Source organism: Ahaetulla prasina, chromosome 7 (genome assembly GCF_028640845.1).
Source record: "Ahaetulla prasina isolate Xishuangbanna chromosome 7, ASM2864084v1, whole genome shotgun sequence".
NCBI lineage: Eukaryota > Metazoa > Chordata > Lepidosauria > Squamata > Colubridae > Ahaetulla > Ahaetulla prasina.
The window spans coordinates 64,537,901-64,659,796 of record NC_080545.1 but is presented as its reverse complement, the minus strand read 5'-3'; the positions used below and the strand labels follow the sequence as shown (position 1 = coordinate 64,659,796).

Genomic DNA, 121,896 nt, shown 5'->3' with positions numbered 1-121,896 from the left:
ATGAAGATCTTAAAAACGGCAAGATTTCATATGCAAAATGAACAACTTTGCCAGTGAATGAATGAAAATACTAAAGAAAGTGTAAGATGGTGTCAACATAATGTAGTTTCATATTCTGGTTGTAGTTCTTCTAGCCAATACTGTGATATTGCAAGTCAAGGGATAAATATAAAACTATTGACACACTTATACAACATGTAATATGGATTCTAGAGCCGCAGAACTCCTGGACAAGTAGTAGCAATTGATTGGATCAGTCTAACATTGAATGAACGGAGCAATTTAATGTGGTACAACCCATGTTCTAATTCTACTGGGTTGTTTTCAGACACTTTGTCAAAATTTACTTTTTGTATTTTTATGTATAATTTAAAGAGGCAGAGAAATTGCCCAACATGTTGAAAATACAGATTAATCAGGGTGTTTCAGTAAAGATTAAACATAGTGTTTTTGTTCAGAGTTCTTAGGGCACTTATCAGTATCACTGAACATATTATCCTCTATCATTAATTTGCTAATATAAAAAGCATGTTGCCCATCTTGCTCTCCACAATCTAAATTCAATCATTTTTTTTTGTATAAATTGTAATTTGGAGAAAAAATTGATCAGAAATAAGCTAACAAGAGTTCCAGACCCAGATAATAATCTTCTAGCTCACTTTCAGAATTTATATCATTTCTTTTGAAATGGAACTTGACTACTACTAGTAGCTGCATTATCAGTATAAAAGAGCAGAACATTGCTGAAATATAGTTTCACAGTGAAATTATTGTAGAAAAAGATGTCTAAGCTGGGCCAGGCATACACTGCGATAAAATATAGTGTGGTGAGAAAAAAATATACCAACATGGTACAATGTAGACAGTGAAATTTTCTTTTTTTCAAGGTCTTTCAAAAAATATTTCTTCTATCCATACTATAACAAGTTCACAGTGCTGAGTGGAATGCAGTTTCTCAATCAACACAGAATAATAAAAATCCAGCATTAGTCCAGTTTGTTGCCATGCAATCCTGTTTATAGTCGTTTGATAGAAAAAGAATAAAGGTCCCGTTATCTGTTGCAAAGACACATTAATATCTACAGATTCAGATGTCTTTTTTTGGGCAAAGGCAGAGAATTAAGCACAGAATATAAAATATGATGTGTTTTGCCATTACTTACACATAAGAATTTGTTTCTGCCTAACGCTGTATTGCTTTATATAACTTATGAGGCATGCTCATTCTGTTTTGGAAAATGTAGCATCCAATCCTATCAGCTGAAGTTTATAAAACTGAAGGCTAACAACTATCCTCCAAAATGCAAATTTAAGAAGTGCTGAAATTAACATCTGCCACAAACTTACTTGAACATGGAACGAGATCCAATACTGGAAACTTGAACTGAAAGTTTTTGAATGACTTCTTATGCCTTCTGTTAGTTGTAGGTACCTCAAAAAAAAAGTTGCACACCTTATGAAAGTATACTTTCCTCCCAGATGTTCTCAGGCCTGACTTTATTATCCAAGTAAAAAAAAATAAATCTAAAAGGGCAAGTAACAATATATTGGCTACAAACAATAGGAACTGCCAAATTAAACAGTGGAACCCAATGTTTCTTAAAAAAAATAAAAATGGTTCTGTAATTAAATGCTGCTTCCATTGATTTCTGATCCCTTTTTGTTGACTGCCTTTTGCATTTTTCAGTATTCAAATTAAGAGGTGGGCTAAATGTGTCCCTCCTTTAGTATAATAAAAATCTTGTGAGCACTTCAGAGATGAGTTTCTAGCTAATCAGTTGTTTTATTTCCAGATTTTTGAAGGTAATAAGAAAATATAATAAATTGATTATATGCCAATTACCAGTTGATTGATTTGAAGAATTCATAATACACAGAATGAAATTTACTCTCAAAAGTAGTTTCTGACCACAACACATAGAGACGAGAAAAAGTTTTCACATTATTCTGGAAAAAATAAGACCACAAAATGCCACAAGACTATGGTTTTTCTTTACTGAAATACACTTGCCCACATAAACAGCAGTAAGACCCTGTCTTCCTAAGCTAGCTTCTGACTGCCTTTTTTGAACTTTGCATTTCTATTCCAGCTCTTATCAGTTTCAGAACAGGAAGTTAATAGGAAGTGCCAAGCAATCCAGTGAAGAGTTACCACTATTTAATAGGCATTATCAACCAAGAAGATAATGTATGCCCTATTTTTCTCTAGAATAGAATATAGTAGTTATTTCCGTGCCAGGTGTAGCTTACTTATTTTCAGTGGCCATGAGCTTTGCTGAATTGAAAAAAGTAGGGGATCTATTCTGTTGTTTGGACTCAATAGATATCAAATTTTCATAAAGTTGTTACACAGAAATCTAGGTATTTGTGTGTGTTTGTTAAAAATATGAGGTTTATTTTTTGGCCACCTACCATCTTAAGAACAGCATGATGCAGCTAAACAGTGTAAGAGTGATAAATCTTTACAGATTAAATTAAATAAGTAATGTAAACCTTAGCATGAATTATTGAAAACCTGGGTATTACTTGTCAAGTGAATCTGCAATGAGAGATTATGACATTCTAGGGTTAGCAAGAGCAGATTATTGAAAGGATGGCAAAGAAAGAGGAACACAGAAAGTGTGACTGCATTTATTTTGAAATTATTGTTTAAGGCACAAATTAAATTATTTTTTTAAAAAAGAGAAGGATCATAAAAAGAGAATCAGGAAGCTATTGAAAATGCAAATGAAGTTTTCTAGAAACCTGGCTTTAGTGGTGGGCTTTAAAATACTCCCAAGTTCTGGTGACAAATAGAATGCAAGCCTGCCTGGAACATTTTCATTTCAATAAGCAGACCCATGTACAAGAACTCAAAAACTGATTGTGGATAAGTTTCGTTGCCCTTTAGGAAGTAGGTTAGATGTCTTGTAAAGTACCATGGGTCACTCTTCAAGGACTAAGCACAACCCTGAATCCAGGCTTCCCACCTAACCTGGCTGTATACTCTGCGCTTGTGCCAATGTTTGACATTACTGGTGGGCCACATGGAACATGTCAGCCAAATTCCCAAACTTTCTAACTCACTATTTACTAGGTACAGTGACTTGTAAGCAAAGGGGAGGAAACTATTCCATCAGAAATACAAGCTGTCTTGCTGGAGGTTATGAATTTATTTCAGTTTTGGTTGTAAGTTTTGTAGTGTATGAAAGAGCTCTCCAAAATAATTCTGCAGAGAAGAGTTTACAATGAGTTTCATGCATGAGAACAAACTCAAAACTAGATCAAGCCACAGCCATGGGGCAAGAATGGAAGCTTTGAATGTCTTAAGTTTAACTGCTTTGGGAAGCAATCACATCTGTTGACTGGGGGTCACAGAAGGGTCCAAAACGTCCATAGATGTCTTTAGCACGCACAGCAAAGTAATATTTGCTGCCAGACACAAACTGAGTAAGTGTGCATGCCATAGGCAGAGGAAGGGCTTTTACTTCCCCAATCTTTTTCCACTGAGAGGGTACAGTGGCACTTGGGTCCTCATGGTATGCATATAGATGATAGCTATCCACACTAGCACAGCTCCGGTCCACTTCCAAAACACTCCAAGAAAGCACAATGCCATTTTGACTTTGCACTCGGGCTAGCTTCAGGTGTGGCTTCTGAGGCAAAGAATGGTTGGCAGCTTCAGGAGGCAGTCGGGAGGGCTGCTGGGCCTCTGGCAGAGGGGCTGGATGCACAGGCCGCAATGGCTCCTAAGGGAAAGAGAAATGGTATTGTGAAGGTGGCAAAGAAGTTGCTTCATCATTTCAGAGACTACATGAATTGATTGCTCAATAGTTAAAAATGCATGCACTTTGTCAAGTGGTAAGGAATTCCAGAAAAGGGGAGCAGTCACCAAAAACCCTGGCTTCAGAAGGAATGAGAACTTGAAGGGTTCTTACAGAACCAAACAGATTATTGCAAAAGCAGGGTATTCTAGTCTATGCAATTCAAGGCTTTAAAGATTAAAATCAGTGTTTTGAATTGTATTGGAAGCAAAATAGTCATGTGTTCCTACATTTGTCAGAAACTTCTACAGAATGAATAATTTGTGCTCCATATGTAGCCTCCAGATCTTTTTCTTATGATCTCAGAAATAACCAATTTTTTTTCTCTTTGCATGTGCGCATGTCCTTAAATTTCCCCCACAAACCCCAGATGGGATCTAACTCTGTCCAGCTCAGTGATATCATCACCTTAGTATTTTTTTCACCATCTATTAAAGTTTTTCACAGTATTGTCCCCGATTAGTTTTAAAATATTAATGAACCCTGCATAAATACATTTGATCTTCTGTGTGGTTGTATCATCTTTTCTAAATATTATTTTTAATAGATAAATGTACTTACTGAATGTACTGGAGGAGGCCGATGATGTACTGTGAGTTGAGGTCCACCAGATCCTAAAGTTAACCCACTGTTTACAACGTAAGCTGTTGTTTGAGGCACTCGCACGGTTACACCTATAAAAAACATTATTATCAATGTATTTATGCCTTACCTTTTGGAAAGCTATTATAAACCATGCTATTTCAATAATATACAGGTCGCTCTTTACTTAATAGAATTTGTTCATTGAGCAAAACAGTTGTGAATTGAGACGCCATATAACTGCTTTGCTTAATTACTGCAATCCTGGCACTACTGGTTGTGGTAGTTACATGATCTCAGAATCCACTAATTATTTTTAAAAATTTGAGACAGGACAACAGAAAAAAATAATGAAAAATCAAGTTGAGTTTATTTTTATTTATTTAATTTATATGCCACCGATTTCACCATCCAAAGAATGAAGTTGCAAAGTGACATGCTAACATAAAAATATATTGAACATCTACGTTATGAATTTTTAAAATATTTTTTGTTGAACTATTTTTCATGTCAAATATTTATGAAATCAAATTTAACCATACATATTTGTCAGTAAACTGTTGCATCAGAAATCAAATTAAAAGTTTAAAAAATTGCTGCCTTAAAAATTGAGATTTATATTTTGAACATATTTTTATGACTTGTGTTTTTATTAGCAACTGATATGTTTCAGTTCACAGCTTATAAATGTATTTTTGAAAAGACTTCTTACCTGAATTTTGTGGGTTGATTTGCCTTAAACCAGAATTCTGCATAACAGCGGTTCGCACAGGATTCTGTCCTGATGGTGCAGGAAGAGTAGTATAGACTACTTGATGGTTAGCAGGAGCTCTTGGTACTGGGAGTCTAGCTGTAGCCTGAGTCACTGGGCGATGTGTTACATTCACAGTTGTCTGGGCTAAGAGATAGGTAAAATAATAGTAAAAAACTTATTCTTATGAAGACCAATACCAGTTAAAGAAATGGCACTTGTGACTTCACATTGTTGTGTAAATAATATCTTTAGTCCCATCAAGCAACACGTGCCTACCCTAGGTAGGCACAAGGCTGACTGCGTGACCAACCGGCTGACTGCGTGACCGACCATAACAATAACATAGAAAACATATGGGAATAGCTAGGAATGATTCAAGGTGACCCTTGGATGACCACGGACTCTCCTAAGAAGAAGAGTTTTGAGGATTGCATTTCCTAGTAGAAGCAGTCAAATAGTCATTGTCTTCATCTTTCCACTCAGCTGTTTGGTTTATTTAAATACACCTGGGTTTTAATTGTGTGATTTGAATTTTCTTTATCTTGATTTTCCTTTTAAAAGTTAATTGACTGGTTGAAGGCTGATTTACCTTAACCCCTTGCTTGTATTTTAATGTGAATTCTTCAATGTTTTTTCACTGTTATACTCTGTTCTGAATTACTTCCACTTTCTCTGTATGGAAATCAACAGAGATTTCTTGGGTAGTGAAAGTGACCTGTTCGGATTTTCATTTTCATAAGATTTTCACTACAAGGCTATCATATTTTCTTAACTTTTAAAAAGCTCTGATCATAATTTTTGAATGCTTCATGGAATTACCCATCATACTTTATTGTGAGAAGTATTATTTCAACATTCTCTGTGGCTACTTTGTTACAGTACATTTAAAGCGCATTGAGGGTCTGTCCCTTCCACCAATTCTGAGGAATGAAATTTTGAAGAGCAGCCAACTACAAGTTGGACAGGAAGTAAACAGTCCTCACCTGCAATTTAGCATTAGGAATGAGCTCAGTGGGACAATCATACAGGCATGGGGGGCAGCTGATCGGCTTCCTTTTCTCCAACACATCCATGTAATCCACATTCTCCAGCAGGAGGTCCAAGGGCTTAGCAACTTGTTTTTCCATAATGAAAACACTGTAGTCTATGCCCGGTGCATAGGCTACAATGTGCAAATCAATCACCACAAATGATGACATGATGTGTGTAGATCATGCACCTGCAGCCATTCCAACCTCAATACCAATGGAAAATGGAGCTTGGTGACCACATAAAACTCCACCTGTTCCACATGGTTACTAACTGTATATGAGGAAGAGCTCTTGCCATGGCCACTGGTCCCAAATGGAGCAGGTATCATTGATTGTCTCTACCAGCAAAGGCAGTGCCATTTCATGTTGGGAATGTCCCATTTGGCCACAAAGGCTGCATCCATAAAGTTTGCAGTTGCCCCTGAGTGTACCATAGCCATGTGATCATCTCTCTGTCTAGCAATGGACAGGACAGCAGACATCACAAATTGCCTGGATTGTGTGGTTTGGGATTACTGAGACTGGCCCACTGCCAGTGAACTTGATTTATTAAGCCCTCTAGGTTGGGTTTGGCGTTTCCCACTGGTAGCTTCTTTACCTTGGCAGGACACTTGGCAGTCATATGACCCTGTCCTGTACAATAAAGACAAGCCTTCCTGTCACTGACACTCCTTTTCCATCTGTGACAACCTTGAGTGGCCTGAGCTTTTTGACGTAATGCTCGGCCTGGAGATTGTCATGCATCTTCTAGCCCTATGCATCTGCAGACAATCAATGCAAAAGCACAGGTGCATGAGTCCCTGAAGGGTTGAAGGGCATTTGGTGCAGGCCAGTTCATCCAACAGTTCCAAATAGAGTCTCTTCTGGAATTGGTCAATATGACCCTTTTTATTCCATTTCAAGTCCTAGCCTGAGGAGTCAAAAGTCACTTATACAGTGCACAACTTGCCCTCATTACTCATTACCCTCATTACCCACACTGGTGTTATTCGTGAAAAAGAAATTTGGGGAATTGAGACTCTGTTGCAATTATTGGGGGCTTAATAACACCACAATCCAAAACTGTAATCCCTTGCCCCCAATTTCTGAGTTACTGGAGAAGTTGTGTCAGGCCAAGATCTTTATGAAATTGGACCTGAGAGGAGCCTACAATTTAGTGCAAATCTGTGAAGAGGATGAATGGAAAATAGCCTTCTGGAGAAGGTATGGCCATTTTCAGTACATGATCATTCGGACTCACCAATGCCCCTAGGGTCTTCACGTACTTTATACATGAGGTGTTCCAGACCTATTGGACCAATTTGTAATTATATACCTTGACAATGTTTTTATCTACTCCCCACTGCGGAAGGAGCATTGGGACCATGTGCACATTGTGTTACAGTGGCTCTGGGAACACCAGCGTTTCACAAAACACGAGAAATGCCAATTTGCACTAACCATGATTAATTTTCTGTGTCACCAGATCTCTCCTGAGGGTGTTGACATGGTTCCTGAGGAAGTCAAGACTTTACATGCCTGGCAATCCCCGCGTCAAGTCAAAGACATTCAATGCCTCCTGGGCTTTGCCAATTACTACCGAGCCTTCATTCCTCAATTTGAAATGCTCACTTTGCCCCCATCCAACCCCCACTCCCAAAAGGACCAAGTTTATGTGGGGTAAGGCTGAACAAAACACATTCTGACAACCTAAAGGTTGCATTTGTGTCAGAACCTATTCTCAGACACCCTGACCCCATGTAGTCTTTTGTTGTTGAGACTGATGCATCAGATGTTGTAGTGGGGGCAGTATTGCTGCAAACTGCTGCACCATATAGAACTTTATTTCTTTGTGTCTGTTATTCCCATAAATTAAACTTAGTAGAAAGCACTACACTGTCTGGGATAAAAAGCTTTTGACAATGAAGCTAGCCTTTGAAGTATGGAGACATCACCTCAAAGGAACTCTGCATCAGATTGAAGTCCAGATAGATTATAGAAACTTAGAACATTTAAAGACAGCACAGAAGCTTAAACAATAACAGTTCTAATTATCACTGTTCTTCATCCGTTTTAACTTTAAGGTAACATATTCCAAATGAATGTTATCAGCAAAAAAACGGGATCTCAAAAACCTGAATACGCTTGTGCAGATGGGAAATTCTTGCCTTGGTCTGTCATTCCTATTGACAAATTTGCAGTTGATCAAGAGCCTGTGGACTTGAAGGCATACATTCGGGATGAGCAACAGTAAGACCCTTTCATGATGACACAGTGAAGAGAGTTAAACCAGGAAACTGGGGGACAGCCTAACCCTTACATGGGAGGAAAACACATTCTACTTCTGAAATTGTGTTTTGTTCCTGCAGGTCCACTACAGGGGCTCATTCCACACCAAGGTCATGACAAACCAGAAGCTACTTCATTTTCTTTAAGACCCTTCATTTGGTTTTGTGGCTCTTTTGGTGACTCTGGATGTGACATAATGTGGAACGGTTAACAAGCCAAAAACATTACTGGTGCCACTCATGGACTGTTGCAGCCTTTGCCCACCCCTTAGAGGTTCTGGGGCGCCATTTTGCTGGACTTTATTACAGACTTGCTGGATTCCAAGAGAGCCACAATGATCTTGATCTTAGTCAATATGCTGACCAAAATAGCCCATTTCATTCCATGCCAGACTTCTGACAACACAGGAAATCATGCAACTATTCATCCAACATATATTTCAGTTACATCGGTTACCTGAGTCATGACAGATCACAGGGTTCAGATCACAGCCCTGTTCCGGCAGGCACTGCTGCAGAAGATGGAAGTCCAGGTTTACCTTTCTTCTGCCTATCATCCAGAGAACGATGGATGCACAGAACGAATGAATGCAATCCTGGAACAATATTTCTATTGTTTTGTAAACTTCCAGCAAGACAACTGGCTGGACTTGTTGCCAGTGAATCTGCTTATAACAATTTTCAGCATGCCTCAACCCTTCCTGGCGGATGAGAGATTTTATCTGTGCCTTTTGCCTCTAGCGCTGTCAGACTCTCCTGTACCTGCTGTGAATAGTTTCCTTCAGGAGTTGTCTACTTTGCATCAGATTGCAAAGTGTCAGTTAAACAAGGTAAAGGAGGACTACAAATGGTTTGCTGACCATCATCACAGGGTCACCCCATCTTTGGCAGTCAGAGGTCAGGTCTGGCTATCCACCCAATACCTGCCTATATTGTGGCTGTCCAAGAAGTTGGATCAGTTTCTTGGGCCCCTTTGCTATAGAGGCAGTTATATACCCTGTGGTGTTCCATTTGAAACTATCTCCTTGCCTGTGGGTTCACCCTGTCTTTCACCGATTATTGATCCTGGATGCTTCTGCCAGTCCCTTCCGTCCTGTGGCACCACCACTTGCATCTGTCATGGTCCAAGGTCAGCTGGAATATGAGGTGACAATATCATGGACTTTTGCTGGTTTTGCGGCCACCTGTAGCACTTGGTGGATTGGGCAGGCTATGGCCCTGATGATTTTTTCTGGGAAGATGCTGAGAAGGGCGTTGGTCCTACCTAATACGCCCTTTCTCATAGTGATTGCTGGGAGTGGCCAGGATGGATTATTCTAGGCTCTAGCTCAGGGGTAGTCAACCTTTTTATACCTACCGTCCACTTTTGTATCTCTGTTAGTAGTAAAATTTTCTAACCGCCCATCGGTTCCACAGTAATGCACCCTGTATCGTCATCTGTGCATGCCTCTCACGCATCGTGGATTGGGTTTGGGGTGTGTGTGCGCTGGCTACCAGCTCTGCTTGTCTGTTGTGTCTTGCCCGCTCTCACCGCAGCCGGGGTCTGCTTATCTGCTTCCGAACGCTGAAGAATGTCCTCCCGGCCCCAGCCCTGGCTCCATGCCCAGACAGGCCAAGGAGGGGGCATCTCCCGGCCCCAGCCCTGGCTCCATGCCCAAACAGGCTGCAGAGGAGGGAGCACCCCTCGGCCCCAGCCCTGGCTCCATGCCCAGGCAAACGGAGCAGCTAGACCCCTCCCCCTCCTCCACAGCATGTGAGCCTGAGGAAAGTTTATTTCCAACAGCTGCTGATTGGAGTGACCCTCGCATCAGAAGACTGGATAGGCGGAGGCAACAGAAGGAAGGGAGGGGCAGGCCTTAATGAGTGCTGAGTCATGGAGCCACACCCCATGGCCTATATAAAGGATCTGCTTTTTGGCAGTCTCTAAGTCAGGCAAAGTCAAACTTATCTTGCTGAGACCACTTTCTGGTCTCCTGCCTGCTCTGAGGACTTTGCTAGGACTTTGGGCAGAGCTGCAGAGGCAAGCCTGATTCGGATTTCCCTGACCCGGCCGTCAGCGGAGGAGTGGGACACGACATTGTCTGTTACAGCTGGGTGGTGTAGGGGGAGATGCTCCAGCTATTTTGGGATGAGGCACTTTTGTTTGCGGTCGCACTATAGTGCCATTTAGTTTCACTTATGTAACGTGAACTAAACTTATGTGCGGGATGACACAAATAGTTTATTTTCAGAAATTTAAATTGTCATGGGGAATTTTATGAAAACCTAATGAAAATGTTTTTAAATAATGCTATGTTTTTTTTAAAAAAGTCAATTAAATTAAAAAAAGGAAAGTGCTTCTGTATTGAACAAAAACCCCTACCGCCCACCATGAAAGCTGGAACGCCCACTAGTGGATGGTAGGGACCAGGTTGACTACCACTGCTCTAGCTCTAAGGACTGAGTTGAATTTTCTGAGGTTCTGCCTCCCTGGTGATGTTCCTCAGTTTGACAACGAAGTCAAAGCGAATGGAAAGCCATCTGAAAAACGGAAACACAAGTCCCCACTGCCCAGGAGTTGGGCCAGACAGGTAACAGGGTGGGGCTGGCCTTTCCCGGCGATCACAACGAGAAAGTTGACCTTTGAACGGAATGCAGGGTCCAACCGCAGGACCACCCTGTTTGGGTGAAAAATACACAGGTCTTTCCTCACCGATAATGTCGCCAACTCTGATAGTGACATCAGACATGACATCCACAAGGAAAGCAACGGAGGCTGGCCTCCCTCAAAGTTTCAAAAGGTGCCTTGGTCAGTGCCTGTAAATTTTTTGTCGGGTCCCAAGTTGGATAACGGTGGAACGTTGGGGGGGGGGTGGATATTAGAAGCCCCACACAGAAAGGCTCGCACCCTCGGATGATGAGCAAGGGAGCCCCAGTCCTCAAAAGTCAAAACAGAGCCCAGTGCAGCAACCTGCCTATGCAGAGTATTAAGGGAAAGCCCCTGTTCTAGGCCCTCTTGTAAAAATTCCGGCACCACTGCCATGGAGGCTGAAGTAGGGTCCAAATGTTTTGTGGTACACCAATCCGCAAACATGATCCATGTGGCGTTGTAAATGCGTGTGGTTGAAGGCCGCCTGGCCACCAGAATTGTCCGGATGACTCGAGTAGAGAATTTCTCCCATCTTAGGAGCCTCCGCTCAACTGCCAAATGGCCAACTGGAGCTGCTGGGGATCAGGATGTAGAACGGGCCCCTGGCTGACAGAGACTGTGTCCAGGGGAATACTCTAGGGTCTGGCGACAGACAGGATGACGATCAGGTCGGCGAACCTTGGCCTCCTGGGCCAATGGGGGTGGGGCCACTAACAGCACCTCTGCCTTCTCCAACACCACCTTTCTGATGACAGCTGGGATCAGGGGTAGGGGAGGTAAAGCATGCAACAGCCCCCTGGGTCTGCAGAGCATCTACCCCCTCTGATCCCAGGGCAGGGAACCGGGAAAGGAATAGGGGAAGGTGAGCGTTCGTTGGAGAAGCAGAGATTGATCACTGGATGGCCAAACCAGTCTGCAAGTTCTACAAACAGGCTGGGATAGAGCCTCCACTCCAAAGGATCCACGGTGACTCAACTCAGCCAGTCGACTCGGACGTTGACCATCCCAGCAATGTGATCTGCTGTCAGGGATAAAAGATGGGTCTCCGCCCACCAGTACAACGCGTCTGCCACCCTCATGAGGAAGATCTATCGATTCCCATCTTGCCGGATGATGTGGGCCTTTGTTGTAATATTGTCCATGAGGAGATCATAGTGCCCCTCCACCAACGGTTGAAATGCCCATAAGGTCAGATGAGCTGCCCTCAATTACAACCAGCTGATCCTCTGGCTGGGCTTTAGTTGTGTCCACCGTCCCTGGGAAAGCTGAGATCCGCAATGGCCTTCCCAGCCGAAAAGGCTGGCATCTGACGTTACCGTCAGTCTGCAAGGCTCCCTGAAAAAGCAGCCCTTCCTGATGTCCCCCGACACTCCACCAGTGTAGCAAGCAGAGGACATGTGGTGGTACTGTGGCTCGAGTCATTGAGGAGCTAGAGCCCGCCCTCTGGAAGGGGAACAGGAACCACTGGAGTGGTCAGGAATGGTACCTTGCCCATGGAACTATGGCCAGGCATGAGATCATTTTTCCCAGCAGCTGGGACAACAGGACCACTGGAACCGTCTGAGTTGAATCAAATCCCAGATGCTCTCCTGATGCTCCCCTGACAGAAAAACCTGCCCTGCCCATGTGTCTATCAGGGTATCCAGTTGAACTAGCTTTGTTGAAGGCACCAGTTGGCATTTCTCCAAATTCACGGAAAACCCATGATCCCACAGGGTACTGATTGTCGTGGCCAGGTCCCATTCTGATAGCCTCTGGGAGGACACCTGGATGAGCAAATCGTCCATGTAACATTGGATCCTGATAGGGATCGTCCTGAAGTATGATGCCTGCACTGCCAGTTTGGTAAACATTGGGGGGGGGGGGCAAGGCCGAACGGTAGAGCCATATACTGAAAATGGTGGCTGGCATAGCAAAACCTCAGGTACTGTTGATGGTCTGAACGAATAGGGACATAGAGGCATGCCTCTTTATAGAGGCCTAAAAATTCCCCTCCCTGATCCCCGCTAAGATGGAATGCAGGGAGTGCATCTTGAACCTCCTGTACACAACAGTTGTTGAGTCCCTTTAGATTTAGAATTGCTCTACATTCCCCGGAGACCTTTGGGATGATGAACAAGATCGAATAGAACCCCTGCACCCCTGGCGGCAGGCTGACTCTTCCCTGCGCTCCTCCACCTTGAAGGTGTCCTCTGTTGTGTCTCGTCCGATCTCACCACAGCCGGGGCCTTCTTATCTGCTTCCGAACACGGAGGAATGTCCTAGTATGCCTCCCGGCCCCAGCCGTGGCTCCATGCCCAGACAGGCTGAAGAGGAGGAAGTATCTCCAGCCCCCAGCTCTGGCTCCATGCCCAGGCAAACGGAGCAACTAGACCCCTCCCCCTCCTCCACAGCAAGTGAGCCTGAGGGAGGTCAATTGCCAACAGCTGCAGACTGGAGTGACCCTCGCGTCAGAAGACTTGATAGACGGAGGCAACAGAAGGAAGGGAGGGGCAGGCCTGGATAAGTGCTGAGTCATGGAGCCACACCCCATGGCCTATATAAAGGACCTGCTTTCTGGCATTCTCTAAGTCAGGCAAAGTCTAAACATATCTTGCTGAAGTCACTTTCTGGTCTCCTGCCTGCCCTGAGGACTTTGGCAGAGCTGCAGAGGCACGCCTGATTCGGATTTCCCTGACCCGGCCGTCAGCGGAGGAGTGGGACACGACATCCTCCGCATCAGGCGGAAGAACGGAGGACGAGGTTAGAGCTGCTACCGGGGTATCCACCCTGGGGATCCGAATGATGTTAAGAGGGTCCGTGTGGACCCTAAAAAGCATAGCCTCCTGCGTGGTGGGCCTCGATGCTGTGGCCAGAGATGTCCACTGTCTACAGATCACCTCCAGAAACATCTTGGGGATAGGGATATTATCAGGCTTGATGGCAGGTTCCGTGAACAAGAAATCCTCCTCTTAGCTAAAGTCCACAGGAAGCTCTGATACATTAGAGTCACTTCCCAAACGGGAGTAGCCCTTACTAGAGGCTTGAGGAGCATGGGATTGAAAAGACCCCTAAAGTGCGGTCCGTCCAGGGAGTCCTGTTTAAAATCAGAGAAGTCTCCCTCACCCCTTAACCCTTCCAATGGGGAACAGGTGAAGCAGGCCCATAATAACTCGTCGCCTCCTCAGGTGGCCCGCAGGGGTCCACCTCTGCATATAGGGGGAAACCAGGATCAATGAAATGCTGACGCTGGCGAAGTCCTTCAGCAATCCCTCCCCTGATGGCACAATCAATCCATTGTTGCAGAAATGGAGGAAAATCTTGCTCCTGCAACCCCCTTCAGATGGAGCCCCTCCGTGGCGGGGTAAATGTCGCTTCAGGAACTTTACGTGAGACCCCTGAGGGGCCAGGCCGCTCAGATAGGTCAATGAGGGTGTTAGGTGACCAGGCTGAGGCAGGTCCCGGCTGGCAAACTGCCTGTCTCGTTGGCTGCAATACGATGTCAGGAGACCAGCTCACTGAAGGGCCTTCTGTCCTCGTGCTATGATGATGTCCTGTGGAATGGTGCCTGCAGATGCTTTGGCAAATTGTATGTCTAAGGCCTTTTGTCGCTTTTGAGCTGTTTGTTCCTCTGCTTTAGAGGACCTTCTATGCACCCTGGCCTTGGCCTTAATTTTGGAGGCGCTGCCAGGCTGGCAGTCCTTGGCCTAGTAGGCGCCCATCCCATCCTGTCAGGCTGAGGGGACCAAGTGCCTCCAGCCAAAACCTTGGAGCGTTCCCCACTGTCCATCACTACAGATAGCAGACTAATGTAACAGGCAGCAAGGGAGGTGCCCAGGAAGGACTGAGGCCTGGAGTCCTGTCCTCCTGGAAATAGGCACAGCCGGGATGAATGCCCGCAATGACAAAAAGGCCGCAAAGCGAGCCTAATAAAATAGGACCCCAACTGTAAAATACTGGCCTGAATCCTGTTGATTAAAGAAGAAGAGTCCATAAAATGGCCACCTGAAAACACAAAATAGCCACCCAAGCTGTTCTAGCACAGGAGCAGGCCACAGTTGGAGGCCCAGTCGCAGCAAGCAGGCTTGAGTCAGAAAGTCTCCTCTGATGCACGTAGATTCATGTGTAAGGCAAGCCGAGCTGAGCCTCGCAATGCCGGGGGAACAAAGCCGCCCGGGCTAAAGAGTCATGGGGAGGAGCACAGTCCAAAAAGGCCTCTCCGACCCAGCGCCAACAATCCAGAAACCATGCCAGGCTATAGGAGGCTAGCATGGCTCGAGGTGCTTCTATGTTCCTCCGCACGCTCAAGGCTCCAATAAATCAACAGCCCCCACCAGGCTAGGAAGGCTGGCGCAGCTGAACATGCTTTGGCTGCGGTCAGTGGCAAGGGATTGCCTCCACCACAGTGCTGACAGGTGCTGACGCGCGAAATTCCATTGACAAAATGGTGCATGCATTGAAGCAGCCCCCAAATGGAGCGAAAAGGAGCGTGCCAAAGCTGCAAGAGGCTGGTGCGATTCTGGCGGCTTCCAGCTCAATCCTGACAACGGGAAGCAACTGCGCAAGCTGGGGAGCAAGTTGTTGTGTCTGCGCCCCCCGAGCTGGGCCTCCTGCCAGAAAGTGACTTGGAAAGTGAGGGGGAAGGGCCATCAGGACTTACCTCGGGAGCACTGGCTTCCCTGGCTCAGCTCCAGGAGCCAGAGGCTGGCCCGTGGAAGAGATAACGAGGGCTCTGTCCCCTGACTCTTCCCCCCCCGGCCACGCCTTCAGACCCAGCTGATGGCAATCAGCTTGGTTGGACCCTAGGTTTCGTAGGCAGGAGAGGAGGGAACAACAGAAGCAGGGGTGGGGCAGTCCTAGGAAGTGCTGAGTCATGGAGCCACACCCCACAGAATATAAAGGCAGCAAGAGTTGCTGTGCCTCTTCATAGCAGACAAATGAACTGAGTAACTAAGAGCTGAAGTTTATTCCTAGGTGACTCATAGACGTTGAGGGAGATAACAGAGACACTTGGCAGACGCTTGTTATTTTGCTGCCAGAGCTGATAGTGCCAGTTAATTAAGCCATCACTCGGATGGAGGCGAAGGAGGACAGAACACAAGTCCCCCGTCCAGCAGCATCCCCAAGGTCCTGTCCTCCTAATCACGGGGGTGGGGGGGCGCCGATGTGGGCCACACACCGTTCTCAAATCCAGAGCCAGAAGAGACCCCCCCCCCGAGTTGCAAAATAATCGTAGGAGTCAGCAGTCCAAGTCAAAAAGGAAAGATAAGGGGATAAAAGAAAAAAAGAAAATTCCTCAGTTGAAAATAGCCAGGGAAAGTAGGCCAGCTCTATGGAGCAAACAACCTGTGTCCATAGCTGAGACTGATTTGAAAAAACTGAGGAATGTCACCAGGGAGGCGGAACCTGAGAAAATTCAACTCAGTCCATAGAGATACGAGCCTAGAATAACCCATCCTGGCACCTCCTGGCGATACACTATGGAGAATGTCTATGAATTGCCCCATCAATTCCACATTAAGTACCTATAGCAACAGTGACCTGGGAAGGAGGGCCATGCAGGGGAGTAGTGTTATGTCTCCACCCAAGACTGACTCTGATAAGAATGAGCCAGAGCCAGAGCCATCGGAAAGGGGTGACATAGGACTTCTGGAGAGTGTGAAGTACGCTGTTGCTGACAGGGAGGCAGTTCTAATTAATGTCGGGGAGAGGGATGAAAGTTTGATCAGATGAACAGCTGCCTGTGCAAGCAGAAGAACAAGATATTGGCAAGGTACAGTGGCAACAGATTGACTAATGAGGAAAAGCTGCTACCTACCCAATCTGTGGACATGGCTGAACCCCAAGAGGAACAGTGGACGTCAGTGAAGCTACTTGCAAGCAAGCAACCTTGCCCTTAACAAGAAACACTGGCTGGGGATGACTTAAGCTGACAGGGGACCGGTTGGTAGTTGGAAACAACTGTTCACAATTTATTTCATATGTGCTTTTGATTTCCTCTTGCCTTAAACCTTAAACATGACTTCCCATTGACTTTGTTGTGCCTTGAACTTGTGGAACTGAGTTTGCCTGTGCTGTGCTTCAAAACCGGAGAGTTAGGCTAATGTTTCTCCTGCCCCTTTGCCTTAGAAGCAAAGAGGACTGTGGTTTGTTGGAACAGATTTTTTAAAGACTGCACTTGCAATTGGGACCTGGGGAATGAGAAAGGGGCTTAACCAGTGAAATAAATACATTAAACCTTGTTTGTGTGTGCGCATGTGTGCATGCATGCATATGTATGGACACAGGGCACCATATTTCTACATGGAGAATCAATTTCTAGGTTCCTTTGGAGCGGAGGCTAATTAATAACTATTGATTCAGGGAGAAATATAGTATAGTCCTAGAACTGTACTATAAAAAAACCAGAAGAGAATATGATTATACCGCTCTTTATTTGCCACTATCCCCTATGATAAGGGCCTCTGTGGCTCAGACTGGTAAGACAGTCTGTTATTAACACAGCTGCCTGCAATTACTGCAGGTTCTAGTCCCACCAGGCCCAAGGTTGACTCAGCCTTCCATCCTTTATAAGGTAGGTAAAATGAGGACCCAGATTGTTGGGGGCAATAAGTTGACTTTGTATATAATATACAAATGGATGAAGACTATTGCTTAACACAGTGTAAGCCGCCTTGAGGAGAAGGGCGGGATATAAATGCAAATAAAATAATAAATAAATAAATAAAATGATCACAGGGCCATATTTTGCGCACTTGGCAACTGGATCGTCTTTACAATTGGTTGCAGCATCCTGTGGTCAATGACCATAATCTGCAGGGGTTTTTTTTTCTTTGCCAGCAAAAAAAGCCCACTTGGCATTTTATAACTGTGGTACTTCCTCAATGACTGCCACCAAAAATATTGTAAATTTGGGTTTGGTCAGCTGGGTGTTTTGACTTACGACTGAAAATACAGCCCCAATTATGGTCCTAAGTTGAAAATTAGCTATCTGTCTGCAGTTGGTAAAGTTTTACATACAGTCATGGCTGAAAGTGTTTACACCCCAGAAATTTTTCCAAAAAATCAAGTATTTCTCACAGAAAAGTATTGCATTAACACGTTTTGCTATGCACATGTTTATTTCCTTTGTGTGTATTGGAACAAAACAAAAAAAGGGAGGAAAAAAAGCAAATTGGACATAATGTCACACAAAACTCCAAAAATGGGCTGGACAAAATTATTGGCACCCTTAACTTAATATTTGTTTGCACACCCTTTGGAAAAAATAACTGAAATCAGTCGCTTCCTATAACCATCAATAAGCTTCTTACACCGCCCACCCAGAATTTTGGACCACTCTTGCTTTGCAAACTGCTCCAGGTTCTCTTATTGGAAGGGCGCCTTTTCCCAACAGCAATTTTAAGATCTCTCCACAGGTGTTCAATGGGATTTAGATCTGGATTCATTGCTGGCCACTTCAGAACTCTCCAGCGCTTTGTTGCCATCCATTTCTGGGTGCTTTTTGACGTATGTTTGGGGTCATTGTCCTGCTGGAAGACCCAAGATCTTGGACGCAAACCCAGCTTTCTGACACCAGGCTCTACAGTGTGACCCAAAATCCTTTGGTAATCCTCAGATTTCAGGATGCCTTGCACACAGTCAAGGCACCCAGTGCCAGAGGCAGCAAAACAACCCCAAAACATAATTGAACCTCCACCATATTTCACTGTAGGTACCGTGTTCTTTTCTTTGTAGGCCTCATTCCATTTTTGGTAAACAGTAGAATGATGTGCTTTACCAAAAAGCTCTATCTTGGTCTCATCTGTCCACAAGACGTGTTCCCAGAAGGATTTTGGCTTACTCAAGTACGTTTTGGCAAACTGGTAGTCTTGCTTTTTTATGTCTCTGTGTCAGCAGTGGGATCCTCCTGGGTCTCCTTCCATAGCGTTTCATTTCATTTGAATGTCGACAGATAGTTCGCGCTGACACTGATGCTCCCTGAACCTGCAGGACAGCTTGAATTTCTTTGGAACTTGTTTGGGGCTGCTTATCCACCATCCGGACTATCCTGCGTTGCAACCTTTCATCAATTTTTCTCTTCCGTCCACGCCCAGGGAGATTACCTACAGTGCCATGGGTTGCAAACTTCTTGATAATGTTGCACACTGTGGACAAAGGCAAATCTAGATCTCTGGAGATGGACTTGTAACCTTGAGATTGTTGATATGTTTCCACAATTTTGGTTCTCAAGTCCTCAGACAGTTCTCTTCTCCTCTTTCTGTTGTCCATGCTTAATGTGGCACACACAGACACACAATGCAAAGACTAAGTGAATTTCTCTCCTTTTTATCTGCTTTGAGGTGTGATTTTTATATTGCCCACACCTGTTACTTGCCCCAGTTGAGTTTAAAGGAGCATCACTTGCTTGAAACAATCTTATTTATCCACAATTTTGAAAAGATGCCAATAATTTTGTCCAGCCCATTTTTGGAGTTTTGTGTGACATTATGTTCAATTTGCTTTTTTCCCTCCCTTTTTTTGTTGTGTTCCATTACACACAAAGGGAATAAACATGTGTATAGCAAAACATGCGTTACTGCAATACTTTTCTGTGAGAAATACTTGATTTTCTGGAAAAATTTCTGGAATGCCAACACTTTTGGCCATGACTGTATATGTGAAGGTTTCTAAATGACCCAGAAACACAATTAAAAGAACTACAACAATTTACTCCTTTGAAATCTATATTTTTTTAAAAATGAACTATTAGTCACTTAAAATCAATGCGAGCATGTACTGATAGCTGTAAAGGATAAAGGTTCTGCATGTTACAGAAGTTACTCACGGTTACGCACCAAGGAAAATCAATAAAGTCTCATCTGCCAGAATTAGTGAATTCTTAACAAATCAAATATGATCATTCTTTTTCCCCCCTTCAGCAAAGGTGCTCAACATTAAGCTTTCAAAGCATATTTTTTAAAAAAATATTACCTGTGGGGAGAACATGTATGGTGGCTTGTGACAGGCCACTTGTTGGCACACCAGCTTGTTGGAGAGGGGTTGTCTGTACTGCATGTAAGGGGCGAGCAATAGATGGGGCTGATAGGCCCATTCCAGAGTTGTTAGATTGGTTCTGGTTCTGCTTCTTGCCATCTGTTAGGAATATAAAACCAATACAGAAAAAGTATCTGGAAAAATGTCTAGTATTGTTCAAATGCAAGTAGTCTGGAGAATATTTGCTATTCACCTTCAACGTTTTTGTTTTTTTTAAAAAAACTAAGACATATATTCTTTTTGATTATTCTGCATAGTTTGTTGGCCTCCATCTTCAATCTATTATGCCAAAACTGCATTCCCCTTAGTAAAGATCATTCAGGGTTCTTTGACATAACTATTGCCATTCACATTAGATGTTATTAATTTGCAAGAAAAGAAAAAGGGAGAAGAAATTTGCTAGATGAACAGTATATGTCCCTTCTTAGTGAAAATTGTTGAGACGGTGCTTGGGCTTCAATCTCCAAAAGGATTCTGGAAGAGATGGATTATCTAAACCCAATTCAGTTAGACTTCAGGCTATGTTTCAGTACAAAATCAGCACTAATCACATTTGCTGGTGATCTGTGACACATCCAGGATGGAGGTAGTGCATTTATCATGCTCCTTGATCTCCCAGTTGATTCTGATGTCATCAATTAGGTATTCTTATGGATTGATTGCAAAATTTGGGAGCAGGGGTTACCATTATGTGGTGGTTCCCCTCCTGTCTGTGGCTAGTTTCAATTAGTGTCAACAGGCTAGGGGGAGAGATCGAGTGCCCAATGCCTCATTTACTGCAGGGCTCAATGGCATTACTCCTTACTAACATTACATGAAACCACTAAGTGAGATCATCTGTCCGTTTTGTGATAATATCTCAATTATAACTCAACCCCAGGCCAACAAAGTGATGCTGTCAAAGTCCTCTCTCAGTATCTGGAGACTATATAGATCTGGATGAGGAAGAATAGACCCAGGCTCAATCAGGACAAGATCAAATGGCTGCAGATATTTGGGTCGTCTGGTGATTTTTTATTTTTTGCCTTGAAGGAGTTGCATTTCTCATTCAACACTGTTATGCAGTTTGGGGCCATTTTTAGATTTATAGATTCTACTTGAAGAATAGATGGCAATTGTGGGCAAGATGGCCTTTGCGCTTATCTGGAACAGAACGCCCTCAGACAGTTGATCACCTCATTTAAATAATCACTTGGTTACTCTCATGACTTCATTACTGTAATGTTATCTATATGGAATTGCCCTTGAAGACTTCTTGAAAGCTACATAATTCATTGGCATAAACAACGATGGGCATTCCTCATTATGCCTGTGTGACCCTATTGCTCTATAAGATGTTCTAGTTAGTGGTTGGCTTCTAAGTGCGATTCAAGATACTGGTTATCTTCTATTAAGCCCTGTGCATGTACAGGTAGTCCTTGAGGTATGACCACAAGTCCAAAATTTCTGTTGCTAAGTAAGACATTTGTTAAGTGAATTTTGCCTCCTTTTATGACTTTCTTGCTAGTTGTTAAGTGAATCACTGCAGTTAAGTCAGTAACACGATTGTTAAGTTGCGTTTTCTTTATTACAATGAATAGAGTCCACTATTTCCCACGGCAGTGTTGTTGAAAAGCTCTTGTAGATATTTTCTGAAATCCATTCTTTTGATGTCTAATCAAAATGTATTTTTTTTGTAATTAAAACACCATTGTTCCTTTCATGTCTTTTGAGCAATTGTTTTTACAAAATAGCCCAAGATAATTGCTGAAAGATACTTCCTTTCTCTTCTCCAGCCTTAACAACTTCTCCAATCATTTCTTTTAACTTTTTCCTTCCAGGCTCTATAATGATGTCTTCAATCTTCTTGGCATGTTCCAGTGTTTCAACGCCCCTCCTTAATGTGTATCTGGTACTAGATGTTAACTATTCCAGATCCAGGCTAACCAACACACAACAAAATGGATCCATAACGTCTCTTGAACTTGAAACTATATATATATATATATATATTTATGCAGGATTGTATTTGATTTTTTGTAGCTACACCACAATATTGGCCCAATCTTCAAACTGTGATTCTTTTTGCATCTATTGCTACTCAGTGCGCCCTTCCTATGTTTACATCTTTGATTTTTCCTATGCAAATGTAGGACTTTGCAGTTGTTTCTATTAAAATTTATCTAAGTTTCCATCTTTTGTTCTACTTTGTCAACATTCTCCCAAACACTGAAAATGTCATCTACATTACATGCTATTATCCTTATCTGTAGTGTCCGCAAAGTATTTTCTAAGCATTCATACAAGACATTTATGAATATGCTGGTGCTTCATAATTATAGCTCCTTCTAACTTGATGCAGATATGCATTTCTTGACTGTTCAACCATCTCCGTATTCATCTACTGGTAGCATAATCCTGTTAATCCTTTGTTACCTTCTCCACTAGATTTTCCTGATACACTTTGTTCAATAATTTCCTAAAGTCAAAGTACACTATGTCCACTGAATTCCTGAACTGTCACTCTATCAAAATTGGTGTTTAGGTTGACTTGGAATAATTTATTTTTAATAAACCCATTCTGGGTTCTGCCAAACCATGTATTCTTCCCATAAATCAACTGCTTAATAATTTGTTCAAGGATTTCTTGGAAATAAGATCTAGCTGACCAGTCTGTAGTTACCTGGGCTTTCCTTTTCCTCTTTTTGAATATAGGAACAAACATTGTCCTATTACAGTCTTCTGGTGTTGTATTTATTCTCCATGATTTTTCAAAGATAAAAGAAAAGACTTCCGCAAGCTTCATCAAGACTCTTGTATTTAACTTAGTCTTGGATTCTTTAACTTTGTTCATGATAGCCAGGTGCTCCCTACCTTCTCTTCCTTATCTCGGCTTGCCACTCCTTCTTTTTGTCCATTGGCCAATTCATAGCAATTCAATTCAAATGTACAAGCAGGCAGATAATCAAGCTTGTTTAGTACTTTAAAACTCAGCATCCGAATCTTAAATTGTGTCTAGTAAGCAACTAGTGGCTGGACTTTGTGGAGGCATTATATCATCCCCATACATTACACTGTTCAAAACTCTGGCTACTAAACTTTGCATCAACTGCAACTTCTGCCATTTTTCAAGAAAAAACTCATGTAAGAACTCTGTAACAGTAAAAAAAAGTTTACTAATATCTTGGGCAAATAAATTTATGAAAACATAAACATTCATGGACTGCAATAATCAGGTGCATTATGTGTTATCATGAAATTTTAAAACTCAGTTTTGAATAATGTTTTATAGTAAAATCATTTTAATTAACAAGTGTTTATTTTTGATTTTAATAACTTCTGAAATTAATACATTGTAACATAGCATATTCTTACTTCCATTAACCAAATCCTATTTTTGGTCAGGTATATTTTTCAGTTACCTTGAGAAGAACCATAATCTTCATCATCTAATGTGAGATCAATTACTCCAGCTGTAATACTTCCTGTAACCTTTCCAGTCTGGAAAATGAAAAAAGCAAGCAAGCAAACAAAATATTACCCAAACCCATTATTTGTAAAACAGGTTTTCAGTTTCCTTTTAAGAGTGTTAAAAATGACATAAAGTATTCCCACAGAGAACTATGGGATTTTAATTACTCTACTGAAATGTACAATTAGTTTTAGTGGAGCTAATTCTAATACAACTAATTTGATGCGACATAATAAAATAAAAATTAAAAAACCAGATTAACTAGATTAACACCTGCAATATTAAGAACTAGAATGCTTTAAAGAAATGCCTATTAAGAACTAGAAAGCCTTGCAAAAGCCTCGAGTAATAATGACATATTTCTAAACAGTAGAAACATAGAAAAGAATAGCCAATTTAATTTTTGTATTCCAGAATACTCCATATTTTATAGGTTTTCACAGGTATAGGTATGTAGGTCTTGGCGTATTTGGGTCTTTTCCGTGTAAAATTGAAAGTATCTAGGCGACGTTTCGACGAGGTCCCACTCGTCATCTTCAGGCTGGTGCTTTCGGCTTTGTGCTTGTGTGAGCAAAGCGTGGTCGGAGCTGCCATGTCTCTATAAATACTGGTGGGGAGGTGTGGAGTGCTGGCTTTGTTGCTGTAAGCAGGTTGGTTGATGGAGTTGATGTTTGTAGATTGGTCAGCTGTTTCGTAGTACCCTGTGTGGGTGTGGTCCTAGCTCTTTGCCCATTAGTCTTAACGACCTGGGTAATGGGCTGTGCTGCAACATCCTGAGCTCTAGTGCTGTGACATCCTGAGTACTGGGCTGCAACATCCCGAGCAGATGGCTGTGATGCAGCATCCCAGGCCCTGGTCTGGCTCCGAGTCCATGTTCATGGCGTGTGTCAGCTTGCTTTGCATGGGGATCAAAGGGGGGTGCAGCAGCTGGTGATGCCGCCATGGTCTGGCTTCTGGATGGTGGTTGTATTTTGTCTATAGGATGGGTTTGGGTTTGAAGCTGGTGAGGATGATTGGTGTGGCGTCATGTGTTATTCTGGGTCCGGTGTCAATTTTCGTGGTGGGGACTCGTTTGTTGACTAGGGCTAGTTTCCAGATGTCTGGTAGGCAGGAGGTATCGTCACGTTTATTCCATAATTCCATAATTATTCTCTTGTTGTAGTGTTCAGTTTTGGAGATTAATTTGGTTCCTTCAAATTCAATTTCATGTCCTGTTGCTTTAAGGTGCTGTAAAAGGGAGGAAGTTTTTTCTTCTTTTCTGACTGCGTCAGAAAAGCACCAGCCTGAAGATGATGAGTGGGACCTCATCGAAACGTCGCCTAGATACTTTCAACCTTACACAGGAAAAGACCCGAATATGCCAAGACCTACATACCTATACCCGTGAAAACCTACAAAAACACACACACAAATACACACACACGTCGAAATGCTGCCAAGATACTCTCAACCTTACACGGGAAAAGACCCAAATATGACAAGACCTATACCTGTGAAAACCTACAAAAACATACATACATACATATGTACATACATACATATATAAAATTTAGAGTTCACTTATAGGTTTCCCACTACTTTTCTACTTGAGTTTGTATATTTTTATATTTCTCCATACCCCCAGGTTACATTAATTAATGTGTACACACACACACACCCCCCTCTTATTTTCCTGGTCAAACACAACTACCTTGGTCTTTGATGCATTAATTTTCAGGCCTATAGTGCCCATCACAGCATACAATCACAATATGGCACATAAGGTTCATTAATTCTATTATAATACTATTCTTATAACATAAGTACAGCTGTATTTATTGATATCTTTTGGCAGAATTAGGATGGCTAAGTAGGCCATCCTGATTCTTCATGAATTTTCAGAGGCTACTACATAAGCAAACGACATCCATATTTTAAACATTCCTCCAATTACATTTCCTATACTGTAGTCTTTTAAAAAAGCATTTTAACATTCTTCAAAATATTATATAATCACCTTTCCTCCATTTTTTTAAACATTCATAACATTTTTTCAATTTTATTTTTAATGTATCATCATTATTATTATTCCCATAAAAAGATCTCTAAAATATTCGTTATAGGTCTTCTTTGTTTCAGCTTCATATGTCATTTTATTATGTTTATTTTTCATTCCATTAATTCTAGTGGGATTTTTTGTTTAGCTCCCTTCATTCAATTTTCAAAAATAATTTGAGTCAAAATTGCTATACAGTTTCTTTGCCTGTTTTATCTATTCCTTGCTTTCTATTGAAATAGCAACATACATTTTAATCCTTGTAACGATTTGTTAAGCACACTTTTACACACATTACATTGTAGTCATTTTTTTTTTGAACAATCATTCTATTTCCCCCCTCATCCACAGCCTCTGCATCTTTCCATTAAGCATGTTTTTCTTATTTCCAACTAGTGTCACACCTGAGGTACTTTATAACATAATTCTTTTCTCTCAGATCAAAATAACTTTCTTATGTCCATTTTCCCTTGATTCTATAAGGAGAATAAGCTGTCTTTTAACACTTTTGTACTCTTCCTGCAGCCTACTTTCACTCCGTTTTATTTCATTTTCCTCTAAATCTCCCCAAGATTTACTTTGACCATATTAAAAATTGATTAATCAACATTAATAATCTCGCATCACTTTTGTAATCCCAAATTTTCATTGTAAACAAAACAACTTTTTCGAGTCATTTCTTCAGTATGTGTACACATGAATAGATTTTTGCTTAAACCATGTATTTCGAACATAGGTGTCATTTTTACAGAAGAAATCAAACAATAAACTATTCATTTTGGGGACTCCAAATGGCTCAATCATTTTTCCTATATCTCCTATCTAATAATTTACTGATGTCATCTAGTGGAGTAAGTTATATTCCTGGTTTACATTTGCTCAGAATTTTAAACAATTTCACTGAAAGTACAACCCTGGTTTAATCATTACCAACTTTTTTTAACCATAACACATCATTTACTGTAAAGATATGATTTTATTCTGCTAGGACATGTTTGAGCTAGTGACAAGGGCCATCTGTAAGGAATGAAATTGGTGAGGCAGGAACCAACAATATCTTCACCAGAGAGAACAATTACATCAAAGATGCTTTTCAAGAGAACAGCCTTCTGTTTGACGTGGCAAGAGAAGAGAAAAGGGAACAGAACTCAAATGCAGGGGACAGGCTTTGCACAGTCATGTACAGGTTTTGACTTCTGTGTACACCAGTAGGCAACACCTTCTAAGTAAATAATCTAGCCGTATTATCTATGATAACACAAGCCAGAAAGATCAACTCCAGCTGCAGAATAAGTAACATTTACTTTTTATTAATACCCTGAAATAATTAATTATAATACCTGACCTGATTTGTTAAATGGAAGGAAAATAAAGTAGTGTAGTCTCCATAAAAACAAACAAACCAGCATACCTGCAACGGCACATCAGCTGCCTTCTTATTTGCTATATTATCTGCTGCTGGTGGTGGTGGAAGTGGTAACAATCTGGATGTCTGATTCTCTAAGATGATCAAGGAACAATTTCATTGCATTGCCTTACAAATATAATTTTAAGACATGTAACTATTTTAAAAGTAAAATGCAGCAAAAACATTTTATTTTCCCCCTAAAAGATTTCAGTTTGTTTTTCAATTGAATTGAATTTTGCAGCATCCATCCATCCATCCATCCATTTATCTATCTATCTATCTAGGTGGAAACAATTCTGAAGTGATTTATTTTGATCTGATTTTTTTTCCATCTCAAAAACCTGGTATTTTAAAGGGATGTGTGCACTTTTTGTATCTACTTTATCTGTTGCAGGTTAAGTGCATGATGCAACAGACATTCTTTTGTAGCGTCTGGAGGCTGTGGCAGCATGGATGGAGAACGACAGACTTCAACTGAGCCCTGATAAAACAGAATGGCTGTGTGTAGGCCACTCTGTATTCAGTTTATCTTTGGTCTTAAATGGGATTACATTACCCCAGACAAACCTGGAGGTTCTCCTGGACTCACAGCTCTTGCTTGAAAAACAGGTGGCAGCTGTGGCTAGGAGGGCCTTTATTCAGCATTGTTTTGTGTGTCAGTTACACACTTTCTTGGATAGGGAGGTTCTCTGTTTAGTCATTCAGGCCCTGCCCTTTGGACTACTGCAAGAAGCTCTAGATGGGGCTGTCCTTGAAAAGTATCTGAAAGTGGTACAAATGCAGTTCCACAGGCAATTTTGCAATGTACAAATTGCAACATTGCATTGTACAAGTTGCATGGTACAAATGCAGTTGCACAGGCAATTTTAGGCATCCAAAGAAAGGCGTATGTGAGACCTTCACAAGCTGCACTGGGAACCAGTTTGCTTCGAGGTCAAATCAAGGTCCAGTTCGAGGAGGTGGTACATCCATCCTTCCTCGCCTTGACCTTTCAACAGCTTTCAATATCACTGATCATGGTAGTTTTTGGGGCCAACTTACAGAGTTGGGGTGGGTGGCACAATTTTATACTGGTTCACAACCTTCCTCCTAGGCAACTAATAGTCCTTGATAAGAGAGACAGCACTACAACCCCTGGCGCCTGCTACAGAGCTCAATGTGGTCTCCACTCTTTTTTAACATCTACATGAAACCACTTGGCAGGATCATCCATCAGCACTGGATAAGATATCACTAGTATGCTGATGAGACCCAGTTATATATCTCCATCCTGGGTGAAGTGATTGATATTGTGGATATTCTTCCATGGTGCCTGGAACCTTTGGGGGCCTGAATGGGGAAAACAGGCTTCAGCTGTTTTCAGAACGGCTGTGAGTGGACCTCTATATCCAGGAGTTTATCATCTTTATTTTTGGATGGAGTTGCACTACCCCAGACAGACCTGGTACTTAATTTGGAGGCCTTTCGGGACTCACGGCTCCTGCTCAAAAAGCAGGTGGCAGCCATGGCTTAGAGGGCCATGTTCATGTTGTGTGCCAGTTACTCCCTTTCCTGGATAGGGAGGTGCTTCATTTACTCATGATGTGGTCAATTTCTGTCTAGACTACTGCAACGCAATATTGCAACTACATGTGGCTATCACTGAAAAGTATCCAAAAATTTCAGCTGGTGCAGAAGCAGCAGAATGTGACCACAAGCAATTCTAAGTGTCCAAGGTAGGGTAACATTTTTGCTCCGCAAACTACAGAGTGCCAGTTTGCTTCTGCATTCAATTCAAGGTGTTGTGATCTATAAAGCCCTACATAACTTATGGAACCTTCTTCGTCCCATAACATCAGACTGTGCCACCCAGTTGAACAAGGAAGGTATGTTGTAGAACCTGTCAGTTAAAGAATTTTGACTGGTAAGGGTCTAGGTCAGTGATGGCTAACATTTTTGCCATCGCATGCCAAAAGTGTGGGGGAGCATGGGGTGTGTGGGGGGGTGACGAGTGCATGTGCCCACATCCATAATTCAATGTGTCCCGCCCCCATGCATGCACGCCCGACCCCGCTGCGCTCCCCCCGCTTTTGGTACACGATGGCCCGGTGGGCCTGTTTTTTGCCCTCCCCAGGCACCAGAGGCTCTCTAGGAATCTGGGGAGGGCAAAAATGGCATTCTCCACCCCCCAGAGGCCCTAGAAGGCTCTGGAGCTGAGCTAAGGCAACACTCACATGCCCACTGATATGGCTCCGCATGCCACATGTGGCATGCATGCCATAGGTTCGCCATCACAGGTCCAGTGGTAAGTCTTCTCTGCCATTGCCCCCATTGTATGGAACATTCTTTCCCTGGTGGTCATACACCAGGGAAAGGTCATACATCACTCTCCTGGTCTTCTGAAAAGACATGGCTCGGCACCCTCTCCTGAGGAGCCCATAGCCGTGGGGCTGGTTAGTCCCTTGAAAGCCCTTCCTTCATCTTTTAGTTAATTTTAATCAATTTATCTCTTGAAAATTTTGTCTTATATATATATATACACACACACACACACACACACACACACACACACACACAGAGAGAGAGAGTTTTATATTATTGTACACCACCCAGAATCACTCTGCGGGGGAGATGGGCTTTATAAAAATGTGAAATAAATGAATAAATAAATATCTATTTGTGCAAAGCTTAAGAGTCATTTGATGAGGAAGTTGGGCAATTTCTAAATATCGTATGTAAATAAATAAAAAACAAAAACTCACCAATTCTTGGTGTTGTAGTATTCACTTCAGAAGGAGCTGAATTATTGAAGGCTGATATAGGAATCTTCATCTGTATGGAGTTCCTATTGATGGGAGGAGTATATATTCCTGAAGTACTCACAGTAGCCAAAGTAGTCCTTGTGGCTTGTGCAACAGCATGTGCTGTTGTTACAGCTTGCACTGCAAGGGTTGTCCCTATTGAACAGCCAACAGTAGCTGGAGAGTTCCTCTGAATGCTTGAACTGGACAATGAAGGGTTGTTTGGTTTTGCTGAATTAGTTGATGACAAAGACAAAGGAGTTTTGGTTAGATTGCCAACATTTGATTGGCTTTGGACAGGTATAAATTCAACACTGCCAGATTGCTGATTAGTAACCAAGGTTCCTGTGTGACCTTGCAGGAGCTGAGGCTGAGAGGACATTGCAACAGGTACATGCAGGATTACTGGCAAAGACTGAAGTGAAACAGACATTGGCTGTGTATTCCCACCAGCCACTTGGCTGGTACCAACTACTGTTGCAGTGTTAGCTGTGGGAAGAACAGGTGTCGTCAAAGAACCAGATGTAAGGGATGCAGAAGTAACTGGTGTTTGGGGCTTCGGGTGTCCACTGACTGGTGTCTGTGGAGTAGTAAGAGAAGCAGCAGACACTATAAAAAGAAAGAAAAAGAAATAAAAATTTTGTGTCAAATTAGTTATTTCATAATAAAATAAAATGAATTTAAATTACAATTTCATCATGGCAATCAACACTTTTATTGTACTTTTTATTCATGTAAAAGCATAGTTTTTATTACTATTTGATATCATCAAAATAAAAACAAACCATTATTATAATAAAAAGACACTTTTTGGGAAATATTGTTAAAACTTATTTATTTCAGGCTTAACATATTGTGAAAAGGTGAATTAACTTTTAATGATATATTTAATTGCATAATATTTCCAACATACTGCATGAGTTCAACAGGACTAAAAATGTTTTCCTACTCATTTTCATTGGTACTCAGTGCCTGATGCATGATTATTGTATCCAACAATAATCAGACTGGATGGATTCCAATTGCCTTATACCAGGGGTCTGCAAAGTTGGCTCTTTTAAGACTTGTGGATTTCAACTCCCAGAGTTCCTCAGCTAGCAAAGCTGGCTGAGAAACTCTGGGAGTTGAAGTCCACAAGTCTTAAAAGAGCCAACTTTGCAGACCCCTGCCTTATACCATTTTCAATTGTGGCAACGTCCTGGTGCACTTTTCAACATATTCATAAATCTGTACTTAGATTTTTAGTGTGAATGCTGAAAATGAATCTTCAGTGACATGTTGCACCATAAAGTCTTGTATGTTGTAAGAAGGTTAGTCAACCTGCTGAATGTAGTTTGGTGCACTGTAGCTGCCAAGAAAATTCTTAATGACATTCTTGAATACTTTTCAAGTGATTTTCTCTGGCCCCACTAACAGATCTTTGAACCATTTGTCATTGATGATGATTCTGATCTCTGGACCAAGTAAAATGTCTTCTTTAATCTTGGTCTCAGTTATTTTTGGAGACATCTGTCTCAAGTAACAAAAACTTCACCTTCTTTGTTCAAGATTTCTAAAAACAATATGTAATAGGTTAAACTACAAGTTAATTTCATGACTAGCAAACAAAAATATATAAAAATACACCCAAATGTGTTCAGGAAGTAAAATCTTTGTCATTCTGTGGAATTTGCAAGATGTTAAGGAAAGTAAAATATCAGGCAGAATCATGAAGAGAGACATACAGGTAAGATGAGCAGTATAGAAATTAGGTAAATAAAAATGTCCCTTTATTATTCTACCAATAATAGTAAATGAAAACAATACATTCAAACAAGTAAAATCAATTTTATCAATCAATTTGATGCTTTAGAACGAATCCTAGTAAAAAATTACGAATAGTAAGTCAAAATAATAAAAATTGACAAGAATTCCTTACTTAAACAATCAGAATTTGCTATTTGAAAATTTTAAGACAAACCAAACTTCAGCTGTCTATGTGCAGAATTATAAATCATCAATTTCAAAGTTAGTATCAGATATTTTTTAAAATATGAGGTTATCTTTTATGTGTATTTCCAGAGCATAGTTTGCCAATCTTTTTCAAGGAAATTTTTGAAAAAATTGAATTTAATTTCCAATGGGAAACATAAAATATCTTAGCCACCACAAACCTAATTCAGTGTATCTATAGAAATATAAAACTTAGTGATGTTTAACAGAAAAACAGCAGGCAAGAAAAGGTAGAAAAGATTTTCCAATTTCTAAACTGCTTTGAAATTTTAATTTGCCACGGAAACTCTTTCTCAACAATAAGTTGAATCAGAAATACTTTTATAATGCAAGTTTTTGTCTGAATACCGAATAATTTAGAAACTTCAACTAAGGTAGACTGGAAATATTTAGCTGTTGAAATATTCAAACTTTGCATGGTACTCATTTGGCTTTCATAAACTATTATCTGATCCACATCAGGCAGCAGAATACATGAATAGGAAAATAGCAGAGCTATTTCATTAGTTTTCAATAATCATCCACCATTAGCCTACCTGAATTTTTTTTCATCCCAGATGATTATGGTGAAGAATTAAAATGTAAGAATATGTACATAAGTTTCTTTCTCATTGCCATTATATTTTCCTTAAATATCCAGACAAACAATAAAAAACTATCTTTTGTCATCTATTTAAAGCATGAGCATTGGCCACTAATTAATTTCTAGGCCTTATTCAATTCTAATTTTGTTTCAAATTGTCTCAGGATTAATTATGCCAGGGAATGCCTTTGTTTAACCAAAGTTTGAAAAAGTTAGGGAGCTCAGGATCTACCCAACTAACTATTGCATTTAACATGAAGAAACTGTAATTACTGTTTTTATTTTGACCTTCTACAGTGGCACAATGTTAATAACTAATGTTCATACTGATTGATCATGAGATCAAGGATATCTGATGGCTGATCTCAGAAGGTATTATTATAACTTGGCAAGAAAAAAGACTTAGGCTTGATACGGTGGACAAAGCGGAAGAATTTTACAGACAAAATTTTGGCAGTGTTGATGAATTAGAGGAAAGAAAATTAAGAGATGAAGGTGAATTAGAGGAACAGGCTCTGGAAGTGATAGAAGCTTCAACAAAAGAAAGAGGAAATGGGAAGGAAGGTAGAATGGATATAAAAGGATATGATGAAAGCAAGCACAAAGAATACACAGAAATTAGACAGATGAGGGCGACAAGATCCAAACAGAAGTAGAGATGCACAAGAGGCAATAACACTTCTATCAGTAAATGTTAATGGCTTAAACTGGCCGATAAAAAGAAAAAAATACTTCAATAAATTTAGTAAAATGCAGTTAGATATAATCGTGTTACAGGAAACACATATAAAGGAATCACAGCGACACTTATTAGAATGTCCTAAACTGGGGAATATGTTCACAACCCTATCACAATAAAAAAAAAAAAAAGGGGGGGGGAATTGTGATATATATCAAAGAAGGAACTTTAGCAAAACAGATTAGCAAAGACGAGGAGGGAAGGCTATTAATAATTGAGATAAGATTAAATGGAAAGAAAGTTGTCTTGGTGGGACTATATGCACCAAATGAGGGCCAAATGATATTTTATAAAAAATTACACAAGATGATTGGAGAATTGGAATATGACGATATCTGTATAGTTGGGGACTTCAACGCAATAGCTGATAGGGAATTGGATCATAAGAGTGATAAAAAGAGGAAAAGTACTAAAAGGATATTGCCTACTACGTTTTTTCAAATGGTGGAGGAGTTAGGTATTAAAGATAGTTGGAGAGAAAGGAATAGAAAAGTGAAACAATATAACTTTTATTCAGAAAGACACAGTACATGGTCTAGGATTGACATGGCATGGATATCATTAGAACTGGATTCAGAAATTGAAGAAATTAAAATTGATATAAATTCATGGGCAGACCACAACTTATTGGAATTAAATGGAGAGGACAAAAAGATGGACTTTGAAAAAAGCAATCCTAAACCAAAATGAGTTTAAACAAAGAATGGATGAACAAATGAGTTTATTCTTCCAAGACAACAAAAAAGAAGACATCTCTGGGATACTGCAAAAGCTTTCATGAGAGGAGTTCCGATAAGAGTACATGGCCAAGGAAAATAAACAAAAAAAGGAAGGAAAAAAAAAGGAAGTAAGTTTAGAATGAGAACTGAGTAAAGTGGAGAAGGGATTACAAAAAGAGCCAAATAAACAAGAGTTCAAACAGCAAATAGAGGAAATTAAACATAAATTAAATATTATTGAAAAAGAGGGGCTAGTTCAGCAAATAAAAGGTGTTAAACAGAATTTTTTTGAAAACGCAAACAAGCCGGGGCAGTGGCTAGTGTAAAGCAGAAACAGAGGGATACTAGATGGATTAACAAATTATATAATGATGAGGGCAAATTAATGTATCAAAATGAAGAGAAGAAAACTGTAGCGTATGAGTTCTTTAAAAAACTATATGAAGATAAAAGATTGGGGAAGATAAAATTTGGCAATATTTTCGGAAAACAGGATTGCTTACGGTCCCGATAGAATACAAGAAGATATTAAACAAAGAGGTAACATTATTAGAATTAATGGAGGCAATCAAAAGCAAAATATAAATAAAGCACCAGGTCCTGATGGGCTGCCACCAAAGTTATACAAGAACTACCAGAGAATACTGAATCCCGTCTTGTTAGATGTCTACAATGATGTTTTAAAGTGAGGCAAAAATTCCACCTTCTTGGAAAGAAGCAACAATCACATTGATCCCAAAGGAAAATTCAGACCTGATACACATTAAAAATTATAGACCAATATACCTATTAAATTCAGACTACAACATTTTTATCACGATTATGGCTGAAAGACTTAAATTTTTTTTAGAAAATTTTATCCACTCAGATCAAAATGATTTTCTGCCCAGACGATACATTAGGAGTAATATTAGGATTATATTAGACACCATAGAATATTATGAGTCTCACAATGAAAAACAGATGCTACTAATGTTTGCAGACGTGCAAAAGGCATTTAATATTGTTAAATGGGAATTCATTCTAAACCAGTTAAAATATATGGATTTCGGGGGGAAATTTATAAAGATGTGTGGAGCAATTTATTCAGAACAAGAAGCAAAAGTCGTAATGAATGGGGAAACAACAATGAACTTTCAAATTCAGAAAGGCATGAGATAGGGTTGTCCACTATAGCCGTTATTGTTTATTTTATTGCTAGAAATGCTGAATAGAGTAATCTGTGAGGATAATCAAATTAGGGGCCTGAAGATCAGAAATGAAACTTTCAAGGTGAAAGCATTTGCAGACAACCTTGTTTTTATTATTGAGGAGCCATTGCAGTCTGCTGTACGGCTGATGGAAGTACTGGAGGAATATGGGGAGGTAGCTGGCCTAAAGATAAATAAGGATAAAACAAAAATGTTAGTTGAAAATATGACACAGGAGAAAGAAAAAAAAGAATTAGAGGAGAAAATTGATATTCAGATAGTCAAAAAAATCAGATACCTGGGGATTCAATTAACATCAAGATGCGTGATGCTCAAAGAAGAGAATTATGATAGATTGATTGAACAAATTAAAATTGATTTAGAGAGATGGGGAAGATTGCAACTCTCCTTTATGGGGAGGATTGCTGCAATTAAGATGAACGTGCTACCTAAAATACTACATTTGTTTCAATGCATACCAATTTGGTTTAAAAAATATTTCTTCATAAACTTGAATAGAATTATAGCAACATTTATATGGCAGGGCAAAAAACCAAGAATTACCGTATATACTCGAGTATAAGCCGATCCGAATATAAGCCGAGGCACCTAATTTTACCACAAAAACTGGGAAAAACTATTGACTCGAGTATAAGCCGAGGGTGGGAAATGAGGCAGCTACTGGTCAATGTAAAAAATAAAGATAGAGCCAAGTAAAATAACATGAATATTTATTTGAACGAAAAACAATAAAAGTGCAAAAGGGGGAAGGAGGATTCCCAGCTTTAGAAAATTTAGAACTACGCCACCTTTGGTATGACCTGAGCATAGCTCATAAAATTATCTGCTACAATGTACTTCCTATCAATGACTACTTCAGCTTCAACCACAACAATACACGAGAACACAATAGATTCAAACTTAAAGTGAACCTCCAATCTAGATTGCAGAAAATGTGACTTCAGTAACAGAGTTGTTAATGCCTGAATGTGCTACCTGACTCTGGTCTCTTCCCAAAATCCCCAAAGCCTTAACCAAAGACTATCTAGTATTGACCTCACCCCATTCCTAAGAGGTCTGTAAGGCGTGCATAAGAGCACCAGCGTGCCTACCGTCCCTGTCCTAATGTTCCCTTTAGTTGTATTCCTTTTATGTATTCAATTCATGCTTATATTTATATAATTATTTAATATGTATTTGACAAAATAAAATGAATGAATGAATGAATAGAATAGAATAGAATAGAATTTTTATTGGCTAAGTGTGATTGGACACACAAGGAATGAATGAATGAATGAATGAATGAGTGAGTGAGTTACTTCAACAACATTGTCTCACAGAAATTGACAATACAACTGCAAGCATGAAAATGAGTCCTCCTTTAGCTTCCAAGGGACCAGGGTGCCTCTGAAGGTCAGTGCTCTAAGCACTAAGAACCCAGCACAAATCTAAGCCTGTATGCACACCAATAGTGAAAATACCCTGCACAGTGTCTCTTGGCAGAGAAGGTTAATTTTCATAGACGTTGGGGTGGCTCGTTTTTTTTTTTGGCAGGGCAATAAGGATCTCTAATATCATTAAACCCAAGTGTGAGGACAGCAGCTAAAATGTTAAGGCCAGTTGTGTGACCTTCTCCAATACAGTTGGCCTGGCTGTTTGCCAAAACTTAAAACACCCTCCCATCCCCCCCTCCCTGCTAAAGCTTCTTTCTTAAAACAATTGTGGTCTTTGCCTTTCATGTCGCTCAACCTTTCACCTGCCAGGTTCCTAGCCCTTCACCCTTGACCCACTGCTGTGTTTGCTTAGCATTGTGCCAATCGACTTTAGAAGTCTGTGTGTGTGTGTGTGTGTGTGTGAGAGAGAGAGAGAGGAGGGAGGAGGGAGTGCAAAGGGGAAGGAGGATTCCCAGCTCTAAACAAAGGAAATCCCGGAATGCCAGCGAAGGCGGTGCTCGCGTTCCTCCTCCCTTGCTCAAAAGCCCCAATAACCTTCACCAGCAAGGCAGACCCCACGGAAGGAAGGGGACGGGCTGACTCACCGAGCATCTGGCTGAAGAGCAGCTGCTCCAGGTCGCCCAGCACGGTGAAGCACGGAGGGAGAAGAAAGAATGAAAGAAGGGGAGGAACGGCCCCTCCTTTCTCTCTCTCTCTCTCTTCCAGCGCCGCGGAAGAGAAAGGGACTAGAGCACACAGGCGCGCACACACACGCCCAGCTTCTGAAGCACGGAGGGAGAAGAAAGAATGAAAGAAGGGGAGGAACGGCCCCTCCTTTCTCTCTCTCTCTCTCTTCCAACGGGAAAACGCTCTTTCGCTTGCGGGGGAGAGGAGGGAGGGAGGGAGGGAGGTTGGCTTGCTTATTCAACCCTTCCCGGCTAGCCATCCAGCCCTTCCCAGGAGAAGGCGAGGAGTTTTGGGCGAGCGACCTTTTTGCTAGAAAGCGGCAGCTGCTGCCCCAACACCACCAGTTGGGGCGGGAGCCGGGTGAGCTGCAGTAACTCCCGCCAGGCTATGCATTGGCGCGGGGAAGCCCTGGCGGTGCAGTCCTTCTCGGCTGAGGGAGGGAGGGTTTCCCCCCCCCTCTTCTCTCTCCCGTTGCGCCTGAACATCTGCCTAGCAACAATGACGACACGGGGAGAACCTTTTTTTCTACTGGTTGAGCTTGGCCAATCGCCGGCTTGCTCTGAGTTGCTGCATTGTTTGTTCACCCGGGGCGTCTCCAATTTACCAGAAAGCGGAACGCGAGTTTGAGGGTCGCGGGCGGGATGGCGCTGCGCTCTGCGCCGCGCGAAACCACCCAAAGGCCAGAAGAAAGGTCATTCCATCGAGTAATGGGCGGCTCCTTCCTCTCCGCCTTACCCATGCTATGCGAGCCGGCTGGGCTGCAACCCGCCACCGCGCTCCTTCCTCAGCCTCCCGGGGCTCGCTCTAGCAGCCGCCAAGCTCAGGCGGACTCGGCAGCTCCCCATCAGCACTCGCCGCGGCGCGATTCGGGCAGGAGGAGTCGGGCTCGCTCCGTGGCGGTGGTGGCGGCGGCGGCAGCGCGCCACCGCCACAGAGCGAGCCCGACTCCTCCTGCCCGAATCGCGCCGTGCAGTGCTGATGGGGAGCTGCCGAGTCCGGCCTGAGCTTGGCGGCTGCCAGAGCGCGAGCCCTGGGAGGCTGAGGAAGGAGCGGCGGCGGGGTTGCAGCCCAGCCGGGCTCGCACAGCATGGGTAAGGCGGAGAGGAAGGAGCCTTCGCCCATTACTCGATGGAATGACCTTTCTTCTGGCCTTTGGGTGGCTCTCGCGGCGGCAGCTCGCGGTCGGGAAACCCTCCTCCTCAGCCGAGAAGGCTGGCGGCTCCCCTGCCCAGCCCTCTCACTGCACCACCAGGGCTTCCCCGCGCCAATGCACAGTCCGCCAAGTTTGCGCCGTCCGCCCACCAGACACGGGAATGGGGGCCGGCCTGGGGGCGACAAATCCCGCGAGACCTCGGCGGGCCCGCTCCCCGTCCCTCCCATGGGAGTCCGTTCGGTACCCCCTCCTGTGCGGGGTTCCCGAAGACGTAGACTCGAGTATAAGCCGAGGGGACGTTTTTCAGCACAAAAAACGTGCTGAAAAACTCGGCTTATACTCGAGTATATACGGTAAATTAAAACTATTGAGGGATGCAATAGAGAGGGGGGGATTCGGCCTACCAAATTGGGAAAAGTATCGGCAAGCAGCAACTTTGGTCTGGGTAAGTGATTGGCTACATCTCAAAAATAGAAGGCTGTTGACATTAGAAGGACATGATCTCTAAAAAGGGTGGTGCACTATCATCTGGGAAGAGAAACATAAAAGTCCACCAGTACTTCCAAAGGCACTACATCAGGAGGGCACTTTTAGATATTTGGCTTAAAATCAAAAGAAGTAATTATATAGAGATCCCTAATTGGATATTGGAAGTAGAAATGCTCACACCTCCCAATCTTCTCAAAACAGGAGGGGCTCTTACATATAAAGAATTATTAAATGTGAAAGGGGAACTGAAATCAAGGAACAAATTAAAGAAAGAAGGAATTGATTAGAATGGTGGGTATATCTACAAATACAGTCTAAATTTATGAAGGACAAAAAAGAAACGGGTATAAAACTAGAACCATCAGAGTTGGATAAAATTTTATTAAATACGGAGGGAAAAGAAAACTATACAGGTACCTATTAGAACAAAACGCGTTTGAAGAACAAGTCAAAGAGACCATGATAATCTGGGGTGGATGTTTTGGGTACAGTATTGATCTGGATAACTGGCAAAATTTGTGGGGAAAAAATATCAAAATCACATTGGTGGCCTCTTACAAAGAAAATTTGTACAAAATGTTTTACAGGTGGCATTTCCCACCCACAAAATTGGCAAAAATTAATAAAAAATATTCTCCAATTTGTTGGAAATGTGAAATCGAGTTAGGATCATACTATCACATGTGGTGGGAGTGCCAAAAAGCTAAAAAATTCTGGCAGCAAATAAGCTGGTTAGAAGAGATGCTAATGGTCAAAATAGAGGTCAAAATAGACTTACTTTAGAACTTATAGACAAAAGCAAATCAAGGTACTATGAGGTATGAAGTAAATTCTATGACTGGCTTGATAGAAGGAAGAATGCCAAAAACAAGAGATAATGAATGTCTGGAAATGTATATATCAACGTATATTGTACTTGTGAGGGTATAATAGAGTTATTAAATATGTATATAGTTTGTAGGGGTAGTAGTAATATAGTATATACTTGATATATAAGGAATTATATAATTATATAATCCTATATTATATAGGAATTGCCTTATACATTGTAAGCCGCCCTGAGTCTTCGGAGAAGGGCGGGGTATAAATGTAAACAAAAATAAATAAATAAATAAATTAGGAGATATGTAAATTTGTATATAGACCGAGGAATATATGATATAGTAACTTGAACTTGATGTTAATGTTAGAAACCAGAGACGTACAGCAATGTCCATTGTTTTTGTTTGTTTTTAAAACCAATAAAATTTTTCTAAATAATTAAAAAGGATATCAATCAATCTATGAATTTATTATTATAAATAAATGATTGATGTGTAAAGAGTAGCTATTACTTTATGGGTAGAAATACCAATTAATAAATGTCAACCTAAATCGTCAGAGCTCGTGGTGCCCTACTGAAGCTTTGGATATGTCCAAAATGTCTCCAAAAATTAGCATCAAATTATTTATTTTATAGTTATTATTAGGAAATATCATAAAAGCTTAAATTTACATTACTATCCAGTCATTTTATTCTAGTGCTTTCTACTTACTGAAATATAGTACCCAACATGCAATTAAATGGCCAGCTGTGATCATTAGGAGCCCTCCAAAAGTTACACACTTCTAAAGAACTACATATGGAAGCATGCTTAATTTCCTTTTAAATACTGCTTTCTTTTTCTAAACAGAGCTTTGTTTGATTTATTCCAGTTTTAGAGCTGATGTGGAATTCCAGTCGCACAAAGTACTACAGCCTGGCTTATTTTATATAGTGTTCAAACTAGTTCTATGAATGTTTAAGGACATATTAAAAATAGAACTGTATATTAAGTTTAAGGACAAGACTACGTATTTAATTTTAAGACTCAGATATTGTTTGATGCTACCACTGGGTTTAAACAAGACATCATCTGTTATTTTCATCTAAATCACTTCTGTTTGGCTGAATTATATCAAGTCAGTTTTTACTTATTTGAGTTTTAAAATATGCCACAAAGTAATAATATACATAATTGAGATAGGTTTTACCTGTATTCACAGGGGACTGAAAAGTAGTTGATGGAGTGTCTCCTACATTTCTCTTGGACTCCAGCATTTGTCTTACTGTGCTAGCATTTCTACAGAACAAAGATTTATGTTAGCTGTAACAAGTAGAGGAGGTATAGCAGGAAGTCCAAAAGAAAATTATTTTTTAAATTTAAATAATTTAATATTACTCAATTTTTCTAAATCATTCACAATATCCCTGAATTCTGCATACCTACTGCATATGCATTACAAAGCCTTATTTTTTTAAAAAACAATATGTTTCTCAGTTTAAAACAAGCAATCTCTGTCCTTCATATTTTGTGTGATGCTAACTGCCATTATTTCTCAGTGAGTAAGGCACATAGGAGCTGAAAACTACAAAGCTGCTCACTTTTGCCCTAAGAATTCCCCATGCCTAATTATGCTTTTCATCACTAGAATGGATATATTTGGGTAACAGAAAAAAGGGCACATTTATAAATAAAATGTGAAATATGGTTGCTATCAAAATATATTGTACTTTTCTGCGGAAAGTTATCTTTCTAACTAAATTTCCAAAAAATATAATAACTAGAGAGTTGCAGCTTACCGATATGTCGCACTATTGACACTGCCTGTATCACCCACTGCTTTTCCTGGGGAATGGGCTGCATTTTGTAGAGTCTACAAAGTGACATAAACCAATGTGAGATTTTCAACTTAAATTTTGTACTTCATAAATGATCGTTCTATTTTAGGCACACTTCTCTTTCAAAAAATCTCAAGTTCTGCTTAATAAGTACTGTATTACATTTCATGATACAATATAAATATATTTTCTCCCTTGAAGCCTCTGACATACTAAATGAACTGACATATCTAAACCATCAAAACAATCCTGGTGCTTGATAATGTATTAACGTAGCAATAGTAAATATCTATCAGGGACTATCAAGGTAAGGTGTTTAGAGTTCCCATTCTTATTTTAAAAGTTAAGATATTTAAGCATCTTTTTGGAACAAATTTTTCCCTAGCTCATAAATATGAAGATACGTTAGAATTATGAATACTCTCCTTTCTTCAAATAAGTTTGTAGTTCAATTAATTCTGAAAGATACATAAATATGTAGAAATATCAAATTGTCCTCTATGGTCGAATGCAGGTGTATCCAACCTTTTGGCTTGCCTGGGCTGTATTGAATGAAGAGGAATGATCTCGGGCTACATATAAAATATATAATATAGTTAATGTATATATATGAGACTGGCCCACTCCATCCACTCTGGCAAAGGAGGCATGCTGCAAACCCCAACAATCAAGCAATTTCAGCTGGCAAGCTCCAGGAAAAGGGCCTTCTCTGCTGTGGCTCTTGTCTTTTGGAACATCTTACCCCTGAGGTGAGATTGGCTCTCATCCTTCTGATCTTCTGTAAAGACCTGAAGTCCTGGCTCTACCAGGTGGCTTGAGGCCCCAACAGGGTAGCAGCACATTGGAGGTGATTGATAAATTAAGAGGCAATCCCACCTCCCCCACCTCTGGTGCATCCTGCTCCCTTTCTTCCCATCTTAAGGGCCGGATAGCTCAGCCTGGTAAGGCCTGTTATTAAGAACACAGAAGCCTGCAATTACTGCAGGTTCAAGCCCGGCCCAAGGTTGACTCAGACTTCCATCCTTTATAAGGTAGGTAAAATGAGGACCCAGATTGTTGGGGGGGCAATAAGTTGACTTTGTAAAAAATATACAAATAGAATGAGACTATTGCCTTATACACTGTAAGCCGCCCTGAGTCTTCGGAGAAGGGCGGGGTATAAATGTAAACAAAAAAAAAAAAATCTTTTAACTATAATTTTATCTTTCTAATTCCATTCTTATTGTTTTATAAATATTTATCTTTTATGGTTTTTATTGCTGTAAACTGCTGAGAGCTGCTTTGAAATGAGATTGGTAGCAAATCGATCAATCAATCAATCAAAGAGACTGGTAGCAAATCAATCAATCAATCAATCAATCAATCAAATAAATGTATAAATAAGGCCACATTACTAGCTGCTCAGGGCTGCATGGGAACCGCAGCCCACAGGTTGGATATACCTAGCTTAATGGTTTAAAAACTAAAATTAAATTAAAATAATGTGTTTAACTGTAATTTTGCATTTAATCAAGAATAAATTTTAAGGGTGGAATGTTTAATCCTTTGATTTTCTTCTAGAAAACTCAGTAGATAAGAGGAGTTATAGTGTACTAGCTAAATATTGTGGGTATTAACAAGTGATCGCACTAATCTGTCAGTTACAACTAAATATTCAATGGCATTCACTATGGCATTCATCTTACTCCAACTGGGGAAACCAGTAAAGATTTTTTTTTAACCTCATTTCAATTTGGAAATACAAGTCCACAAATTTATGTGTATCCAATAACTTCTCCAAATTAACACATAATTTTGTAATTATATATAAGAATGCACCTGATCCCATTGTTTTATTTTAGCTAAAACATGCATGAATAAAGTACTGGTATACTAAAATTTGCATTGTTACTAATAACAGTTTTGAGCTTAATAGTAAATCAACAATGTAATAAAAAGTTCTGTTCTTACTTCTGGTTTTTTCTTTGAGTCCTCTCTAGCTGCTCCAAAACGTTTTGTCAATCTTGCAATTTTAGCCTCAAAATGAGAAAAATAAAATAAAAATGAAATATAGTCTCAATAAATTAATGATATAGTTCAGTTTTATAATGTTGGTTTCATTAAGAAAAATCAGTGGTTTTCTTTTTTAAAATGTGGTTTTACTTATATCTACTTCACAAGAAAGTCATTGGAGGAAAAATATTGGAGGAAAAATAACTCTATTAAGTCTCAGACATATAAGCATAAGATACCTGTAATTCTGTAATGACGGTTTTGTGTCTCTTATTGCATTCAATTTTATCTACTCTGCTTTTCAAATCTTCTAGAGTTTTATCAAACAAAGCACATTCCATGGCACTAAATTTCTCTTCTAGAAAACGATGGATGACCTGTAAAAATATACATGAAAAAGTAGCTAGTTAAGATTAATTTTTTTTTAAATGTTATCATTAAAATATGTTTCATTTTAACATTTAAGTAAAAATGAAATAAAATTAATTTTAATTTACTGATTATATATAGTTATCTATGAAAAACAAATCTTGAATATATTTGCACTGATGACACATTCAGTGAATTCTAATTTTAATTCACACCGTCAGTTATTAGCACTTTTTAAGTGAACATCAGCAAATGTTTACAATATTTAATATATAATATAATATAACAACAGAGTTGGAAGGGACCTTGGAGGCCTTCTAGTCCAACCCTCTGCCCAGGCAGGAAACCCTACACCATCTCAGTCAGATGATTATCCAACATTTTCTTAAAAATTTCCAGTGCTGGAGCATTCACAACTTCTGCCGGCAAGTCGTTCCACTTATTAATTGTTCTAACTGTCAGGAAATTTCTCCTTAGTTCTAAGTTGCTTCTTTCCTTGATCAGTTTCCACCCATTGCTTCTTGTTCTACCCTCAGGTGCTTTGGAGAACAGCCCAACTCCCTTTTCTTTGTGGCAACCCCTGAGATATTGGAATACAGTTATCATGTCTCCCCTAGTCCTTCTTTTTATTAAACTAGACATACCCAGTTCCTGCAACCGTTCTTCATATGTTTTAGCCTCCAGTCCCCTAATCATCTTTGTTGCTCTTCTCTGCATTCTTTCTAAAGTCTCAACATCTTTTTTACATCGTGGCGACCAAAACTGGATGCAATATTCCAAGTGTGGCCTTACCAAGGCATTATAAAGTGGCACTAACACTTCACGTGATCTTGATTCTATCCCTCTGTTTATGCAGCCCAGAATTGTGTTGGCTTTTTTAGCAGCTGCTGCAAACTGCTGGCTCATATCTAAATGGTTATCCACTAGGACTCCAAGATCCCTCTCACAGGTACTACTATTGAGCAAGGTACCACATATACGGTACCGGTGCATTTTGTTTTTTTTGCCTAAATGTAGAACCTTACTTTTTTCACTGTTGAATTTCATTTTGTTAGATAGCGCCCAATGTTCAAGTCTCTCAAGATCTTTCTGTAACTTGAGCCTATCTTCTGGAGTGTTGGCTATTCCTGCCAGCTTGGTGTCATCTGCAAATTTGATGAGTTCCCCATCTATCCCCTCGTCCAAGTCGTTGATGAAGATGTTGAAGAGTACTGGGCCTAAAACAGAGCCTTGGGGTACTCCACTGCATACTTCCCTCCATGTGGATGTAGTTCCATTGAGGACTACACATTGAGTGCGGTTGGTCAGCCAGTTACGAATCCATCTGGTGGTGGTGCTGTCTAACCCATTTTTCTACTTTATCTAGTAGTAGGTTATGGTCTACTTTATCAAATGCTTTACTGAAGTCCAAGTAAATTATATCGACAGCATTCCTCTGGTCTACTAATTTTGTCATTTTGTCAAAGAATGCAATAAGATTAGTCTGGCATGATCTGTTTTTGACAAACCCATGTTGGCTTTTGGTTATTACTTTGTTTGCTTCTAGGTGTTCGGTGATTCGTTGCTTGATTATCTTTTCCAGAATCTTCCCCGGTATTGAGGTCAGGCTGATAGGTCTGTAGTTTCCTGGATCTGTTTTTTTTCCTTTTTTGAAGATGGGAACTACATCAGCTCTTTTCCAGTCCTCTGGCAGCTCCCCTGTGCTCCAGGATCTTTGAAAGATATAGTTCAGTGGTTCTGAGATCACGTCTGCCAGTTCCTTCAGAACCTTGGGGTGTAATCCATCCGGTCCTGGTGATTTGAACTCATCTAGGGTAGACAGGTGTTCACTTACCATTTTCTTCCCTATTTTAACTTGTGTTTCTAATCTGTTTTTTGTAGTGCTGTTTTTGATAGGTTGGATTGTTTTTTCCTTTTGTGTAAAGACAGATGCAAAAAATGAGTTAAGTAGATCTGCTTTCTCCCTGTTGCTTATCATCTTCTTGCCACTTTCTCCCAGCAATGGGCCAATTGTTTCCTTGACTTTTTTCTTGTTTTTAACATGTTGGAAGAAGCTTTTTTTGTTATTTTTTACTTTTGTCGCTAGCCTTTGTTCATTGTGAGCCTTAGCTTTTCTCACTTCATCTTTACAGGCTCGAGCTATTTGCTGATATTCTGCCTTAGTTATTTGCCCCTCTTTCCACTTTTTATATTTGTCCTTTTTGTCTTTCAACAATTTGTTTTTGTCTTTCAATTTGTTAGATTGGCTTTTTTCATGGTACTATCCAAGCCTAGATAAAATTACTCTTAGTGGAAGAGTTTAGATTGGAAGATCTAAAAAGAAGTTATTTAAAATTGGCTAAAGTGTAAGTTACCACATGGTGGTATTTTCCATTGGCTTTAATAAACTTGAAATACAGATCTAGATCAGGGGTGAAATTAAAAAAATTCCCCTACTAGTTCTGTAGCCTGGCTAGTTTGGGGAAGGTCATGTGACTGGGTGGGCGTGGCCAACTCGACTTCACTCACATCGAGGAGCTCCTCACCATCCCCTCCCCTCCCCGCCACTCCTTGTCGCGAATGGCAGGAAAATGGGGAGGGGAATATTCCTGCCTACCATCCTTCCCTCAGTCTGTGCTGAGATTGAGGAATAGATGACAGGCAGGAAAATCCCCTTCCCCATTTTCCTGGCTTTCACAAAAAAGGCTCCATTCCAAGTGCTCCCCCTCCATCCCCCCTCCCTCCTGGGGACTATTTTAAAAGGGACAGGCTATATTTGGCAGAGATGGCTAAAATCTCTGCGTACTTGAAAGACTATACACAAGAGAAATATGTATCGGAATGGAGAATGTGGATTGATTATATTCAAAATAAGTATCAGACTAAAAAGTACCAAATAGCTTATGAGTGAATTTAGGAACTATTTTATACTAGTTTATATGTTTAATTGGGAGAGGAGTTGATGATACACATGGTGAGGAGTGACTATGGATTATGATTTATGTTGTTTTTAATTTATGATTATTAACTTTATACCCTGTACTTGGTTCTGGGAAGTCTCGGGGGGGAAGATGAAGGATTATTAATGTATAGGAATGATTGAAGATATGTAATTAAAAATAGAAATAATTTGAATAATTTGAAATGAAATTGGGGCTGCTCAGCTGCCATTTCAGAAGGGAATGGAAACGGAGAGAGGAGTAGAGAGAGTGAAGGAAGAAAGTAGGTAGGAAAAGAGAGAGGTAGAAGAGGGGGAAAGGAGAGGAAGAAGAAAGGGGAAAGAGAGAGGGCTAGAAAGGGGGGAAGAGAGGAGTGGGGAAGGAAGACAGGAAGTAGAAAAGTGAAAGAGAATGGAGATGGAGAAAGTAGAAGAAGGTAAAAAGGGACAGGCTATAGCAGCTCCGTTCTGAATGGAGGGAGAAAAGTTAGCATTCTCTCTGCTGCATTTAACATTGAATTCTGTGGCAGAGAGAGTGCTAACTTTTCTCCTTCCATTCAGAACGGAGCTGCTGCTCCCTTTATGGTTCCCTCCCGGCCCACTCCCTCCTGGGGACTACCTTAAAAGGGACAGGCTGCAGCAGCTCCATTCTGAATGGAGAAAGAAAAGTTAGCATTCTCTCTGCTGCATTTAACATTGAATTCGGTGGAATATTGAGCAGCCGGAAGAGGTGAGTGGTGACCGGCCGGGCGTGGGTGGGTCAAGGAGGGATAATTACTACCGGTTCAGCAAACTGATGCTCATAATCCTTAGTGGGTTCACCCGAACCAGTAGGATTTCACCCCTGATCTAGATCGAAAAATATGTCCCTGAAATCAAGGAAAAAACCATTCAAATAATATATCTTCCACAAATCTAAATGTTTTCCCTATTTTTGCTCTCTGAAGCTATGCAATTACACAACTACAAATATTAACCAGTATGAACTTTTCTTTATCATATAATCTGTTAACTAATTTCATACATGTACTAATAGAACAAGATTATGCTGTTATTTTTAATTTATATATACATGTTTTTCAATAATTTTATTAAGGATTATATTAAACAGATAAAACAGATACAAGAATCAAACATAAAATACATAAAAAAAGAAAATACTTTAAAAAGTGCAGAAAAAAAATTGCCCACAAAAAGGAAACAAAAAGAAACTTCCTCCCTCATGGCCAGCAAGTACATTCAACATTAACAACTTATCAGTTTCTTAAAATATAACCAAATTAAAAAAAAGCTTCATTCTCTACCACTCCCCATTTTCTATCCAGGTTTTCTTTGACTCACGACCACAATTGAGCCCAAAATTTCTGTTGCTAAGCAAAGACAGTTGTTAAGTGAGTTTTACTTCATTTTACCACCTTTCTTGCCCCAATTGTTAAGTGAATCACTGCAGTTGTTAAGTTAGTAACATGATTGTTAAGTGAATGGCTTTCCCACTGACTTTGTCAGAAGGCTGCAAAACATGACCCCATGTGCAACAGCAAGAGCAATCATAAATGTATGCCAGTAGGCAAACATCTGAATTTTGATCATGTGGCCACAGGCATACCGCAAGTGTCATTTGAAAAATGGTCATAAATTACTTTTTTCAGTGCTGTTATAACTTTGAACAATCACTAAACAAATGGTTGCAAGTCAGCTGTTATCTGTAAACCTATCTCTAAATCCTCCGCTCATCTTATTAATCAACAGAGATCCAGTAAAAATTAACAGAAATACGTAACAATATAAATATATAATTCCACTATTTAAAACCTAATTCCCAAATCCCTATCTAATCTAATTCCAATTAACAATTAAACATTACAAAAAATTAAGAACTATTAAACATTACTAGAGATAGTATCGCCTTATTTTATGTTAAAGTAATAACATAGCTTTTGCAAACCAATCCATTATATCAAATTGAACATTTCCCTATAGAAAACTATATAGTCAAAATAACCATTAAAAATTACCAGAGATAGTAACCCATTATTTAATCATAATCAAGTAAACTAATTTTTGTTTTTTCTTCCTCCTCCCAGAAAACCTTACGTTTCCTAAACAGAATTCTTACTTTTGTTTTCTTCTAAGAATTTGTCTCTTCTGCCAAATTCTTATTTTTATCCATGTCCATCTCTAATTTTCTTGTAATAAATTCCAGCAAATCTCTCATATTCTAATTTAAAAGGAACCACTATTTTGGTAGACTGCTTGTAATTTATTTTCAATTTTTAAATTAATTTAATGAAACTTATTCAATAAACAGCTTTTGGTTCTAATATAAAGTTTAAACAACGCAAATATTTATTGGATTCAAATTTCAAATGTTTCCTTTCAAGTTGTCATATCGTAGTCTCTAGCAATCAACCTTCAAAGTTTTGTTTTCAGCATGGAATGAGATTTTCATATGTGAGAACATCTTTTTAATTCACCTCAAAATCTTCCTTTAAATCTTTTTTATTTTAAAAACTTTCTTGATATAATCATCCTTTTCTGGTATATTTCAAAAAATTTACAAAGCTGGAAAAATGTAATTTTCTTCCTTCCTAAACAGACTGAAGTGAATGCCAAACATGCAATTATGAAGATTTTTCAATCTTTAAAAAAGAGTGTAAAAATTAACTTCCAAAGTAATGAAGATGAGCTTTGATTGGACTTTGAATCCTTAAAAGGCTGCATTAACAGCTCAGATGATGGAATCCTTGATTCTCAATTGACTACATGTGACCATAATAACATCAGTTTTTGCCATTAACTTGCAACCTCCCGCCCCAGCTGTTCAGAATGCCTGAGGGTAACTTTAAGATTTCTCTTTAATTCAAGAAAATATATGGCAGTCTGGATCTCATATTCAACTGCCTTTTGGCCACAATGCCTCCCACTGTGAATGGGCATCAATTCGCCATTCCCCATCAGAAATGCCTCCACACAGCACATTTATGAATAATTCTATGTTTTTTTTTAAAAAATGGCACCAAAGTTGGATATAGCCAATCCTTTGAGGTATTGCCACTCAAGAAGTGGATTTCATAATAAATACTGGAACGCTACTTTATTGAAATAAGATTATAGAAACAAAAATTTTAAAGCCTAAAAGCATGTTCCCTTTCCTATACCAAAGAGAGTCAAAGCGAGACAATCTTAAGTTTCATTCTATTCTGCTATCTTGTCTTCCTGGTCTTGAATGAAATTTTGCTAAACGTCTTCAAGGTCAACTATATGATTCTCTATAGGAATGTTCAGGGCCCACAAAATTTGTTGGGTCAGTATGGGTTGTGGAGTTGTTGTTGAAGTAGGAGATCCTTAGGTTTACTTGGAGCTGGAGGGTGGCATCAGCTATTCTCAGAACTGGTACAGTAGGCTTCTGGCTGTACTTCTGATGGCATTGGAGGCAAGGACCGCGAGCTCTGCGGCCCTGCTCCGAGCTCTCCACATCAGAGGGCGCCGAAAGGAGCCATAGCCACCCTGCAGGGGTGGTGAAGCAAAGAGGGGCACCTTGCAGGTTGAGGAGAGCCTCATCTCTCCTGACTTGGAAAATCCCTCTCATTTGAAGAGCAGTGGCAATCAACATGGCTGCCATGAAGCTGGGGACAGCCAGAACACCTAAGAAACTGCAGGAGCGAAGAGAACAGTGAAGAGAGATTGTTTCTGGGTGAGATGATTTTTCTTCTACTTAAAGACCAGACTGTTGTGGGCAATATGTTAACATTGTAAACTGCTCAGATGGTGTTGTAAAGCATTATGGAGCGGTATATAGGTCTATTGCTATTAATTTTCCCAAGGGCTACTGAAAACCTGGGACTGTTGTGGACAGCCACTCCACTTCTGCCACAACCCCTCACACCATCACAGGCTGGAAAGGGACAGCCCAAAAAAATGCTCAGATCTCATGGGTAAAAAGGAAAGAATGGGTTTGTTATTCAGCCAATAAGTTAAAGAAATATGACTTAGGCAAGAACAATGGAACATAGCATTTCCAAAATATAATTTTCTTCTTTATAAAGCATAATCCTGCCAAACATTTATTTTCAAGATTAAGGATTTTAAAATTTTAATATAGCTGGAACAAAGAGAAAATATTTTAAATTAAAAGGCAAATTACCTAAAATGCACAAATCAAGAATGTCATATTTACCTTTTCAAGTTTCTGATGGACATCTCCTTTGGTTGTAATTTTTACTTCAAATTCTGCTTCAAAATCTCCCAGGTACCGCCGACGTTTAGAATGGATACTATCCATATCCTCTGATTTAGAACGCTTTCTTCTTGATGCCTCACCTAAAATTTATTTTGATTTTTTATAGAGACTTCTTAGTTGCCCTTTTCAAGACCATGATTCTCAACAAAAGCAAAAAAAAATAAATAAATCTGCAAGTAATTCAGCTTCACCAAAATTTGAGAAAAAGCAATATAAAAATATATAAAGCCTGAAAAACCCAATGGGAAACAGTGTCTATTTTTCTTTGTTTATAATAAATAAAAAGATTCAATAATTCTCAACCATGAGTGTGCAATGTATTAGATTGATTTTTAAAATTTATGCTTACAAAAATTAAGATAGAAATATTGAAAGTAGTCATAATTATTCCACCGCATTGAGCAAGCTGGTGACAAGATGTAACCTCTTTGGTTCATTAGGAACAATGTGAATATGAATCAGGCATGATGTTACAAGGTTTCTTAAAATGATATCCAGTAAGAAAACTGGTAGCATATTGCAGATGGAATAAGTCAGTGGCAGAACACCTATTTTGCATCTAGGAGAGTCTCCAAATAGGGCTGGAAAACCGCCTGGGACAACTCTCTCATTTAAGTATTTATCTGCACGTATGTATTTCTTTTCATTTCATGTATTTCCCTATGACCCCAATTTATTCATTTTATTGCCTTGTAGCCATTTGCTCTGAGCCATATAGCACCACCAGCTTTACGTAGGCAAGATGCACTAGTGAAAGAATACTGAAAAAATTATGAATAACCCATTCCTAACCCATTCCTACTAGTGCTTGCTGACCTTCTCATTTATCAGTTGTAAGATTCAAATCCAAGAAGCCTCCACTGGCACTTGCGTAACATTTGCCCAACAACTTTAACATCAGTTCCCAATGGAAAGCCAAATGGGTTGCTGAACTCCCAGATTTAGGAACTCCCAGATTTAGGATTTAGGTACAAATGACCCCACAAAAAGTACCAGGCTTTGAACTACTACATCAGCAATTGACAATCCTGAATAGGATTTGTATCTCACATGGCGTCTGCCAGGACTCTCTGAATACCTGGGGCATAATATCCTCCACTCAGTGTGACTGCAGGGCCCCACATCAAACTGTAGATCACATTGTGACCAGCTGTACGCTGAGGACATATACTGGTTCAGAATCTGACTTTTTAAAAATAAACAATTGCTGCACTTCAATGGTTAGATGGTCTAGACATTGATAATTGAACATAGATCTTTTTAACTTTTATATTTATTGTGTTTTACTAATCTAGATGAAATATTAATATACGTTGGTAGTTCATGTATGATATAGTATATGCTAAATAATATTTGTTGCCAATCTTGCATCATATATATCCATGTAGAGTATTCTGGTATAAGATTTAGCATGGTCTAGGGATTCAGTAGTGATAAGGCAGCTAACTAAACTAAAGTGAATGTTAAAATATATTTGCTTTCCTAGTAATTTTAATATTTGACACAACGAATGGCAGCTCAATCCTATGAAAAACTTTTAACACACCGATGTGTTTTTCTGCATTTTAAGCATATTGTATGCAACGAGGAAATTTCACATAGTAGATAATTCAAATGACAGAATGGCTATCAATAGAAAAATAAAAAACAGGATTACCCAAAAATAAGGTAGTGATTTTAACATAGAGCTTTAAAGCTTCCAGAGCATAAGATATGATTTGAAGGTAGCAGAGAGGAAGGAAATGAGGAAGAAACAAGTGAATTCATTTAATCGTTTCTAATAGAGTACAGACACACATAAACCAATTTGAAATATAGCCAACATACAAAAATAGTGCAACATAATTCCTGTAAGCAGTATTAATTTCTTATTTTTGCTATACATACATTTTTCTGGAGGTTTCTCCTCCTCCTTGTTGGGCTCCTTTTCTTCTATGTGATTCAGTTCTTTTTTTTCCTCTCTGTCTTCTGTGAGAAAAGCCGATCATTTTTTAATCTTTATAGACAAAGTCATTGTACCGCAGATTATTTAATAATAATTAAATTATTTATAAACATATATACAATAAATTGAATCTCAGGAAATCTTAAGATAAAATATCTTAATGAACATTTAAAATTACTGTATCTTCTAATGCTGGATAGCTGTACAATTATTGGAAGGAAAGCCAATACTGCCTTCTGGCCCTTTTCCAATTCTGTGCCATTAGAACTTGTACAATCCAAATTTCTAGAATGAGCTGTTCAAGTCATAAATTGTCTTCAATGCCATCCTGCCGGCTTCATCAAAGTGCAGGTTAGAGTGTAGGTGACCATACTCAACTGTTGGCTCAGACTATTTGTTTCCCTTTGGTCTTATCCCATTAACTATAAACTTTTAATCCACATGGAAACAGGCAATGGCAACTACAATCTCATCCCTAGTCTTCTCTCCTTCTACTCAGCATGCAATACGATCAGACCAAAGCACTCATTAAACAATATGTAGCAAATACACAGTGCCAATTGGACTTAGCCGTGATCTGAGCCCTTATTGCCAATGAATCTAACAGGTACTCTGCTCCCCCATGGCATACTTAACTAACTTTGAAGTTTCTAACCACTGGAGGGCCTTTACTCAGGCATAATGTCATGCAGAAAAATTCCGTATTCAAAGAGACTTTGGACACTGGACACATGCTTCTCCAACCCTGTAGTACAGAAACATTCATACTAGCCTCATCTCATTATTACATCTCATTCTACACCTCCCTCTGTGCAGCTCTTTTACCTCCATTCCACTTGCCAGTCCCACCAGTTGACTTCCCTCAAAATATGATCTTAGAAGTTTGGGCTGACTTCGGTGCTGATGACTCCTCTTTTTTTCTGGCACAAGCATAAATTCTATAATTTGCTGCCACAGCCACAACTTCAACAATCAACTGCATGATTTGTCTGGAACCTTTGATTTTTTTTCTCATTTTCTCCAAGCCTCCCAATCTGGTTATATATGTCTATCTTTTTTTAAGCCTTTGGATTTGTTCACAAACTCCTGGGGAATCCCTAGAATTCTCCTTGATAATTTTTAGATGTCTTCCACTTAGACAATACACCGGATTTTCAGCAGACTGTCACAATATATTACCATTTCACTTTTAACACTCTGGAAGTTAGCCATTTTAAAGCCTTGTATCTCATATATATATATCCTATTCAGGTACTGTTCATTGGCAGGATAAGAAAGCATACCATGTGTAGTGCATCATAGGTGTTTTAAACTATCTGCCTCATCACACTTTTCTTAAATCGCACTTCATCTCTTGAAACAAGATATATTACAACAACAATTGCTGATTCCCACAGTCCACTAAAAATGCCGCTGACAGTCATTAACTTTAGCCTGGCATATTTGTTATTGAGAAATCTGACATGGTGAGTTTAACTTCAAAGATCAAAGGGGACCAACCAGCAGCCAGAGCCAGAGTCAGCTTCAGCAGTACCAACAAATAGCCAGTTCCAGTGACATTAGGACTGCTGTATAAGTTCCAGAAAAACATTTACTTCTGCTTCATTGACTATGCTAAAGCCTTTGATTGTGTGATGACAACAAATTGTGGCAAGTTCTTAAAGAGATGGTAATACCAGACTATTTTATTTGTCTCTTGAGAAACCTATATGCGGGTCAAGAAGCAACAGTGAGAACTGGACACGGAACCACTGATTGATTCAAAATTGGGAAAGTAATCCGGCAAGACTGTATACTGTCACTCTGCCTATTTAACTTAGAGCACATCATGAGAAAGTGTGGCTAGATTTTGCAGAGACAAAATCAATCTGCAGTGGCAGACTAGTTTGCTCTCCAACACCAATTAGCTGGTGTGGACCAAGCCACCTGAAAGACAGAGGTACAAGAAACAGAGGAAGAAAGGATTGATATTTTTTCCACACTGAATGGTTAAGCAAGTATCCTGTTCGAATTATTTTTCACCATCAAGTTTTCACCCTGCTGAGCCCATCAGCTGGAGATTTCCATTCCAAATCTCTGGCATAACTTGGTAGCAGAGGAGGACCAACCCCAATCACCCTCAGACAAAGTGGCTCAACCACTTACTAAAATGCTGAAGAAATACATTTCAAAATCTCAAGTGCTAGGATATTTGCTTTCTTATTTAAGGTTCACGTACACCACAATCATCTATAGAATCCAGCCACTTAGAGCTACTGTATGGGAGACAGCTTTGGTATGAGCTAGATATAGTAAAAAAGGGTTGAACTAAAAAAGAAGAAGGTCCAAAGAAGGTGCAAAGGTCTACATTGCTAAAGCTAAGAAAAATTGCACAATAGTTTGGCTGCCCCCCAAGCTGCGTACCCCTGCAATTGTGGAAGCAGCACCAGCCTTGCCTTGCGCCTGCCCCCCCCCCCCAGGCAAAAGACAATCATAGAAGCTGTGCTTCTGCCTGCCACCCAATTGGCTGAGGATATTTGTCCCATGCAGCTGAAGGCCCATTAGCCATGAAGAATGGCTGGGGGAGGACCAGCGGAAAGCTGGCTGTTAATGCGCTGAGGCAGGTGGCTGAGGATGAAGGAGGTGCAGCCAAAGGTCCATGTCTAAATATCCCATTCCGAGGAAGAGCAATGCTTTTATTTCTATTAACCAGGAAGGCAAATTTCACACAAAATGATATTCAAAACTGTTAACAGAATGGGGCTGTAAACCGCAAAGCACACTTGTACTTAAAATGAGGGTTGAAAAGGTATTTACAGGTAGTGCTTGACTTCCAAATATTCATTTAGTGACTGTTCAAAGTTACAATTGCAGCACAAAAAAAAGGCACTAAGCATCAGATCTGTAGAAGCACACCACACTCCACTCAGAGAATAGGTTGAATAAGATTGCCTACATTGAAGTTTATTCTAAAGAAACAGCTAGCACAAGTATTAAAAGATGTCAATATTGTAATATCAAATATAAGAACCAGCTCACTGCAAGAAACAAACCAACTAATGTACAGCACAACTTCAGCTATAACTGAATAGCTGGAACACAAGATCAACAGAGTCATCTTCTGATCTTTGATTACAGACCCCACAGTTTCAGTACTCATGAAGCATGAATATACCTACAAACTGTAAACACTCCAACAGATCTGCTTCTCTGGCTAATTTCCTGATGCTTTGCCTTAGGTTTTTGTCTAGAAAAAGCTGAATAGCAATAGCAATATCACCTAGACTTATATACTGTTTCACAGTGCTTCCTAGCTCTCTCTAAGCGGTTTACAGAATCAGCATATTGCCCCCAACAATTTTGGGTCCTCATTTTACCCACCTCCGAAGGATGGAAGGCTGAGTTAACCTTGAGCTGGTGAGATTCAGTCTGCCAAATTGCAGGCAGCCGGCTGTCAGCAGACATAGCCTGCAATACTGCACTCTAACCACTGCGCCACCACGGCTCTAGCATAAAGCTATAGCAATCATGAAGAAATAGTTGTAGTCCAAGCTACCAGTACTATTTTATGTGCTCATTTCAACACACTGTCCATTCTTCCTTCAACAATACTTCTATCATCTCTCCTTTAAAGATCATTAATTTGGACATTATGTCTATTACTATTTCATTAATACTAGAAGTATTGGTAACCATTACTTGATCTCTCTGAGTGCATAAGAAAGTACATTAGAGTTCACTAATGTAAGGGATGTTATCACTTGGCCAGCTCCATCTGCTCAATTATTTCAATTAAGACATCCAGAAGGGAACACTGAGATCCATGGCACACCCTATAGGAAGCATCCTTGTAATTCTTTCAGAAACAATAGCTGTTAGGTTGCTAAGATACAATTCCAAGTAGAGTGATTTGTTGACTTACGAAGCATGTCTGGGAATGAGTCAGCATTAAGCTCTTAAAGGGCTTAATGCAAGATTTGCATGATGTTTTCATCCAAAAACTGGTCCACTCACCATCTAAACTCAATGAGGAAGTGGGCTCAGTCTGTGTATTTCATGACACTTTTTTTAGTATCCCAAACTAATACTGAAATATCCTCATTACTGTAGATATTTAGGGCTAAGAACCCTCTTTCTATTTCTAGCATTTTCAGGATAGCTATCACCTTCTTTTCCAAATTCTTTTCTTGTATTTCTTGAACGCCTTGAATCTCTTCTTGCTCTGGAACATGTCAAGGTGGAGAATGGAAGAATGATTTTCTGCCCTCTCTTCCTGATTGTCTGGAGCAGCCTATTTAAACTTGTATGTGACTTTGTTCTGAAAATTTTATTATTAAGAGGCATATTTGCTGGAACCCCCATGACTGGGCATAATTTCAGTTAAGAAAAGGTGATCCATGTTTGTGGCCTGGAGAGGTTGGTTGCTACTGTATCCTCTTTGCTGGATCTGGCTTCCCATTGTTTGCGCTGTCTAATACATTGGCTGTTTGTTGGATAGTCATTGACAGTTACTGTTGTTGGTATCATGCCTGGTCTGATGCAGGAAGAACTGTTTTAAGTGGTCCTCAGTCCTATTATATTACATATAGACTTTGCCATGCCTATGTCAGAGCCTGAATCTGCGGGGAAAGATGAGCTGGAACTGGAGTCAACAGAGATCAGGGGGCGGCTTCATTGGTAAATGGGGAGTAATAGGGTCAGTCAGGCCAAGTCTTTCAAGTTTAGATCGCCTAGTAGGCAGGGAGGAATGGGGGCAGGATGACCAAGAGAGGCTAAGCAATGAACATGAGACACAGAGCTCAGGAGATAAGCAAGAACCAGCCCTTCCTGATCCTTGAGCATGCAGTGAAGGCAAGAACAGCACAGACTGAGCCAGCTATTCGGGAGGAGAGCGCCCTGCTCCTCTTCACAAGGCATACACCTTAAGGAGACACTGTGGGGAGGGGCATTTGTCAGGAACAAACACTTAATTCCTGGAGTGTTTAGTGCTGATGTTGGAACTTTCTTGGAGTCCTTGCATTCTTTTTGGATTTCTGGATTACTTCCCATGCCCCCTTGCTTCCTGGACTCTTCACTTGCCCTGCTGTATTTCTTGCTCTGCAGCCATGGTATTTAGTGTTGGGCTGGACCATTTGCAGCAGAGGCTGCTTGAGGTGTGTGTGAGAGTGATCATTTTGCTTTGGGATGTGCCAGAACTGTGGGAGTGTTTGGGGAAATGTAGAGCAATAAAGGGGCAGTTTGAACTGCCAGCTGCCTGTGCAATCTCTGTGTCATGCCCAAGGTCATCACAGGCTTGTTGCTGGATTTCTGCATTCTGTTACTTTGTGAAGTCATATATGGAGCCTGTCACTTTTATGCTTGGCCTGACCCTTGTGAAAAGCAAATCAGGCTGTTTCATCCTCTGCCTACCTGTGTTCTTTGACCTCTTATTTATTTTGCAATTAAGTCACACAGTTGCTGAAATGAATCACTTTTGCTTGCTGCTTAATTCTTTTTCTTCAGCTATCCAACTGGAGTTCATGGAAAAGACATTGCTCCCTCATACTATGTAGATGAGTTGGAATTAACCCATTCCTAGTCTCCAATTTCAATGTTGCAATATTTGAATGTTTTGATTTAATTTGAGCATTCCTGGAAAATTAAGTACTCTATAGTTTAACAGTCTTCTTACCTTCTTATCTAAGATGACAGATATGTTGAAGAGTATGGCCTTGGGAGACTAAAACTCTCAAGTTAAGACAACCTTAACAAGAACAACACTGTTTTTCATAATCACCATGACAATTGTAGGGCCAGATGATATGCCAATTTAGCTGCACACTTAGAAAATCAGAAACCTTCCTATACAAATTCTCAACCAAAACTTAAAGGTAAATGATTTGGGTATCTTCTAAAATAATATCCTGTCTAGAGAACATTCTCCCTAGGGGCTTTTTTTTAATTGCTTTGGTTTTTTAAATTTTATTTTTGAATTTACACTATGTATTTCTGTTTATTCCAATACTTGAAGGAGAGGAATACAATTATAATCAACTATAATTAAAAATAAAAATTAAAAATTTAGCAAAATGTATTTATTCATTTTATTAGTTTTTTAAATACTGTAAGAGTGTAAGCTAAATGCATCTCCTCAGAGTGGATTCCATAATGGTTTTTTAAGCCAATCCTTTAAAATATAGTTTGTTTGACTTTTCATTATATTTTTATTACAAGTAGTCCTTCACTTACGACTGGTCATTTACAAACTATTCAAAATTAGGACAATCTGAAAAAAAAGTTACTCATGACCCATCCTCAAAATTACGACTGCCACATTATACCCATCTCATTTCAGGCACTTGGCAACCAGCTCACATTCATGCTGGGCTGCAGTATCCCAGTAAAGTGATTATATTTTGCTGGCAAAAACACGTATTAGATAATCTGGATTCAGACTATGCAATTCACTTAAAAACTATAATTCTCATAGCAAGCATTATAAAAACTACCTTAAAATTGAGTCTGGTCACATAATTCAACATAAGGCCAGAAATTTAGGCTCAATTAAGGTTGTAAATCGAGAACTACCTGTACACACTGCTCTCAGGATGTTTACAATGAAGAAATTGACCAATAATCAAGTCACAACTAACAAGAATCTATATATGCAAGATAATATTGCAACAAATGTATAATCTAATGGAATCATATTTGGCATGGTTCCTATACATCAAGATGGTAGTGTTATCAGAGGTCCCGATTACAATACTTGCTTCAGGCTGAAATCTTACCTATAGTTTTACCTAGAAAATGGCAAAGTCGCCACAATAATTGATGGTATTATAAAATCAAGATAAGCTATTTTATATTATTAGTTAGTATACTACCAATCTCTCAAACAAGATCAGCTAATATCTATATGGACACAATAAAAAGTATTGTACTATTACTTTAAATTTCAGTTAAAAGTATAAGGAAATATAAATATTTTAAAAAATCAAACGAATTGGATGACAGCCTAAGTATCAAAAAGAGCATGTCTAAACATGAGGGAGAATCTTAGATCATTATTTGTAGATTTATATTTCACCTTTCATTTAGTAGCTCAAGGTGGTATAGATAATACTGCGTACAACAGCTCTTTGATATAGATTGGGCTGTGAAAGACAGGCACAAGGTAACTCATTAACCTCTGTGGCTAAGGGGGTTGGAATCAGAATCTGGGTTTCCCTGCTTCAAGTCCAACACTTTAAAAACTACACTATACTTCCCGAATCCTTAAAGGCCATCTTTTCTAGTTACAACTTTCAGATGGGTTTCTCAAGCTATAATTCTCATGTTTCAAGAAAACACAGATGGCATTACTTTATAATTAATGAAGCTAAGCAAAATAGGCAAAATTGTTTAGCAGTTCCATTTCCACTAGTGCGTGCATAATTCTAACTAAATAGAACTTATTTGTTTAGATAGATCCATCTATACGATCTTCATTGTCATCCTCAGTGCAATTGCCTACTGTATGCAGGATCCAAAATGAGTTGGTCACCAGGACCAGAGGTTTAGCCTTCCAAACTTTTGGACTTGTACTGGAGCCCATCCTCAGGGAACTTCTCTCTCTCCAGAATGTGTGCACTATGCATAGTATTTATGTGGTGCCTGGTTTTGCGTGGCTTTTAGTTGTTAATTGGGATGTTGATGTATGGCTATTAAGTCATTGGTTGTTGTTTCCTTTTGCTGCAGTACCCTTGGCTCCTAAGTAATGAATAAGCTGGTGGTAAATCTGTACTCCTGTTGACTGACAAGGGATTCGTTTCTCAGGCTTCAATCATTTTCCTGGCTATTTTTGTTCTGCTCAGCCAACAATTTTAGTAGCTGTGAAATTGAATGCATGTCCTAATTAATTGCAATGTGAAGCTACCAATAATTTAGGGTCTTTTCATCTCTGGCAGTTGTGTCTATAGCTTTAAAAATAAGCTTGAACATTCAGGAACTGATTTGGATGACTTTGTAATAAAAATAAGTAGGCTGCAATAAGAAATAACTGACAAAATAAAATGCTATGTTTTCAATTCTCATTCATGTAAAGTTGAAAACGCTCACTTCATTTACATGGTTTAGTGACTTCCAGCTAAGATCTACACAGCAAAACAGATGCTATACAGAAACTGCTAATGTTGCACAAGTTGTCAGTTGCGAGATTCTGTTCCTGAAGTTAGTTCACGGGAGCAATTGGGATTGTTGCTATGGGTATTCCTGAAGTTAGTTCACGGGAGCAATTGGGATTGTTGCTATGGTACCAGCTTCCCTGCTACCCAGCAACTTCCCAGCCTGAGCTGCTGGAGGTTATTTCAATTCCTGTAGAATTCCCCAGACTCATATTTCTAGGTAAAGGATTCCCTATCCAGTTGTATTTGACTCTAGGGAGTAGTGCTCATCTCCTTTTCTTAGCTGAGGGAGTCAGCATTATCAGAAGACACTTTTGTTATAATATGGCCAGCATGCCTATATGCTGAGGTTTATGGAACACTGTTACCTTCCCACTGAAGTGGTATCTATTTATCTATTTGCATTCACACATTTTCAAACTGCTAGGAGACAGGAGCTGAGGCAAGTAATGGGAACTCATCCCATTGCATGGCCCTTGGTTCTTGAACCTGGCTGACAATTTTCCAGCCAACAAGCCCAGCATCTTAAGTCTAGGGGACCTCAGTTTGCCACCCCTGGGACAGGCCTCCAAAGTGGCTCAGGAATTCATGGTCTCCAATGAGCCTTGGGCTTCTCCCAGGTTATTCTTGGCCTGACTCAGGAGAGTGATCTCATCTCGGACTTGGTTTTGTCAGAGCAATGGCAATGAGATGTAAGGGAACAGCTTTCTTTAACCCCTCTCTCATGGTCAGATCACATCCTGTGAGTGAAGTTCTGTTGCACTATTTCCCTCTGCAGGGAGGCTGAACCTATTCTAACCCAGTGAACCCATTAGTCCACACCTAGCAACTGATGCCAAATGGATTTCAAAGGGAGCTGAGGGAAATACATGCTGCTACAAGGTCCTGCTGAGGTCCTACCGGTTGTCTAGAGTACGGAGTCTGCTGCAGCCCTAGACAGAATTGCTCTTATGTAGGCAGAGAATAGATGGGGGCGGGGCCAGTCAGATGTGGTATTTACCAGTTCTCCAAATTACTCAAAATTTCCACTACCCGTTCTCCAGAACTAGTCAGAACCTGATGAATACCAACTCTGGTACCTTTGCCAAACTCCACATTTTTCACCAGTCCCCTTTTCCTAGACAGAGAGGCTCTCTGATCAGTTACTCATGCCTTGGTGATCTCCTGATTGGACTATTGTAACTTGCTCTACGTGGAGATATGGAATCCCATTTTTTTTCATTCCGCTCTTTTCACTTTCATTACTAGAGTTAACAGATTTCCATTTCTAGCTATTGAAGTACTGTACTTAGCATAGTGCAGGTTATACTTCTTCCAATTTTTAAACCTCTGCTCATTATTTTCTAATACAATATACACCGCATATAGGTTGAATAAATAGAATATGCAGCAGTGTGAGCAGCGTGGTGGCCTAGTGGTGAAGACACTCACCTCCCACTTGGAAGGTTGAGAGCTCAACGCTAGATAGTGGCAAATGTTTCTCCCTTAGGGTGCAAAGAAAAAATATCTGCTGCAAACTCCACATAAGTGTCAGAAAGCGCATCTGTGCCATGTGCCACGTAGCTGCTCTAGGAACCTTACATCTAAGAACCAGAATATAAATTATTCAAATAGGTAATAATCTTAATAGGAAACAATATTTAAAGAAGCAGTTATCAGCATTATTAAAGTAAAATTTTGATTTTGGGCCAGTTTTTTTTTAATCTAGTATGGCTTTTCAGAGTTAAGGTTTGATATTTATTTATTCTACTGTTCCATAATTTAAATTTAAATCAAATTTTATTTAAATTTTAAAAAAATAGAATGCACATTTCAAATAGGGTCAACGGTACTACAAATGTTAAGTAAATAGAATTATCAATTTGAGCAATTTTTATTGCTCAATAAAAATTATCAATTGAGCAATTACACAAACAATGGTTTTTCTAAGTCTCTCAGATATATTTGAAATACTGATCAACTAATTCTTTTCTGTTACCTTGAAAATTTTTGGAAATTATTCTATAGTGCTTTGAATACTGTTTAATCAGATAGCTCCAGAAGGTGGTGCTATATTATTTCTGACAACATGAGTCAAATGCCTCTAGAATAATTTTTGCTGCATTTTCTGCAGATACAGTTCATTTGATTTGATTTGGTATTCTACAGTCACTGGGAGTGGGTGACACATGAATTTAAAAAAGTATTATGGTTGGTTGCAGTCAGCAAGATATTTACACTCGATTTGGCATTTTTATCCATCTATCAAGTCCTTCCCAAGGATCTGGGATAGGCAGATGTTGTTTGATGGTTGTTATTACTGAAAAGTAGATTTTGAAGGATTGAGTAGTTTACTATTTGTATGGTTATTGTACAGTATTATTCTTATGTTTTAATTTTTAAACAGCAAAATGATGTTGATATTGTGACTTAGAAACACTGGATACAATTAATGCTTGTTCTACATTTAATATAACTAATTTATTACTTCACAGATAAGACAATTATTTTGGAACGTAATGGAACTACATTTAAGTCCAATATTGAGTTGTTTTGAATGATAATTTAAAATGGGGGGGGGGGGTGGAGATGCCACTCACCTGGAGGGTTTTCATGGTTTGACATTAATACTACAGCTTCTTTTTCACAACAAACTTCTTCTTCATCAGAAAGAACCAAGAAAGCTTCTTTGGGCAAACTTTCATTGCTTTCGTGTTTAGATGGAGAATTTAAAGAATTTGCTACCTTTTCTTCTGAACATAAGCTAGGAGTCTCTACAGGAAGCAAGATGGGTTGAGAGAAACAATTTAATGCATTTGCTGGGGCCAGTTTTTCTAAAATTGGAATAATTTCATCTGTTTCCATTCTAGCTGCATTTCCCAGCATATTCTCAGTTGGTGGTTCTTCTACAGTTTTTTGAGCCATCGTCTCTATAACATCTGCAGATTTGATTTCATTCTTTGAACCTTCAGCTGTATTCAAACTACTAGATATTGCTTCCTCAACAACATTCTCTTTTACAGCAGCTTCCTCTGCATTATTTTTTTCCTCCATAGATAGTTCAGGAGTAATAGCCAATTCATTTGTTTCTGCTGGTTCTACCATTTGGTCATTAATGTTACTTTCTTCTTCAGTATTACTTGATGAGGATTTCTGATCCAAAGTATCAGGTACACAAAGATCTTTATAATTCAGGTCCTCTTTTATAGTGATCTGTTCCTGGATGTCACTATCTTTATTACATTCAAGTACTTGACTTTCAGATCCAGGGCTCAAAGGTGGGCTACTATTTTCATGATGTTGCTCAGAAACAATGTCTTCAGGAGATAGTGTTTCAAATTTTGCTGTTAAGTCACCATGCTGGTTGTCCTTGTTATCTGGACTTTTGACATCAGTGATTTCATCAGATTCTACTTTATTGTCTTCAGGATCAAGACATACATCTTCTAGGCCATTCATTTCTCTTTCCTCAACGCAGTCAGAATTTAATAAAGGAGAACTGATATCTGAATCCCCATTTTCATGTTTTCCATTTAATAGTTTCAGATCAGCAGTCTTCAAAATATCTTCTTTTACTTTATATACACTTTCAAGCTGTTGTCTGTCACTTGCTCGCATGGTTTTACGGGCCTTAAAAACTTTTTTTTGAGGTTCTTCACTGTTTTCCATCTTGATTCTTAAAAAATAGTTTTAGGATAAAAAAGAAAAAAAGGAAAATCCATCAGTAAAAATCTAACATTAAGTACAACAGGTTTGTTATTTTTATTTTTTTTTGCAAAATCATTGGGGAGATGATTTAACAATGACTGTCACTGGACCTTTTGTGGCACAGAATCTCTTTTTATTTCAGGAAGTTAATAAAATTTGATCATGAAAATAAAAGTATTGATGACACCATATTGAAATCACATTACATAAATTGTCATCTTTCTAGTTCAATTGAGATACCAAGTCTGTAAAAATTGGTAGAGATTACAGGTAGTCCTTGCTTAACAACCACAATTAAGATCAGCAATTCTGTCAATAAGTAATGCAGTTAAGTGAGAGATCACATGACTGTGATGGATTTACAACTTCACTTCTGCTGCAATTGTTAAGCAAATTACCCATTGGTGGTTAAGTGATTTTACTGCCGGATTCTCATGCAAATGGGACCACATGATTGCATGGTAATAAATGTGACTAGTTGTAAAGTTACTTCATCAGTGCTCTCATAACTTCAAATAGTTGCTAAATAGGGCAGCTGTTATATAACGTCTACCTGTGCCTTCTCCAGTAGCAATGTCTAACTGGGAATCTTTTCAGTAGAAACACCGACAAATCTTAAGAGATATGTTTTACCAAGAAGAAACAATTTCTGAAATTCAACAGCCTTATTTTTGCTTTTTAAAGTTCTACAGTTCAGAACCATACGACAAATTAGGAAATAGGACTATGCAAGTACGTATTTTTCAGACTATAAGACACTCCGGACTATAAGAAGCACCTAGCTTTTGGGGAGGAAAACAAGAAAAAAGATCTGCCTCTGCCTTCTTGCAATTTGCCTCCTTGCAGCAAACAGGCTGGTCAGCTTCAGCACAGCCTGATTTAGAAACGAGCAGCTGATTGGCGGTTGGATCTGCCTCCCGGAATACTACATATCAACTGTTCCAAGCTGTGGGGAACGCCACCGCCCATCACCACTGCCACCTATCACCACCACCGTGCACCCTATTTTTGGTTTCCACACGTCCCAATTTTGGTCTCTGTGTGCCCCATTTTTGGCCCATTCCAGGCAGCCAGGATAGGCAGCAGTGATCCCTGCCACCTGGAATGGCTGAAAATGGGGTGCATGGAGCCCGAAAATTCGGGCATGCGGAGGCGGTATGGAACAGCTGAATGCAGATCCAACTGCCAATCAGCTGCTCATGCTAAATCAGGCTGTGCTGAAGCTGACCAGCTTGTTTGCTGCAAGGAGGCAAGCTGCTGGGAGGCAGAAGCCGAAAGGTGGGGGCTGGCGGGCCTTCAGCAATGTTTGCTCTATAAAATGTACTCACCGGGGGGGGGGGGGGGGCAGTGTGTCTTATACAGTGAAAAATATGGTAAATCTTGCAAAAACTTATATACAGTATTTGCCTATATATAATACAATTAATTCATAAATATTAAACATTTATGTCATCTACCAGAAGAAATTATTTAAATCACTGTCACTTTTACTTGATGAAAAGTTTTGTCAATATTGATGTAGTTTTCAGTGCAAGTAGTTTCTAAGTGATACTCCAAAGTGTCCTTGCCTTCATAATTCGGAACTTTTCCGTCTCTTTCTTAATATTTTTTTTGAAAAGCAAGTTCATTGCTACATGTAAACAAAGTTAGGTATTAGAATAGCTACCATGAATTAACCCATACTCATAAAGTAATGTTAGTAGTTAAAAAGGTTAACCAATCACTTTCCAGCTCAAATATATTTTACCTGGCAACAGAGGAGACAGAGATCATGAAAAGACAATATACTGTATGAGACTCAAGACGGTTCCATATGAGTTACAAGCATTTCAGAAGGCCATTTCTATTACAGTTTCAAAAGCGAAGTGTTTCTCCATCAAACATAATCCAGTTTAGAAAAAAATTATATAAGCAAATAATGTTCACTGTTAAGCAGTTTTGCATAAGTGTAGTCTGCAAGGTAATTAGAAATCCCTGGCATTGGTACCATGTTCTAGATGGATTATAGACTTCTGTTCTAAAACATGGCTCAGATATCGCTCAACAGTCCGTCAAAATGCAAATGCATACTTGTATAATGAATTCTGCTTTGCTATGTCAAGATTACACAAGGAGAAATGCACACTGATGTTTTGAAATAACAGGCAATTTTCATACATTTTCATAAACTTACTTTTAGTTAAGATTATATTTCTTCTTTCTTTAAAGTATTTGCTGGACTGCTTAAGTGTCTTAATAAATATTCGCTAATTTATGTACTCCATTTATGCCCTCAGCAAATTAACAAAAATTCTACACTTAAAAAAATTACATTATCTTCCATATAAGCTGAATTATATCTGTATTAAAAGACAGTGCTTACATTGTTTATTTTAGTTCCCCATTTTATTAAAAAAAATAAGAACTATAAGTCGTGAATAAGACTTCAAGAATTATAATTTGTATAATGGTTGCCATGTAGATTGAGCATAAATCAGGAGGAATAATTATAGGTAATAACAGCAATAGTATTCCTTCTATTTTCTGAGCTCTTGCAGTATCAGAAGCATACTCAAGAGGGAGTTAGCTGAACTCACAAAATTGTGTGGTAGGAAAAAATTGGCAGCTGTGCTTTGTTGTTACCAAGCTGCTTCCTGTGAAAATTTTATCTTATGCTACTGGCTCGAGAATGCTAATCCTGACCCACCAGTTAAGAACATGAAATCTCAGTTCTGCCAAGCAACAAGAAAATCAAATAAAACTGAACATTTAGACATTGCCTAAAAAAAAAAAATTGCTGAATATTTAGAAAATGTATAATCTTTTGCAGTATTTTGAAATATTCTTCTTCAATATATAATGTTAAGGGTAATTGTAGCAGTAAGATTGGAAATTGTTGAAGTTTCCATACAACAGGTTATGAAATCGAGAACTTAACCTAGTTCTGAATTTTTTGATTTCAGTAACAAATAGTATACATTTCCTTCAACCAACACAAAAATAAACTACTTGCATTCTATGTTAGTTTCCGAGCAACTACCATAAAACCATAAAGTCTTTTAGATAACTGCTAAAACGCTAATATACAATTACAAGCTACTATAAAGCCTATGCAAATCAACTGTGCTATATTAATCAGTTGTGGTTTATTACTATTGTTATTATTGGCATATTCTCTCAAACAGTTTTTCAACTTATACTTTTATTTTGCTAACCATCTTTAAGTTATTTCCTATAGTTTGGATTTCCTATATTTGGATTTTAAATAAATAACCATCTCAGCAGGACTCTTGCTTGGTTGCATAAGCATTACTTTTGTTTTATAAAGATGATAAATAGCCTTCAGGGTAGTATAATGGGAACCTGTGTTAGTATAGTAATCAAAGCGTAAGTTCTTAAATTAGTAATACAATTTCCTAAAATGATAAATGACTACATGCAACCTCTCTCATGAATAAAGCCAAAAGAAATAGATTTCTTGTGAATGATTTAGACCTCTCTCAAAACTTGTTCCAAATTTTGCTGCTGTTTAAGGCTTACCCAAGTATAACAGGAAATTTTGACAATTCTCTCTTACTGTGCCTCCGTTAAGAAACCTATTTTAAAGCAGCAAATAAATATTTGATACTAAAAGTTATATAGCATTTATTTTTATCTAGGGTGACAATAAGCCTACCAAAAGCAAAGTGCAAAACTACACATTTACATTTCAGCTGCTCTTATGTGTAACTTTATAATTAGAATTGATATCTTACCTTTTTATGCCACCAAGTGTCACCCTCTGGAAACACAAGGGACATAGAAATACATCAAAATTCAAAATTTCAGTATTAAAAAAGTAGCATTTATAAACCTCCAGAAAGCAATGATACATTATATTACAAGACATATCTTTAAACTTTAATTGTTTCTACTAATTTTCCAGAAAATTTTGACTGTTTTTTGAGATTGATAGAAATGAAAAACATCTGCTTGTATGTGCATAACCACAAACAATGCTGGCTTATACCAAGCCCTGTCCAAAATAATAAATGTGGATCAAATAGATAGTTCAATTTTGGGAGATTTCACAAATCAAAATTTGGTTACACTACAGATTTACTTCCCCTCACCATGGACCCAATTAACCTACAGATTTACCTTTGGCATTTACTTGCTTTTTTAAAAAAAAAATAACAATATCTTTTCTGAGTATATAAAAACATGTCCTAACAAGAAGCCCCTGAAGCCATGCTGCCATATTATCAGCAAGCCTAATAAGAGAAACTATACATAAACAAGACATAACAAGTCTGATGTCAGACAAATTACTGAATATTAGTGCAATTCCATTGGTTGGCAACTAAAGACTGGTTTGTACAAGCCCAGCAGTACTAGAGGCTGAGAATCAGCAGGAAGCAGGAAAAGATCTGCCTGGCAACAAGGCTAAAAATAGCACACCTCCTAAGCATTAGCACTACTGTGTGAAATCAGCAGAGCTTCATGAAATCTTCCTGCCTCTATCCATATGCACAATGGAGTGCTCTTCATAACAAAGTTAAACTATTATGCTCTCCCACAACAGAGCCAGATTAGCACATATGAGTTAAGCATGTAACAAATTTTTATGCGGTCTTCTTTACGCATAGAACACATGACAGATTTTGCCCATTGTTTCTTTTTAGTTTTAAAGACAGGAAATATAGCTCTATTAGAAATACATTTAAATTCAACTGTAAACTTTTAAAAATATGATTATTCTGTTTTCATTCACCGTTAAACTATTTGTATGTATAATGCTAAAAATATATATACCTACTTATAATTACATAGAGAAGCATTTGACGGGTTTGAACATCTGCAAAATTGCCCACTTTTTCATTTAATAAAACCCCAATGCTTTTGAGAAACCTTAGTGGAAAGAGACCCTTGCCTTCCATGATGCATAATAATTCATACCTCAAAGCAGTTTCTCCTTCCATGTTTAAAAACAATTAACAAATCATTGTACTTCAGATTAAAAGTATTTCTATTTGTTTTAAATTGTTACCTAAGCACGTACAAAATTAAGTCAAGAAAAATGAGCTTCACTTAAAAAACACAATTTAAACAGACATTTAATAATCAAATATATAGCAAAGGGAATGTAAAGACTTTTTATCTGAACAGCAAGTTTATTTATTTATTTATTTATTTGATCATATTTATATACCGCCCTATCTCCCGAAGGACTCAGTAACATTGATACATGGAGAAGGGGATACATGGAGAAGGGGAAACATGGTGGTTAATCACAATCTCTTTCCCCTTGAATAAAATCAACTAATATTCAACAATAGCACCCATATTTGGGTGAGATCATCAGTGGCTTCAGGGTGAGATACCAACAGTACGCTGATGACACCCAGCTGTACTTTTCCACCCCGGGCCACCCCAATGAAGTTGTTGAAGTGCTGTCCCGGTGTTTGGAAGCCGTACGGGTCTGGATGGGGAGAAACAGGCTCAAGCTTAATCCCTCCAAGACGGAGTGGCTGTGGATGCCGGCATCCCGATTCAGTCAGCTGCAGCCGCGGCTGGCTGTTGAGGCGAGTTACTGGCCCCAAAGGACAGGGTGCGCAACTTAGGTGTCCTCCTGGATGATCGGCTGTCGTTTGAAGATCATTTGACGGCCGTCTCCAGGAGGGCCTTCCACCAGGTCCGCCTGGTTCGGCAGTTGCGCCCCTTCCTTGATCGGGATGCCCTGTGCACAGTCACTCATGCGACCGTTACCTCTCGCTTGGATTATTGTAATGCTCTCTACATGGGGCTCCCCTTGAAGTGCACTCGGAGGCTTCAGTTAGTCCAGAATGCAGCTGCGCGGGTGATAGAGGGAGCTACGCGTAGCTCCCATGTAACACCGCTCCTGCGCAGACTGCACTGGCTACCTGTGGCCTTTCGAGTGCACTTTAAGGTGTTGGTTACGACCTTTAAAGCGCTCCATGGCTTAGGGCCTGGGTACCTACGGGACCGCCTGCTGTTACCACATGCCTCCCACCGACCCGTACGCTCTCACAGAGAGGGACTTCTCAGGGTGCCGTCCGCCAAACAATGTCGGCTGGCGGCCCCCAGGGGAAGGGCCTTCTCTGTGGGGGCTCCCACACTCTGGAACGAGCTTCCCCCGGGTTTACGCCAAATATCTGACCTTCGGACTTTCCGCCGCGAACTGAAGACACACCTTTTCATCTGCGCGGGGCTGGCTTGAATTGAATTTTAATGTCAAATTTTTATCAATTTTAAATGGGGTTTTAATGTATGGTAAATTTTAAATTTCCAGGCTAATTTAAATAAGTTTTTTAAATCGCATTTTAAATTGTACTTTGTATTGTTTGTTTTATTTTGCCTGTACACCGCCCTGAGTCCTTCGGGAGAAGGGTGGTATAAATATCAAATAAATAATAATAATAATAATAATATTTCACATGACTAAAATCTCAATCCCAATATCTCTAGTAAAACGATCTCTCTTAATAGTAGCTGAAATTCTTCTATTTCTACTTGATATATTAAAGAGGTGACTGCTGGTATGCATGCCAGCACTAAGATAAACATTGATAATTTGGCTCAATATAAGAATTGTTATATCAAGCACCGCACTGACTTACCAAAGAGCCATTTGTATGATACAATAAAGCATTCAATGTTAATTAACATGAAGTTATGACCTGCATTTTAAATCCTATGTTGAACAATTCTATCCGTAGAAGTGTAGAACAGATTTGAAGTGGCCACCAAATTTTTGATTATCAAACTGGAACTGGAAACCAGTAAGTAACTGTTATTTTAAAATTTCATTATTGTTAGAAATGGTGCCCACTACTAGTCATTTAGAACATTTATTTCATCATGGAAGAACAGTTGACAATGGTTAAGGCATAAGCATTTGGCATACTGCATATTTTCACTCTTTCAATAAGTGTGAGAATACATTTTAAACATTGGTAATTAGCCAATTTTATTAAATCCTTGTTATTCGTAGGCTTGTGTTCTTGAAAAATCTTTTGGAAATGGAAGCAGTTATTGAAACACCATTCCTAGTGAGATGAAATCATCTATAATCATAATATGGAGAAACATATTAAGAAAAGAATTTTCCTTAGTATAGCTCATGTCAGTATTGTGTGGTAAAGCTCTCAGACTTTTTTCCTTACTGTGCATGGCCATGAACATTGAGACGTTTGAAGAAAAATGTACATTTGAATAATGAATAAGTGAATCAATGGAAACAGAATGCTTAGAAAACATTGACTGAGTCTAATAACAATGGGTTTTCCTTCCTGTTATTAATACTGCTGTTCATAAGTTTTAAAACCCATCATCTAAATTTATTCTTTCTGTTGATTTAATATATTGCAATACATGAAATCCCACTCTCTTTATAAATGTTTAGCTGTCAATATTCAAACCAATGGAAAAAAAGTTACCCCCTTTTTATTTTGCTTGCAACTTACTGTATAATTGCCATTGGTCCTGACTGATGCTTCTTATTCTTTCTTCAACAAATTGGTCATGCAATTTGGAGTAAGAGGTATGTATAGAGGTGCATATGACCACAGATAAGCAGTATTAAGATAAAAGTTATACAAAACTCAGCTACATACTTGTCAATTCTGAGAGATGGTAACAAGGAAAGAAAATCTCAGCTGTAAAGGGAAGCCTGGGTTTACTCTAATGGATTCAAGCGGAACATCTTTTTATTTGTCCATAAAGAGAAATAGAATTACAAGTCTGTATTTACAAGTAGCAATATAATTGGGAGACATATTAACTTATTTCTACATCTAGCTGGCCTAAACCATGACATCCTGTTTAAGAGTCTGCTCCGAAGGCTTGTATATTTAGGCCTGGTCTGTGGTTATTTGTAAATAATATTTTTCTGAACTATACATTATGGAACAATAAGCAATAATCATCTAGCTGGGACCAGTAAGAACTAGTCTCTGCTTCTCTATCTAGTCTGGCCAGACCCTGATTACAATGTATAAGGCGGATATTAAAAGATGAGACATTCTGAGTTCTAACGGTTTTCGCTACAGCCACTAATTAAATAATGGGTGAGTTGCTTAATCATAATATTCACTAACCTTAAGATTTAGATTTACAAATGAATTTAGTTATGTAATATCGATAAACTCTGAACCATTTCAAGCTTTATTACTATGAAAAAATAGATAAACTAACAGATTAATGGTGAAGTCTCCTTAGTGAAGTTTTGTCAAGTTTTCAACACCAAGGGAAACTTTTGTTCTATCAGATTTTTTAAGATTTATAATTTAGAATTTTAAAAACATTCCATTGTTTAAATACTTTATTTTAACATTGTGTGTGTGTGTGTGTGTGTGTGTGTGTGTGTGTGTGTGTGTGTGTGTGTGTATGTAGGTAGGTAGGTAGGTCGGTCAGTCGGTCGGTCTTTGGTTATTCGGGTTTTCTCCCGCATAAAATTGGACGTGTCTTGGCGACATTTCGACGAAGTCTCATTCGTCATCTTCAGGCTGGTGTTTTCAACTTCGTGCTTCTAGGAGCAATGTGTGATCGCAGCTGTTTCTTCCTTTTAACTGCTAGTGGGGTTTGAAATGATTGGTTGGGAGCTTGGCTGTGTTCTGATTGGGTGGAGGTGTGTTCTGATTGGCTAGGGGCTTGGCTGTGCTCTGATTGGATGGTGGGGTTGGCTGTGCTCTGATTGGATGGGGGTGTGTTCTGTTTGGGTGGGGGCTTGGTTGTGCTCAGGTTAGTCTGAGTTGCAGGGGGATTTGAGCTGGTGAGCTGCTTTCCGTTGTTTGGATTCTCGTTTGTGGTCATGCTACATCTTATAGTGGGTGTCAGTCTGCTGCATGTATGGATTGGAGGGGTTTGAAATGGCAAATGAGGCAGCTGTGGTCTGGCTTCTGGTACGAGGTCGTGCTTTATCATTGGTGTGGGTTTGAGTCTGCTTTCCACGTGGATGTGTGGTGGTGGCATACTGTGTGGCCCTCGTGGGTGTGGGTCTGACGTCATTGCTCGTTAGGGACTCGTTTGTCGATAAGGGTGGGTTTCCAAATGGCTGGTAGGCGGGAGGTATCATCTCGTTTATTCATGCAGTGTTGACGTTTTTCTCTCTCGATGGCTTCTCTGATTATTCTGTTGTTAAAGTGTTCAGTTTTGGCGATAGTTCTGGTCTTTTTAAAGTCAATTTTATGTCCTGTGGCTTTAAAGTGTTGGACCAGGGAAGAAGTTGGTTCCTTTTTTCTGACTGAGTTTTTATGTTCTTCAATGCGTGCACTTATTCTTCTGTTGGTTTGTCCGATGTATGTGGTGGTGCATGCGGTGCATGGGATTTCATATACTCCTTGATTTCTAACTCAATTTTGTCTTTGAGGTTTCTTAGGATGGTGAATATTTTTCAGTTTGTGCAGAATGCTGTCTTGATGTTGTGTTTGTGGAGGATCTTGTTGATTCTGTCTGTGGTGCCTTATATATGGGAGGAGGGCTGTGCCGTTTTCTTGTTTTCTGTCTTGGATTTTAGCGGGGGTTTCTTTATGGATTAGTTTGGTAATCTTATTTCTTTGGAATCCATTGGATGTTAGTATGTTGATGAGAGTCTGTAGTTCGGTTTTTAGGTGTTGTTCATCAGCTAAGCGTTTTGTTCTGGAGATGAGTCTTTGCTCAGGAGTTGATCTGTGCTGGGTGGTGGTGTGAGAATGCGTGCAAATAGCAGTTTGTGTGTGTTTTCTTCTGGTAGATGGTGTGTCCAAGGAAGCCATTGGATTTCCTGTAGACTAAGACATCCAGGAAGGGAAGTTGGTTGTTAGCTTCTGTTTCCATGGTGAATTATATTTTGGGGTGTAGGCTGTTGAGGTGTATGAGGAAGTTTTCCAGTTTTTCTTTCCCGTGTGGCCAGATTATGAAGGTGTCATCTACATATCTGAGCCAGAGTTTGGGTTTGTGATCAGATTTTTCTAGAGCTTGGGTTTCAAAGTGTTCCATGTAGAGGTTTGCAATGACAGGTGAGAGGGGTGATCCCATGGGTGCTCCTTCTATTTGTTTGTATTTTTGTCCGTTATAGATGAAGTATGTGTTGGATAGGCAGTGGTTGGTCAGATCTAGGATGTGCTTGGGGGGGTTATATTTGTTTTGGATAGCTATTAAGGCTTCTTTGATTGGTACTTGGGTGAAAAGGGATATGACATCGAAACTCACAAGTAGATCGCTGGACTGTAAGTTTTGTTTCTTTTAAGATCTCTATGAACTGGAATGAGTTTTTTACGTGTGAGGCGATGGATTCTGCATAGGGCTGTAGTTGTTTGGCGAGAAATTTGGCTAGGTTTTGTAGAGGTGAGCCTATGGAGCTGACTATGGATCTGAGTGGGGTTCCTTCTTTGTGTATCTTGGGGAGACCATAGAGCTTAGGGTATCTGGATGATTTCTCTCTGGGAATGATTCTTTGCTGGATTTTTTTCGCTGATGGGGGAGGCTTTTATTTTGGATCTAGTGGTTTTTTTCTAGGTAGGTGGTAGGGTCTGTGTTTAGGGGTTTGTATGTGGAGTCTTGGAGTAGGTTGGTTAATTTGGTTTGGTAGTCAGATGTGTTCATAACCACCGTGGTGTTGCCTTTGTCTGCTGGTAGGATTATTATGCTGGTATCTTCTTTCAGGTTAAGTAGTACTGCCTATTCCTCTTTGGGTAAGTTGCTTTTGGGTGGCTTGCTGGTGCAGAGGATGTTGGTAATTTTCGAGTCTGATTTTGTTAACGTCATCAGGGTTGATTTTGGTCAGGCTGGTTTCCTACCAAACCAAATGTCATACTGACTACCAAAGACACTCATCTCCAGAACAAAACGCTTAGCTGATGAACAACACCTAAAAACCAAACTACACTCTCACCAACATACTAACATCCAATGGATTCCAAAGAAATAAGATTACCAAACTAATCCATAAAGAAACCCCCACTAAAATCCAAGATAGAAAACAAGAAAACGGCAAAGCCCTCCTCCCATATATAAAAGGCACCACAGAGAGAATCAGCAAGATCCTCCACAAACACAACATCAAGACAGCATTCTGCACAAACTGAAAAATATTCACCATCCTAAGAAACCCCAAAGACAAAATTGAGTTAGAAAATCAAGGAGTATATGAAATCCCATGCACCGCCTGCACCACCACATACATCGGACAAACCAACAGAAGAATAAGTGCACGCATTGAAGAACATAAAAACTCAGTCAGAAAAGAGGAACCAACTTCTTCCCTGGTCCAACACCTTAAAGCCACAGGACATAAAATTGACTTTAAAAAGACCAGAACTATCGCCAAAACTGAACACTTTAACAACAGAATAATCAGAGAAGCCATTGAGAGAGAAAAACGTCCACACTGCATGAATAAACGAGATGATACCTCCCGCCTACCAGCCACTTGGAAACCCGCCCTTATCGACAAACGAGTCCCTAACATGAGCAATGACGCCAGACCCACACCCACGAGGGCCACACAGTATGCCACCACCACACATCCACGTGGAAAGCAGACTCAAACCCACACCAATGATAAAGCACGACCTCGTACCAGAAGCCAGACCACAGCTGCCTCATTAGCCATTTCAAACCCCTCCAATCCATACATGCAGCAGACTGACACCCACTATAAGATGTAGCACGACCACAAACGAGAATCCAAACAACGGAAAGCAGCTCACCAACTCAAATCCCCCTGCAACTCAGACTAACCTGAGCACAACCAAGCCCCCACCCAAACAGAACACGCCCCCATCCAATCAGAGCACAGCCAACCCCACCATCCAATCAGAGCACAGCCAAGCCCCCAGCCAATCAGAACACACCTCCACCCAATCAGAACACAGCCAAGCTCCCAACCAATCAGTTCAAACCCCATAGCAGTTAAAAGGAAGAAACAGCTGTGATCACACATTACTCCTAGAAGCACGAAGCTGAAAACACCAGCCTGAAGATGACGAATGAGACTTCGTCGAAACGTCACCAGGACACTTTCAATTTTACGCGGGAGAAAACCCGAATAATCAAAGACCTACATACAAACACTGGCAAAAACCTCAGAAAACAAATATACACACACACACACACACACACACACACAGAGATACATACAATATTAAAATTATTTTACTTTTAAAATAATAAAAAATCTTAAAGATGGTTATTAAATTATGTCAAAGCTTCAATCTGTAATCTTAAATATATTCATGACATAGACTTCTACCAAAGGTAAATTAGAATAAAGAGATGGAAACATTTCTTCCTTTGGTCACATGCAGTTTTAAGCTTCTCGTGTTACTCTTAGATTTATTCTACAATGCTGACACTATCATTATTCTTGTTCAATGAATGCTGTTTCCCAAACATGTCATAGAATTAAACACTAGAAATAATGAACAAACGTTTTACATATTCACATATATATCAACACTGAAAAGATAATGCTATAGTAGCTATACCAAATATTTTGTACAATATGAAATTAAAGATGATTTCCATTTACTTATCTAAAATATATAATCTGGTGTGTTTTTAATTGGACATAGGCAAAAAAAAACCCTAAAATGCTGATTATTCGTTTTAAACTAAAATTCTATATTTGGTTTTTAATTGTATTAGGAATGTGTCACTGTAGTTCCAAAATGTACTAATGCAGACTTGAGAACTAGAAACTTTAGAGTAAATCTCCAATCTCACAGGATTCTTCAATCTAGAGATTAAGCAAATTCTTCCTGGTATGGGAGGAAATTGATCACTTTTTCAAATAATGTCTGAAAATGTAATTATATATATTTAATACTATCAGACATAAAACAAAATGAAAAATAAAAAACCCATCACTGTTTCTGTTACTTATTTTGAAACTGCAATTATATTTAGCGATAAAAATATGGGATAAAACTAAAGCCAAACTCTTTTTTATGAGAAGCTCACTAAACATGCTCACAAATCTCATCACAATAAATCTATGTCAATCACTCCATTAAATAATCAATCTGTGGCTATCTCCAACAATCCTAAACCCTCAAATATACTGCCATATAACCTAATCAGCTTTTTAAATCTTGAAACTATAATTAAACTAAACTATAATTAATTAAAAACTTATAAATATATTTTAAAAGATTATGAAATTACTTTTCTTACCTGGAGACAGCTTGACACTCATCAAATGAACTTCCTCCTCAGCTTAGCTGCTTATTTATCAAAAAAGTAGAACACTTCTAGGTCAGCCATCTTGAGAACAGGCTTTATTTGTCTTTACATAAGCAAAATATATTGTATGTTTGTTGAACCTGTCTAATGCATAATTTTTCATTTAACTATCCACATTTTTGGAAAAACGAATGCCAAGATTTTTATTTACACAACAAATGCTCCTAGAGGAATCATATTAGCTCTCAAATACAGTCTAAAAATGTCAGCTGCACTAGAAAGCTTTTAGAGTGAGATTATTGGCGATGCTTGCTGCAGTGCTACCAGTTGCCTCCACAGAAATGTGTGCAATGTGATGTCTCCCTTATAACATGTCACAGCAGAAAAAATGCATATTGTAACACAAAAGGAAACAACACATAAACTTAGCAATTTAAACTTTGTATACAAATTTAAAATTTTGTTCTTTTTTGCATTATTTTAGTAAATACTTTTTTTCAAATGATATCTATTTTAAGTATTTACTTTTATTCCCATTCCATCGGAGCAAAAATATCGCTTGGATATTCCAGATGGTGTAGACTCTTTACTCCCTGCCTGGTAGTAGAAATGTAGATAAAATAAGCATCTATTTCCTAAGTAACTGCAATAAGATGCTGCTAGAAAATGTTCACTATGTTTTATGTTCAAGGATGAATAGTTCTAAACAGAACTGAAAGTTCAATGATAATTTGCCTCAATCAAAATAAAAATTATCAATATTTTCAATACATAATAAAAATAATTTGACTGTTCATATATTTTTTATATTTATATACCTTTTTAAAAGTTCTTTCATACATGATAGAAATAATTAATGGTAAAACCTTGTTTGTTTAAAGTTATTTTGACTTTGTAGTACATATCTCATAAAATAAATAATTCCTGCATTCAATTTTAATCTTTTATTAAGTTTTTGTAAATATTTTATTTATTCCTTGGAACTTTCAAAATCTAGTATGTCATCAGGTTTGCATTGGATTATAAATAAATGTCACAGCTATTTTAATTATGTATGATTTAAAACATGACTATTTTAATTAAGTAAGACTTAAAACATGAATAATTCTCCATTTTCAGGATGATCTATTAACCTAGTTCCTCAGGAAACTTTTCCTTAAAACAGAGTTGAAATTCCTGGCTGACCACAAGCTTGATATTGTTCCATTCCTCTCCCCAATTAAGTTTTATATTCCAGAACAGCAGCGTGAACAAATAACACTAAAGCTTACTAAAGTTGCTACTGTGTTTCCTACTGAAGCTGAATTTTAATAGTAGCTGAATTTTAAGTTACTATTTTTACACTACTTTGGTGTTTTATTTTACCCCTGCTGATCAAGATCAAACCTCTGCATAATATGAATCATGGAGGGGGGGGGGAGGGGAAGAAATACTGCTTTAAGTAAATGTACAGTCTACCAGTGAAAATGAGGTAAAATGCATAATATACTGTATATACTCCTGCCCAAGAAACATGTATAGTATTATGTTTTGTATATTTTAAAGCTAAGTAATAGAATTATAGAGCTGGAAGGGACCTCAGAGGTCTTCTAATCCAACTTTTAGCATCCCAGTCAAATGGTTGTGCAGTCCATTTTTTAGTACCTCCAGTGATGGAGCACCCACAACCCTAGGAAGCAACCTGTTCCATTGATTAATTGTTCTGTCAGAAAAATTCTCCTTACTTCTAGGCTGGATCTCTTTTTAACAAGCTTCCACCCATTACTTCTTGTCCTGCCCTCTGGTATCTTAAAGAAAGAGTGTTGGTCTTACCTGAAAGCTTCTTCTTGTCATGTTGAAGGATAATACAATTCATCGGTGTTCCTCCACTTCCTTGCTTTGAGGCTGAGTCAATCATTTCTTTAGTCCCACCTCCTCCTACTGCGCATGCCCAGTTTTGATGAAGGCTGACTGATTGACATTTGGAGTTCTTTGGTGCTGTTACTGATCACTACCGGACTTAGGACCTGACAGTCACCAGAGTGGGATTGTATTATCTTTCAGCACAACAACAAGAAGCGTTCAGGTAAGACCAACACTCTTTCTCCGTTGTGCTGACAGGATAATACAATTCGTGGGACATACCAAAGCTGGCTGTCCTAAGGGAAGGGCAAAGTCTGGTCCTGGATCCCCACCACCGTATGTACTCTCTGAGATACTCTTCTGCCAAAGACTGCCTCTGCTGATGTGAAAGCGTCCAGCTTGTAGTGTCTAATGAAGGGTGACAGAAAAGACCATGTTGCAGCCCTACAGATGTCCTTGATGGAAGCCTGAGTATTCCATGCCGCTGTTTTGGCCGCGCTCCTCATTGAGTGGGCCATCACTCATACAGGCCAGTGGCAACTACTGAAGTTCATAGGCCTTATTAATGCATACTCGAATCCACTGACCTATTGTCAATGGTGAAATCTTGTTGCCCAGTGAGCTTAGCTTAACTGAAACGAACATTGACTCTTTCTGATAGAAGCCGTTCTCTTTAGATAGATGCAAATTGCCCTTTTAATGTCCAAGGAGTGCCACTGTACCGGCCTAGGAAAGAAATCCGGCAGTACTATCTCCTGTATCTTGTGGAAGGTGAAATTCACCTTTGGTAGAAAGGTGGGATCTAGCCGTAACACTATCCTATTTGAATGAAATACACATAGAACCTGTCTTATGGACAGGGTTGCCAGTTCAGATATTCATCGGGTGGAGGTAATTGCCACGAGGAAGACTATCTTCCAGGTGAGAAAGTTTAAGCTGGTGGAGCGTAATGGTTCAAACGGTTCTACCATTAATCTTCTCAGGATCCTTGTCAGGTCCCATATTCAATATCTATGAACCACTGGAGTTTTTAGGTTGGTTACTATTCTGAGGAAGCTGAACACCAGTGGGTGCCGGGTAATGGACCCCAACCTCCCGCTGTCCAAGCCTGATGCTATCGTTGCTACCTGTCTACATAAGGATTACGATAATTAGGAGACAGGGCTTTGTCCAGGCCTTCATGTAGGAATTCTAGAATTTGTATCACTGTGTTCTGTCCTCCTTCGCCTCCGTCCAAGTGATGGCTTAATTAGCCGGCACTATCAGCTCTGGCAGCAGAATAGCGAACGTATGCCAAGTTCTCTGATATCTCACTCGACGCTGGTGAGTCACTTCAGCTCTTAGTTAATCGGTTGATTTGCCGGCTACGAAGAGACACAGCAGTGCTCACTGCCTTTATATCCTGTGGGGTGTGGCTCCATGACTCAGCATTTCCTAGGCCTGCCCTATCCCTGCTTCTGTTGTTCCCTCCTTTCCTGCCTACGAAACCTAGGATCCAACCAAGCCTGATTGCTATCAGCTGGGTCTGAAGGCATGGCCGGGGGTGGGGGAAGAATCAGGGGACGGAGGCCTCGTTATCTCTTCCACCTGGCCTGCTTCTGGCTTCTGGAGCTGAGCCAGGGAAGCCGGTGCTCCTGAGGTAAGTCCTGACGGCCCTTCCCCCTCACTTTCCAAGTCACTTTCTGGCAGCAGGCCCGGCTCCAAGTCACTTTCTGGCAGGAGGCCCGGCTTGGGGGGCGCAGACACAACACACTGATACTGTGGTTGGTTCGATATGTGTCTTATCACACCAACCCCAGAAGGCTCTCCATGTGGTGTCGTAGATCCTATTGGTTGAAGTCCTTCTAGAAGCCTATATTGTCTGAATAACTTTGGTGGGGCATTTGACCTTACCTAATCTAGCACCTTCAAGTGCCAGACGGGTTAGTTGAAGCCACTGCAGTTCTGGGTGTAGCAGATCCCCTTGGCTGAAACATGCTGTGTCCGTGGGAATCCTCCATGGTCTGGCCACCGACAGGTTGACCAGATCTGCGAACCACGGCTGTCTGGGCCAGTGTAGTGCTATGAGCAGGACCTCTGGCCTCTCCTCCACTATCTTTCTGATCATTTTCAGGATCAATGGTAGTGATGGGAATGATATAGCAGTCTCCTAGGCTATGGGCTGCAAAGAGCATTGGCTCCTTCCACTCCCGGTGTTGGGAATCTTGCATAGAATCTTGGCAGCTATGTATTCATTTTGGATGCAAAAAGATCCAGGACTGGACTCCAGTATCTTTTTGCCAACTCCTTGAATAGGTCAGGATGCAGGTGCCACTCTGAGTGCTCGACTCTTGCTCTGCTGAGCCAGTCTGCCTGTATGTTTGAGATGTGTTCTGCTCTGAGCAAGAGGAGATGCTTCACTTGCCCAGCATTCTGCTTCTTGCATGAGCACTTTGGAGGGTGTCTCCCCACCCCGGCAGTTTATGTGTGCCTTGGTGACCATGTTGTCCGTCAGGAGGAGTATGTCAATCCATTGTGATGCTCTGGAACCTTTTTAATGCTAGGTGAGTTGGCCTGAGTTCTACCCAGTTTATGTTGTTCTTGAGATCTGCTGGGGACCACTGACCCTATGCTATCTGGGATTGGCAATGTCCTCAACCAACCAAATAGGCTGGCGTCTGTTGTGATGGTCAGGTAATTTGGCTCCTTGAAGCAACACCCCCTAGTTATGGCCTGTGACCTCCACCACTGAAGTGATTGCCTCACCCTTAGTGGAACCCACAACCTGATCCTGGTGTTGTGCCTATCTGATCTCTGATGTGGTAGCATGAACCATTGCTATGTCCTTATATGCAGGCGTGCCCAGGGCACAATTGCTATGCAGAACACCATTTTGCCTAGGAGCTACAGTAGAAGATCCAAAGACACTGTTTGGGCTGTTAGGATCTGATCCGCCAGTGCTTTTATGCTGGTTTGGCATTCCTGTGACAAATACACCTTGCATGAGGTGGAATCTATGACTGCTCCCAAATGAAGCAGTCGATTGGTTGGAGTCAATTGACTCTTGTCGAAGTTGATGGAAAATCTGCGATTCTGCAGTGCTTGTATTGCTGTTTCCAAGTCCTCGTTTGCCCTGGTCTTTGTTGAGGACTATAGCAATATGTCGTTCAGATAGCATTGGACGTGAACCAGAATGATTTGGTGAATGTTCTGGGCACTAAGTATAGCCCAAATGGGAGGGCTCTGTACTAGTAATGCTGGCCGACAAAGCAGAATCATAGGAATTTCCGATGATCTTGAAGAATGGGAATGTGCAGATACGCCTTCATGAGGTCTATTGATGTTAAGATGTCACCCTCTCAAATGTTACCCAGTATTGGTTGGAGGGACTGCATTTTGAATCTTCTGTATACTATGTGACAATGTAATTGTTTGAGGTTTAAAATTGCTCTCCACCCCTCCCCCGAAGCCTTTGGCACCATGAACAGGATTGAGTAGGACCCTTGTCACTGTTTGTCCCGAAGGACAGGTTCTATGGCCTGGATGTCCAGCAGATGTTGAACCGCTGTCCCCATGATGTTCCTTTTTGTCCTGTCCCTTGATATTGGGCACCTTCTGAAGAGTTCGGGGTGTGTGTGTGTATAGAAATTCTAATGCTAGACCTCGCTTTACTGTGTTCAGGACCCAGGCATCCCCTTATTGTCACCCATCGGTTGGCAAATAGGCCCAGTCTTCTGCCGATAGGTGGATTGCTCTTACTGTCATTTGTTGCATTGGAAGGGCCTGGTTGAACCCCGGAATTAAACTCTCCCAGGAAACCATTGTCCTGTCTTGTCTTTAAATCCGGCTCTGTCCAATTGACTGGCCTGGCTGAATGTGTGGAGCCTCTGGTTCTGCTAGTGATCAAAACCGCATCTGGGTGTATAGGGTGAGGAGCGCCGCTGGGTATGTCCATATATTTTAGGCAAAAATTTTCTCTTGTTCCTGGTTTCCATCAGTATAGATTCTATGGACTCACCAAATAGCCTGTTCCCCTTGACTGGGGCAGAAGCTAGTTTCCATTTAGGTTTTACATCCGCCTGCCAATGGTGGAGCCAAACCAAATGTCTTACAGCTACCGAAGCTGTGATGGCTTTGGAAGTGTACATAGTGCCACTGAGAGTGACATCTGCTGTAAGTTCCAGCGTAACTATTACCTTATTAAAATCTTATTGTGATCAGAGATCACCAGGTGATGCCTTGTCCTGCATCTCATGAAGATGGACCAGAGCAGCTCTGCTGAAAAATGAGGCAGTTGTGGTAGCTTTGACTGCCCACGCTGCTGCTTGGTGGACCTTACGAAGGGTCTGTTCTGCCTTCTTGTCCTCTCCTTTCAAGCCCTCCTCTGCCTCCTTGGCTAGGATGATCGAGGATGTTGAGGCAGTCACTGGGCCATCAATCATTGAAGGTTGTAAAGACTCTGCAAATTCCGGCTCTACATTATAGATCTTCTTTTCCTTCCCATCTGGCGTTGGGAAAATCACTGGTTGGATCATTTGTCCATTCACCACCTCTCTGAACAGTTCGGGAGAGGGAACCGTCTCACATTCCACCACTGGTCTTGCAAAAAGCCTATCTTTTGTATTTGTCATGAATGGTTTTATCCTAGTTGTCATAGGGTCATGTCAGTTGCTGCCTTGGCATGTTAGGAAGAGCTTGAACAGGCTTGTTTGAAACAGACCACTAAATGCTGGAATATCTTCCATAGTTTCCTCTTCATTGGAGAATTCTGTCTCCCTTTGTTCCTCCTCTCCTGAAATTGAAGCCTCACTTGGAGTGGATGAAATGCAGGAGAAATAATAAATAATCCATACATCTGAGCCAAGACCAGCTGGGTGCTGCAAGGACGGGGTCTGCGCGGACCTATGTAAGGTGCTGAGAGGCGGATGCTCTCAACTCCAACTTTAAACTAGTTTTAACTCATTGTTACCTCGGAACTAGCTTGCAGCCAAAATAAAGCCTTTCAGAAACTACAGTTGCAGTGTGGATTGTTTGGGCTGTTTTGTTTTGTCCAGGAACTGTGAGAAAACCTGTGTAACACCAGGTCCCCTTTCTGCCTCTTTGCTGGTAAAGGATGATCCAGTTCTGATATTCTCTCAACGTTTACAGGGCTGGTCTGATCCTCGTCAGACATTACCTGCGTTAAAGCCTGTGATATCAGAGCTTTCATCTTATTCGTAAGTGCAGATGATCTAGTTCCTGAAGTTGTGGGAGTGTATGTAGCCACATACATGAGGTTCCCAAAGTCCTGAAACTTTTCTTGCAATTCAGGCAAGGATTCATCCTCTCCCAAAAAAAGGATCATTTGGTTTGATTGCTAACCAGCTCCCACTGATGTTGCAGCTCTGGCACTAATTCCTTGGTGCTTCATCTCTATTCGCTGAAATACTGAAGGTCGAGAAATTCCATTCCGCTCCACCTCCTTTTCACCTCTTGCAAAGCACCTCAATGGCTTTCTGTCTCTTCAAAGCATCTTTCTCCTCAGCTTTGGAGGATTTGTTGGAAATTAGAGGCTTTCCTCTCATCTCAAGTGTTGCTGCTCTTGCAGCCGTTCTGTGGCCCTCTGAGCTCATTTCTCGGGCTGGGCTTAGGGCAAGGAATCCCTGCTCCTCCCCACTTGCCCGTCTTGGAGTAATCCTCCATGACAGCTTGGTTTTTACTCACGGTTCTGCTACCTTTATTTTTCCTATTATTAGTTGGATCCCGTGATGTAAAACAACTCTTCCTCTCTGTGCCTCTTCTTTGCATGAAAGGCTGAGTCAAAACTGGGCATGCACAGTAGGAGGAGGGACTAAAGAAATGATTGACTCAGCTTCAAAGCATGGAAGTGGAGGAACACCCATGAATTGTATTATCCTGTCAGCATGACGGAGAATAAGTTTAACCTCTCTTTTTTGTGACAGCCCCCCACCAAGTACTGGCAAGTTATCATGTTCCCCTAATCCTTTGATGGGCTAGAAATATCTAGTTCACTCAAGCATGACCCTTAACCATTGAGAAGACTCTTGTTCAGAATACCCCAAGAAGTGTGGTGATGCTGTAAATCCAATACCAAGAAAAAACTGCTAAAAATATATATATATAGTTGTTATCTCACTTTGCTGGATTTTATATAAATAAAAACACAAACCATGGAAGGCTACTAGAACATTATCTCAACAAAAGAGGTTAAATATTGCTATCAAGTATTGTCTTTTAAAAAAAACTTCAGCATTTTTAAAAATTTGAAATTGATGTTATTTACAGAGAGTAGAAACTTGGCATAAAATGTGTTCTGAATCTGAAATAAATCATTTTAGCAAATTGTGATTTTATAACTGAGGAATTATCATATACTTTGATTATCTGAGACTAGATTGTAACCATTACTGATTCATTAAAGAGTAAACCCACTGAAATCTACAGGACTTGCTTTTAAACTGAAAAAAAAATCTTTGAAAATCTCCGAATACTGTGATTGATAAAGAAATTAAAAGAAGTTATTTCAAAAATAATCACAAGGTAGTCCAGTGTAATGAAATGCAGTTTAAATAAAATATTTCTAGAAAGGCTTTAAGATAAACAAGGATGAAGCTTTGCTTTTAACTTCAAGAAAAATGGTTCTCTAATTCTGGAACCTGTGAATGTCTAATTTGCAGCTAGTTTAATACAAATAAATGATAATGAACAAACCTCAATTATTGGATAAGACTCTGGAAAGGTATTTGAGAGTCTTGAATTATTATTATTAAAGACCTTATAGAAGCAATGTGAAATCTGAAAATGCAGATTTTGCTGTATTATTAATTTTCAGTGCTGTTAGCATCAGTTATAAGGTCTACAGCTATAGCTCAGAAATTATTGGAGATCTATTAATTCTTCTCTGAACAATATAAAACACTTCCACATGCACATTATTTTAAATGTCAGTGGTTACTTTTGATAGCTTGTAGTGAGGGATGATGATGAAGAACGTCCACTCTTATTCATTAGAAAACTTTCTGCCCTCTAGGAAACTAAGAAACTAAAGTTAAAATATTTAGGGAATAAGTTTAGAAACTAAACTTAAAATATTTAGGGAATTATTAAAATTATTGTTGGGTAGAGCATAAAAGCAGTTCAAGTATGAAACAAATTTCAGGAACTGAATGTTGGAGATCACCAAGAAGCCAACTTTATATGTAGGCTATCAAGGAGGTCCATGTGTTAAATTGACAACCTAATTTTTCATAAATTGCACAATTAAAGCGATAATGCTGCATCTGTAGCATTTTATTCTTAAAATAACACTGATTTTGCCTCATTTTAACTCCTTTATCATGCAAAGTATTTCATGATCAGTGTTTACTAAAAGTCACATATTCATTGCAGTTTTTTTAAACCATGAGATATTTTAAAAAGGAATTTTAAAAGGCACACAATACATTGTTTTAAAAATCAAGCATCCAAAAGTAACTATAATTTAGTGTACTATTATAAGAGTAACCCAACAATAATCTGTTATAAATGCTCATTGCATCAGATGGAATATTTTAAAGCAGCAAATAACTAGAATGAAAATTTTAGGTGAGTTTTCTAATGAAGCCTTCTCACAAATGTGCTGCAGATGACTAATTATCTAGTGGAAAATTATAGAGTATAAGCAGTGAGAGAAAAAGCAATTTATCAAAGTTGATTCTATCTCATTAAAAGATTGTATATGCAAGAGTAGAAGCTGGGTTGTTGTAAAGGTCAATCTTGCAATGTCAGTGAGGTCAGTGTGCTGAATTTTGGGGGTGGAAGAGGAAGAGAAGTAATGTAAACACCAGATTTAATGTACAACTTTAAAACAATTTTTAAATAGAAAGTATATGATGGTTAAGATGTGCATCTTTTTTATACTGACAAATCAAAAAGCAAGTATATAAAATCACTGAATTATTTCAGTGCTTGTATATTTTAATAAAACCTTTTATTACAAAATGATAAAATCATACAGTGAAAGAAATTGAGCTAACAATGGTAATGTTACAAGTCTAGACAGGATTGTAGCTAATCTTCCACTTCTACAGGCACAATGTATCTGAAACGATGCATTGTTGAAATCCACTATTTCCAACAGAAGAATTAAATAAATGCTGAAATCTCACATTGAATTGAAGTTAATAAATAGACTTTTGATAGAACCTTAGACCAATTACAAAAGAAACATTGCTTGTTTTAATTACACAAAATAACTGATAAAAAATAATATTTTAACATTTTTAAAGTAAGCCTATTCTATATTCTTTTAAAATCATGAGAAAACTTAACTAAATAACAGCTAGAATATTTGTACCAATTAAATAAACACTACAAAACACTAGAGAGAAATAAAGCATTATACAAAGTGGAAAAGTGCAAAGCAAAATAATTCTATCTTGTTTCTTGATAATTATTTGCTTTCTTCCATTGGATTGCAGTAATTATGGAAAATTCTAGATTTAGGCATCAGCACAAAGGAACAAAAATTATTTTTGATATTTTAGATAACAAAGTAAAATATAGCTAATATCTGAAAAATATTCAATCATCTAAAATATTTCATAAAGAAATGTAAGTGGAATACAAATAAAATTTATTAAATATGAAGAAAGTGTTTTTCTCTTTTTATAAATTGATTATTTTGCAAAACCTCTTTAAAATTTATTATTGAAAAGATTGTCAATATTCATAAAGTATGCAAAATAACAAAAATATATTTTGTAACAGATCATGTTTATCGGTAACATTTTTACTGCTTGCTTCTATGACTATCACATTTGCCAGATCATTTATCTCTTTAAAACCCATGCAATGATAAATAAATGCCTAACTTACACAGTAATCCTACTTAAAGAACAAAAATTAAATTGAAATCTTTTTATTATATATTTTATAATACTGTACATTTTGCTCCTGGAAAATGTGACTTCAAACATATAATTCATATATTCTTAACTTACCCAAGTTAGCTTTTTAATTAGATATTTAAGGATGAATAAATAAATAGTACTACCCATTAATTTTAAGAGGTTAGTGAAGGGATGGTTTGATAATGAATGTGGACATATTGCCTCTCCTCGTGGAACTGCTTTTTGAAAACAAACATCCCTCTTGCACTAACACCCACTGATATTCTAATAAGTGCAAGCACAACCACTTCTTGCAAAAGGTATAGGCAAGTTTTGCCCCAAGTATGGGTACAGTTGTCAGCTTTCTCTTCACAAAAGTAGCAACATTTTCTTAGTTTTTAAAAAATACTATTACTATTCAGATAAGCAGTCACCTATACTACTCTTCAATTACAGTATAGGAGAATTGAATAAAAGGTACTATGTTTTAAGTAAACCTGATATAAAAAATGTATAGCATACAAAAATTATGATTTAATGGGCAACAATTCTTTTGACAGAGACATATTTATATGAGATGCTAATGCCAATCTTATAATTAATAATCAAGTGTCCTGCAGCAATATCAAAATATCCTCCTAAAAGCACATTAAAAATTTAAACAACGTAATATTTTTTCCTTCGGTAGGTGGCAGCACTTTGCTGAACTTATCTGGTATCAGAAGGGGCAGGCCTGTTAGGACATGGATAAAAGACGATCATGGAATACCAGGCCTATAAACTAAACTAGTGAGTTGAAAAATTTCAATGAAGAAGGCCATGGCAAATGTCCATGAAGACAGCAGACATCCAACTCAAAAGAGTTTCTATCTTAATATCCGTTTCTGAACTTTGCGCTATTAATTTACCTTTCTTATTTATGCTTCAAGGTAATACTCATGCAAACCTAAGATACCATTAATAAATCATGTACAACAAAATAGGAATGTGGATCATAATACTTTTATGTAAGTGAACCTATATTCAAATGAATATGCACCGAAACCTTTTTTTAAAAAAATCTAATACTATTTTACAAAACAGCAAATACAAAAATTTAAGAAGTAATTTTTAACATTGTATATGAATACATCGTTCGAGTAAATGCTATTCAAAAATAAAGGGGTTCTATCTTGTTTCAGATATTGAAGAATTTAAAATTATATTTGTAAATATAGTTATAACTTTTACAAACCTTTATGAATGATTAAAAATATTTATTTAAAACTGAATACAAAGATTAACAAACATACCATATCTTGGTTTTTGTCTAAATTAGCTGATGTGAATGTCAAAACAATTATACATATTTATGATAATTTTACATTAATGTGACCCTTTGACCCCAACCCTTCACCGAATGACTTTTGCAAACCTCCTGGAATAGCCAAACTCCCTGTAATTCTTCATCACAAGCTGAAAACTGAAACAGAAAAACTTCTGTTCAATAGTTTTACTTCATAGTCTAATATTTGTATATATACATCCTGAACTAATTCATGAAAAACAAAAACTTAATTGCTCTTACCTCTAAATCTGTAACATGTGACTGCATCAGATTTGCTCATTAGCATAGTCATGCTAAACTGCTCCAGAGACAATTTCATCAGCCATTTTGAGACTGCACTGTTTCAGCTACACTGAAAGTGTGATTAAAATGGCTGCAGTGTATATTCAGTCTCAGCCAGTAAGAACGTAGCAATGTGTGAATCACTTGTCACAAAGCACCTCCCTCCCTTATGGAGTATACACTATTAGTGCTATTAGTGCATGTGCTGCAGAGATATGGCACAAGTGCTAGAAGTAAAAAACTCACAAGACACAAAGATTGTCTCTGTGAACCAATCGGTAGCTCAGGATATAATATCTGAACTGAATCCAAGCAGCTGCAAGTCCATGTCACATATTATTGACTACAGGAATGAAGCCAAATATTACTGGCAGGCAAGGAATGCTATGCAGGAGGAGCCTGATTTCAACTCCCTTTTTTTTCTTACAGCATTATAAATTCTGTTTAAATCGTTTACACTACACAATGTTACAAAAAGAATTTTTTGTAAGATGCTACACAGGAAGGTAAGTATTAGGTTGTTTTTAATCAACTACATATTTCCAACATAGTGCTTTAACTGAAAGATCCGGAGTAAATTTTAATTCACATCAAACAATTTTTTTAAAATAGTAAATTGCTATAACTTCACCAGGCCTGCATATTTGCTAAACAGTTACAGTTAATCTCATGGAAGGGAGGGAGAAAATATATAAAACAGAATCAATTAAACTGATAGTAAATTAAACAATCATACAAACTTGTCTTAATGCAAACATGTTAATGAGGTTTTTTCTCAATGTGGGATTTAAAAAATCTAATAAAAATGTTCTTAAGAGTATATATTACAGAAATATTAAATTCTATAGCTGAATTATGGACATGTTAGAAGTTTGTTTCGTATCCTAAGGAGTTGTTTAACAAATTTCATTGGCCAGATATAAATATATTACCATATTTTCAGTACTGGCAATATGTTTTACTGCCCAGTGCCTGAGAATGAATTGCTAAAATTTAAAATAATCAACCGAAAATTATTTTCAGTGATACTGAAAATTAAAACAAATATCATTCAGTACTACTTAAAAGTCAAGGTGCTTCAATTTCATCAGATGTATTATTAAGATATTGATATAATGCCCATCCCTGCTCTCTTGCCATTAGATATGATGGTTAGGGCTATTCGGAATTGGAGATTAGCAATATAGATTTCCTATCTCCAATATAAGTAATCCTAATCCTTACCCTTATTCTTCAGAAACAGAGACAAAAATACTAACACCAAAAGTGCAAATAGATTAAAATGTATATGACACAACATTTTATCCCATGGGTACTTGGGTTGGTGTCAGTAGATTCCATGTTCCATCTAACCTTTTTAGAGCTTCTTTTAGTGAGAGGCTCTGTTAAATCTTGCAAAGAAAAAGAATGCCTCCAGGCTCATATTCTTTTTTGGAAGAGTTTCTGCTTGCAAAATAATAAACTGAATTGGTTACATAGCGAGCTATAGAAGCTGACACAACATAACCTCATCAATAAACTTGTTGGCCAAACAGGTATTGGTAACTGATCCTGACCACAGTATCTATTTTTAAACAACATTACTATTTCTAGCATTAGTTTTTATTTGATATAAGTTTATACCTAAATGTTGTAATTTATCTGCTGCCCATCTCGTGGTTCAGGCAACTGAGTGGTTTGAGTTAGATAATAGCAGCAGGAAATGGACAAATGTTTAGGGTCACAAGAGAAAAGTTGCAGATTCACGTGATTTTATTAATGAAAGAACTTAGAAGAAAATCACTTATATCACTGACAGTGTAAAATTGGGAGTTTTAACAGTGGTTGATAGTTTTGAAAAGAGAAGGAGTAAGAACAAAAAACAATTAGAATAAAAAAGAAGGTACTAAGTTCAGTTTGTCCACATTAGTCTGAAGTAACAGGAAAATATCCACCTGGAAATCCAGGAAGACAGTTGGAAAACAATCTTCACCCAAGACAAGATCAGAGAATTACACCTGAGCATCACTGTGACATGAACAATAACAACGAAAGTATCAGAAATCTGAAACAGATTATATACAGTAAACAAATGTGGGCCTAAAACAGGACCCTAAGCCTCCTAGTGGGGAGTGACCATGCTATATTGCAATTCAACATTTTGCAAGCACAAGCAATGGAACAAATCAAACTGGAGTCTTGGACTTTAAGAGAGCTGATTTCAACAAAATTAGAGAATACTCGGGAAGGATTTCATGGTTAGAAAAACTCAAGAGGAAACCAAACCAAGAAACTTGGGAAACTGTAAAAAGTGTTATTATAAAAGCCAAGTCTAGCACAATATTACTGAAGAAGAAAAATAAGAGATCCCAGAAGAAACCAGAATGGCTGCATAAAGACTTCTCTGATAAACTGAAAGGCAAAAAGGATAAGTATAAAACTATAGAGAGATTTGAGTTCAAATCATCAGAGCCAGATGGATTATATTCCAGGATCTGAAGGAGCTGGGAGACAGGATCTCAGAACCCCTGAACCATGATCCTGAAGAACGGGGACTGGAAAAGAGCTGATGTGGTTCCCATTTTCAGAAAAGGGGAAAAAACCAATCCAAGAAACTACAGACCTATCAGCCTGACATCAATACTTGAGAAGATCCTGGAAAGAATCAAGTGAACACCTAGAAGCAAGCAAAGTTATAACCAGAAGCCAACATGGATTTGTCAAAAACAGATCATGCCAGACAAACCTTATTGCATTTTTGGCAAATTGGACTAGTGAAATGCTGTGCATATAATTTATCTGGATTTCAGTAAGGTATTTGATAAAGTAGACCACAACCTACTACTTCATAACATAGAAAAATGTGGGTTAGACAGCATCGCTATCAGATGCATTCATAACTGGCTGACCAACTGCATTCAAAGTGTAGTCAATGGAACTACATCTACATGGCAAGAAGTATGCAGTGAAGCACCTCAATGTTTTGTCTTAAGCCCAGTATACTTCAACATCTTCATAAATGATTTAAATAAGGGGATATAAGAGGAACTCATCAAATTTGCAGACAATATCCAGCTGGTGAGAAAGACTAACACTGCAGAAGACGGCTTAAGATTCAGAAGGATCGTGACAGACTTGAGCACTGGATCATACCCAACAAAATGAAATTCAATGTAAGGTTTTATATTTAGGCAAGAAAAACCAAATGCACAGGTATAGAATAGATGGTACCTGGCTCAACAACAGTGACTGTGAGAGGGATCTAGGAATTCTAGTGAACAACAATGTTCTGCAGGTGCCAAAAAAAAGTCAACAGTAAGGTAAGTGTAAAGGTTCCCCTCGTACATACGTGCTAGTCATTCCCGACTCTAGGGGGCAGTGCTCATCTCAGTTTCTTAGCTGAAGAGCCAGTGCTGTGTGATGATGTCTCCGTGGTCATGTGGCTGGCATGACTAAATGCCAAAGGTGCATGCAGCGCTGTTACCTTCCCACCGAAGTGGTCCCTATTTTTCTATTTGCATTTTTACATGCTTTCGAACTGCTAGGTTGGCAGCTTGGGCAAGTAATGGGAGCTCATTGTTACACAGCGCTAGGGATTCGAACTGCCGACCTATCTGATAGGCAAGCTCAGCGTCTTAGCCACTGAGCCACCGCATCTCCTTAATTAATAGGCTTAATTAACACAGGGATAGAATCAAGATCACTTTATAATGCCTTGGAAAGACCACACTTAGAATACTACATCCAGTTTTAATTGGCATGATATAAAAATTGAGACACTAAGAAAAGATGACTAGGGGATTGGAGGCTAGAACATATGATGAATGATTGCAGGAACTGGATATGTCTAATCCAATAAAGAGAAGGACTGGCAGTGACATATCAGTCTTTCAATATCTAAGGGCTGCCACAAAGAAGAGGGAGTCAACCTATTTTCCAAAGCACCTGAAGACAGTACAAGAAGCAATGGATGGAAACTTATCAAGGAGAAATCCACTTAGAAATAAGGAGAAATTTCCTGACAGTGAGAACAATCAAGCAATGAAACAAACTGTCTCCAGAAGTTATGGATGCTTCATCACTGGAGGTTTTTAAGAAAAGATCGGACAGTGATTTAACTAGAATGACATAGGGATTCTTGCTTGAGCAGAGGGTTGGACTATAAAGACTTCCAAGGTCCCTTCCAACCCTATTATTCTATATAATCCCAAGGAACAGCCACAGATAAAGAGAAAGGCTTAGAGCAAAGTTCTTTCTATATATTCAGAAAGTACAATGGGAAATATATAACATTAACCATATAAGTAACACTTATTAAAGCTAAACAAGACAGAATTCAATGATCAAAGAAGGCTCCTGTGACAAGTCCAACAACACCAGTACCAATAATTGATGGCTTGCCTTACTCACCAGCAAATCATAACCTAAAGCAGTTGAGATCAAATAGATGACACACCAGAATCTGGCTGAAATGACTCAGGAGGTTATATACTGACAGATAAGAAATTAAGAGACTTTAATAACTATCACTGAAGAATTCCATGAAGCTATTTTTTTAAACAGTATGAAGGTAGTAGGTGTGTTTCAGGGAGTTTGGAAACATGTCTGCCATAACCAAACAGTTGACTAGGAACAATAGAAACAACAAAAAATAGGAACAGCAGAAAAAAGAAGAGACACATAAAGAAATGAAAAAAGGGTGTGAGGTATAGGAAATTTCTAAAAGTAATACACTTCAACTTACAACTGCAATAGGGTATGGAAAATTTGTCATTAAGCGGTGTGATCAAGTAAGACATCATGAAACCACACCCAATTTTTATGAGGTTTTTTTGCTGTGGTCATTAAACAGATCACTGATTGTTAAATGAAACATTGTATGGCCTCAATTTGTTATATTCTTCCACTGATTTTCCTTGTCCGAAGCCGACTGAGAAGTTTGCAAATAGTAACCATGTGATTGCAAGACATTGCAAGAGTTATAAGTTCAAGGACCGTCATAAGTCACTTTTTAGCACCATCATAATGCTGGTCACTAAATGAATGGTCATTAAGTGAAGACTACTTATATTCTGGCAAGCACTGCATCAAAAATGCAAAAACAATGAGAACCCTACAGACTGATCTCTAGAACATTTTGATTTTAGACTGAACTCTCTTGTAAAGTCCTTCGCTGTAAGTGAAGAACTATTTATGGCTGTTGCACTATTCTCAAGTTAATAGCATATATTTATGATGGTTGCATTATGTGACTGCCATTTGCAACCTTCCCAGGGAGCTTGCAAAAAGCAAAGGGGGAAGTTGAATTGGATTTGCTTAACCTTGTGATTCGATTAACAACAGAGGCAAAATGGTCATAAAATTGGGCATGATTCATTTAACAACCACATTGCTGAATGATGGACGTTCCAGTCCCAATTGTGTTTGTAAATTGAGGGCTATCTATAGAACACAACCTTTACTAATTGGCATTTGTCTTGGGAAAAGGTTACAACAAGTACTCTATTACAAAGGCTTAACCAAGTTTTTGTTGTAACAGAAAATAAAATAGATTGATTAGATAATCAGATAAAACTGAATCTTTCTAATAATTGAATGGCAGTCCGCAACAATTTGTCAAAGAAGAAACCAACAAAAAGGGGAGAAGAAAACTACAGGATTCTATGGTATTTTCAAAAGCAAACAAAACAAAAATCTAATAAGCATATAACAAATTAAAAAATATAACACTATACCAACATAAATGTAAGAAACTAACCAATGTAATTAAGTTTATCAATGTTAAGAAAAGGATACACTTAAATGAGGAAGAGGTTTGAAGTGAGATGGCATAATATAATGATGCAATTCCTAGATCCACATAAAATAAGTTTAAATAACTGATATTTTGAAATAGGAATGTAGCCACAATAAATTAAAATGAACAAATCAGTAAATAGCATTCTCTTGATTATCTTAAAAAAAATAGCAACAACATTGTCTCATAATTCTAAATGAACCCTCTGTTCCCTCAAAAACATGCAATTTCGGGTTGGACCAGTTTTATTTGTAAGTAGGATTGTTAATCATAAATATGTGCAGAATTGTAAGAAAAAAACAGGGTAGAATGCTGAAACTAAGAATATATTGAAAAAACTAGTAATATCACTGGAACAGCGACTCAACATTGAAGCTAATTTTTAATTGGAGAACTATAATGTCCTTCAAAATTATAGAATTACATAGATGGAGACCAGATTTTCAATGGTTTATCGGTATTTTAATACAAGGCAGGAAGAGAGGGAACAATGTTTACCAATTATTCTTTGTGTATCTACAGAAATGCTCTGATCAGCAGAAATCCACCACCAAAAATTGGCCCAGCAGCAGGCAGCTATTTAGTAAAGAATCTATGAATAATAGTTGGGTTATATTAGCTTAGCCACTCAATTTTCATTATCTCGTAAATAAGAGGGTAAGACCATTTAGATCTACTTTTGCTATTATAAACATTCTCTCTTCCCTCAGTAGATGCAATTATGTTGTAGAACACTATATACTGCAGGAAGAGATGAGTTGTTTTCAAGTTGGACTTCCAAGCTTATCTTGTTTTCCTCTAAAACATTAGCTTTCAGTGGGTCAGAAGATTTTCCTTAATAAAAATAAAGCATTAAAACATGGACACAAAAAATCATCTACACAAATTTGTTCTTGATTAGATGTTGAATATATAGTTCAAATAACTTTTTGAAGGGGGAGGGAGAAAACTTGAATACCTGGATAATCTCCATACTGTGAGAATATTCTGCTGATCCAGACTGCTTACTTGTAGAACATAGAAACTTAAACTCAGCAGTGAACTGTATCTATGTCCTTAAAAGACAATTTTAAAGAACAATATCAAAAAAACTAACCTAAGGGGCCTAGAGGGAAGGACATCCTACAATCAACTAATTACAATTCACTTGTACCAAACACTGAGTATTGTTCAAAAATACAGTAAACAATAAAAATGGAACAATATTTAAATATATGTTGACTGATTATGCACCTGAGTTACTTTCTGCTTCATTTTGTACCCCATCCTGTTATTTTCCCCAAAAAAGTTAATTAGATATCATATCTAATTCTGAGGTTTTGATAAAAACTTCATTCAGCATTATTTATTAATCAAATTTTATTCTGCCCTGCCAACAGGTCTTAGCCAATCTGTCTAGACCTATAAGCATATATTTATATAATTAATTTCTATCATGATTGCTCTAGCACCCTTTCAATGGAAAGTATTTTGCCAAGTATGTTCAAGGGACAAGATATGAATGCAGACCTTGGAGTTCTGTGTCTGATAAATGTAGAAACTTTCTGTAAACCTTTGGAGTTAATATCTATCCTCTGAAATGTTAGAGAACGTACTAAATTTCTGGATGTTGTATGATATATTTTAACTTGCCTGACTTATACACTTTAACCAATATTCAAAATAATTCATTTTTTGAATAATCAAAATGTAAGTGTTGCTATTTGTAATATAAATTTTATATTAATATTAAATATATTCAAAAAAATAGTTTCCATGTGAACTAAATAAAAATGTTTATGGGATTTTTTTAAAAAAAATATGGCTATAGTCTTTGCTATTTAAAGATATCCTGCACTTTTTCATTATTTTTATTAATTAGTTAAATATATTTCAATATGTTCCAAGGAAGAAGCAGAGATAGATAAATTTAAACTTTTAAAAGTACATAAAATTATGTTAACTCCTGTTGCTGAGAAAAAAGGCCTACTGCACAAATTCTGAAATACAATTGCATCAACTTTTAAAACAAAGTTATAGTCTTAAAAACAATGCAATCTTGGATTGTGAAATTAAACAGATCTGTTCAATGATATAGGAATAAATTCAATGATAATACTAAATATTTGTAAATATTTGTTTGGAGTCAATAAATTGCTGACTGAAAAGGAGCACTATTAAACTCATTTCCAATTAATATATGATGAGGATTGTTTGGAACTGCTCACAATTCAGCAAGATTATTTGTGGAAACATCTTCTCTGTGCTGTTTTTAAGCATAATTTTATATACGCTTATACTTTTATATCATTTAGAATGCTGATACCCAAAAACAAAACCAAGGAGCCTGTCTATGCAATTATTGTCTTAAGAAACTTTACTATAAAATTCATGTTAATATTGCTAATTTTATTAAATAATTGGTCCAGCCAAGTGTTTCTTGTTATGCAGCTTATTTTTCACTAATGAAGCTTCCTTTTAAGTCTTGTATAAAAAGACATTCTTACTAATGGTCAGATAAAAACTATAATAACTAAGAAAAACTAAATACTCAATTTTCATACACAAGCGGAACCTCAGAGGAAAATTCTTAATACTGTAGAGGGAAACTTTTCAGCATACTTTTTTCTCTCTATCAAGGAACTTTTGTTATATATGATAATTTACGAATCCCCACAGAAACAATTTTTACTTATATATTGCAATCTACGTGTTTCCTAATTTTAAATAATGTAACTTTTCAAAAAGTTAATCATTTCTATTTTGAAAATACAAGATATATTAGATTATGAAATCATGCAAAAATTGGCAATATTCGTATTATCCTATAGCGTATAATATCTAAATAAAAATTACATTTTGATACTGCTTTAAATAATGATGGGATTCCAAGTTCCTTAATCGGTATCAACCCTGCAAATTATTATTTTTAACAGCAACTGAAATGCTCTTATTTAATGACTTACATCATTATAGTTGATCTTAATGAATGACATACTTTAAAATCACTAGTAAGATTTTGGCAGAATAACTTATAGTGATTGAAAGGGAAAAAATCCATCACATTAGTATGTTGAATTATTAATCAGCCACATTTAATATTAGCGTTTGGCTGTCATGTAATATTTTATGGATATGTGAATAGTAGCACAAATACATGCTTAACAATATTTTCTCCTGAAATGGAATTCTTTCAATTACTAAGCAATCTTTCTATTGAAAGAGGCACTAAGGTTTATATCATTTGGATGTGGTTACTTAATAGCATATAAAAAGTAAAACAAAACACAGCTATCAGCAATGCAAATATTTAACCTTGTACATACCTTTTTATTCATACTATTTGTTTTGTCATTTATGGTATTGTAAGCTGCTGCCCAGAGTCATTTGGTAGTGAGATGTGTGGGACACAAATTCAGTAAATAAATAAATAAATAAAATACTACTACTGCACTGCTGCTCTATTTGCAGTTTGGTGCATGTATTATAGTGTAATATAAAATACAAAATTTATAAAAAACAAAAATGTTTCCAAATTTGCAAAATATACCACTGTTGATATTGAAAAAATGTTAGAATATTTAAGTTGAGAATTTGGAATATTAAGAAATGTATGAAGAACAATTTAAATGAAACTTTCTTGGCAGTTTCAGTTAATGCAGTTCATGAAATTATCAAGCATCAAGCAGACTTCTCTGACACTAGGTGAGGGAAGGTATGTGTCTGTTGTTTGTTGACTAGGGAGCACTCAAACAGCAAAGCAGAGAACAGGAAGTCGGATCAACCAATCAGCACTCAGGATACCTAGTTGGGTTTGGGGACGTGTTTATGTCAGGCCATCTACAACCTATGCTTATTCAACCACCCCTTTGCCGTGTAGGTATGTGGTAATGGGTATGCTACGGGCAGTTGTGGGAAACTCTAAATCAGCCTTAACACTACTGGAGTTTACTGCTTTTTCAGCAAAATGGTTTCTTCATACCTCCTAAATGTATTATAGAGGATTAATATTCAGAGCAACTTGGAGCGTGTGAACGAAACATAGAAGGAAATAGAAATTTTACTGCATGTATTGAATGAACAATGGACATAGCCTTACGACTTAAAATTCCTCAGGTTAAAGTAACCACCACAAGGAAGTGCTGCAATGTACAGTTTATAAATACATGTCAAGGTTCTAATCGTCCATGTTCTCTTCATAAATTCTCTATTATCTTGCTTTTCCATTCCTCTCTTTTAGCCAGCAATCATAAGCACTGAGAATACATCATCTTCGGGAGCTGTTTTGAATTCTCCTCTTAATCCGTCTTTTTTATTCTCTTCTGTATATCTGCAAACATTGGGGATTCTCCTTGCAAACCTCATGAAACACCCTTATTTTGTCTGAATAGTGGCTTTTTTGACTGACAGAATGAATCTCAGAAAATAGTATTGGTATTAATTTACAAGGGTAATAATTTATGCATTTCTATTATCTTTATTAATAAAAAAATACTATTATTATCTCATACTATCATTGGTTATTTGGGATCTTTGTATATTTTGAATTATAAGTTTTTGTTTTTTCTAATCTGACACATAGTTTATATGAAGGCATAACAATAAAAAGCATAAACCTTTATGAAGGTTTATCAGATACTCTTTTTAACTACATGAGTATCAACAATAGAATACTTAAAAGTATAATTTTAAATTTAAATATATTAGCGGTTACTGATTAGTTCTGAAAACACTAACAAAAGCTTAAGTTTTCAAACATTTCTAGTCAATGCAGTCACTCAGAAGAGGCTCATGCTTTGTCTCACCTTTTCTGAGAAGAGCAATTTGTTACATATGGAATTTTATGAGCATACTCACAAACAGCTTCCATGGGACAGCTATGGGGACATCTATTTACCAGAAGGGAAACTGAGCATGTTGTTCCTCGTCACTTCCATAGCCTCAACAATGCGATCAAATTGGTTACCCCACTCCATTGAGTAGCTTTAGACAAAAGAATTTATGGTAACCCAAAATATTGTAAGCTAATCTAAAATATGTCCTTGGCAATACATCTCTTCTTTTCCAACAAAACAAGTCAAAGCAATTTTTTAAAAAGATTAGAATCAGATTAATCCAGCAACAACTGAAAATATCATTTTCCCTTTATACCTAAACATATGGAATTTAAAAAACACAACAAACAAAAGGTTTTCCTCACTGTTAAAGAGTGTACCTTTTTATCCCCATTAGAAGTGAAAGTAATTTAGAATATTTTTTCAGCATGTTTGGCCTGGAAGGAAAAAAATAGTATTTGCAACTCTTTTTTTTTACATTACAGCTCTAGAAATTAATTAAAAAATGAGTGAAACTTGGAAGTTTTTTCTAGATAATTATATTATACCTATATACTCATTCTTATACTATCAATAATGTTAACCTACCTCACAGAGTCGTTGTGCATATTAGATCTTGGCATCATTCTAATGTAATTTGAGAACTTTTGACAGAATGGAAGAACATAAATTTAAAAAATAAAGCTTCTGAACAAATCAGAAGAGAAAGAATATAATTCCCTCTCAAAGACTAAGAACAATTAATATTTTACAACCCATTTACAGAACTTATAAAGATAAATGTGAAATAAAAATAAATTTATATAGAGATACAGAGCAGTTTTTTCCCCAAAACATATAGCAGTGTCCACACACATATCCAAGTAGGGCACTCATATGTCATTTCCCCATTGTGCTTCTTGCACTCAGAGACACCAAGAAGTAAAGCCATAATGATCAATGTGCATTACAACATTTGCTTTTCTTTGCATTACAATGTATAAGAATGAAAGATATGCATATACATGACATAATTTTTCTATTACTTCACAATATACTGGTGCATAATCCTTGAATACAAAACAAGATTTGGAACCTTCTAATTACTTATTCACACAGAAGATTGTGCCCGTAGTTTGAGGTTTCATAAAATTTAGCAGTTTAAATCTCACCATCAATGTATTTTCCACAACAGAAACTAGAAACCAGCAACATTATCTACCATGTTTCAGAGTGGATAGCATACTTACTGTTAAATTCAGATAATTTTGCTGGTAACTATGCTGGTTTTTAAATAAAAGCAAAGAAAGTTATTTGTGAATAAAACAGACACTGAACATGCAAAACAAAGGGAACTCTCATTTATCTTAGAAAAAAGCTATAGGTCATATAACAGTGTAGCAATTTTAAAAGTTAAATAATATTTTCAAATACTGCTAATTTTGATATAATTGTCATATTTATAAACATGGCAAAATTGTCATACTATTATATACTACTTTCCCAGAATTAAAAAACCCATAAATCAGCACAAATAGTTCCAGAAAATACTTATGTGAGGTATTTTGATTTTAAACTACAAAACTAATAATTTTTACGTTTCTATGTAATACACAAATGAATGAGAATTAAATAATTACATCCTAACCAAGTTTATATTTTATACCCTAGCAGTATTGCCAAGTAGTCTCCTATCTCCTTTAAAATTACGTTGTCAAGTTTATCAATATTTGAGCAGCAAAGTTTTAAATCCATAGCGAGTATCATTTCAAGCAAATATCTTTTCTAATTAAGACTATTTTTATTTATAAATCAAAACTATTTTTCTCTTACATACATGTGAATGTTTTGTGTGCATCTGTGTATATGCACACGAATAAACAAAGACAGAAACATTAATATATATTAACAGTATATAGATAGCAAAAATACACAAGACAAGCACTCTTCTTGAAAATCCAACTTTTGAACACAATCCACAACTGGAAAATATCTCTTTTACTGTAATGAAAATGTGGTTTTAATTGTTGCCCAATCATCCAGAGCAAAATGAGTAAACTGTTTTCTTACATAATACTAAAAACTCTATTAATTGTATTATTACTTTCTAAGTTTAGTTTAGTCTTTAAGAACGCTGTCATTACTTTCACTTTGTGTATTTAACTCCTTCTCAGGGCTACAAATCAGGACATTTTTTTAACCTTAACATATACAACTAATCAATATCCAAATATTTACATTTTAATGAATAAATAAAATTAAGCCTCTGTTAAAAGACAAACACAATTGTCCCATCGTACTTACCTTAAACTCAAATAAATAGAAACATCAAAAAACAGCATAACCCAGCCAATGTAATTTCAGACAGTCAGACTTCAGCAGCAGAGATGTAAATTAAAATAATATAGTACTAACCGATTACATGAGACTAAAATCAGGTGTCCTCGATTGCTCATAAATCGGGAAATGGCCGCTTCCTCCGATGAAAACCTCCTTGTCGTGCAACACTAGAAACGAGGGTTTCAGGCGCGCTTATGCAATGCGCATGCTCAGGCACAGACTTCCTGCCAGGATACAGGAAACCGCCACCCATCAACCAGCGGTGGGAGGGAGGGGGTAAGGAGTGAACGGAAACTACCGCCAGGAGCGGCAGTGAGGGATCCGGAAATTTTTCACCGCGTCAGCGATTTGGACAAGGCAAGTCGGAGAGGGATCGACAAAAAGGAGAAAGTCTTTCCTCATAAAAGATGCCTGAGGAGAATTGTCTTTAGGTGTGCTAGCTGCGGCTGGCTGCCCCCGTTTCCAACACAAAACCTGATCTGTATCCAACACCCGCTCCCCCCCTCCCCCCCCCTCGGGGATTGCAGCAGTACCTGCGAGTAGAAATCTTTTCGCCGCCAGTGGTTCAGAGCGCTGCTACAAGTGCTCCCGTCCGCTTCCACTGCCGCCGCCGATTCAAAAAAAAAAACACACAGCCTACAGCATGTGCTGGGCCGTTATGCAAATGAGCTGTGATTTCCCCTCCCACTCTCTTGGCCACACCTCCTTTGAAAAAGCTGAAGGGGCGGACGTGCGAACTGCATTCTTTCGCCGGCCAATCCGCAGATCGGCCGTTTCGACGGTTATGCAAATATTCCACAATTACTTAGCATATTTTGCTGGAAACTCCTCCCCTTCTTGCAGTAAGGAAATTATTGGCTTGAGCGGCAGATAGTTGATAAGCGAGTTAAGGTGGCACGGAAGTCCTTGTTGATTCTTAAGATAGAAATTGACGCCACTGGTAGCAGAAAGTGCTGCTACAGTTTACGAAGCTGGCCGAGGTCGCGTAAACTGTCTCGGCTGGAGCGGTTGGAGTGACTGTGGTGCATCTGGATAGCTTTGAAATCACCATGTTTCTGAAGAGAAGCTTCGTGTTTTGTTCTGTTTCAGAGGAGTCCTCAGTGTCAGTTTACAATTTCTGTATTCCATGATAACAGTAGTGAATACTGTTGCTTACACTTTGGAGGTAACTATTGTAAAATTAAGCTGCCGTACAGCTGTTATTCGTGCTGTTACGTTCTGATATTCTCACAGGCAATCTATAGCGTCTACTTGACAATCAAGTAACTGTTCAGTTAGTTTAGGGTTATTCCTAAAGAAAATAAGTTCACTATTTAATTGTTTTTTGAGCTGTATGTTCTTTATCCACAATATATCCCTTGTGAATAAAATGTTATGTAATTAAATAGCTTTATTATAAGTTGAACGTATCCATCGGATTGAAATATTATCTCCACATTTTGATCTGTAGTTGGGAAAATAATTTTAAGCTAGAAAATAATTGAACTGTTATTAAATGGGAAATAGGAAAGCCTAAATACTAACATACCTTGTTTGCTTTTTTAAAAGCATATTTTACCAACTGCTTTTTCCTCTCTACAGTGATTTTCCACACCCTTTCCCACAAGTCTTTTCTTCCACATATCCCTTGCTACTTCATTGCCTGCAGCAATGCTATGTTAAGGTATTCTGCAGGGACAACACTACTCATTTATTCTAAATACTTTGAGTAAAAAGTCTTAATGTTCCGGTTTTAAATTCGTTGATGAAATGAAATCAAACAGTAAACACCACCAAACTTTAATATTTAGACATTTGTGAGAGGTGGAAAATGGAGAAGTGGGAGATGGGAATAAAACTAAATAGCCAGAAAGAACTTGGTATTTTCCCCCACAGTGCCACCATCTCTAAGCATGCAGAGAAGGAGAGATATTATGAAAGGCACAGATAGATTTGCCATCTACTTGTTAGCTTCCTAGAAGCATAAACAGTTGGTCATTGAAATAAAAATTGCCTCATTTGTTTGTACTTTACTCTCCATTTCACCTAATTTTGAAGACTAGCACCGGTAATCCCATTCATTCTGTAAGAGAATAAGTAGAGGCCATGTAAGTAGGTTATCATCTTTGCTCCCCGCCCACACACACTTCAATGGCTTTAGCTGTATCAAGTGAAAGATAGGATTAGTGAACAAATAAAGCAATGCAGGTATTGACCTTGACTTTCAACAATTCATTTATTGACTTCAAAGTTACAACGGTACTGAAAAAGTGACTTGTGACTGTTTTTTTCACATGACAGTTGCAGCATTCCCATGGTCACCTAATCAAAATTCAGATGCTTGGCAGCTGACAAATATTTTGCTGTTTGCACTGTCTTTGGGATCATGTCATCATTACCTTTGGCAACCTTCTGACAAGCAAAGTCATGGGGAAGCCAGATTCACTTAACAACTGTGGTAAGAAAGGTCGTAAACTGGGTCAAAATTCACTTAATACTGTCTCATTTAGCAACAAAAATTTTGGCTTATCAATTGTGATAAGTCAAGGACTACCTATATAGAAGATGACAGCTGGTAAGCAGCTAGCGATGGGACAACCAATACAGGAAAGAATTGCAGAATCCACGACCACTGTCTTCAGTAGTATAAAATAAAGGGTATAAATTTACTAATAATAAATACAGTACCAGCATCCATAATTTTGCATTGTAAGGTATGGGAAGAATTTAATTACTCAAGAGTGAATTCAAGACGGCAGATAAGATGATGAAATCATTGATGATCGCCTCTCAGTATTGTGTTCTACAAAAGGACAAGTAAATGAGCAAGTGACGTGCCTAAAATGTATTTTAAAAAATAGAGTAGATAGGAGCAACCATCTCTGGAAGTCAGAAGAGAAAGGATGTATGAACAGATTGGACACACTAAACTGGTGAAAATTAAAGAGTAAATATGATGGAACACAGCTATGCCTCAAAAGGTCTATATGACCTTGATAATTGGTAACTTTTATGATGGCAGTGAAAGCTGTTTTGTTTCATCAAGAACGTGGGGCCTTAATTAGATTACATTAAATTACTTTGCTTACCTGTGTGCTATTAAAAAGTGAGGGATGGTAAATATCTATTTTTAACCTGATAGGCTGGGAATGGTATTTGGAAGTTTTACATCAAATAGTTTTCTGTTTTACTCTGTGTTTTTGTTGTGAATTTCCTAGATTCAAATGCATAGAATATAGATACTATACTAAATAAAAATAAATTATCCCATGTATTAACTGGTAAGGGATAGTATGCTTATGTTGCCTTTTCTTATCAGTGGACAAAAGTATTGGCATAATTTCAGATTAAAGCCTACTTGTTTCTGTTATGCTAGACACATTTTCTTCTTTTGGAGAAGGATCTTTTGTTGCTCAGCTGCTGTTTCATCTTGACCATTCTACCTATTTCAGTTTAATGGCAGAAGAAGTGGAGGGAGGGATTGGAGTTAGTCAGCCAGAGAAGCAAATAAATAAATGGTGTTGCTTCTTGGAGAAAATTGGAAGACCATTTTCATTTACCAGCTCTATTTCTGTCATTGGTTGGTGTGAAGGTTGGACTCCTTAAGGCTAATTCATTTTAATACATAACTCAGGAACCAGAATAAATGAGAAGGTGAGATAATTGCATTTTGTGCACTACATTACTAAGGGGGAATGTTGAGTGGGTAGTGATGCCTACTTGTATTCTCATTAAGTGTTCACCCTGTTATGTATATTGGAAGAAAATAAGAAAGAGGAGATGATCAGCACTGTCTTTTGTTTTTAGACTCCACTGCTTGTTTCCTGAAATGTTTAGTTTAGATGAGATGCTATGGTATTTAGAAAGTGATAGAACTGGATGCAATTCCAGTCCTTGTTCCTTTTATTGTCTGCCCTAGAAGAAAAAATAGGATTGGTGTTTATTGTTGATTATCTATTGCCCACAAGCTGCTTTTCTTATTTTAATGAGGGGGGAGGCAATGCTTTCTAAATATGTGGCTATTTATGCCCTAAATATCCTGTAAGAACAGATGAAGCACAATTAAAAGGCTCTGCGCATGCGCAAGATGGCGGCCCGCTAGGTGAACGGAGCCGCCGACGGGAAGATCGCCGCGGGATGGCATTGCCCAGACGGCTAGCCGAGCCGCCTATACCCCCCGGCCCGCTTTGTCAGCTTCTCGGCAGCCGTGGGAGGGGTCTGCGGGCCTTTTCGGTGCCACGGCTGCCGAGAACGAGGCCGGGTGAGGGAGAGCGGCGAACGGCGGCCATTTCCTGGGTGCGTGGGGCGAGGTGAGGCCGCAGCCGCGGAACATAGGCTTGCTGGTCCATCATGGCCTGTGGACTGTGGATTGCGGAGTGCTGGACTACCTTGGGTATGTTTCCTTCCCCCCAGCTTGGTTTTCTCGGGTTTGTTTTTTCTGGACGAAGGGGGTGGAGAGTTTACCGGCCTTCCATTGCCGGCTCGCCCACTGCCTTCCCTGCAGGGAGGTTCTCTGAGGACATTTTACCCCATTTATGCCGTATTTGGGATCTACGGCCTATTACATCTTACCGGCCTTCCTCAGAGGTGCCTGGCCCGGTTTCTGGGAAAGGCCCTGGATCTGAGGAGCGGCCAGGTTTCTGGATTAATTCTGGATTAACTTGGAATGTGGGATTTGTCTGAGGCTTCCCTGGAAGATTTTTATCTTGAACCATCTTAACAGAGGGAATTGGCGTGGTGATTACTGGAGATGTTCCAGCCGTTGGAGACCTATTTCTCCCACTATTATTTAAGCACTGTCATCTGCATTTATATGGCCTTTTGGGATCTTTGGCCAGGATTGTTCTTTGGAACTATAGTGGAAGAGACTTGGAGACCGATTTGAGACCTGTCGGAGGATGTACCCACCTGCTTTCCCATGGATTTTGGGACTGGGCTACTTTTTCCATCTTCCATCCTTAGCCTATCTATCATTTCAGCCACCATCGGATGATGGGTATCCATGTGCAGAACTATAGACTAATATCTTGCCATCCCGGACAATGATCAGCTCCCGGCGACTGTTATCCCCTAGCGGAGTATTATTTGCACGATTCGCCTTTGCTATTCGGTACAGGAGCTCTTGCGCCTGCGAGGTGCCCCCGCCTCGCAGGAATGGCCCGTTTTACCAAGGGCCGGCCTCAATGACGGATCTTGGGATCCACAGAGGTGGCATGCGAAGAGGAAGAGCCTTTGGGGGTTTTTAGATAGGGCATTTTTAAGGGGTGGGAGGGGTAGGGCGGGTGTTGGGGGAAACCCGCCGGGTGGGGTATCAGTTCCTGCGCATGCTCATGGCGGTGAGTTAATAGGTCCGAAGGTTATGGGGGGAGTTCAGGTCCCATTGGTAGAGGGTGGTGCTATTTGCACGGTTTGGGGGAGGGGCAGATTTGGCGGAAGCGGGGGCTCGGATCATGTTACGGGGGCGCGCGTTCGATGCTTGCAGGCGATCGCGCGCCCCGAGCCTCCAGACTTCTCCCGTTCCCCGGATAGTCAAGACCCTCAGAGCCTGGGCCTTCGGCTGATGCTGTGTAATGCACGGTCCGTGGCCAATAAGGCCCCCCTAATTCACGATCTTATTCAGGGGGGTGCCGCGGACTTTATAGGCATTACGGAGACCTGGTTGGGCGCAGAAGGGGGCGTGCCCCTGGTACAGATGTGCCCACCAGGTTTCCGTGCATTCCATCAGCCGAGAGCCCAGGGCAGGGGTGGGGGGGTGGCGGTTGTGATTAGGGAGAGTCTGGAGCCGAGGGAGACCACTGTGCCTCAGATTGTCGGGTGTGAATCCCTCCTTGTGAAGTGGGGCCATAGATGTCAGATGGGCTTGCTGGTCGCGTACCTGGCTCCTTGCTACGTGACAGCTGCCCTGCCCGAGCTCCTGGAGGTGCTTGCTGGGGTGGCAGTTGAGACCCCCAGACTTTTAGTCATGGGGGATTTTAACTTGCCATCTGCCGCTCGTCATCGACAGCAGCTCGGGAGTTCACGGCTTCCATGACGGCCTTGGACCTGACTCAAGTAGTTGATGGCCCCACCCACACGGGGGGTGGTACACTCGATCTGATTTTTGTCTCTGGTCAGTGGTTGAGAGATCTGGACTTACAGGAAATAGTCATCGAACCTTTGTCATGGTCAGATCACTCTCTCCTTCGCCTGGACTTTCTGACCGCCATCCAACACCGCAGGGAGACGGAGCCGATGCGTTGGTTCCGTCCCAGGCGCCTGATGGACCCTGAGAGGTTCCGGACGGAGCTTGGGCCATTCCCTGAGGGTCTGGCTCGCGGCACGTCTGAGGAACTTGTTGCGGCCTGGGAACGGGCCGCGGCGGGGGCCTTAGATCGTGTCGTGCCTTTGCGGCCTCTGACCCGGCGCAGGTCCCAACCGCCTGTTTGGTTCTCGGAGGAGGGGAGGGGGATGAGGCGCGGGAGAAGACGCCTAGAGAGCATCTGGAGGTCTAGCCGTTCTGAGGCTGATCGGACACTAGTGAAGTCCTATACTAGGACTTACCTAGTGGCATTGAGGGAAGCGAGGCGTTGCTACGCCTCCTCCCTCATTGCGTCGGCAGATAACCGCCCAGCCGCCCTGTTCCGGGTGACTCGTTCCCTCCTTCATCAGGGCGAGCGGGATGACCCGCTGCAGGGACGCTGAGGAGTTTAACGGTTATCTATACGATAAAATCGCTCAGCTGCGGACGGGTTGGACCAAAATTGCGGTGACCCTGGTGAGGTGCCCGAGGGTGGTCTTGGTGACATTGTCTGGGATGAGTTTGACCCTGTGGCTCCGAGGACATGGACAGGTTGTTGGGTAGGCTGAATGCCACCACGTGTTTACTGGACCCGTGCCCTCCTGGCTGGTGCTGGCCACTCAGGAGGTGACACGAGGCTGGCTCCAGGCGATTACGACCGCTTCTTTGGTGGAGGGTGTCTTTCCGGCCGCCTTGAAAGAGGCGGTGGTGAGACCCCTCCTTAAGAAGCCTTCCCTGGACCCGGCTGTTTTAGGTAATTATCGTCCGGTCTCCAACCCTCGCTTCGCGGCGGAGGGTGTAGAGGGTATGGGGGGATATCAGTTTTCCCTTCACCTGGATGAAACCGTCTATCTAGACCCGTTCCAGTCCGGTTTCCGGCCCGGTTACAGCACGGAGACGGCTTTGGTCGCGTTGGTGGATGATCTCTGGAGGGCCAGGGATAGGGGTTGTTCCTCTGCCCTGGTCCTATTAGACCTCTCAGCGGCTTTCGATACCATCGACCATGGTATCCTGCTGCGCCGGTTGGAGGGATTGGGAGTGGGAGGCACCGTTTATCGGTGGTTCTCCTTCTATCTCTCCGGCCGGTCGCAGTCAGTGTTGACAGGGGCAGAGGTCGGCCCGAGGTGCCTCACTTGTGGGTGCCGCAGGGTCGATCCTCTCGCCTTCTGTTTAACATCTACATGAAGCCGCTGGGTGAGATCATCAGTGGTTTCGCGTGAGGTATCAGCTGTATGCGGATGACACCCAGCTGTACCTTTCCACGCCGGACCACCCCAACGGTTATCAAGTGCTGTCCCGGTGTCTGGAGGCCGACGGGTCTGGATGGGGAGAAACAGGCTCAAGCTCAATCCTCCAAGACAGAGTGGCTGTGGATGCCGGCATCCCGGTACAGTCAGCTAAATCCGGCTGACCATCGGTGGCGAGTCATTGGCCCCGATGGAGGGGTGCGCAACTTAGGCGCCCTCCTGGATGAACGGCTGTCTTTAGAAGACCATTTGACGGCCGCTCCAGGAGAGCGTTTACCAGGTTCGCCTGGTACGCCAGTTGCGCCTTTCTGGACCGGGATGCCCTGTGCACGGTCACCACGCACTCGTGACGCCTCGCCTGGATTACTGCAATGCTCTCTACATGGGGCTCCCTTGAAGGGCATCCGGAGGCTGCAGTTAGTCCAGAATGCAGCTGCGCGGATGATAGAGGGAGCCCTCGTGGCTCCACATAACACCCATCCTGCGCAGGCTGCACTGGCTACCTGTGGCCTTCCGGTGCGCTTCAAGGTGTTGGTGACCACCTTTAAAGCGCCCATGGCATAGGGCCGGGTTATTTACGGGACCGCCTACTGCTACCGAATACCTCTCATCGACCGTGCGCTCTCACAGGAGGGACTCCTCAGGGTGCCGCCAGCGAGGCAATGTCGTCTGGTGGCGCCCAGGGAGGGCCTTCTGTGGGGCTCCCACCCTCTGAACGAACTGCCCCGGGACTTCGTCAACTTCCGGACCTTCGGACCTTCCGCCGTGAGCTCAAAACATACTTATTTCATTGCGCAGGACTGAGTTAGGTTTTAATTAATGGGTTTTAAGTGGGGTTTTATTTTTTATATTTTTAATTATTTTAATTGTTAGGCTTTATAATAAGTTTTTTAATTGTTTTTTAGATTGTATTTATCTGTTTTTTAAATGCCTGTAAACCGCCCTGAGTCCTGTGGGAGATAGGGCGGTATATAAATTTGAACAATAAATAAAATAAATAAAATAAAAGATGAGATAATGCGTACCATTTAAAAAACATGCTTTGGCCCATCGCTTATCCCAATTGGCATCAGGTTGGAATTTATACCAAAATTACTTTTATTGCCTTATTTATTTTTTTGGCCCAAATAGGCATCATTAACTAACCATTTAGCATTCCCCTTTAGTGTGCAGTTATTTCACTTTCTTATTCATCTCTAGTTCAAGAGTTTTGTATTGGTTTGAATGTATCCAGGAGTCCAACCAGTTTTTTTTTTAAAAATAAAGTCATACAAAAATATTGTCAGTTTTCATTCAGGGAATTTCATTTTGGGATTGAACCAGCAGTTAAATCAGTATCTATTTTAACCATGGTTAAACAATAATATAGTTTGTGACTTAGCAAAATTCGTGAACTAAAGCACTGTAGTTTGTTCAATTCATTCGCTGACTTTAGCTATTATTCTGCACAATTTGTGAGTCTCATCAATATCAACTGAAGTTTTCTTTAAAGCTATATATGGCCCTTAGAAGTCATTTGGAATATAAACTTCTTAATGATTTTAAATTTTAAGAAAGATGTTGAAAATTTAAATATCTATCAGAGCAATAAATTTATTTGAAGGTATTGAATATTGATAAAAGAAAGAACTATCGTACAAACATGCATGAAAAGTGGAAAATTCCATTTAACATATATTGGATAAAAAAGAGATTTTGTATTTTAGGGAAATAAATATTGTTTGTGGACTAAAAAGTGTAAATATTTAATATTCACACATAAACTAATATTAAATATTTATACTTATTAGCCCACACACATTATTTGGTTCTCTAAAATATGAAGTTTCTTTTTTATCCCATATATTTTAAATATAAATGTGTATACCATTTTAGTCAACTGTGCATCTATTTTACACTTAATGGGAATGTGTTAGTTATACTTTTCATGTGTGCTGCTCCACTCACTCATTTACACATGTAAGTGTGCTTTAGAGAGTTTATTAATGTTGGCCCAGCAATTCCCTTTACCCAGCCTCAGAACTGTCCCAAATAACTCCAGCCACAAGCAAGCCAAGATTAGTATACAAGGCAATGGCCAATAGTCCATAAAACAATGGAAAGTCACTCCAACAAATAAGTCCACCAAACAAGCTTAATCTATCAGCTCAAATTGAAATACACCCACAAGAGCTCACTTGGCAAGAAAAGTTCAGAGTCTCCAAAGTCCAGCAGGAAGCATGAGGAACAAACATACACACACAGAAACCAAACACGTTGTTCCCAACAACACCTCCCTCTGCCTGTTGTGATAAATAGTTTTCCAGTGCAGCCCATCAAGACAGCCAGGGCCTTCTGCCAAGTAATCTGGCAGCTCACCATTGCTCTTGTCTCTTCTCTGTCCTGCCTGCTCTCGAATCCAGCATGGAAGGTAGCTCCTCCTCCTCCTTTTCACTGACCACCCCTGCAAGCTGTTTCTAGTTGAAGCCCCCTGTAAATCTCTTTCGGCCGACGTTCAGAGTCATTAATTAACCCAGTTCCTGACATGCCAGAAATGAGCTCATCCTCCCTTGAGCCAACCTCCAAGAAGAATCTGAGGAATCGTCCAAGGGAGACATCACATCATGCCAAATTTAAATACTTAATTATCTTGTTTTCAGGTAGAGCTATTGCAACAATGCAAGAGCAAATACTCAAAACTATATCAAATTGATAACAAAATCTGTTTTTTACAATCTAGTTCAGGGGTGTCAAACATGCGTCATGTGACATATCGAGACTTTCCCCCTTCACTAAACCGGGCATGGGCGTGGCCAGCGCATGATGTATCCGGCCTGTGGGCCACAAGTTTGACTGCCCTGATCTAGTTGGACTCTGCAAAAATCCAACACTCAGTTGGAATTATTATTTTTCTACACACTTTCCAATTTAAGTAGAATGAAATTAGTTTCTTTAGTCTCATTTCAATGGCTTACCATTGAGCATGCATGTTTATTCTTTTTGAGACCATACCAAGGCTTAACTAGGTGAAAGTCATTATTGTTCAGCTTAATTTACTATATGTTATTTATTTATTTAAAATGTTATAGCATTTTTTTAGAACTAAAAGCAATTCTTTTGTAGAATAACATGCAGAAACTGAAAACATAAAAATAAAAAGTAACAGAGAGTCCTGGATAAAGTGAATTATCTGGATCTTTTTCAGTTGGGTTTCAGGCCAGGATATAATACGGAAAGAGCATCTGTTATGCTGGTGGATGAACTCTAGTGGTGCATCTGTGATGCAACTATCTTGGCTTTTGATAAGGTCATGACATCTTTCTGAGCTGATCATAGGGTTTATGAGTAGGCAGCACAATGATGGTTCTCCTTTTTCCTCTTTGGCCTGTTCCATTCAGTAGTGATATGGAGGAGAGGGTAAAGCATTATCTGTAGGGTGTATCAGGGCTGGAGACTCTAATTGGTTTAACATCTACATGAAACTTTTGTCAAGGTCATCCAATAAAATGAAGTGCATAGTATTAGTACACTAATGATACTTGATTCTCACAGTGAAGATCCAGATGGAAAGGAAGAAGCTTAAGTGTAACTCTGAAAATATGGGAAAGGCTGTGGGTCCTAGGCATTTGCTATTTTTACTTCTTTGTCTAGGGAGTGTTTATTCCTAGATAAAACCGGCACACAACTTGGAGATTCTCTTAGATTCTTAGTTATTGCTTAAAGAGAAGGTGGCAGCTATGGCTAGATTCATGTGATATAGTGATTGTGCCATTTTCTGGATTTGGACTTCCTTGTCACTTACGCCTTAATCACTAACATTAGGATTGTTGCAACACACTCTATATAGGTTATCCTTGAAGACTATTCAGAAGCTGCAACTCTTATAAAATGGGGCCTTACAGACAATTATGGGTGGTGTTGTGACCCAGGCCCAAGTAGGTAGTAGGAAACTCAGTCAGTGTAAAAACAAACAAACTTTATTCGAGCAGCTGAAAATTACTTCATTCTCCTGTACGCTGCTAAGAGAGTCCAAAGCAATGGGTTGTTAACTTCATCTGATTGGCCAGAGACTGAGTTGAATTTGTTTAAACAGACCTCCTCTTCCTGTTTAGCTCCAGTTTATTAACTCAGTCGGCCATAGAGAGACTACCTCCTTTAGCTCCATTGCTTTTGACTCTTTTATCAGCTCATAGGACTTCAATAAATTAGGAAAAATTCTTAAAAAAAAAGTTTTAAAGTGCCCAATTGTTTTTCTTGACTGCTGGGAGCTGGAGCGGCAAGGAAAGAGGCTCGTGCTTTGCGCGCAGCCCAGCGCCGCTCAGCTGAGCCGCCCGAAGGCCGGCGGCCATTTTTTCACATTCCAAGCCTCTCAAGCCTCGTAGAATCGCCGGTTTGAGGAACGGACATCGCTGGACCTCACCAAACTAAGTGGAGGCCAGCGGAGCGCAGGAGAAGCCGTGGTGTCGGCTTCGCGCCTGCAGGGGTGGAGAAAAGATCCGTGGTGTCGGAGGCTAGTTCCCCCTGCCAATGCTGCAGTAAAAAGGGCGCTATAGGAGCAGTGGTGCCTGCTTCGCGCCATGTGGGGACCCCCCCCAAAGCAACCCCCCATGCAGCCTTTGAATGCTTTGAATCCGGCTGTGGTGTCAGCTTGGTGCTAACTGGCCCTTATTATTTGATCTTATTCCAGGATTCTCAGATCAGGGCCACTATATTATTTGGGCATATATTCCAAGGCCTCTGATAACCACTAGGCCTCATTTCCAAGATGGCGGATCGCAGCAGATCTCCTTCCCGGGCTTCTGCCTCGCCCTCCCAAGGACACCTTACTAGCGTGGCTCCTCCCCCTCACAAGAGCAGATCCAAATCAAGGGCTTCTGCCACCAAATCTAAGTCTTCTACTTCTCTCCAAACCTCTGCTGCTGCAGAGAGAGATGCCTCCAGAAGACAACGGGCCTTGGATAGGCAATTTGATAAAGCAAAACAAAGATTAGCAGAGGAAGGCAGGGAAACTTCTGTTCCACTAACTGAAGATTCTCCTTTATTAAATCAGCCTGGATGGTCTCCCACTATCCCTAGTGGTTCAGGAGAAAACCAGGAAGCAATTTGTACAGTTTTTGGAGATTCTTCTAGAGCCATGCCTGAGCCCCCACATCAGGCACCTTCTGCCACCTTCACTCCCACAGCAGCGGGAGTCTCCCACAGAGAGGACAGTAATCCTGCCATTTCTCAGGATATACGTCATCTTATCATGCAAACCATTTCTCAAGGCATTGACAATGCCTTCACTCAGAGAGGTTTCCCAGCTCCATCTCCTTCGGGCAGCTCTGACCAAAGACCCCATTCTGATAGCCACCCACCCAGACTATGCACGCTGCGCACACGCTCTCCAACTCCTTCACACCATAGTGAGGACTCCTTTTTGGGGGAGGAAGACATAGCAGAGTATAATCTGTCTGAAGACGAAGAGTCTGCCCCAGACAAACCTGCTCCCACCGGCCTTTTTCGCCATGAGCTTTTCTACACATTACTACACAAGGCAAAAGTTACGGCCAACATGGGGGTTGCCTTACGCCAATCTGAGGGAGCTTCAGATCTGTCAGACCCCAACAAATTCCTCTTTACTGAACCAGTCTCAGAGCAACGGGTAATTCCTTCACCCAAGCTCTTCTTGGACACCATCCAACGTCAATGGGGTCACCCTGGTGCCATTCCTACTCCTAGTGGCTCAGACAAAAAGATGTACACGGATCAAGATCTTGAGGACCTCCTCAAGGTTCCTACCAGACACCCCAATTGCCACCTTGGCTTCTTCCTCCAACATTATACCTTCAGATGCAGCAGAAGGTCTCCGAACGGAAGACCGCAGAGCGGAACTCTTCACCATAAAACCCATCAAGCGGCTGCCTGGGCTATCAGATCTGCCACAGCAGCCTCATTCTTTGCTAGAACCTCTTTGATATGGCTCAGACAAATGCAGGAGAGGATTCCTCAGGATGATTCCAGATTACATCAGGACATAAATAAATTGATAGCGGCTGCTGAATACACTGCGGATGCCACCCTTAATTCTGCAAAATTTGCATCCCGAGCCCTTGCCTCCAGCATCACCTCCAGGAGGCTGTTATGGCTCAGACAATGGCAAGCCGACATGAAGACCAAATGGCGGTTAGCGGCTGCCCCATTTAAGGGTGGATCTCTCTTTGGTGAAGCCCTAGACCCTATTTTAGTTGAGGGAAAAGACAAACGTAAGATCCTTCCCTACGTCTCTAGACGTTCAGATAGACGTCCTTCTCTACCTTACCGCAGACAGCCTTTTCGCACCCAGGATCCCGGGTTCCAATCCCCGGCCTATCAACGTTCCTTCCAAGCTCCCCCTGACAGGTTTCAGGACAGACAGTCCTTTCGTGACAGGACCAGGCAATCCCAGACCAGACGTCCCTACCGTGGATCCGGTTTCCGACCTTATCGCAGGAACAAATGACGATCCCGGCCAGGATCCCATCGGCGGTCGTCTCACCAAGTTCGTCCCTACCTGGTCCCGCATGACAACCGATGCCTGGGTACTGCAAACCATCACCCTTGGTCTCTCCCTCGAATTCAATTCAAATCCTCCGAGGAGATTCATCCAATGCCAAATTCCCAAAGAACCCACCAAGAGGGCTCAAATGGAAGATGAGATTCAACACCTATTGTCCATCAGTGCCATAGAACCAGTTCCCATGCCTCACCAGGGGACCGGCTTCTATTCAATTCTTTTCCTAGTGGACAAAAAATCAGGCGGCACCAGAGCCATCTTAGACCTGAAGCAACTGAACCTTCACATCAAATATCGCAGATTCAAGATGCACTCCCTCAATTCAATCTTAGGAAGCATCAGAAGACGCTTTCTCAGGTTCAGTTATGCCGGAGCCCATTTTCAATACAGGGCTCTGCCCTTTGGTCTATCTTCCATTCCTCGTACCTTCACCAAGATTCTGGATGCTGTGGCGGCCCACCTTCGCACAATTCCAGTAAGAATGCAATGTTACCTGGACGATATATTGATTCTGTCATCCTCCGCCCAACAGGCGTTACGGGACTTACAGGTAACAATTCAATCCCTACAGGATCACGGCTTTTCGGTCAACAAAGCAAAGAGCCATCTAGTGCCTACGACCAAAATTGTCCATCTGGGAGCAAGAATCAACACCAGATCCTGCCAGGTGTTTCTTTCCCGAGACCGTCTCCTCAACATGAGAGACACGACAAAAAAGGTAAAGGCACTCAAGAGGGTTCCACTTTCACTGCTTTCACAGTTTTTGGGAAAGATGGTCTCTTGTCTGTCGATCGTGCCCTGGGCACGTCTTCACTCATGACCCCTACAATGGCTACTTCTCCCACACCAAAGAACAGGCAACAGCCATACCGATATCAGAATTCCTCTGCCCCCAAAGGTCAGAAAGTCTCTATAGTGGTGGCTGTCTCCAGCCCTGACAAAGGGCTGCTCATTCCAGGAACATTGCCGTCTTGTCCTCACCATGGATGCAAGCCTCTACGGCTGGGGTGCCCACCTATCAGACCAGGTAACTCAGGGTCGTTGGTCCCCCAACGACCTCAAGAACGACATCAACTGGTTGGAAATGAGAGCTGCTCATCTAGCTCTCAGGTACTTCCAAGCGCAGCTATCAAACCATCATGTGCTACTGCTGACGGACAACACTACCACAAAGGCCCATGTGAACCGTCAAGGAGGCACCCGATCCTGCATATTGATGAAGGAGGCTACAGCCATAGGCCTGTGGGCAGAAAAACATCTTCTCTCACTACAGGCAGCCACATATCCGGACTCGCCAACACACAAGCGGATTGGCTGAGCAGGACGACCATCGATCAATCAGAGTGGCAACTGCATCCGGATCTGTTTCTCACAATCACGATCAAATTCGGGCAACCCATAGTAGACCTCTTTGCCAGCCCGACCAACAAATAACTTCCCAGGTTCTTCTCCAGGTTCCAAACCCCAGGAGCAGAAGGAACAGATGCTCTACGATGTCAGTGGCCCCGGGGCCTTCTTTATGCCTTCCCCCCGACTCCCCTTCTGCCAAGGGTCATACGAAAGATCTTGGAACAGAAGGCAGAAGTTCTCCTCATAGCCCCTTACTGGCCTCGACGGAGTTGGTTTGCAGATCTGGTGAGCCTGTCCATCAATCCACCTTGGCGAATCCCACCGGATCAGATTTCCCTACGCCAAGGAGCCATTCTCCATCCAGAACCTCAATGTTACCAACTAGCCATCTGGCACTTGACAGGGAGATACTAAAGAAAGAAAAGCATTCCATGGGGGTCATCTCCACCCTTCTGGCTTCTAGACGCCCATCCACAACGTGTATTTACGAGGCCACATGGTCATCATCCCATCGCTGGTGTCTTAGACATCGAATAGAACCTGCCTCTGCCTCCATTAGACATATCCTGCAATTCCTCCAGGACGGATTGGACAAGGGTTTAGCCACCAACACTATCCGCCGGCAGGTTGCAGCTCTTGCCACTGTTTTATTCAGTGACGGGACCTCCACACTTTCTCAACACCCCCGTATCCGACGTTTTCTGAGGGGAGCTTACAATCTGCGACCGCCTCCGGTACACAGATACCCTACCTGGGACCTGACCCTTGTCCTTCAGAAGCTTACGTCTTCCCCTTTTGAACCCTTGAATTCCTCCAGTCTCAAGCTCTTAACCTTTAAGGTTGCTTTTCTCATAGCCATAACCTCAGCCCGCAGGATCTCTGAGATCGCTGCCCTTTCGGTCAGGAAGGACTTATTGATTTTTCACTCTAACCGAGTCATTCTCCGATTAGACCCTACCTTTCTTCCTAAAATAAACACAAGCTTTCATAGAGCTCAAGAAGTCATCTTACCGGATTTTTGTCCTCATCCCAAGCATCCATCAGAGCGTCGATGGCACACGCTGGACGTAAGAAGGGCCCTGCGTATTTACCTTAACAGAACAGCTCCTTTCAGGAAGACAGAATCCCTATTTGTTTCCTTTCAACCAAGGGCTCTGGGCACCAAAGTCTCCCCATCCACCATAGGCAGGTGGATAAAAGCCTGTATTTCCAGGGCCTACGACCAGCAGAAACACCATCTTCCAGGCCGCATCACGGCACATTCCACCCGCAGCGCGGCCACCACAGCTGCCTGGGCCACCCAGGCCTCTATCTTGGACATTTGCAGAGCAGCCACGTGGGCCTCTCCTTCGCCATTTATTAAAAACTACAAGATGGACCAATTTGCCTCAGCCGAGACCTCATTCGGACGGAGGGTCCTGCAGCGAGTTCTTCCTGTTGCTGAATCTTCCTAATCTTTCCTTTCCCACCTTAGGGATATTTAGCTTGGGTATATCCCATTGCTTTGGACTCTCTTAGCAGCGTACAGGAGAAGGAACATTGGCTTACCTGAAGGTTCCTTCTATGTACGCTGCGTGAGAGTCCAACCCCTCCCTATTTTCACTTATTGTTTTTGTCTATATACAGGGATCTGGAGGTTATTGTTCCGTTTTTTCCAGTTTTCACATTGAGTTCGTCTTCTCCAATACCGCTTCTTCGTTAATAAACTGGAGCTAAACAGGAAGAGGAGGTGTGTTTAAACAAATTCAACTCAGTCTCTGGCCAATCAGATGAAGTTAACAACCCATTGCTTTGGACTCTCACGCAGCGTACATAGAAGGAACCTTCAGGTAAGCCAATGTTCCTTCTCAGTGTAGTTTAACTAAATTAAAGCAAATTCCTCCCAACACAATTCCTCAGTCCTATCACCAACTTTGGTCCAATTAGGCAAACTGCCAAAGGCCTTTCTTGTCAAAAGTTCAGAAGACACCAATACAAAACAAATGCAACAAGACGAAGCTATCAACGTTGTTTTCTGGCCAAGAGCCCAAACACAGTTGCTGGTCTTTTAAACCTTACGGGAGGGGCCAATCATCTCTTGGCCCTATTCCTGAGTCGTCCTCTTTGCTTAAGCCGCTCTTGCTTTCTGGCAGCTCTTCTCATGTGTGCATTAGAACAGGCTCCTCCTGTTCCTCTGCCTCACTACTGTCAGTCTCTGAAGGCTCTGGAGTCTGCACCTCACTCCCTGATGGCCCTGCCCCCACCTCAGCCTCAGACGCAGAGCCCCATCCGGGTCTTTCCCAGCCTCCAGGACTGGCCCAAGCTCTTCCTCAGCTTCATCGCTGTCCGACTCCGTTGCCAGCTGTGCAGGCTGCTGGCGGACCACAATAGGTGTGCCCTACTACGCTCATATAGCATCTTCATTATGTGAGGTAAACTAGTTGCCCATATGCTTCTGAGTACAATTTAATGTGCTGCTTGTGATATATAAAGTCTTGTTTCTTGAAGAACTACATTTTCCCATTATTTCTGCTTGCCCAATAAGATGTGGCATAGTAGCATGCTTATATTTCATTTAAATAATGTCACTTGGTGGGTCCCAGGAAGTATGGCTTCTCTGTCATGGAGCCTGCAAGTTAGAAGGGAGTCCCTCCAAGATGTTGGTATTGTGCCGACCATTATTCTTTAAGCAAGCCTTGAAGTTCTGGTGTTGTGTGGATTTCTCATGCTAATGAAGAGTTATTTTGGGTTTTTTTAATAAAGGCCTTTTTTAAAATCTGATCTTGCTTTCTTACTAGGTGTTTTTACTGTTATCTACCCAGAGAGTATATGAAATAAATGTGCAAGTGGCCAGAGAAGAACTAGATACTTGACAAATGATGTTTTATAGTTACTCTAAAATTGTAGCAAGGTGGCTAAAACTTAAAAACTTTGAAAAGACAAGGTGTTATTGAATTCAAATTGAAAATTTGGGTTGTGCTATAATTTGGCTTTGCCAGGCCATGAGAAAATCTATAATAGTTATTGTGGCAACAAAACCTCAAGCATACTTTTTTAATTATTACCCCATCTAAACTCTCCCTCAATAAAATATTGGGTGCCCCCAACTAACAAAAAATTTCCCAAATCTTAATTATTGCAAGCTAACATTGTAAATGTTTTTGACAAAAGAAATAGAGCATCAGAAATGGAGAAAGATATGGGAGTTGCCAATGTTTTTGTCTCTGTATCTTTGAAAGCGACATAATAAACAACAGAAAAATAGTTGTTGTTGCTTTGAATTACAGTATGTTTTCCAGAGTACAAAAGATAATTATTTTCTCTATTCAGTTTTATTTTAAAAATAGTTACATGTTTTGATATGGCATTGACAACACATTCGTATTTACACTGTGGTACATTACTCAAATATATGATCACTGAATTTACTTGAATTTAACTCTTAAGAATTGCCATCTTAAGCACTTGTATATGTGCATTTTCTGATAGCACTCACTTTATGTACCATGATAATTGAAAATATTTGTTATATGAGGAGGAAAGG

General features: G+C 39.7%; 1 protein-coding gene across 4 annotated transcripts; it reads right to left on the bottom strand.

Moving 5' to 3' along the window:
* Window positions 1-490: 490 nt before the first annotated feature.
* ATF7IP (activating transcription factor 7 interacting protein) lies at window positions 491-103,665 on the bottom strand. Of its 4 annotated transcripts, none has more exons than XM_058190818.1 (16): window positions 103,540-103,637; window positions 103,082-103,230; window positions 63,547-64,622; window positions 52,787-52,867; window positions 50,837-50,979; window positions 43,613-43,750; window positions 43,332-43,397; window positions 41,343-41,416; window positions 40,754-40,842; window positions 29,717-30,364; window positions 26,979-27,067; window positions 23,483-23,561; window positions 20,019-20,180; window positions 5,098-5,283; window positions 4,365-4,477; window positions 491-3,728 (listed from the first exon to the last, which is right to left on the bottom strand). In XM_058190818.1, the coding sequence occupies exons 2-16, from the start codon at window positions 103,120-103,122 to the stop codon at window positions 3,312-3,314; spliced, it is 3,402 nt and encodes a 1,133-aa protein (XP_058046801.1). In that variant the 5' UTR covers window positions 103,123-103,230; window positions 103,540-103,637; the 3' UTR covers window positions 491-3,311. The 4 variants fall into 4 exon arrangements, with proteins under 4 accessions (XP_058046801.1, XP_058046804.1, XP_058046802.1 ...); XM_058190821.1 differs by lacking the exon at window positions 103,082-103,230 and adding an exon at window positions 68,389-68,414 and having other exon boundaries at window positions 103,540-103,586; XM_058190819.1 differs by lacking the exon at window positions 103,082-103,230 and having other exon boundaries at window positions 103,540-103,665.
* Between the last annotated feature and the right edge of the window lie 18,231 nt (window positions 103,666-121,896).

What these genes read in the sequence shown, in the direction of transcription:
- ATF7IP (XM_058190818.1), bottom strand. Translation starts at nt 103,122, where the DNA reads ATGAGCAATCGAGGACACCTGATTTTAGTCTCATGTAATCG. An exon ending in TCCATCAGAAACTTGAAAAG is followed by an intron (nt 43,751 to 50,836) that starts GTAAATATGACA and finishes ATATTTTTACAG; the next exon opens with GTCATCCATCGTTTTCTAGA. An exon ending in ACTCAAAGAAAAAACCAGAA is followed by an intron (nt 41,417 to 43,331) that starts GTAAGAACAGAA and finishes GTCACTTTGTAG; the next exon opens with ACTCTACAAAATGCAGCCCA.